Genomic DNA, 141,862 nt, shown 5'->3' on the forward strand with positions numbered 1-141,862 from the left:
GTCTCCATCCGTTCATGTTTGCGGTGCGCTGCAGCGTCCAAGTTTCAGGGGGCTGTTGTTTTGAGTCTGCGCCGATTCATGAATAAAGCTCTGTGCTGGCTCCATTTCTTTGCACCCTCTGGTCTTCCCCCCCCCTCCCCTTCCCATTCATTTTTCCTCCAACATTTGCCTTTTCTATAATAACGAACAAGGAGAATGGCAGCCTGCCACCAGAGTTTGTCAACTACCAGATTTTTACAGCTCGGGCATTCCAGAAGCAGACAGGAAAGGTAAAAGTAGGCCAGAAAGCGGACAGCATTACACTGGATTTGCCCTTATGGTACAAAATGTAAGCAGAGTTAGCTCAGCCATGACAAGGATGAAAAGGCCTCCAAGTACTCCAGCAGCCAAAACGCCTCATGCAAGCATCCAAGTCTTGTCTCTGTATATTTAAGAGGTGGGACTATTCCCCTAAATTAAACAGATGGAGCAAAAGAATAATGGAAAGCATATCAGTCAGTTATTTTGCAGTTTGGCTTAGAGAGCTCCAAGGATACTGAATTTAGTATCATCATCATCATCATTACTGTGCATAATCCTACTCTGATGTCATACCAAGATGTTAAAAATGTACATTACAGCAGGGAGCAATGGATAGTTTACCCAACTTGTCTGCGGCGAGCGGAAAAAACACTCTCTACTTGAAATGAAAAAACAGGATTGTTTTGTGCGCATGCACGTGCACACCTGTTCGTGTACGCCTGGTGTTTCTGGCAGGGAAAGGACGGTGCCACAGGGCAGCCGTAGGTGTGCGGAGATGAAATGCCGGGCCACCCACTGCTCTCCTTTTATCACCCCTCTCGTAATTAGGTTGGTTAACATACTGCCGCGTATGCAGTCATATCGACTGGAAGCTTAATCATATTAGTATTGAGTTCCCGTCCCTGCTGGCCCCAGGTGACACTTGTAAGTCCAGAGTTATGGCCCTAACCTACGGGAGGAAATTAGCTGTAGACACAAGTTTGTTCTTCTTCTCCACCCTCAATGTGAAAATATTTAGCGGGCAGGGTGGGCGACAACACTGTGAGAAGTGGAAGAAGGGGGAAGCACGGCGTTCGACGCGGAGCACCAGTCGAAGGCATGAAAAATGCAGGGAGAGCGGCGAGAGGTACGGCGTGTGTTAGTTTGGTTGGCAGGCCATTAGGCCTGATAGACATTTCACTTACCAAAGTCAAATATAACAGTCTAGCATTCATTAATATGAGGAAGGGTCTGGGGAATCAAACCCACCATCTGGTTAAGACGACAGGATAATCTACAACTCATGATTAGGTCTAAGGAGAGGAATTTCACTTTAATCTTTTTCAGGGCTTGAAATTTCCATCTGCACCGTGCAGCACATCATTTTTCTTCAAGACAAATGTGCTGTTTTTCATGTTCCAAAATTAGATCAGAAGAAAACGATTAATCATGTCGTGGCCTGGGAAAGGAAACAAAGATCTGATTTTCCTCTCTCCCCTCTTTCTTGCTGCAGCCATGCCCCTCCCCTTTCCTCACCTCTTCCTTTTCTTCCCCTCTAGCCTCCGCCTGTCTCCGCCTGTCTCCTCCGTAACACCTCCCTCCTCCTTCCTGTACGTCTCTTACCCACTGCTCCACATTTGCTCTGTTTCAAACCAGCTTTCTGGACAGCGTCCCACATCTTCCTCCCGGTTGCTTCATCACTCTGCGCCGACTGAAAGAAAAGACACACAGAACCGGATGATTAGCACAAAACGGCGAAGTATCTCGAATTAGCGCTGGCCTCTTCTCCTCCACCCTACCTATGGCGGTGAACAACAGATGGCGGCTTGTTTCGTATGTGACACCACAACCGATTCTAAACCGAGGAGAGAGTGCAAGTCACCGGTACTGCAAATTAGTGAGGCCACACCACTGTCAGGTGCTGGCCTCCACTGACAGTTGTAGCCCATTACGGGAACATTGATGTTTTCACAGTGTGACAAAAAGGAATCCTTCCCCCCCTCCCCACCCTCCTTACAGAGGACCTGTCTGTCAGCCAGCTCTCAAGTCATAACAAATCACTGGCACTCAGCTGAGGCTGAGCATTGGGAGCGTCAGGGGAAGATAAATGACCTGCAGGCCTTTGAAGTGCTTTGGCAGTTCAGATGGCTCGGCGGCGCTGACAGAGAAATATACACAACAGCGTAACCAATAATGAGAACATTAAACATTCCTGGCTCATGACAGGCTGACAGAAAAGCCCAGCCTGGCATCAATCATCTTCCGAGGCATAACCTTGACAATTAGTCTCCTCCCAGCCCCGAGCTCTCACCCTGCGCTCTCCAGACTCCAATACCCAGACTGCACTCGCTGCCGGGCTCAGGGAGGACGGGGTGAAGATGACAGCATGAAGGCAGAAAGGAATGAGGGCCACAAATAGTGGGGCCAAGACAGATTCTCCATCTGTATGTGCAAGGTGACAGCGGATTTGGGCCCAGACATCCAAACATATCGGGTGTCACGTTGTGTACATGCTGCCTCCTTAGTGGCATCACAGCCAGGACGGTGGTGGCCACGGCCTTCTGCCACTCTCCCTCCGCCTCATGCTCACAGGCCTCTGCCGGTCTCGCTTTAACAATAACACAAAATTCTGAGACTAACACACATACGTTAAGCATTACAAAGTAATAATAATAATAATAATAATGATACATATTCTTTTTATTAATTTATTTGAATTTCCTAAGTACAGTAACAGTCAAAAAACACATTTTCCCCTTCGATTCAATGAGAAAGTGTGTCCAAAACCTTTGACTGGTACTTTTAATGTGACAAGGAAACTGCAACACCATAAAAAATACATGTCTTTTAATAATATGTGCACTCAAACAGCCGGCACAGCCTCATCCCGCAGCCATGCCACTATTCAGCACAGAATTGCACTTGTGTTTCCTCTATTAGCCATCCGCATGTAAATCAACACAGACAAGCTGACCCCCAAAATGTTTATGTTCTCCAGTTTCAAGCACTTGCACGCTGCCTGGGCCAAAAATGTTGAAGCCAAACCGAAAAGAGATGATTTATGTGGAATGAAGACATTTCCCCTTTGACTAGCACATTTGTGGAAAAGGTATGTCAAGGATGTGAGCCTGGTGCAGGCAACCTTTCAAGAGAGTATTTCTTTACCCGCTCATTGAAAGAGCAATAAATATCTGGGCGACAGGGCCTTCTCGTGGTTACAAAGCTTACCTGCAACTGAGCTGGATAATTAGCAGGCCCCTGAAGATGATGTATGACTTTCATTACCCTTTGGGACGGGGCAAACTAAATGAGGACACAGCTAATTGCCGTGCAAAGCAGTCTGGCATGATGGGGAAAAATGTAGTCCCTCGCTCTCCCTTTCTCGCTTTCTCTCTGCTCTGTTGAAAAAACGAGGCCCTGTTGCAGTTTTGGGGGCGGTGATCTGCCTCCCCTCCCCTCCCCACCTCGCTGCCCGCAGGAGTTCACCGACTGTCCATAAATCAGGAGCTGCTTACAGCCAGAACTACCCTGAGTCATCATCGTGCAATAAGCTGAGTGGCAGATATCACCCAGACTTCATAACACTCAGAGTTCAAACGGTCTTGTTCGCTACTCTGCTTTCTCTTCTCTCTCACCTCCAACTGTCTATCTCCCCGTCTGTCTGCCACATCTTGAACTTCTTAGAAATCCGAACCCATCCAGCCACGGTGAGGATGAAAACGAAAGCTGGCATAATCACAAGATCTTCCTCTCCGCCAAACGTTCTGGGGGGATACGGAGCGGGGTATGAAAAGTGTTTCCAGAAGTAGCCCTCTCCGGAGATCCAGTGGTGAAAGCTAATGTCTAAAATGGCGGGGTTAAGTATGTTGGCATCCGTTTGCGGAGGCAGAGCACTGCTCTCCCGCTGACATGCCAATTCAATTCCAGTAAGCCTCTCATTCATTATGGGGTAGCGAGAGGGCTGGGTGGCGGTGTCTGTGCATCGGCGTTGGCACGTTCCGTCAAAGTTAAACTCTTGACTTGATGCCTCGTATACTTTAGTGGGACTTCTGCATCAGCTCAAGTTTTAAAATAACGAATGACATCTTTGTGGTCATTGTCGAGTGACCTATGGAGTTATAGACCAATGGGAAGGCGTGCTGTTGACAAAGCTGCAGCCAAACCAGCTGTAAAAGCAAAAGCTACACGTCACCTTTTTAGGCTTTTCGAGGAAACGTTCTCAAAGATACGGAGCAACGATCAAGTGTTGGATTCACTTGAGTCCAACGTAAGTCCATCACCACCACTGGCGGTTGGTGATGGAAATGAAAAGAGCGTTTCAATATAGTTGGTCCCATAGGTCCGTTCAAAATGACGATTGCGTTGACCACTGGAGGCCTCAAACACGCCTTGAGCAGCTGCTCCGTCAGACGGGAGAAGAGCAACTCCTGTATCTGGTTACAGTGCACCAAAACAAACTGCGTGGTGCAGTGGCGAGGGTTCATCCCGTCACGGTGTTTAAACAAAGAGGACAAAAGAACACAGTGTGATCCAACTGTTTAGTAGTGGGGTCAATGATTTGTGGCTTGTATTCTTCATGACATCAAATGTGTGCATGCACCAACTTTGGTCAACATTGAGAAACAGCTTAAATAAAGAGACAATGAAAGAATACACACAAATATTCAACTATCTGTATAATATACATACAACATATGAGTAGCTCAATAATGTTGAAAAAATTAATAAATAGGGATTTAAAATTTTGAAAATCTGAAACATGTATAATATTAATTTTATTAATTAAAAAAATGTTTTCTCATTACATCTATATCTTGTTCCAGATTAGTTACATTATTCCAATAGTTCAGCAGGTCGGTTCAGTTGTATGAGGTCCCATTTATACGTATTGATCTGACTACTAATTAAACTCATTTTCATAATTTTCCATTCTAATGGGGGTCAATCCACACATAACAGTCGCTGCCCTCTTCATCAGCAAAGCCAAAGCCCTATAAAATACAGAGAAGCAGCTCTATCACCAAATGATTTTGTCAGCCATGCACTTAATTTACTTCACTTGAAGCAACAATCTGAAGCCTATTAATTCCCACTCACAGCAGCGAAGAAACATCTTTTTGAAAACTATTTCACCCCTTGCTAATGAAGCGACTGTTTCCTGTACTGCGTGTCAACCCGTGGAGCGCTGCTGACCTCACACAGACAGGCAAAGGCTTTTGAGCTGTCAGGAGGGGTTTTGTTTATTCCCCCTCAGTTGTGCAGAACAGAGACTTGAAAAGGTGCTGCTGAGTTTGGATGCAGATGAAACGGGGATGGTCCAGTGATGAAGTGATTTTCCCAAATTAATTTGCTTTTGATTTGGTTCGTTAAGTGGAGTGCATAACTATTTTAGGCTGCGTGACATCCAGGGCTTCACCAAAGACAATAATTGTGTTGTGTTGCAGGAGAACAAAGCGTTTATTCAACTATGCAAACAAGCTTATGATTTCTTTCTTTCTTGGATTTTTTTACGTCAAGTATCCGTTTCATTTGTTCTATTGATTCCAGCTTCCATCTGCACCCAGAGACATCAAATCCCATTACACACGGATTTGTCAGAAATCATTAGATCTAGTTTTTTATTGCAACTCCAAGTGCTGGTTGAATTTCTCGTTGTCCTGGATGAAACTGTTGGCTGAGCACAGCAGGAAGGGAGCAGGTCTCTTGTTTATCTCAAGGTGAGAATTGTTTTTGTTCTCACAATTCTCACAACATATCTCCCTTCTCGGCCTACAGCTCTGAGGGGCACATATGAAGAGAAGGCGTATTATTCAGAATGAGACATCTCTCGCCATCTCTTATTTATTTTATGAGTGCGCTTTTTATTCTTCTTCTTTTTTTTTATCTGTGAAGAAAGTCTTATGGAGTCTCATACCTCCCAATAGTACATCTCATTCTGACAAAGGTGAAAAGTAACATCTCCGAATTGTAGGTTTTATTTTCAGCTTGGAGTATACTATTATTTTTTATAAATGTATCAACATTTTCTATATCTAACCTTTTTTTTACAAGGGTAGTCCCATTGGTGTTCAACACTCCCGGCCAAGTACAAGTTTGAAAAAAACTTTTTAACGTCTAAAACGTCTCTATCACACCAAGACCAGGCTCCAAATACTTTGGAAGCCCTTTCATGAGAGAGTATTTAAGTAATGAGAACTATAATTTCTAGGTGCCATCTATGTAGCTACTGAGGTTTAGGAGACTGTAGATAACATGAATAAAGAGGCAGTTCATGTTATATTACCTTATAAAGAAAAATGTACCAGCATGTCATTCTAATGTTGTATAGGCCAGAAAATGCAGTAAGTAAGCAGACACAATGAGCCAGCTAAGCAAACATTGTTATGGTTCAGTTTAAAATGAGAAATCCAGGAAAGAGTTACCGTTTTAAACTGCTTTGGGGCGGATTTAAAATACAAGTTTACTGGCTCCAACTTAAAGTATTGCTAAATTCATAACAGAATGTATGCTATTGAAACAGATTGAGTCGACCGTTTTATATTGTGAGACTTTTAATCTTGAGATATTTCATCAAAATTTAAAACATATGTTGGGTTAATATCAGTGCAAGGCCGTTTGTTCCCAGACGTTCTGAGCCAGTAGACTTAATGATGCTTTGCCGAAGAAAAAAAACAGCTACCTAACAAATCCTCTTGGGCTCATAATGCATAACTGCTGTTCCTGGTCAAATGGGAATATTATGTTTGTACCTGACGCCACTGAACCGCAAATTTGGATATTTCTCTTATCAACATTTACATTACAAGGTGTTTGACTTGACTGATATTGTATTCTAGAACATTTCCTCCTTCGTTTTTTAGCAATAAAGAAACAACAGGATTTAATTTCAGCGGGACCGCCTCTGAATCCAGCCAAGACTGTTGTACAAAAGGTAAAAGTGGAAATTTGTTTTCATGTTGCCCAAAAACTCTGGGCCTGCTGCTGCACTAAAATGGGTAGAGTTTTAAATGAAATCTGACAAGCACCAATAAATCACGCTAAATCATGAATCAATAACAAATGCATTCTAAATTATGAATAATGGCGAGGCAGTCATAAACTAACGCAAGCACAACTCAGCAGGTCATTCATTTCATGGCAGCACAAAATAAACAGACACATTTCTTTCAAAGCTCTAATACATTTCCCAAAACTCAAAGAACAGTCCATCTGCTTTGAATCATTTTTAATTTCCCTTTCTGTCCTGTCCCCATTCGGCACTCCATAGAGACGGTCTGAAAAATATTTAATCTGACTCTTTGCACATGCATTCAATTACCCATCAGACCTGTGCCTGATCTCTCTTGAGTGTGATGCCAAATACTCCCAACTGCACCTTCCACAAACTTTTTACTTGTTTTATTATCTGTGAGCCGCTGCGAGTGATTCAACTTGTGCTCTTGTGGATTTGGCCTTGGCTTTTGGTTTTGAAGTCTTCTAGCTGTGGCCAGGAACACCTGCAACTACTCTGCACTCTCTCTCTCTCTCTCTCTCTCTCTCTCTCTCTCTCTCTCCTGTTCTCTTTCCAGGCCGTTCTATTAACTGGCTAAATGGCCCGGCAGATGTTCGCGGGCCGGCGAGGGAATCCGTTCCTGTCCTCATGACCGCTTGAGCGGTGATGCCGAGAGGATTTACACATGGCGCGGAGGAGGAGGACGACACATTTGAGTTCATTCGTCACTAAATCATATTTAGGTAAACAATTCCACTGGGTGTCATCAGCGCTAACTGCATTTAAAACAAACGATTTCCCATGAAGCAGAACATGCTTGGCTTTGTTAAAGCAGTCTGAAGGAACAGAAGCTCCTCTGGGATCCAGGTATTAACCTTCTTGATTGCATTGTAGTTGACAGTGTACATATTTTAGGAGTGCATGTAACCTGCAACAAGATCATAATGGGGGTATCAAAGGCTGTTTTAAAATGACAATTTTTTTTTCATGCCTAATTCAACACAGTTCCTGTTTTAGACAACGCTACCAATGCAACCTATGGTTAATAGCCTCTCCCTTGAGAGTAAACATTACAATGGATTAATGTCTTTTATAGAGTTCACACCGTCTGTTTTTTCTTTCTCAATGTGACAAATTCCATTCTATATAACTGTGTGCTTTTACATTTAATACCTAACCCTACTGCAGCATTAATTATTTGCATAGGCCAAATCTATTCAGGTTCAAGGCCAATTGTCCTGAACATGAATTACAGTTCTTGAGCTGTACTGAACATTCGGTAGGAAAAGGCATCAGTGATCGTGTTGCAAGTGTCGCTGCACTGAAAAGATTTAAGTAGATGTTCCCTTTTCTCATTTTATTTATATTTTACAGTGAAAATAAAAAAATGCTTGAATCAGTTGCGGGCCAAAAAATGCCCTCCAACGTTGAGCTTTGGCTCTTTGTAATCTCTGACACGTGCCCGTGTGCACTGCAGCTGAGACCATGTCAGTTGCACGCTGAGCTCGTGTTCAATGACAGTCCCATCTTTCGCACTTTGCCATCCTCCTCAACTGACCCCTAAGGTCCTCACGGCCCAAAATAGGATACGGTTTCTCTTTTTAGAACCTGCGTTGTGACACGCTGGACAACAGGAGTAGGCAGCTAGTGAATGCCTTAGAGATGCAAATTGTCAAAGTTATAAAAAAGTGGATGAAAGTTCCACACTGGAGGACACAGTGTGTCTGATTGAGGTTTGATTGATATGTTGATTTGGGCATCGCGTAGACTGTAGAGCTTCAATACTTCCTGGTGTAGAACACATGATTTACATATATTTATCAACCAAAGTACACCGAATGTAATTGTCGCATCATCTCTGACTGTTTAATTAATAAATCTCCGAAGGATTTGCAAGAGCAGCTGTAACGTGCATGTAAGTGGAGAGAAAGAGGAGAGCTGTGTAAGCTGTCAGTGTAAAGCTAAAAGATTGCGGTAAAGAGGTCTCTGCTCTTTAGAGAATTTACTGGCACAGCAAGGGATGAAGAGACATTAAAGGCTCGACGCCTGTTCCTGGACCTGACAGTTTGATGGCCGTGTGAAACCCAAGAAAGGCCAAGTTGGTTTGTTTTCAAGCCGTTTATAAACTCTACCAACATGCTCCCAGCACACCGGCTAATTCATTACTGGCTACAATAACTCATCTTGTGATCGCTCACAACACAACAGGTTTTCTGATGTTTTATGGACGCCCACTTAAGGCGGTCACACACGGGACGTGACTGATAACTAACAACTCAAGATACTTGCTTGAAAAGGATGAACTTCTGGCACCATATTCACCTGGAACTCTGTCTGGCACGCGTTGGGAGGAAAATGGTTGCACGGTTTAGTCTCCTTTCAGTGGAATGTAGGGAGTCTGTTTTCCTCTAGTAAACAGTTGGGTGATCAATTTGTTTACAGCTTTTATTGTAATAATAATGTAACGTGTTGATCTGGCCTGTGCTGACTTTATCAAGGTTGAAGAGAGTAATAAAGTTTGCTGTTGTGATTCAGACCTCATTGCCCTCTGCAATGCTGCAGGTACCTCTTTGAATATTCCCGTTTGGTACAATGTGATTGAAGACTGGTTCCAGCTAGTCCACCTCATTTTGGACGTACTATAAACAGACAGAATTAGCCACTGAACCCAGTTTTAAATGCTCCATGCAGCCAGGGGAACACCCTCATTTGGGGCCACGTTGCTAATCCGGGGGCCCAGCATTCCTGTTTGGTTCACAGGAGACTTGTCAGCTCTGGGAGGCACAGATGCTTGCCTGTCAGAGCCACTTCAGCGCGATGGATGGAAGAAAAGGCTGCACAGCGCTCTCCCTCTCGCCAGTGTTAACTTACAGTGGAGAATGCTAAACACCTCTGACCCGCTGTCCATCAATGAGCTGGTTAGATGTCAGGGAGGTTGGGAAACAAGACCTTTAGATAAGGAATCTCGCTGGGTTTATGGATTAAAGTCAGCGGCAAACTGCACAAGAGTTGGATGGTACACCAACTGGATGGAGCAGCAGTTTGGTGCATTCACAAACCGTTGGTCAAAATCTATTATGACTTTAGAAAATGTTATCATGACCAATAGGCATAGACAAAAACGCAGGAACATTATCCAAGTTGTTAAATACTGGAAAGACACTCTGCAAAGACAAGGCTCAAAGTATAAGTGAAAGATGTCTAAATCCACGAGCTCAAGTTCCACTGCTACAAAACCAGACTAAAAATATAAACACCACGTCTTCCTGTTCATTTTTATGTTGTCAGTTTATTGGGATTTAATTACCGCTCTTGGTTCAACGGACCGGACCGTATCTAAAGTATCAGTCGAAATAGCACTTGGTAAGCACCCGTTGACGTGGGACTTGAAAGACGCGGTCGTCCCCGGGGCCTCCGGTTTCAGTGCTGCATGATTGAGGCTGCCAAGCCGACAGGCCCACCTGCCCAGTGGCTGCAGCCAGCTGGCCCTGACAGTGATGAACGGCCAGCGTAAACTTACTCAGCAGGGTCTCGGACACATTTGTGCATTCACTCACACGTAGGAGTGTTACATGACGCTAAAAGCTATTACAGAGCAGGGGCCCGGACCGAGGCAGGAATGACATCCATAAATGTTTGGTCGGACCGCCGCGCGCAGTTATCACTTTTCAAAAAAAAGAGGAGAGACTCCTGTCAATGAAGCATTATTCCAGAGATCAGTGCAGCAGATTTATGCACTGTGGTGTGAGCGAGATTACCCCGCAAACCTGGATCCGATATCTGCCTTGAGCTTTCATCCCCGGCTTCCTCCGTAAAAATAAAATTACATCATAAAAGAGCAAACTGGGATTGATACCAGAAACCCCGGCTCTAATCCCAAGGAGCTTTTTGATACCCCTGAATTTCATTTTTTTTTTTTCGAGGACGGCGTACTATTAATCTTCTCGTGGGAACGCTATTCAAGAAACTCCACCATTTTCTTCATAGGAGGTTGACTAGAAATTATTAATGTTACAAAATGCATACCACTCCTCACATTTCAGTGCCCTTGGAGGGGCTTGTTTAGTGTAATCCAGTCAGTGAGTAAACCAATGATTTCAGGGGCGGCAATGGAGCTTTATGCACGTGATGAAATCAGGTCGGAGTATGACAATCCTGTACAAAGTAATAATCTGCAACACTTTCTTCAGTGCCAACACTGTTAATTGTTGACAGCAAACAAATTGTGTCGTGTAATAGTAATGTGATTTTTGCACGGACTCACTTTGGTTGGAATGTCACCAACACGCATCATAATCTGAAACAGCAGTTCATTTGAAGCCCTGTGAAAGCCTCATTTGGTCATCTGGTTAAATGTGCATTGAGTGGGCTTGAGTATTGAAAATATCCAACACAAAAAGCCATCCCGGTGTTCCACACTTTTCCCGACGAAAGAAGCTGTGTTGCTAAAGCTAGCGAGGAATCTAGCGAGCCTGTGTCTTCAGTCCTACAGTTAAAGCCGCCTGAATGATCATTATGGAATAAAGATAAAATATCACAGTGGAAGTAAACAACACGGATTGCTATTGTCAGTACTTACAACTGTCGAGCTACCAAATAGTAAAGGAATTCTACGTTACTCATCAGAATTTTATTTAGGACATTTGTTTTGCAGATAAAAATAAAAAAAAACACGATTGGAAGTAGGTATTGACAGAAATGTTATGGATTCAAAGAAATAAAGACAGAGGGCCATTGACGGTTTTAAAAAGCTTTTAATTTAGTCTTTGACGTTAATCACTGCTTTACATGTTTTATGCACCACCATTACAAGCAGTTGAAATTGTGCAATTCAATGAATAGCCATCACAGTCCTGCTGATACATAGCGGATGAAGCCGATCAATCCTAAGGTCTGCATGTGCAGCGGAGACTACATTCCCCGTTTTTCTGCAGCTAATGATGTACTATAACTCTGATAGATAATGCACAGAACAATGTGTCCAAAATGCAATGAAAGGAAACGTTATCACCATCTTTTAATTTCAGAGTGCAGACCTACATTTGGAAAAGAGAAGCAGCCGGAGCCAATTTTTTAGGCTATCCATTTGTTAGCTGAGTAGATATCGATAAGGGAGCTCAGCGTGCAGAGGATAGTTAGTATTCTTGATAGGGCTCATGGAAAAATAGGCTTTTTTTTATCTCCCCCGTGAACCACAGCAGGCCACACCATTGCTCCAACTCCAATTAATTTCTACAACTCATTCATATTACTCTTCTGTGTAAGTGCAACGTTTTCTAATTGCATTCATCACCAGAACCCTCACTTAAGTTCTCTCAGTGTATTTATTAGCACGCTAACTGGGTCTAAATTATTAAACCGTAATGATGTGGGCTCTGAAAATATGTTGTCCTTTATTTTCCCCACAGATAATCAATGTTATACATTAGCAGCATGAATGAAGTAATACTTTACCGAGGCATGTTGCCGCCTTCAATATTCCCTCTCAGTGAAATGTATTCTCACAGTCCGGTGGCTTGCAGGGGCCTCTGGGGAGGCGATGATACAGTTCATTCCAATGAAATGCTTTAAATGATGCATTTCTGCAAAAACAGCAGAGAAAATACATCGGCAAAAACGTTCTGGCAAAAAACAAGTTAATTCACACTCTGCTCGGCTGATGATGTCATCACATGCACAGTGGATGCTGGGGGCTCCTGTGAGGCCTTGAATGTCCTGAACGGCAGCATATTCTGGTGTGATATATTTGGGTCAGTAATAGAAATGGGCAATATACGGTAAAGTCCATCACACTTAAAGGTTAATTACAGTAGCTACAGTAGTCTTACCTCTTTATGACGAAATTGGGTGTGATTAATCAACCGTAGAGTGCCTTGTACCATTATAAGGCGAGGAAAGGCGGGCTCACACTATGTGATCACCGTCTTTTTAGGATATTTAGATCAGCCCTTTATTTGAAAATTATTGAAAAGAAAGTGCCAATAAACAACCAAATTCAAATTGGCTGCAATGAAAGAGATTTTTTTCTGCTTTTGAATAATCAATGCAAATAAAAGTGGTTGTAGATTGCCCCGTTATCATGATATTAAGTAACTGATATTTTTTAATTTAAAACCGTTGTTGTTATCTAACAAATATAAATGGATTTCTGTGTTACCTCTGTTTTTCAAGATGGTAGTAGCCTCTAGACAAACAAAGATTAGAGAGCATTGTCTCATTGCAGGAGCTTCATCTGCTACATTTTCCCTTGGAGCGATTACAATTACATTAACAAGCTGAATGTTGGCGTGAGGGGGCATTTAAAGGTAAAAACACGGAGGTCTGCTATGAAGGTAGAGACCGTGACTGATGACACACAGGACAAAAACAGAGGAACGAGCACATCTGAGAGAGGTAGACCTGATATTCGCCCGACTGAGAACAGGATTAAGCCTTCTTTCTCCTACTACCAAGATAAATCTCCACTGATCACTAATTGTGCGATTCCTCTTTTCTACATCAACCCCAACCCGACAGGTTATTTCAGCTTGTTATCGGGAAAACATTTATCCACTTGGAATTATTACTGTGCTAGGGCCCCTGGTGAAACACACACAGCAGTGAATCTTGTAGAGTTATGGTGAGGCCTCTCCTCATTAGACGGCCAATCGACTGGCAGAGTGGAGGGCCCAATCTTAACCCTTTATTGAGTGTTAAGGGGACACAGTCTGACATTTACATCTCTTGCTTCTTCATGACTGGCTAGAGAGCAAACGGCTCCCATAGATCCCGGCAGCTGAAGTCAGAGAGTGAGACGCATCTTTTCCTCTGAGCAATACTTCTTATAGATGGCACATTAGCAACATAGAAGACAATGGGATGAAGGCAAGAAAATAGAATAAAGTGGGTGCTTAGTAGGTAGTATGTCATTTTGATGAGTGTGCAGCTTGGTTGCATAGAACAAACGCTGTTCTCCCAAGGCAAAAAACAAACAACCTAAGAAGATGTGAACGAGACAAGTCGCCCAATCTCATCTTGTCTGTATTGACGTATTGAGCAAAAACAGGAAAACACTGTTGTGGATGAAACACCCCAATGAAACCCCAACGGTCGTCCACTTCTGAGGTGCTCCTTAGATTCAGTGGCAATTACAATCCACACCTGGCAACAAGAGGACTCAACGCCTAACAATGTCGCAGAGGAACTCTCTCCCGAACTACCCTCCCAAATTGGCTCTGTAGCTTCGACCCAATTAGGGCTGAAATATGGTAACGGCATCAGCCATTACAAAGCCGTGGAGATGGTGCGGGGAGAACTGTTGAAGGTTAGGAGGGGGTATGCTTTAGGAGTGATGTGCTGTGCAGAATTATGCTTACACAGCAGGGAAAAAAAGCACCATGACGCAGGGACAGCACAAAAGTGGAAGAAGAAGCTAAGGAGGGATGAGAAATAAGCACGTGTGGATTGATATTGTGTTGACGTATGTTAGAGTTGGGACACAATCAAGGTTAGTAGCTGGGCCAGCATGTATCTTATTGTAATAGGGAGTATATACTTAAACGCTAATACGGTCTGGTTCAGGTCCAATATAACGAGCCTTGATATTATAACTTATTATAACAAATGCACCTTTTTCGGATTTTTTTATTTGCAAGCCAGTTCTGGTCAAGTGTAAAATAAATACAAATAAGACCAAATCTTGTTTTCTTCTTAATATAAAAAGACACTGCAAAAGCCAATGCATGAAATATTAACATGCAAAGAGGAGAATAATGTTTTATAGTAGCTAATCAATATATCAAGACATTTTAGAAGACCTGGATAAAATATCAAATCCCCCCCCCCCCCCCCTCCTCCCGTCTCTCTTACCGGATGGCCGGCTGTGGCCTACATGTGCTCCTGACACCAGCGTAACTAATGCTACTTCTGCCAGCAAAGGATTCTGATTTGATGTAAGCATTCAAACCTGTCCACCTTGAGATATGGCGTCTGTCACCCTCCGCTACGATTGATTCCCTCATGCCCTTAAATGCAGTGCTGGCATGCCAGCCAAGGACACTCGCCTGCCTGGTCAAGTAAAGACAATCGTCTTTTAAGGAATAATGGGCTGAACGCTGCTTTTGAAAAGTTACCAGGCCGCATCCAATAATGAATTCCCGGTCGATGACACATTGATAGATTTCTATTCTTCAGACGGGACACTGTAGATGCAGTTTAATTGACAAGAAATGAATTCGGGATGTTGGCGAGGAAAAGCAGCGATGAGACGGCGGGAGGGAGCGGGAGGGGGACTAAATTCTGTGCGATCAGCAAGGTTTCAAACAATCATTGGCGAGGTGAACGCCCCGCCATATCTATAAGTCATCATGTTTTATAGGCCATTAGGATCTCCAGAGAAGGGCCGCGTTGAGACCGTGGCTTTTTGTCGAAATTAAAATGTCAGAGAGGAAGAAATAGAACAAAACAGGGAATCTGCAATTAATTACCTGGCCATAAAAATTCAATAATCGGGGAGCAATGCTGTTTTCCGAACAGCACTACTTCTCATCACAGCAAACTGGAATAGAATGCATTCATCTTATCGCAAATTACATTTCTAATCTAAGAGGGGAAATACTAGAGAGGGGAAAAACCTTCGGTTACGTACACAGCTTGTAGCCTACTGTCCTGGGGGAAATATTTAGTGCAGACAAAAACAAAAATCCCAATATCTAAAGAATTCGGTATTAAAAAAAAAATCCTAACAACCAATGAAATCAGAGAAATCATGAACATTGTGATTACATATGTTGAAATTTTGGGGAATGTATGCAAAGTATCCTGATACATTTGGACTGTTTGCCCATCAGTGAATAATGCATAAGACCAAAGGTGATTTTCAGAACGATTCATGCCATGAGCACATGTCAATTGAAATCCAATAGGATAAGTGTTGTTAATGTGACCGAAGATGCAGTGTAATGTCTCATTGACCTATTTGTCAACTGAAGTCGATAGAAAACTACTGCGAACATGGTGCCTCCACAGTCTACTTCCATTGAAACTACATTTCCCCTTTGTCATATACATCAGACTAACTGACAGTTAACTCACAGTGGCCATATTTATTGTGTACTTACTGACTCTACGGAACAAACTAGCTACAGGTTGCTCTTCAGAAGGTCCCAATCAGCTGTACATTGAGGAAGTATGTTAATGAAAACAGGCAGCAAATGGAATGGACTCTATCAATGATCAACGGTGTCTTCATGATGTCTTCAAATAACTTCTGCTCCTTCGTTTGTAAATCATTCTGTTGGTTGTTGCATGGCATGGAGCAAGAAACAACAAGTTGACTGCTGTGCTTTGAGGAGAGTGTATTAAAGCATCCACCATTTCTTTTCGTACCCTTTAAATCCTCATTGCATGAACAACAAAGTACATCATTTGTATATTGTGACCCTGTAATGAACCATGCACGACAATATATGCTTCTGTTTCAGGTTGTGAGTAACGTATCAAGGTGAGCGAAGGGTAAAGACACGAGAGCACAGTCTCCCATTGCAGAGGGTGGTCCGAAGGGGAGCAGGAGGGGTTTTAATTTAAGGAATGCCCTGGCGCTATATTTCACCCTGTGCTGTTGTCTCATATTATCTTGGTAAACATCCCAGGTACTAATATGATATATTTCCGAGCAGGCGGTGTTTCATCCTGCTCCCTGCGTGATTGATGAATGACGGAGGGATGAAACAGGGACAGAGATTTATGGTGCCCGGGCGCATAGAATCTGTATGATTATCAGCTGTTCGGTGAAAGCAGCTCGGTTTGAGTGATGGGCGCATGGAGAGAAATATACTAAATGACTCCATTCCCCCTGAGAAGGCACAGGAGGAAGCTTTTTATCTGTGTCTCTCTCATTCGGGCCTCTCAGACATTTGCAGCTATGTTCTATGTTCTATGTTGTCCGAGCATCACAGAGCCAAAATCTTTGTAGAGTTATTATGGCTCATCATTACACACTTGACATTCATGTTTAAGACGGTACCAAAGAGAAGCAGATTTTTTGTTTCAGCTTTTATTGGTTAATGAGATTGTAATTTCTTCTATTAAATATAATATTATGAAAACAAAGCAACTTTCCCCGTCAGCAGACAGTGCTGCTTCACACTCACTTTGTCTTTGTCCACACTAATCAGCCTCCCAAAAGGTGCTCCCGTATACGTCAAAGGGAAATGCTGTAGTTTATCTTCTGTTACACAGTAATTCTGTCTAAGCTCTGATATAGTTATAATACCCATTGGCACCTCTGAGTGCTTTAAACCGTCAGCTCCTAATTGATCGATACGACGTCATCATAAATCCCAAATCCTATGCACTTTATTGATCCTTCTGGAGCGCTTTCTGCTTTTCTGCATACGCCATTGCCTCAGCCCGCATGCCGAGTGCGAGGCATATTTTATCCGCCCGATGCATTATCGTATGCAGACTGGATTGTTTTCAGCATCTGAGAATTACTGCCTGCCAGCATGACTAGAATGATACCCAAGAGAGGGCTTCATTTCCTATTCACCTCAATTTATATTTACACTAGGCTCATAAATAACACTAATGCACCGAGGTGATTTGGTCAGAGTAATTGTTTATTTGCTTCCTAATGGACTTGCTTGACAATATTGCTGATGAACACTTCAAAGTCTAGCTGGGAAGAGTGATCTGTTACATGTGTCAGCAACCTGGTTTCTGCCTTCTCAAATATGCTTCATTTGTCTGCAGTTTTGTTGTACAGTAACAACATTTTTAAGAGACAAGAGGATTTTTTCTAAATCTGTTTCAATTTGTGTAAAAAAACACAAGCAATATGTCACGAGTATTAAAACACTGAGCTAGCGATTACAATTATAGCTTCTTTAGCCTATAGAGTAAAACATATAGACACTAGTGTGGCAAATTTTAAAAACATGGCCTATTTTTTAAATTTAAAATCCCAGTGAAACCCCAGAGTGCTGAGGTGGAAATGTGTTACGAGGATGTTCCATCCTCCTTGCAGCTGTGTTGCATCGGTGGCCGAGTGACCCTTTGCAACGACTTCCTCTCCAGCCGGCAGTCCGTGAAGTCACTGATGGCACGCATTAAATAAATATCAAATTTTTGAAAAACACCAAAGCAATTTTAGAGAGAAGCAGACTTTCAAGAATGTATCCAGAGATAGAAGCTGAAGCCTACAAAGCAAAGTTTAAAAGTAGACGCTGCTCCCTTAAAGCTGCGAAGGTCCTCATTATTCATTATTCATTGTTACATCATTAAGAGCAAAAGCATAATGTGTCTCTCTTTAGTATCCCTTCATTAGCACAGAAGTGCTAATGATAGTTAATTATCTGCAAATGTATTTTCATAGAAGCATAACATTTGGGAAACTCATTTCTCAGTGGAAACTCTCAGCGTAACTGATGCACTTATACACGACCTGTAACGATGATAAGCTCAAAATCCACTAAATGAGCCAGAAAATGACTCAAATCTTAAACTATTGGATGAGTCTGTGGAGAAGAGCAGGTGATTGTCCAAAATCTGATTCACGGGTCGGGCTTAGGCAAATGGTCAAACCCCCTCCGGTGTCAGTGACACTGTTTCCACACACACATACACACCACTTTAACCAAACAAACAGCAATACAACACTTTTTTGCAGAAGTAAAATGCTGCATTATTAATGTATACATTTCGTTTCGGAATGTGTAGTTACATATTTTGGTTTTAAAGGCCAAATGATGATAAGTAGCGAGCGGTCTTTAGATACCAGATACCACCAATTTCCTCTCACGTTCAATAATTTAATCAGCGGGAGATTGTGAGAGCTGGATTTTGTGCACATTTAATTGGTCCTCATCCTCCCTTTGTCTGCTGGATGTGCACAATTTTAATCTGTAGAACGACCAGGCACAGAAGCATGCTGGTCGCCCGGTGAAATAAACGTTTTTCACAGCAGACATTTGGACTTGTCAGCAGGAAAAGTACGGGTGTTACTAATAACATTAATGCCACCTTGGTTCCATCAAGTGTCCCAGTGAGCCAGCTCGCACAATACCAAGACTCTGGAATAACCTCACCTAAATGGAATGCAGCCATCATTAATGTTTCTAATTAAGCCAGCTGTTTTTCCGGCTATAAAAAGGGTCAAAAAGTCCTGCAGCCTTCTCATTTACCTAACTAACCAGTGAAGGCAGCCGATTGAAACTATCCGTGAAAAGGAAGAACTTACGAGGCCTTGCGCTAGATCAAATAGCCTTTGTCGAGGCGCGTTCTCCATCTCTCCCTCTAGGATTGATTACATGGAGGACAGGACGCCAGCAGGGTAAAGACCCGTTCCTGAGAAATGACTCACCTCGTGCTCATGTGATGGTGGCAAGTGTCCAAGTGCAGGCCAGGAGGTGGAACGGGGAGAGCATTGGCCGTCTTGTAATAGTGACTTAATAAAGATCTCATGTGGTGTCAGCGGAGGCCGACAGGCAGGGCCTTCCGCCGCTTGTTAATACAACATCATGATGAAAGTTGGGTGACAGCAGAGCTGTTTTGAATGAAGGCCGGGAGGCGGCTGTGCATGTTGTGTTGTCTGTTGGGCTTCAGACCATTTGTTTTTGGGGAAAGAAGATTATCTGAATATTTTGAAACTGAACAAGAGGGAGAGGGAAGTTAAAAGATAAGAGGTATCCAAACCTCATCTAGAGCTGGTCTCTAAAAAAAATGAGGTGCCGACAGTTTGAAGGAAAGCATTTTCCAAAATGCAGGCTTTTGAGGATTAAACAATGCACCGCCACCCTTTGCGGCTCTTGTTTCACCTCCCTCTTTGGTATATACTGATGAATGGGCGATGTGTGACAGAGGGAGCGCCAGTAAAGCCCTGCATACATGCCAAAATACATTTTACAAGCACCGCTCTAATCAGCCTGCAGCCAGAGGCTCATAAATTGCCTCAGTGTGTCTGGAGCTGTTGAACAAACGCAGCTTATGGTCACTGCTGGCGGTTGGATATACAGCAGGCCACGCTCTCTGCGCCCAACCGACTCTTGAGTGCTGCTGGTAATGTTTGCAAGTCACTTCGGGAGAGGGAGGAACAATCCAGCACCTTTAGAATAATACATTTTAAAAAACTGAAAATAGCCGACACGGTGCAATAATTTATGCGCCTGTTTAATCAGCTGAGTGCATTTAGGCAAATGTTTGCATATCGCTGCGTGTTTTATGTCAGATGTAAGCATGTCGCCATGCTAGGAGGCTCTCACTCATGTGGAAAGCCTGAAATATGTTAAAAGCTGTCATTACAACCACACGTGGGGACGCGTGGAGGATTCACGCAGGGTTCAGCATGCTCTTGTAAATGATCAGAATGACTCAACGCGCTGCAGTACGTAGAATGCGTCTCCGGTCCAGTTGTGCGGCTGTTTGGTTCTTTTTAATCTCAGCTGTAACCTTTCAGCGTCCTCCGTTGACAGGAAATGCAGTTTATCAACTGTGGAGGAAGTGACATGGACGGTGCTTTTCCCAGATAACTCATTCTATACTTTCATAAATGAAGGTATAAAGCACAGATACAAAGTGGAGAAGCATGAATGGAAGTTGTTGAATAAAGCAGCAGCTATGTTGCGTTTTGTGTAAACATGTGTATGTACGGGCCGATGCAGGTCCCACTGTTCATGTACACTACTAGAGCGATTACTCCTGTCAGTGTTCAACCAAAGCTCAGAAGCTTCTTTATTTATTATGTTATTTCAATCTTAATGTGGGGTGAGTTCAGAGGAAAGCCCATTCGATAATTTCATGATTTTAAATTGAATCCAACTGGGATCCCTCGGGTCTCTGACTAAGGAGGAGATTTGATTCGAAATAAAATGCAAACCTGTGCCTTTATATTGAAGCATGCCAGATTTTGTGTGGAAAAATGTGCAGAACCCACTTGCAATGACATATCTATAAGGGTCTCCACCTCCATCATTTACCCATTTTTACATAGCTGTCGAATAAAACCCCTGCAGAGGAAAGAGGAAAAACTCATAACCTGCATCTATGAAATCCAAGATTTGTTGCTTTTTATTCCGAGGGAGAATGAGGGATTGGGTTTATACACTGACCAACACACACACACACTGACACCACATTCTGCTCTGGTAGTCAATAAGCAGACTGCGGCTTTGGCAGAGCTCTATCTTATTTACAGGACGTTTGTTGCACTTGACATTTATCGTGGCTCCGGGGCCGTGAACTTCATGCAAACGTCATCGAAGCGTTCAATGCCAAGGGCCCCGGGCCCTCGTGTCTCGGCGTCATCACAAGTCTTCTCGCGCTGAGATAAATCACTTCAACTGGACCCCGAGCACAGGGAAGGGGACGGGTGAAGGTGGGGGTGGTGGGGGGTGGACGCGAGGAGGGAGAGGGTTGGATGAACGGATCGGGGGAGAAGGGCAGTGGGGAGAGGGGGGTGTTGACATCCATGGGAGACCCGCAGGACAGCGCCAGCCCCGTTTCTCCCTCGTTAATTGTTGGGTGCGTTCACACAAATATCACTAACCATTACCGAGGCGGCATACGGTTTGGGTAAATGCTCTTTAGATGTCAGAGGGATGTAAATACTCACCACATGACTTTAGTTGGTCTGTTCGTGGCCACAGGACATAAAGCACTGGTTCTTAACATCTAATAAAGGCAATTTCTTCCACTGGCGGAGGAGCCTGTCATTTTCCATCACTATTAGAAATCAAACATAGTAAATAATATTTAGTGTAGAGATCTACAAGTTCAGTTTTCTGGAGGTTATCAAAGGATCAAATTGCTGTTTGTGGAGATTGTGGATATAAAGACAAAGAAACCTCTGAGAAAAGCTTGTGAGGGGCCCGGATGAGGCATTGATGTACTGAATGTAGAAATGCACTACATAAGACATGTTTAGCCAACCATGTATCTGTCCCTTTAAAAGAACCACGTTCTATGGAATCTAAACATGAAGAAAATGACCCGGCAATATACGGTGATATTAGACGTAGAACAGTCCAAGTAGTAATAGTGGTACACATAAAAAATGGTTTCAGTAAAGAATGAGGAATGCAACTATAGAGCCAACCAAAATCCCCCCGGCAGCTCTGGGGGCGATATATCCTCTCGCCGGCAGCCCCAAATTATAAATCAAACTTCTCACAGGTCTGTTTGAGTTATTACAATTTATCGTCAATAATTTACAGAAATGGTTTTCAGATGCTTTCAACTTTGCAGTGACAGTAGTTTACTAACCAAAGGGAGGAGGGGGGGCCAACATTGCTGTATTTTTTGGTACTTGACTGGCAAAGCTTCATCGCTGAGCGATACGGAATGGTAAAAAAAAAAGATTGTTGATGAAGAATCACTGATTCAAATGGTTGATGCTCTTAGAAAAGCAAAAAAAAAATGACATTGAAGGATTTGCTTTAGGCTGCCTGCGGAGAACCTCGTCATAAAAGGCTCTCCGACTCAGATCCAGTTCAAAAATGTGATAATCATTTCAGCAGAAAAACACCCAGGGCAAACAACTAACATGGGGCACAAAGTACGCTGATAAAACCGAAATATTCCTCTGTACGTTATCAAAACACAATGGTGTTCCATTGTACCAAACAATTTAATGATATATTAAATAGGATTTAATGGCAGTGATATATTTGACTGATTACAGAGCCATTGTCACTAGCGTCAAGGAGTGACGGACTTGCAAAATACAACACGATATTTGGATCCAACATCGTGACCTGCATCCGTGTAGGTGTTCATCAAGCCCCGTTCCTCCAAAAAAGGTGGCTGATCTACACAAAGGCTATTTTTGGTGCTGTGCGACGCTGATGATGTTGACAGCAATCGCCTTCCCACATCACAGCCACAAAGGTCAGACCGAACGAGAGGGATGTGTAAGTAAAGCCTGTCCTCTTGGCTCAGACTGATCTGCCCTGGGGCACTCGGGCTGATGAGGCCCTCAAAATTACAGCACGGGGTCATTATTTCAAACGAGGGAAGCACTTAACTTCTTCACTTCCCCGTCTCAGCTCCGGCGAGGTGGACGCGGGACAAAGGAAAGGGGCGGCCATGGCCTTGGGTTTATGCACAAAGGATTAAAAAAATAATAACGTTTTTTTTTTCTTCCTCTGTCACCTCTTGGTGAATGTAATTCCTGTACACCCTGTGCGAATGAATTAATTAAAAAGCTGGCTGGGTATCAAAGGTAAATCCTTTAATTATATTCCCTGCGTCTTTGTTAAGAAGCCAACTGCCGTGGTGACTGTTGGGGCTGTTTGGCCTCTGTGGCGCCCGAGGGGCTCGCGTGAGTGTGTGCGTAGGTGAGTGTGTGCGTAGGTGAAAAGAAAGGGAGAGTGAACGTTACAGGAGATACTTGCCAGTGTGTTTGCTAGCTTCTGTCCTCACTAGAGAACTCTTGTAGTCAGAATCGGTGCAGCACTTTGGGGGTCACAGTGACGTCACCGGCTGGTTTGTGCACATTAGTTCGTAGCCTCGAGTTCAGTCATTTTTAGCCATCTTGTTTTTTTTTATGCCGCTGCCATCTCATGTTTTTGGAGCTGGAAATGACACGAAAGGGCGGAACTGAGTACAACCTAAAGCTGGGTAAGACGTCTTTAGGCTTAGCTTTAATTTTGCAATAAGACCACACAGACACATCAGGCCAGTGGTAACGGCCTGTCAATCACTAGGGAGCCACAACTTGAGCACAGCCTGCGTAGCCCTCACTCGTCAAACCAGGAAGTTGCACCTGGTCTGACTAAACTTCACCAGAACGTGAACCTGCATTACGGGATTTCTTCCATCCGTCTTTTAGAGAAAGCTGTGAACAACATTTACATAATAGAATTTTACAAAAGCCTTCGGTTGCCTACTTGCACACCTCGCAGACGCAGAGCAACATTAACATTCATTTACAAGTCCAATATTTAGTCCCCTTTTTTCCCTGTTTTGGTTACCAACTGCCATCACTAACATCAAATTACTTTGATATAGGAGTGTATTGCTTTAGAAGTACTTCACTGAACCTTGATATAGACCAGAAATACTGTGAAACTCTGAGATATAAATACAACAATTACAGAACAGAATGAAGGTGTTTGACTTTATTTGCAACGGCTTATTCTGTTTAATTTAACTTTTTCTGAAAAGCAAATGTGTCATACAAATGTAATATTTTTTTAGTTCTTACCAAACTCATAACATGGTCTCAGCTTTAGGAGCCATTTGCTGCCTTTCATCGTTGCTCAGGCTAAATCACATCGTCCATCACACTCAAACTAAAAACCCGTCTCTCTGCTTTGTTTCACTGGAAGCTCAGGAACACGTGTTACTCTGTTCAGCAGGTAATATTAGGTTTGCTTTAGCATTCAATTTTACTAAATTAAGTTAAATGTTGAAAATTAAAATTTCACTTTGTGGAAGTTAAATCCAGGGTCTGAAAGGAAACGAGTCAAAGTCAAATATACATCAGCACATACACTACATGCTCACATACTGCACACACGAAACCCCAAACAGATTCTGAAATAGAGACATATCACACAAGCTCGTGTTTTGTTTATTGATTACTGCAAACGACGTATCTGCTGAGCGCACACACACACAGGCAGGACAATTCCTTCTATGTTCCCTCTTCAGGCCAACAGATTCAAAGAGGACCAAGCTTTCAAAACGCGGGGGGGTGAAAAGCAGCACATGTCGGTAGCTCTAGATTTCTATCAAACAAGCGGTTTGACGTCACAGATCACTGTGTCGACAAAATGACTAACAACGGGAGACGTGCTAACGAAATAAATGTGCTACAAAAAGTCTTTCTATTCACACCGCCGGCGGGTCGCTGAAGAAGAAGGACCATGCCTTGAAGATAAATGCTGCCGTTACGGAGGTTTTGTCACGGCACAAAGAAGCTGTTTATAGCACAGAGGCCTTAGATAAAACATTTTCTGGCCAAACAAGGTAAATGAAGCATAATTGGAAGCCCATTACCAAATTGAAAAACGGGGGCCTTTTGTTTTAACTGTGTTAGAATTGAACTGAGGGCGCCTCTCCCACTCTGTAGACCTGCATCAAACTGCAGGGCTCAATAATTATAATGTCCAGGATCCTTCTGAGGGGCGAAGAAAATCAATAGACTAAGGACAAAGAACCTATAGCCATCACTTAATTCTCTTATCACTGTGATTTAGGGGAAGAGGAGGATGTTAAATAACTGTAAATCATCAGCCATGACTTTGAGGGTGCTTTATGGCACTTCTTACAGCGTCTCCCAGACAGAATGTCCATACCTTCTGCAGACCACACAATTTATAGCTTTATTACCCTTTGTCTTAAAGAGCAGGGAGACATAGCAGGCAGGAAGGAGATAACAGCCCAGCACAGGGGCGGTTGAAGTAAAAAAAAAGGGAAAAAAGAATTTGGATGCCATCATTGACAGAGACACATCTCTGTGACAGGTTTACGGCTTGGAAGCAGGGCTTCTATTTGGGGGTGGAAGACAAGAACGAGTGCATGTCCTCATCCGCCATACAAACCCCTGTCTTCACTCCCAACCGCGCGTCCCACACAGATCCCCAAACTGCAGCAGGGGGGGACAACCCTGCTGCCTGTGGAGGGGGGCAAATTCAATTTCTGACTTATCCCCTGATAATCAGATTTACTCTGTTTTCTAGTGGCCTCCACATCAATGCTGCCACCTCGCCACCACGCCTTCCTGGAGGTCACGGGCAGGGCCGACACGGGGGGGGAGGGGTGAGGACAGGAAAAGGGGCTGACAGAAGACGAGGTGCGGAGAGCTTTTCGACCAGGCGACACGCGAGTTCCTCTGGACCGGGCAGATGCGTTCCTCGTATTTTCTTGCCGCGCTGACAAGTGGCTCATTGTTTCCACTAATAAGGGTACAGTGTTCCCGGCAATGGGTATTAGAGGGAGGCGTAAGTCACTGAGACACAGGGTTGGACTGAGGCGCTGGATGCAAAAGGCAGTTATTATCAGTGCTGTTTTAAAGAGCAAGGCCTCTTATTTGTCATGGAGCTACACTCACGGGTAGTGAGAGGTCTGGAAATTAAAGCCACGCTTTGCCCGAACCCTGTGAAAGCGTTTCCACAGTGGTGCCAGACAAATGCCCCGGCACCATGTTCGAAACTCTTTCAACTCGTGACGACTGATCGTTCAGCTGCTAAATGAACAAAACCTCATTTTTACTGCGTGATTCAAAGAGCTCTTGTGCAGTTGGGCTGATGTATGGTTTCTTTTGTACCAATATTATTGTCACCTTCACAAAAGAAGTTTCCCTTTTCAGTTAGCAGGATGCATCAAAACTTTTCCAAAGAATTTCAGCACAAACTTGGGCCGACACTGCTTCAATATGAAAATGAAGATTTAGCAAAAGCTGTAGCAACGTTGAATTTTTCGTTTTTCCACGATAGCTCCGGAACAAAACGCATATTTGGCGGCCATCCAAACATGGTAAAGCTACGAAAACATGAAAACGGCGAAGTAGACCCGTTTGAAAGCACAGTTTGACCCAGCTAGTGACCCTCTCGCCGCACCAACGCCAACATCAACGCTTGTGTTCTCCTGCAAAATGAGTTACTGCCAACAGCTGCGCAGACAACAAATGACTGTTTACCAGAAAGTCACACTGAACAGCGGACAGGAAGTCAACCAAACAATGGGCCTCTTAATTGACACCACAAATACTTTGATGGCGCAGACTTCAAAACCAACGGCAAATCTGTAATAGCTTCCTTTTAATGAAAGAACCAAGCGACTCAAACTCCTCTAACAATTAGACCCGAGTTCGTCAAAGAAAATCTACACCTCAGCAATGATTTAGAGGTGAAGAAATTAAAAATCAGTTAAGAAATTTAGAACAATTACATCCCGTCGGAGAGGGATTTGTGTTTGTGCGTTGAGGAGCTTGGATCCTGCACCATCCCACATGGCCAGTGAGGGTGTCCCCTCCCTGACAGCTCCCCCTAGGGCCCTGGAATACATTAACCACGGAGGTCCACGGGGGTGTTGGGGACAATTACTCACTCCTGCCATGTGACACCCTCGATTCATTACATTTCCCCCTCCCCTTTAAGTTTTAAAGGCAATTGCATATTGTGGCCATCACTTAGCGGATGGGCTATGGCCGTGCTTGCGCATAATTCGATGTAACAATGTGTTGCCACAACTTGGTAACTCGACCCAGCAGCTGATTACAGATGAGTGAGCAATGTGGCAATGAGGTCGGAGGGCAAAGAGGAAGTGTGGAGAAAAATTGCATTAAAAAGCTCTGTGTATGTGTCTTCGTAATTAATAACTTCTAGTCCATCAAGCTGTAATCTAATTATGAAGTATGCCCTCATCTGCCATGAATCATTTCTGCACTTTGTTAGCTAAATTAGTGGAAAGAGTCCAGACACATCATTGAGCTTTGAATGATTTCTTTGTGAAAAGCACAGAAAAAGTCACTGGCCCAATACAGAATGATTGCTAAACCCCAATCCTGCTAATAGCTTTAAAGAAAATGTAATTATGATTTAATAATTGACAAATTAAGCCTGTGGAGCTTACAGTTTTTGGCAATGGCCATGATCCATAAAATCTGGTTTTTCTAACAGCTGCATGTCTAAAAGAGGTAATTACATTCTCTGTAAACACATAAAACCTAAGCAAATACACCCAGCAGACGGCTGCGGATTAGGGGTGAGATGGAGATGTCATCCCGTCCTCATGATGGCACATCTGGAAGATAACTCTGGAAAAATATAGCTGGTGATAGGTTCTTTCAATAAAAAGTCCCTAAATAAATTTCCACCGTGCCGATTTTACAACGGCTGTGACATGCCAAAGACTGGCGGAGCCGTGCTGAGGAACGTCAACACCTCCACCCAACAAAAAAAACGCCGACCTCAAAAACTAATTAGGTGTCATACTGAGTTTATATTGAGATTACGTGCTTCAGTATAATATCATTTTATTTATGGAACACTCCAGAAACAAGGAAAGTCACTTTGTTTGTTTTTTTACCCTGTGTGGATTGTTTTTGTTTTTGCAGCTGACAAGTGCAATACAGAAAGGTTTGTGAACATCCACGCCGGTTTTCCAGCGTAGAAAGATATTTTGCTCAATCCCCTCCCACCCACCTCCTCGGTCCTTTCAGGAACCTGGCAATTCCCATCTTATTAGACTCCTTGGAGCCAAGGTCCTGTCGTTACACAAAAAGACCACCGGCTTCAAGTTGAGTGAAACTTTATACTTCCTCTGTGCTGTTTTCCGCATTAACTAATGACCTCGATGAGCAACACGTCGGCGAGTGAGGCAGTGAGAGGGTGAAAAAGGGGAGACGTGCCGCAGATATAGAAACCAAATGTAATTTGTGGGTGTGTAACGTGATTAGTTGAGTCCCCAGCCGAGGCCTTCAGTCAACGGCAGCGGCGGTAAAGATCATAAGACACATTAAGAGACACTCCGTCATGATGTGAAAGAACATCTGAGTTCTCAGCTGCCTCCATTCATTTTCCAAATGACAGCGAATGCGGTTGGAAGCGGTGGGATGTCTGAATGGCATTATGCTTTCAACTTTGATTAGGTGACTTGCAGAAGATGAAGGGAAGTCATTTAGAGGAGGATAAGTGTGTCAGGAGATTATGGCTCCACAGGTTGAATGTGACCAAGAGACACCGGCTCCCACTGAAGCTGATGAAACACGGCAACAACCTAAGAAATCGAGGTGCGTGCGTGTTTATCTGCGTTTGCATGAACCCGGCATGCAAATTTGTGCGAATCGGAATCTGCATTCATACGCACGCACGTGCATGGATGTGCATGTCTGCAAAAAGATGTTGCTTTCTTTGTGTTTCATGTGAGGCATCTTGTTGACAGCCTTTCACATTGAAGTGGCATGCATTGGAAAACAAAACTAAGAGGGCTGTACATCTCTTCGTCATAGCATATATAGCTAAATTAATGTAAAAAAATAAAAAATTGTTAGCTTTTGAGCTCAAAAGAATTTTCATAGACGCACATATCTGTTGTTAAGCTCATGCCCAAAAATACAATGTGAGGGCCTGCGTGCATCACCTGGAGATTCGAATTTTAGCGGTGAAAGTACTAAATCCTTCAAAATGTCTTTTAAAACTTTAAGAATGTTCTCTGTGCCCTGACCAAAACAAAACATGATGACAGGTGCCAGTTTACGGCATCCCGCTCTTTATCTCTGCGTCTCCTCAATTTCCCCCGACAGAGAGAGAAAAAAGACAGGGAGGGAGAGAGAGAGAGAGAGGGAGGCAGCGCAGGGGACCTGAAGTGTGTTTAGGAGGAAGATGGCTGTCAGTAGCTGTCAATCGTCGGCTTTTTGATGCCATCGTCTCGGCACAGGCCTGTCTGTCTCACGGTGTAACAGCTATCAAAGACTCACTCACGGCAGAGACAGGCGCCAGGGTGGAAACACGAGGATATCCACGCGTTCTCTCATTTACACCTGGCACATAAACTTTGGGAAATCTGGGTCTGTGAATCGCGACGGAGCCGATCGTTCCCACCTGGCCTTGAAGCAGCAGACGTCTTGAAGTTTTTGTTAGTCAAGTCGGTGCACGGGGTATAATTGTTGGTAAATGTATGGAGAGATTTTCACTTACATTCTGCGAGTTGTTATTTTGGGGCTTTTGGTTACATGGTGCAGCATTCTAATAATGCGTGCTTTATGAAATGTAAAAACCATGACAGATGGTGAAAAAAAAGTTGAACACACATTAAAATCCATGAGAAACAAATTTCCTTTGATTGGTGCATTTCCTTTTTCTAGCACAGCAAGTTTGTATTTTTAGCTCTTCCCCCTGTTTCTGTTATTAGTAACATTATTTTAGTGACATTTAATCACTAAACCATAATAACAAATAAAACCATTAGGAATTAGGCACATTACATTACGTATTATTTTACTACTATTATTTACAACAATATGGACAGAATTTACTAAGACTTTTCCCAGTATAAAAAATGCTCCTTTGTTTGCTAGCTTCCCTTTGTTCAATCTTCTTCTACTTCTACGGTGCACATTTGATCGGTTAGCCATGCAGCGAGCACAACAGCAGGTGGAGCATTTCAACAAGAAGCAGCGCGGTTGCTCATTTCTAATAGTCGATTGATCAGAATCGTTGACCGCCGCGGAACGTCTTGAAACGAAAATGTCCCTATACGCTGGTCCGGTGAAAACGTCGATGTATCCTAATGTCCTAGGATGACTGTCTGCGATTCGTTTTTACTACACCTCTTCATTGGTCCAGGAAGACATCAGGAGGACTGTGTCCAGATGGCCGGATGATAACACAGAAGGCGGAGGAGTCTTTGGTGGGTTGCTTCACTCTGTCCGTTTGGCAGGTGTGCATGCAGACAGGTCAACAATGGTGGGATCCCTGCTCAAGAACACCACTCAATCTCCGTCTTGTGGCTGTAGTGTTTACCCGCCGTCGGGACATCCTGTCAGCGCTTACCATTTGGCCTTGAACCTGCGCTAAACTATTGGGTTTACCATGCATAAAACATTAAAGAAGATGTGCATCTGAAAAGCTGTGGCTGCCTGTTTATTGGCACTCACAGCTCCATAAACCATTTCCATCCCTTGCCGGATGAGACGCACGCGCTCTGCAGCCCTATTGATGGCGTTTAACATAGAATATAAACCATAAAACACAATAATAAACATAAGCGGAGCAAATAAATCTGATTCATAATAACCCCGAGGCGGGATTTATGTAAGCAAAGATAGAGTCTTTGAGCAAATTGATGGTACGAGCTCTATCAAAGCACCAGTGAGACACTAATACAGTCTTATAAACACACCAGCAACACTGTAAAGCAGCTTCATTGCTCCTCTTTGGCTGGCCTAAGTGCTTAAGTAATGTATTGCTTTCATAAGTGTGCAACTTGGTGGCACTTTCTTCGGTGGAAGTATGTCTCCATCCTCTGGGTAGTGTGATTAAGAATGAAATACAAAGAGCCTGACTCTGGAATAAATTCAAGCCATGACATAAAGCGGGAAAGTGTTAGCCAGCCTGAGCCCGAGCTGCAGCGGTTCTCTCTCCTCCGAGAGGCCCCCGTGACAACAGCAGGGAGCTCTAGAGGCATCCATCACCAGCACGCCGTGTCCCCCTGGCATCCCAGCTAATGCATCACCTCCGGATTACAGTAATATCTGTCTGATGGATGTTTTCCGAGCGGAGCGGGCCACGTGTACCCCAGACAGAAGCCTCAGTCGCTGGTGTAGCTCTGAGGAGACGGGGGCCTTTGCTCCTGGAGGTCCGATCTACTCCCCTTCCACCCCCCGCGCACCCTCCATCTCCTGAAGACAACACCTCCTCCCGGTCCTTTCGTGCCACCGTCTTTTCCCATTCTTCAGCTGTTTGTGTGTACGTACGTGCGCGCACGCCTGCTCACACGTGTTAGTCGCAGGTCTCCACCGAGAGGCCGACTGGCGTCCCGGGGCGACGCCCGGCTTCCTCCAGTCGACTTTACTGCCTTCATTTGGCCTGATGAATGGTCCGCTGCCTTATCAGTCCCTCTGCCAGCAACCTCAAGTGGATCCCTGGACGCACAACACTGCCTGCAGCATCGGTCGCCCTCCACAGCACGCACTCGTTCTGCTTCTTTCACGCACACACACAAGCACAGACAATTACATACAGATAATACTATTGTAGATGTACAGTTTAGAAAACGACACACACATGAACAACAATGCTCCAATTGTAGCAGCCAGAAACTCTGCGGAGCTGTAACACACACAAAAATGCAAGACACACACACACATGGCCCACAAGCATACGCTCATGTCAGCTAGCGAATCCATCATCTTTATTTCTTTCCCCAATGTGCTCACATTTTTCTTCTGGCTGTACCATTCTCACAAAAATATTTATTTTTGCTGATTTTTTCTTTTTTTTTCTTTCATGAGGAAACACAAAAGAAATCACACCTCTCTTTCTCCCTGGCTCATGCCAAAATAATCAATGCTTTCCAGAGAGGGACTTGTGGCGCGACATGCGTGGAGGGAAGGCAGAAGGATGCAGACATAGCTCCAGGGCTCTGGTTGTAGATAATAAGTGAGGAGCAGTCCTTGGGTATGTTTTACAGCTATCAAACCTCATCATATTTGACATGCATTCTGGTGTTTACACAGTATCCTCCGTAAAATCCTCTCCAGCTATAGAAGGGAACAGGGGGGATGGAGCACACACAACGCAGCACGCACACACACACACACACACACACACACAGACACACACACACGCTGAGAAAAGAGGAGCCAGTTGTTGCCTTCGCTTTCTCTTTCTTTCCCTCCGTCTCCCCCTGTTCTCCGTGTCCCATCTCTTATCCACGGCACAATTGGCGGCGTTAGCACCTGTCAGCTGACTGACTTCTTGTTCCCGGTGGCTTATGAAAAAATCATGGCTGCTGGGCTTCAGAGGCTGCTTTCCCATCAATATGAATTCACCACGGTCTTCATGCAACATTAGGCCAGGCCCTGTTTTCGTACAGAAAGCCACACGCTCCTCCGTCTGTAATACACAAGAGGAAATGAAAAGAGTAAATAGTCCTTTTAGAATGTTGCATTGGATCACGAGTGGAACCAAGTCGTCTATGAAAGGGAGCAGTATACTTTGCTCTTAAAAGCACATTTGCTTTCCATCCCCAGATATTACGGTACTGTGCTTTGTGCACCTTATTAGGGTGACCTGGTTTAGTGCAAATAAAACAGTACAATTCTCAGTGAAACCCAGCCATGGTCGTCCCCCGTTGTTATAGCTATTCCCACATTTAGATGGATACATCTGTTTGTTTACTTTTGGTTTTAGCACTACAGCATTATGTCATGTATTAGGATTATTCAGAACTCCGAATTCAGTAAAATGACATTGGAGAGATGGATAATCGCAGCTCTCGGTGCTGAATTATTATGTTAATTTTCAATAATATGAAGAAAATACGTTAGGGAAGGGGAACTAAGCATGCAAAAGTGTTTCCTGCCTGCCTGTACTTTCATTTTTCTAAATCAGCGGTTTCCAACTTCCACAGGCACACACATCACAGGGGGACTTTCTGGGATTTACAAGAAAAACATCTCTTTTACATAATTCTCTTCTTTTCTAATATTTGACTAAATGGGGATGCCTATGTTTTGGTTTTCGGTATAATACCAAAATGATGCTATAGTATGAGGTATACAAAGGTATCTTTAATTTAACAAAAAGAGCTACACTTCTCAAAGGTCAAAGGTTTGAACACAAGCAGCTGTACCAGAAAACTTAACTTCTATTTCATTCTAAAGTTCTATTTAGACCTAGAACTACATTACCAAAGAATAAGTACACAGCAAATCTGACCCAACGTTTGACACTTAAAAAAAAAAAAGATAGACAAAACTGTAGCAATTAGAGTATTAGGGTTTGATGCACAGTATTATTCATGAGGCCTGGATGTAAACGGGATTGGTTTGCATTAAAGGGTCACAAGCAAAAGAGTAACCGACTGCTCTGAGCCGGAGATTAATGGTCAAAATCACTCTGAAATGTGGATTTCAAGCAGCTAATAACGCACCCACTCATTGAGCCTTCAATTTACATCTTTCGTTCATGGACCTGCTGCAAACCTTCCGCTTTCCTCCGTCTCTCCGTCTCTCTCGGCCCCTTAAACATGGTGAAAGTCAATTAACTGCACCACTTCTCCCTGACATCATCGCGCTAATACAAGCTGCTCTTGACCTTATGTTTGTGTGTCTTGAGCGTTTGGGAGCGCCGTGCTTCTCCCTGATTGGATTAACTTCAGATGTGGTCTGCGTCCGGGTCTATTACGGAGGCAGTGTTGTGATTTCAAAGCCCCCCTTCCCCCGTCAGCGCCACTGTCCCACTGCTCCCTTACACCCCCCTGAAGGCCTGTTCTCCCAACACGCCATCTCCCAACAACCCACACATGGAGAATTGTCTCACACACACACACACACACACACACACACACACACATGTGTCTGCTTATGCCTCCAAACAGTCATATCCCATGTGTCTCCTGCACACTGACGGGATGCCTGAAGAAAGCGGCCATCCCTGCAACCGCACCCTGCGTCTCCCTCTGTTCCCTTTTCCCAAGTCCGGAGGGGGTCATCTCAGACTGAGGGCTCCTAATCAACTCAATTAAGCGAGTCTGATTGCCACGGCAAATTGGTCGGGGTTATAAAATTACCATTAGCGCCTCGAGTGCGATCACAATGGGACACGGCAGTCAGATGAGAGTGAGACTAATAGGAAGGGAGGATGAAGTGACTCTGGACACAAACTGAGGCAAAGATTGAGTTTGTCTCTGTGGGGGGGGGGCGCAATATAAATGTGACTTTCAGCGCACATAACATCAGAGGAAAGTAGGTTGTTGAAGGGAAATAGGGCAGTTATATGTAAGTAAATATGATATTAAATCTAAGTATTCAGCACTGCTACAAAGGCGAAGCGTTTTTTTCCTGTGAAACTGACTGACAGCCACTGTGAGGTGATGTGGGAGCAGCTCTGCTGTGTACACAACGCTGTGGCTGGCAGACCTGCTGGCTTAAGAACCGGTGGCTCACCCGGTAATTGTTTCTGGGGATACGACGTTTGTCTCTTCTTGTGGCTTTGCTCGCGGTGTCAACACCTTTCATATAGCCACGATTTCTTCAGTGTGGCTCACGTGCCCTGAAGCAGCCTGTTTGATCTTTTGGAGGACTGTCAACGTATTGTGTGACTCCATGGCAATTGAATTATGTATTTATTTACACGCCAGGTTAATAGAAAAGATGCCTGGGTGATTTGAAAGTCAAACAACCACACCTGCCATTTATTTCCGTTTTTTTTTTCTCCCTGAAGCAGATCCTCTGTTTTGTTCGGTGCGGCTCGGATACACAAAGAGAGGATGATAATGAATTGAATGACTTATCCTCAACGTTCATGCTTCAAAGTACTTTCTAGTTTAATACCGCAGCGATAAATCCAGATTTCCGTGATTGAAAAGCAGTTCGCCGGGAATATTGTGCTACATCCTCATCTATATTCTGCAACCCTCCAAGTGGCCTACATAAACTGATGCTCTTTGTGTGCATGTTTGTGCATGTGAAACACTCGTTTAGGGTCTTGCACAGCAGCACAGTGGCCCAGTTTGAGCAAAATCAGTGTCAATGCATCTCAAATGGGGCGCGCCGGTGCCTGTGCACGTTGCGCGAGCCTCCTCCGGAAAGCTTTTAAACAGGCCTGTCATGTCGGGAGACGCTGCTGTCAAATAGAGGACACGTCTGAGGATGTCAATTGAATGCCGAGAAACGTCTGTCAGTCGTTTTGACGTCGGTCTCTCTGTTGTGATTAGCGTCACTTAATATTCACGCGCGCTTATCTGCCCGCTGAGACGGTGCCAAACTGACTGCTGTTATTGGAGTGCATCACAAGCAGCCTCCCCGTCGCAAACAAACAGAGGATGTAACAGCCATGTGACGTTACAAGCGCGTCAACGTGTGTCGCTCTCTGTAGTCTGTGATGGTGTCACGGGTCAATTCAACACGAGGAAAGTGATATGACTCCTCAGACAGCGGTGGGAAGGCCCGCCTCTCTTTTGTGCCACCAGCCTCGGAACGTGGAAAGTGCCGTGGGTTAAACAACACTGCCACTTGCTGGTCACCTTTAGGTACTGAACCACAAAGGACACTGGAAAGCAGTTTGAACAGTTTTCATATTTATTTTTGTGGGGGGGGTAGGAGTTAGGAGCAGGAGTTTTGTTCCCTCTAGGTAATGCTTGAAAACAAAATACACGCCAGACAGACCTGGTTTTAAATCAACCACATATATATTTCTTCTCTGCAGTTTTTTTTTTTTAAAGAAGTACAGTGTATTTCCTCTCCGGCGCTAAATGCATCAAAACAGGAACCTCTTGAATTATTTCTTTTCATATTAGCAGTTGTATGTGTCAGTTTTGTTTTCTTGTTTCTCTACCACATACTTTTTTTTTCTTCCTTCCACCTCCGAGAGAGTGTGTGTGTGTGTGTGTGTGTGTGTGTGTGTGTGTGTGTGTGTGTGTGTGTGTGTGTGTGTGTGAATGTGTATCATTGTGGCACTCTGACAGTCACGGCCAGGGGGGGAGTGAGGGGGGGAGTGAGGGGGGGAGTGAGGGGGGGCAGGGGTGCGCTCGTTGCAGATGGCAGCACACATTTTTTCATTCCTTAAACAGACACAAAAAGCAGCTGAGGGACCAGGGCCTGTCTGTAGAATGTGCTGGGGAAGAGTAGGTACTTGGCACAAGTAGCAGAAACAATTAGCGTCACATGAGCAGAGGCCTGAAGCAGCTGGGGAGAGAGAGAGAGAGAGAGAGAGAGAGGGGGGGTCGGAAAACAGAAGTGTGTGGCGACGCTGAGAACCCCCCCCCCTTTTTATTTTCTTCGTCACGACTTAAACACTATCTTTTAAAGACAGTTCGTGTCTCCGCTCATTTAATTGACGGGTGCTTTGTTGCCGGCGTTGTTTTTGTTTGTATTGGTGCATTCTTAATTGGGGGAAAGACAGAGGAAGCTCTGGGTCCTTGGAGAGCCCTCACGTCCCACTCACGTCCCCAAAATCCCTTTTTGAAGAACCCTGGCTACCGTCTTCCCCTGTTCCCGTTTTGAAGTTGTGAGGAGACGTGATCTGAAGTGTGGCTCGTGGAAACACTCCACCACTGCTCTACGAAACACTGTGCTCATTAAACCTACTTTACAGATGAGCACAAAGAAAGTGTTTGTCTCTCTTTTGGAAAATCAAAGTTGATACATACTTCCTTGTAAAGCATTAAAAAAAAAATCCAATTCTTAAGAAGAAGGGTTTTTAAAATTGTGTAACACTGATAGTTGCGTTTCTAAGCTGTTGAAATGATTGTATGATGTTGCATGAAAGTATAGCTGCTGCACTCACTTCGCTGGCACTGACAGGCTAAAGTGTCCATGTTGACCTCTCGCTCTGCAGCTGTGTGTCCAGTTTCTATATATATCAAACGTAAGCAGTGTCTATGAGAGCATAGCTAGCACCATAAATGGACGGTGCTGCAGAGAATACACTAATAAGTGCACTAATTAATGGATGTCAGTCACAGAGCAGCATCTGTCTGCTAGCCAACACCAGCCACGTAATGCTACCAGTCAGTCTCACTTTAAAGCCTCTTCTTGCCTCTGGGACCTAATGTACTTTTACAGGTGACACCGGAAATAATGAAAGCACTAACAAATGGGAAGTTAGTACAAAAAAGTAAACTAAAATTTAATTTCACCACTTTTTACACTATTACTAAGCTTTTTTTAAAATAAATAACAACTTCATCTTTGCTTCTTGAACACTCACAAACAACTGTGATGTTTGGGGCCACAGGGATCATATGACTTTTGAAACAGATTGTAATCTTTTTTTCTTGCTATGCTTTGCTGTTGAATGCCACAACCTTTCAGAATAAAGCAAGAACATTTGATTACAAAGAAATCAAGTGGGCAAAGATACTGTAAAAGAACTATTGATTGAACTAGAAAATAAAGGAATAAACCCTTTTCCACCACTAAGAGGCAGTATTGTATACAACTTTTAACTGAGATAGCCTCAGCAATTGGACTGTAAAGAGTCAAATATACATTTGGGATAGTTCTGTTTACTAAAGGTTCATTCAAGAGTGGCTGGACTCTCTTGGATACTCTAATACTTTTACTCACATCAGAATTTGCACAGAGGATGTCATCTTGTGAAATACAAAGTTTTCCAATTTTACAAATGACTTGCAGTGATTCACAGTGTTGAGTAAGAGTGTTCATTCAGGCAGAACTTGAACAACTAGTGCTTGTTTGAACTAAACGTTATCTGACGGATCTATTTCGAGTGTCCAAGCTTCAGGATGTCAAAAAGAGCAAACTCATTAAAATAAAAATAGGCCTTTTTCTTGGTACTTAGTTTGCAGTGATTTAATATTGTATTTTCTTTAAAAGTAATATGTTAAGACTAACATCTTGATACAAACATATGCTGCTTTTTACCGAAACCTTCTTAATTGCGCAATATACCTAAACAAAATCGATAAGTTGAGACTCCCACTAAAAAGGTTAAGCAAAACAAACAGATAGGACAGTACAAATAGGACTGGCTGAGAGATTCAGTGGATTTACCCTGAAGCTGCTCAACCTTTCTTTAACAAAACCCAGACAAAAAAAAGATTGAAAATGGCTAAAGGGATCAACATGATTTGTTTTGCTGTAGTACTAACAGGTAGGATATGAGGTTTTTTGTGTGTCATGTTGACAGAGATCCATTGCATTGGTAACCCAGTGGCTGATGGCGTTCTCTTTCTGGTCGTTCAGGCGTGGGAGCGTCTGCCTTTTCAGGGAAGAGCCACAGCGGAGGGAAGAACAACACTGTGCTGCAGTACGTTGTTAACAACTCACTGAGGGAGCATCCTGTTCTCACCAAACTCAGACTGGTAAGAGAACCAACATGAACCAGTGTCTCATCCTTTTTTTATTGTAATTCTTGTTTTTTGTGTGAATATTCGTCATCAGGATAGTCAATATCTTTAAATGTTAACCTTTCAGAGAGGCGCCTGCTAACAATTATCAACATGCTGACGAGGCACCAGCTGGTTGATTGTGGCTTTGAAGCTGTTGCTAAACTTTGGATTCAACTTTAGAACTGGGGGATTTTTTTGACACTTATTTTTTCCCATTTTCAGTTCTATTTTATGTCCCATCTGAATTCTATTATTTTCTACCAAACAATACATTTAAAATTATCTCGCAGCTGATTGCAGTGATCTATTCCATTCATTATATAAGAGAATATAATGTGGGAATTTTTTATCTTTATCTTTTCAGAGAACTCTTGAAGACCGATGGAACATAATGATGGTTGCCAGTGAACAAGCCCAGTTCATGGCAAATCTCATCAGACTGATAAATGCCACCAAAGCTATTGAAATTGGTAAGATTATGTGAGATCAAAAAGAAGACTAAGCAAAAAGTGTCATGATACTGTGAACTTACACCGCAGCAGAATACTGCATTGAATTTTCAAAATAAAATGACGTTTGCATCATAAAAACATGTTTTCCCACTGAAAACCATCAAACCAATTATAACTGCCAGGACGGATGTGGTTGATTCAAGTCTGGCTCATTTTATTTTTAAGTTTGATTTTTTCATATTAAATTTCAGAATCTTAACCAATAACATGTTATGTCAAAAAATGACCGATTGAATTTAAGCAAGGTTAATCAATAATTGACATTCCCATCAATAATAATTAGTCTCACCTGTCTAAAGCAGACACCTTCAAAAGATTTTGAAAGTACACAAAATGAATGGGAATTTTACATTTTTAAACCATATTAACATTGTTTTTCCCTGATTTTAATTTAGCGCTGTGCATATTTCAGCAGTACGGTTTTAAGAAATTCGAAGTTCGGTTGCATGTCTTTCCTTTGCTTCCATATAAGAAAAGTGATTATTTAGTGTATATCAAACATGTTTTTTTTCCTGCAGGGATGTACACAGGGTACAACGCACTGAGCATGGCTTTGGCCATGTCACAGAACGGAAGAGTTGTAGCTTGTGAAATAGAAGACACTTATGTGGACATTGCCAAGCCGTTTTTTAAAGAGGTGAGCAAGTGTCTTATTGAACAGCATGACACAGTTGCGAGAGAATACTGTAACAAGTTGCATTTGTACATGAAAATCTTTTCTCAGTACATGTAGCATTACCCAACCCAGCCCTTGTGTAACATTTACATTTGGCAGTAAGATTGATTTTAGCTTCCGTCAGAGCAGAATTGTGCGGTGGACAGCACTCTGTACATCTACCCTATTTTACTCTCCCCTGTCGGCTGGAGAGTCAAAAAAAAGTGTCTGCTCAGGCAACTGTTTCAAATTGAGATGCAAAATCAATTCCTGTTTTAGTTTTCCCTTACAGGGTCTTTAAAAGACAAATTAAGATCCCCGCCCATCTCTCATGCAGTTGAACCTTTTCTCTAGGCTGGAGTTGAAGATAGGATAGATGTACGCCACGAAATAGCCATGAAGACACTGAGTAAGTGCTTTGAGAAATCGCACAAGTTCTCACAAAGACGGAGAGTCCTTTTTGTATCTTGACTTTCATCTCGGTTTCATCAGATGAACTGATAGCAGCCGGGGAAGCCGGAACATATGACTTTGTGTTCATCGATGCTGATAAGTTCAACTATGACAGATACTACGAGAAGTCCCTCGAGCTCATACGAACGGGGGGCATCATTGCAATTGACAATGTAAGTATCCACGTCTCACAAGCAGGATCTGAAACGTTGTGGTAGCGACAGGTGTACAGCTTGAATTGACAGAAGATAATAAAACGACACTGTCGTTATTCTATTGGAAAGGTGCTGTGGAGTGGGAAGGTCGTGAACCCTGCTCCCAATGACCTCACCTCCCAGGCTCTCGATGCCCTCAATAAGAAGCTACATAACGACCAGAGGATTGATCTGAGCATGCTCATGGTGGGCGACGGGCTGACCATTTGCATTAAACGCTAAAATCCTGTGGTGTTGAAAATGTTAAATATGTCATGTTGTTGCTTTGGCTTTGGTATTAAACATACATAAATACATCGTCTTCTGTATTCTTTAACTGCAACCATACTCTGCTGAATTTCTTTTTCACAGCATTATAAAACTTTACAACTTAGTCTCTGTGTTTAATGTTTTTACCAGGACAGCATTCATTAAAGAGCTATGAATGAGAAAAAAATTGTAGCTGTCAAAATGACATCATTCCAAAATCAATACCTGCCAAAGTGCTTTGGCTCGAGGATACAAATTAACATAAAACAGAGGATGTCTTTGAAACCAAACATGAAACATGAGATTTGTCTTATGCGGTTATATAAAAAGGTTCTATTTGCAGCCATTACACTGGAACAGCTCTAACATCAAAATACTATTATGCAAAGCCAAAATACCTATTTTAAATAAGCTTCACTTACTCAGATAAACATAGCTCATCCATAAATAAAGCTTGCCAAGTTACTTAAATGTATTTCTACATAATATATTTTTTTTCTATTAATGTGTTTAAAATGGTCAAACTTGCTGAAACGTGAAACATTGTTCTAGAACTAACTGATGGCAGGCAAGACTCCATGTCTTATATAATAAAGTAGATATGAGCACAAACAAGGACATCATTCAAGTCTATTAGTCTATAAAAGATTGTGGGGTTAATGGTAAGATTGTGTTTTTACCAGAAAAATAAGGAAAGAAAAAAATCTTTAATAGAACGGGTGTAAAGAAATAAGCCACATATAATATAATATATAATAATATTTCTGTTCAAAAGTCTTTCAACGTTATTCCTATAGGCTACATGCTACCACTAAAAATAAATATTCAAACCCAATTACTCTCAGGCTTCTCTTTTGGATTCATACCATTAAGATGCATCTTCTAGCAGGTTAGTTCGGAGATAACGGGGATTTATATTATATGGAGTCAAGTTAAACGCTCTGATCTACCAGGGATTGAAATTATGAATTGTTACACTAATAATGCACAGAGAATTGGGTTTTATTTTTTGGGACCGACATCAACAGTCCACCTGACTGCGACAGAACGCAGAGTTAGCGCTCATTAAACCGCCAGCTGATGAGACACCTTTTCAGCACCGCGGACAGCTCCGTCCTGCACACGGAGCACATGGCGACGGCTTTAAAAAAGAGAGACCGCATCACTGCACCGCAGATTCACTCGCACAGCCCGCGTCACAGCATGGCGAGCAGACAGTTCTCCCGTCACGGAACCACTCGAGGTCTACAATGCGGGCCGAAACGTCCGGGATCCGGTGTCGTGCCCTCGGGCAGGAACTCGACCGCGACCGGCCCGACGCCCGGGAAGCGAGACGACAAAGAATTGATGCGCGGCTTGAACGACCGCCTGGCGGGATTCATCGAGAAGGTGCACCGCCTGGAGCACCAGAATCACCTGCTGGAGAGAGAAATTGGGGAGATCAGAGGGAAAGCCAAGCCCGCCTCCATGTTCGAGGAGGAGTACGGAGCGGAGGTCGGGAGATTGAGACAGCTGGTTCGCGATATCACCCATCAGAAGCACCGGATCGAACTCGAGCACCGGCATTTGGAGGAAGACGTGTTCACCTTGCGAGGACAACGTGAACGGGAGGCGCGCGGCCGATCGGAGGCAGAGAGCGACATTGTGGTCCTCAAGAGGGACATCGACGACGCGTATCGCGCGAAACTCCAGCTGGACAAGAAAGCGCAGGCTCTGGTGGAGGAAATCCACTTCCTGAAGGAGAACCACGAGGCCGAGGTGTGCGAGATGTTTGACCAAATCCAGAATGCGCAAGTGACCGTGAAGGAGCTGGAGTTGGGAGACCCTGGTGTCACTGCGGCACTGCGGGACCTCCGGGCACAGCTGGAAAGTCAAACCGTGTCCGGCGTCCAGCAGATGGGAGAAAGTTTCAAATCGCAGTTTGCGAGATTAACGGAAGCGGCTGAGAGCAAGAGAGCGGCGTTAAAAGCGACCCAGCGGGAGATTCAGGAGAACAGGAGGAACCTGCAGGCCAAGGACGTGGAACTGGACTGCGCTAAAGGCACCCAGGAAGCGCTGGAGAAACAACTGCATGAGCTCGAGGACCGCCACGAGGAAGAAATGATTCATTACCAGGTTGAGCTGTTTTCTTTTTCTCTCTCCATCTAATAACTTCAGTTTAGTGTTCCAATGATAACTCATGTTGTCCCCTCCCTCGTTGCAGAACGCAATCAAAGACCTTGAAAATGAGCTCATCAATTGCAAATTTGACATGTCTGGTTACCTGCGGGAATACCACGACCTGTTGAATGTGAAGATCGCTTTGGATGTGGAAATAATGTCCTACAGGTACGTTGTGCTGATACCTCAAAGACTGTATATTTAAAGATACCATCTCAAATATGTCATTAAAGACGATTAAAATAAATTCAGTATCACCTCTGCATGTGCACAATATTAAATCAAGATTAATCTCCATGTCTGCTACCTTGCAGGAAACTTCTCTGCGGTGAGGAGGCTCGGCTGTCGATGATGCCGGACACCCACGTGTCCCTTCCGTACATCTATCACCAGTCCCCCGTCTACACCCTGCCCTGCCTCAGCCGGCCGGGAGGCCCGCCCAGGCGGGCTGAGCCCCGGTACAAGTTCGTGGAGGAGATCATAACTGAGACCACCAGGGAAATTGAGATGTCAGAATTTGAGGAGACCGGATCAGAGGATACAGAGGCGGAAAAAGATCAGCAGGTGTGTAGCAAGAGAGAGAAAGGGGGCAGTGAGGAAGAGAACGATAATAAAGACAATGGAGAGGAAGAAGGTGAGCAGGTGCCTGATAGTGAGCAGAATCAAGTAGCATCAGGAGTGAATTTAGTTTTATTAAGTGAGAGCCTTGATCACGAAGAAAATGAGCCGCATCAAAGAGTAGCCGAGAACGCAGAAGCGAACGAAGCTGCAGTGACAATGGTCACACCTGCGGAGGATAAACCTTTGAAAGAAACCGATTTAAAAAAAGCAGACTCAGAGAAAGAGGGTTTCATCTCAGCTCAAATGAACAAACCTGATGACGAGACCTTTTCCAAAGTGTCTCAAGGACCAGACACAACTGCAGAGCGCGGCACTATTCAAGTGCAAGATGAGGTTCGTGCTTCAGAGACAGCGGAGAAAACGGCAGATTTCACAGAAGAGACAGAGAGCACTCTGTCTGTAAAGACAGACCAGATCTCAGAAAAAGCTCAAGTATCCTCAAGTGCAACATCCAAGAGGAAGGAAAAGGAAAGAAGTCATGCAGACACAAAGGGAATCAGTAAATCTGACGCTGTGCAAACTGAGGATACGGTAGCAAAAGGCGTTCAAGAGGGCAGCAATAAGAATCAAGACGAAGCGTCTTTTAAATCCGATGTGAAAAGTCTTCCTGAAGCGGCGGATCAGAAGCCCGACGGCGGGAACGAGACAAGGGACCAGACAACAGACAATTCAGAAATCATTGCGCTGCATCTGGGTATAGCAAAGAGCAGCCAGGCTCAGGTATCAGAGTTGTCTGAAGGTTCAGAGAGAATAACAGATTTGCAAGAGAAGAATGAGAAGGTGGACAGTAGCCAGGCAGAGAAAAAGTGAGAGAAAAAGTTTTTAAAAAAAGGGAGGATATACATTTCCACCGTGAGTCAGTTGGCAGGCAATTATCAGGGATAGCAACGCTAAAAATAGAGAATGGCTTAACGACTGCTGATTGCTAATTCCAAGAATGAACTGAGCCAAGCAAAGAAGCAGGCGGTCGTTTCTCTTGTGTGACCGTTATAAAGAGGAGAGCATGATTCTTCTGATGACAAACTGCTTTGCCTTTGGACATTAAATGCGATGCAATGGTTTTGACTCACCACTTTGATTATTGAATCATGAATGTAAAAATTGTTACTAGCATTTGCTTTGGTATGCGAGGAACAATAAACTATCAATCCACAGAATATCGCTGACTTCAAATTCTATTGCGTGTGCTGCTGACAAGTCTGTGTGCTCACACGCTGCTTCTGATTGATCCACTGTACTCAGTCACCCGCAGCAGTTTCCCTTCTGTGGCAAAACACACCTTCACTTACTACAGCGTTGCTGCTAGGCCATTGAAATCAAATGCTAAGGGGTGTCGTCGAAAATTAGCCCCATTGTTAATGACCTAAAGCGTCATCTAAAAAACATTTAACAAAAACAAAAAGTAGAAAAATGTGAAGATTAGTTTTGAGGCTACTTTTACTTTAAACATGTCATAAACTGTTTAAACAAATTCATTAAGCTCAAACGATACATTTGTGGAGTTCAAAGACTTTATTGATAATGTATACAAACACATAAGGACCTGCCAGACTTCCTGAGGGCTTTGTCACTGCCCAGTACAGGAGAGCACGTCCCAGGAGTGCAATTTTTAGTTACAACTCTTCCACACAACGATGATTTGGCATTACTGTGAACATTGCTCATGTACTCTTTAGCTGTCTGTTGCTACAGAGAGGAAGAAAAAAAATAAGTAATTCTGCATAGTCGGCCAAGTGTACAGTTTCCTTCAAACTTTCAGACCAGGTTTAAGGGAAGGTCACATGTGCAGCTTCAACAGATCACAAACCCCGACGGCCGGCATTAAACGTTACAGAGCTTTACTTTGTCCATGTGAACATGAACAGGAAGGGTGCCGCACTATTTAGGTATAAAGACACTAGTGTACTTAACACGGTTTGGAAATTAAAACTGAAGACGACAAAGGAATATCAGATGACAAGGATGGTAAAATCAGAAAGGTATGATAATGCTCACCACACTTAACAGTCAAATGATGTAGACCGCTTGGGAATAATCACAAGAAAGCCGCGCAGAGTTGATGACAGGCAAAGAATTCTATTGGATTTAATTATGGCATTGCTTGACGGAAAAAAAGACATGTTTTATAAATAATATGCCGCGAACTGTCTCCCGAATAGATGCAACTACAAAGTAAAAAGCCACAAAAGGTAAAATATACCAATGACAGAAGCACCAACTTGAAGAGGTACTTAACAAGTTGAGTTTGTCGTGGTAGCCTTTAAACCAACCTCTCCAAGACATCTCCTTGCTAGTTAGAGTTGGACATTTAAGGCCAGATTTTTCTGATATTCCAGAGTCCCTTGCAGCATGTTGACAGCTTAGGCTTCCAGCTCCAAGCCCAGACCCAGCTTGTGGCCTCCTGAGTTGATGTTCTTACCATCGACCAGGCCAGACAGGGTGAGTTTCACACCTGCACGGGGAAGAGGACCAACATTAGCAAATACAAAAATTACTCTTCTCAAACATGGGGGAGGGAATTGTTTGAAGCGCATTTGCTCAAAAATGCACTTCAAATTAAAATGCATTAGTCATCGATGGCAACATTTTTGGTAAACATCTTTCAGCCGGCCATGAACCTGCAGAAAGACCACCGTACCTGGTCTAAGAGTCTGGGTGTATCCAACACCAACCAGGCTATTGTTATTCACTTTAGCCTATGGAGAGAAGTAAAAAAGAAATTCAGTCGTGACAATCAATAACCACATTTTCAATGAGCCCATTCTAGAAGCCTCTGCTACACTACTCACGTTGACTGAGGCGTCCTTGTCCAGCTGGTATTTGGCGGCGATACCAAAGCGTGTGCTGTTGCTGCCAGCGGTCCAGGCCAGGTTGACTGACGTCTCCAGTTGGTCGCTCACCTTCTGGTAGATGGAGCCTCCAAACTCAGCGCCGTCATTGCTTCAAAAATTGAAAGCATACGTGAAATCTCATGCAACAGAAGATAACGTCTGGATTTTAAAGGGAGTTGGAGGTTTTACCATCAGTATGTATTTCTCCCCACACACACACACGTACTTATGAATATTGTAGCAGGTATGGTGATGATTGGCCGTCACTGGTTGGGAGGACGCAGGTACAGAAAACAACCCGGCCTTCCACCATGGATCACTACTTGATGGTGGTCTGGTTTATAGCCAAATCTTTTGATTGAAATATAACTACAGACAGCCCATTCTGTTTAAGGAATTAAAACATAGGCAGGTTGTCTTTTAGTCGGTTTTCAATCAGTTTAACAGTAGCTGGAATTTTCAAAAATTTGCAAATACTTGAGGTAATTAAAGCTGTGCATTTCCTATGTTGGAATGTCCCCATGTACCTTACACAAGTAACCCGTACATCTTTAGATAACGTCACTTCCATCTTCATAAGACAGTCTTATCAATTATATAAAAAAGCCCATAAAAATCTTATTCAAGAAATCACTACCTTATGTAAATACTCACACATTGGTGTGCAACTGGAAGTCTCCCGTCTTGTAGCCAATTGCAAAGTTGTTCTGGGTCATCTTGGACTTGGCAGTGTCGAAGCTCATCTGGTAACCGGCGAGCCATCCCTCGTAGCCGACGACGGCAGCGCCGTGGATGGTGGGGCCGGCGAAGTCAAAGTCGACGTCGCAGCCCACGTTAACGTACTCGCGCTTGTAGGCCGTCTTAACTTTGCCACTCTTCTTGCTGTTGAGGAGAAACAACTTTAACTGATGTCAAGTCAAATTAGGCATCAAGCAATACATAAGTGTGTTGGGTTTCCTTTGCCACAGCATGTTTTTAGGCAATTTGTTGCGATATAGAAATCTTGTTAAAATCAGATAGTGGCAATGCGCTCACTGTAAGAGCCGACAAATGTACGACATGGCAGAAATCCCGGCTTAGACACTGGGTATTGTAACTGCATTGCAGATAGAAATATAGTCTGCCCAGAAAACTTCCCAAACTTCCTTCAGAAAACCCAGGTTATACTGTAATATTTGAGGAAGAAACCATCTTTTTAGGTTGTCAAACAACTACTTATAAAAATCTCATGCACCCGTGTCTGTCCTCAAAAGCGTTATGAAAACCACCTTAAGAACCAGGAACGTGCTGGTGTTTACTTCCCAGCATGAGACTGCAACCGTGATACCTGCTATCCCGATGTGGCCACATAACCACAATCATCATCCAGTTAGTATGAAAGCAGTTACGCTTCCTCTGCTCAAACAAAGCAAACAGGTGGGCACACTGGTAAACATTGCATACGTGCAAAACACCAATCACAGTAACGTGATACAATGGACGTGTTCCATATTGGGACTGAGGTCACGTGGACGACCACCACACTCATCAGAAGCATGTATATCAGGTTGCTAAAATGACTCCGGTTGGAGTCAGAGGAAAAATCATACGGAGTTAACTTTTCATGAATTATTCATTTACATATTAGAACAATCCTCTTACCCAGTGTTTGGTGAGAAGGTGGTGTCAAAAGTCAACTTCAGTCCCTTGGCAATCTGTGAGAAATGGCAGAAAACAATTTGACATTCAGATGAATTGATGTTGGCATTCTTATTGGGCAGTCTTGTTAGATAACAACTGAACAATGAGTGACTATTTTCCTGACCTGATCTTCAACAGTGATTTCTGTTCCCAAGGTGTTGTCAGTGTTCCACTTCTCAGTGAAGGTCAGGCCATATTCAGCCCTCTTGTACTTGGTTTCCAAGTTACCCGCAACTTTGCTGGTATCAGTGTTGGAGGAACCAGTTGTTTTGAATTCCTGCAAGTGACAAATTTAAAGACATTCAAAAGAAAAACCGTGGCTGAAAAAACTTTAGATGAGAAGGAAGTCATAAAACGATCATTCAATTCGGCAGACAATCGCTTTGGCTGGCTATTGCAATTTCTCTCTTCCCCAAAAATATTGGAAGTTATCTTAAATCAGAAATAAAACTTGGGTGTGTAATTTTGACACCTGAAAACGGTCATTTTGATTTCATGTTTGAGTAGCTCAACAAGAAAACCAGTCGAGCCGTCGCAGATTTTGGCTTTTTAAATTCAAGTGTTTTCCCTTCCACCTTGATTACTATTGGGAATGAGGCTCAGACAAAACAAGCAATATCAAGGTGCTACCTTGTGGTTCACGACTTTCAGTTACTGTGGTTGAACTTAATTTCACTCACATTTCAGGTAAAGTGTTCTTCAACCAGCACAATGAGCTGGTGTAATAAAAATCACATTAACTTTTAAACTGCAAGAATCTACATTAGCCCACGCAACCGTAATCTGCTATTACATCACTTTAGTCTCTATGAAGTTTATTATAGTTTCTATTCTTAATGCAAAAGGAAATGAGCTTACCACTCCACTGGCTGATTTTGTCTTCACATCAAGCTTCACCAAACCAAATCCTGAAGAAAAACAATTGGTTTGTTTAACTTATTTCAAAGCTTAGAATATCAATTAGATTTGGCATTTTTACATCAGTGCCTCTTGTTTGAACTGTATGAAACCTTACCATAGCCTTTGTTGAAGATGTCCTTGGCAGACTTGCCCAGGTCAGCATAGCAAGGAGGCACAGCCATCGTATCTGTAGACAAAAAATACATTTTGTTCTCTTTGCGAGTATAGTTTATCCCCCCCACCTTGTCAAAATGCAATCTTTAATTTCACGACGGATATTGCATATGGTGAAGCTTTTATTCTTGAAGAAAAGAGGCCTGATTGACACGAAAATGTATATTACCAGTGTGGATGATATACCCGAGGGGAAAGCTAGCTTTACATTAGTGTGCATTCATAAGCAAACCATTGCCATGTTGTTACTAAGAAGCATGAGTGTTTGACGCAGACTGTTTCCCTGCATTGTATCGGACTGCCTATTAATATAGCATTATTCTTTTTAATGAGTTAAAAATGGTTGCGCTGGTTTGTTTACTTTCGCTTCCATAAAGTTGGTCGCACTTCAGATTCAACGAAGCGAAAGGATACCAGTTCTACAGGTACTCTCAGCAAGACAAGAACAAGTGCTTAACGGAAAGGTTACGGAGCCAGGACGGAGCCATTTTACCGTACCGAGGTGCCTATTTCAGGCGTGGCTCTTATAACACGAACGTGACTCGTGGACGGGAATATGGGCAGGGAGAGCTGGGCGTGGGAAGGCACGCATGTCGCGGCCAATTAACGTTAGTGGGACCAGTAATTGACGAGTTATCTTCCAGCTAACTCACTACTGCTAACTAGGCCCAATGTGGGGAGAGGTTAACAATACGATTTCTTAAGTTTTTAAAAGTCGTCAAAAGTTGATATAATAAAGTAGCTGTGCAAAATACCGACAGCGTTCTCCGCAGCGTGACAATTTGCGGGTAACTGACCCGCTGCTTTGACCTGTCATGTGTCAGCCGCAGCATGCCGAGTGCGGCTAGCTTAACGTTAGCTAATTTTGCTAGCTTGCAGAATGCCGGTTTGCGTGAAGAAAGCCAAAACACTAACGTTGCCCCACGCCCGTTGTGGCGTTGAATAACAGCGTCGAGCCGAATATATGGCTCTCTTACCAGTAGAGGATGAGGCGAGTCGTTAACTGAAGCGACTTTATCAGAGATGTTTCTGCACGGCCGAAGCAGGCGTCACCGGTAGAAGGGCGAGCTGAAGGAGACTCTGCTGCAACGTGATCCGGACCTATCACAGACCGGCCCAGGACCCACGGCGGCCGCACGAGTGCCTGTCTAAAAATGGTTTCACGTAATTTACCTCACGGTGGCGTTAGGCCTTCTTATTTAGTATAAACGATTGTCTGAGTATAAGAAGATTTGTGACAAATCAAGTCTATTTTCTGGGAAGTAATGCGGTTAAAAAAAAAAGAGGAAGAAGAGTGCCACCAGTTGGCCACAAGACTACCACCAGTTGGCCGCAGGATTTAGTTGGCAACTAAATAATTTCAATGTGGGATACTGGTACACTTATGTCTCTGTTATAACTAACTATAAATGGGGATGTGACAAGTAATGGAACTGGTACCTTGTGGCACTTTCTTACAACTAAGTCTAAACTGCGGTCAATTCAGCGGACATAAAACTACTTGGATCTCGTATATAAATATGAAAATGTATAAACATGAATACAGGGCTCTCGACTTTTCAAGAAACCTTGGAGTGACATTTTTGTCGCTGGGGCCAAGTCCTTTTTTCAGCGTGAGAAATTGGATGTGTGGCGGGAGTGCGTGACTAGAGAGCGACATGTGTGACTTGAGAGCCCTGAGAATATGACCAGGTGGCTTTGATGAAGAAAAAAAACGGAATAAGGAACTTCCGTTGATCAAGATCTTGATTCCGTTGATCAAGATCTTGATCAACACAGGTTCCTTATTCTGCAAACAATTGTTGTTTTTTAAAAAAGCTTCTTCCTCTGACCCAACATGTGTAGCAAGTTCATTTCCACACTTTTACTATTTTGTAATCTCATTTGTTCTCGGCCTGCAGCATGGATATTAGCAGCAGTGTCGGCTGAGGACACTTCATGTCATACGCATGGATTCATTTGTAACATAATTCACAGCAAACATTTTAAAGTAAACAGAGGGTTTACAAGTTCAAACATTTAAAAAATATAAGCTGAGAAGCGATCGTAGTCATAAACCGACTGAAGGAGGCAGTTGAACACATTAGATGGGTTTTTACAATGCTTTGACTAGTGGTTGCACTCCTAGCAGTAATCCCTGCAAGACAGATGAAAGGCAGCAAATAGGAAATTATTGGTATTTAAATAATACCAGAAAAAAGTATAGTGGGGCATAATTATCATTGTTGTTGGCTAATTCTTTACAGTTTTAACTGTTTTCCCCTATATTTTCTAACTTGTTTATCTATGTGACTCGTGCTGAGGACCCACACACCCTCACAGACCAGGAACTCTTACTGACACACATCCATAGAACACACTGGACAGATTCGGATTCTTCAATTCACAGATATTTATTGGAGCAACACACACACTAATAAACTGAGCTTTCTCTCAGACACTAATGAGGCGATGATACAACACTTTAGTTTATACATTTCTTTCATCATCCGATTGAGTGAAACCTCCCCCCTCTGTCCAAACAGAAAAACTGTCCTGATGTTTTCACACTACCCCCCCTTCACCAGCACCCCCGCCCTCTGTGCTACGTCGATGTCAGCCTGGCTTCCTCATTGCTGTCCGTTGACCCCGTCTCACACCCCCCGTTCTGTCTCCTCGCACCTACACACACACACACACACACACACACACACTCATGAGACCGTGTCCCACTGCTAGTGTCCCTGCACTACCTCTTCGTGGGCCTTTCAATCCTCAGACTCGTCCGTCTCCGTATCTCTACAACCTTCATGCTTGGAGTCTTATTATATCTGTCTGTGATCAGACATGCCATTTTAACGTAACATAATATTATTGTAAATTAGCATAAAATATGGAGGATTGGCTCTTTAAAATAAGCAAAATTAAAATGTTTTCTCATATCCTGGCAAACCCCCCTTTTTGTTTTAGTTAAACAATCAAAGAGAACTTGTAGAACATTATAAGTAGGGACAAGGTGGAACAAACAGGCGTCACGTGTGCTCAGCAGAACTAGTCCAAAGCCAATGTGCTGTATGTGACATTCTCCTCATCTGCTTCAACCTGTTGGGAAAACAACAACAAATGGGAAAATGGAAGAAGGAAAAGAATGTCTCATTCTGCAAAGAAAGTTCTAAAATCTAGTGTGACCAATAACAAAATTAAGTACTGAACAAAAGCGCGCCACAGTCAGTGCGTTTCGGTTTTCTTAATATTTACCCTTTGAACCCTTTGTTGCCTCATGGAAACCACAGTACTATACGTCACATCCACGTCCTGCTCAACATATGACCGCTGAGTAAAAGGAGTGAATTATATGAGGGAGAAGAACAAACTGGTTCTGTTTTTGAATAATTACACATTGTTTTATTTAGTTGCAATTGTGAATGGTATATGATTTATGATCATCTCTGCAGTCATGGATTACCTGGCTTGAAGGTTTCCTCCTGGGCTTCACGACACTGTATGTTACTTCCTCTTCAGCCTGCGCAGAAGGAACAAACCACAATTCAGAGGGTCCTTTAAACGTTCATAAATGTCCCGTAAATGTACTTTCCCACAGTTTCAATGAAACATCACTTTCAACAAAAAATGCAGCCTTGCTCAAATATTAAAAATAATATAAAGCAGAAATGACCATGGTTGGGACACAGCTCAGTTAATCTATCTGATCGTTAACTGTGATATCACATAAACATATTAGGTGTTAAGATGCAGTGTTGTTCAGTTAAACTTCTGCAAAGTCAAAGTTTTGCTCTTAAATGATCACCCTATCAATGTGATGTAAAGACATTTCCACTCTCAAAGAAGTGCCTTTATTCTGTGGTTCCTTCTTTTTGGTGAAAATACATTCATTCATCTTACCTCCTTCATTGCTGAAGATGCTGATTTATTCTGCTCTAAATGTGAAACAGTAAATAATCTGATTACTGTCCATGCAAATATAAAAACATAAAGAAAAAAATAAAATAACACAATTGTATTGATCAAAGTTCAGCTGCTTACTGTGTCTTTTCAACATGAGGCAGAAGCACAAGGCGACCATTAAAGTGAAGATCAACACACTCGTAAGGATGAGGGTTTCCGTTAGGCCAAATGAAGCATTTCTATATGAATAAAAACACAAAATGCAAAGAAATTAAATAGAATTCATCAATCGTATTACACACTACAACATGTTTTATTACCACTCAGTCTTCAAATTTAAATATTCCATATACTCCATTTAAATCCATATCCCTTTATAATTGTTATATTCACTATTAAATGGACACAGTTCTCTAAACACTGCATGTTAATTCAAAGCCTTCTAACCTGTTCTGTCCCTTCTGAACTGTCGTAGGTGTCGTTCCGGGTAAAAAGGTGGAGAGATTCTCTTTATGCGTTGTTTCTTGTAACGGTGCTTCATGTATTTAAAAAAAAAAGACATAAATATTTATTTCTTCTGTCTTCCATGTTTAATCAAAGGATCACAAATTCATTGACATTCACAAACATTCATCAGCCGATATGTTTCTCTTTTATAATTGTAGTACTTACTTGTGGTAGGTTGCTCAGTAACAGTCAGGCGCACAGGGAACTGGAGGTTTCCACTGACACATAAATACCAGCCGCTGCTCTCCGTCTTCAGTCCTCTCATAGTCACGCTGAAAACATTGGGGACATTTCTATCGATGGTGAACTCTGTTCCATCTATTGATCCAGACCGTTGAGTCACACAGGAGCTGCCCATCCTGCACCACCTCATTTCTCCAGGGTTACGCTGATGGTGGCATTTGATGGTTATGTCACCTCCTAGAAATGCTGTTTTCTCTTGATTATCCACGTAGAGACTGCGTGTACCTTCAGGGAAATCAAATAGAAAAATGGTGGAGTCCCAAAAACAAACATTGTCTAAAGACAATAATGAGACAGCCTAATTTTTTTTTGAGTGTAAAGGGCTTGAAGTGCTTGAATGTGCTTTAAGACTCTTACCTGTGGTGACTGACAGGTGAAAATAACCTCTGTCATCTCCTCCTCCATTAATCTCCACAGCACACCAGTAATGCGAGTCGCCATTTGTCAGTTCATTTACAGTCACAGTGAAGATTTTTTGGATTTTATCATCAGATATTGAAAACTTTGCTGAGTTCTTTTGGTCTGTTCTAACTGCAAAAGTGCAGTAGTTCCAATAATATCCTTTACACAAGTACTTCACATGGTTTGTATATTGTGAGGAATAGAGACACGGGATTGAGATTGAACCACCAGCCTTCACTGACACTTCACTGGCTCTTATGCTGTGAATTCCTGCAACAAGAAAATATACAACCGTTTACAACATTTCTCTTTCACATAAAAGAATAACATTTAATAACGAGACATATTCTGTGTTCCTCTCCTGTGTGACATTTAAACAAGTGTAGTATTTAATCACTCATTCCAACACACCTTTCCAGTAAGCCTGACTTAACAAACAAATAGAATTACCCTGTGACTGACCTGTGAGTCCAGCGAGGATGAGAAGAACTCTGAGAGGAACGTCCATGTCGGTTAGTGAGCCCAGTCGGACAGACAGCATCACGGGCTGCTGCGCGGACTAATTTGGTACTTCCTGACTTCCCTAAACATGCAATTGCAACTGTAACATCTCTCTTCCTCTTCCTTTTTAGATAGTTACGCTTATCTGGAGTAAAGTGGTTTACATTGACAGAAAAAAACAAGTAAAACACACAATAATAAAACACTTGAATTAAAAATAATAGTACTGATTTCTTTTTTTTTTAGTTTTCAGGTTTTATTTGCACAAAAATAAAGAGTAAGACCTGTTACGTTGTTTATTTTAATTTCTTTGACCCTGCCATTTCTTCATCATGCCCAACATTGCACCACACCCCAAAATTATCCAACTCAAATTAATCCAGATGTACTGGAGATTACTGATGAAGTGAAAATGTGAATGAAAGATATTGTGGCGGTATGTAGAGGATCACATTGAAGCCATTGTGTGGAGCATTGGGGATGAAAACATTTTTTATATCATTGATTCTGGGGTGAACTGTGTCTTTAAGGTTTGCTTTGGATCATGACAGTAAAGTAAGTCGAAACATTTAAACTGATAATCTCACTTCTTGAATTGTTGAAATTTATTTTGGTCCATATTCAAACTAGTGCTTTTGTGTGTCCAACAGTTTGTGCCAAATCATTATTTCAACACGCCTCTTACACACAATACTGAGTAGTTCTGAATGGTGAACGATACTCAGAATTCAGTGTACAGCAGGATTACTTCATCAGCTTCCAGGATTAATGTCCTCACATTCTCTGAATCTGTCGTGTGCTGTAGATCACACTTCATCCTACTGGTTCAGTCTAAGAAGACAACAAGCACAGAGAGGAGAACAGTAAATCATTACTGACTTACCATAAACTTATATACTGTAAAAGAGTTAAAAAAATGAATTTAGATGAATCCCATACACTTTTGTTGCACGCCATCCTTCATTACAATAGTACTATAAATCACTCTCTCTTCCGGTATATTTCTCTGCTTAATAAAATGTGCAGTCAGTAATACGATTTAAGCCGATTTGTTTTCAGCTGCTACTCACTTTTATACTGTGTTGAAGAAAATAAGAAGTAGTCATCTGGTTTACCTGCTGCTGGGCTGCTGCATGTTGAGTATCAGCAATGGTAGAGTAATGTGCGTCAGGATAAATCCCAATTTGTGAGCCCTATGAGGGATGAATTAGAAATTTGACGATAATCCCACATGTTAGTTCTTGTCACAGTAAACTCGTCTGGCTAATTTGAATTGGACCAGTCGTTTTGCATATCAAAGGTTTGCTCTGTTGGGAGTGTCGCCTGTGTTGTGTTGAAAACTGAATAAACGACAGGAGCCCATTCTAAATTAAACGAGATATATATATATATTTTTTAATGTGAACGAAAAATTCTGCTTAGGTATCAAGTATTCATATAGCGCAGGGCTGCTCAATAGCTCGATCGTGCCATCGATAAAAAAAATGCCGTGACGTCACATCCGCGGGAGATTACCGAAACTAATGCTAACGCTAACTAGCAATCCTTGCTTACTAACGGACGCATTTAATTTCATTCCAAAGCAACCCAGGCGGAGTCCAGTAAGGTAATGACCAAGAATGTACGGAATGCTTGTGACTTATGACCCTTCTTCTCAGGCACGTGCACAGACATTTTGGGGAGCAGGTGCTCAAATGAAAAGGGCACCCGTCGGCAAAAATGGCTGCTAAAGCTTGCATTGCCTGAAACCCGTTACAGCATTTCTGGCCTTTTTTCTCAGCGAATTGCGTCAGAGCTAAAAGCTGACATGACAACTAACGGTCGCGCTGCTGCAGTTCCCTGACCTTCTTCTTTTGGAGTCTCTCGGTTTCTTGGCATTATGCTGCCAATTTTGTAAATGAGATAAACAATGTTGTGCATAATAATTAAGAGTGACTTACCTAATCTCTACAAAGCTGACAACACACACACACATTTTTGAAGGATAAGCAGCATGACACTAATAGTATACCACAATATACCTCACTGCTGTTGTTTAGCTCAACTTAAGACCTACCTTTGCTTTTAATAATTCAATTCAATTCAACAAAACTAGTGAACTTTTCTAATTTGTAGAACAGTAAAACTGCCTTCAAATGACACGTCTACAGACAGACAGACATAGAATCTCTATCTCCCTCAAACATCAAACATCAAGGCTTTGTCAAGCGAGGCTTTGAAATCACGGATTTTGTTTTCTGTTATTTCATTTTTTTTGGAAACATTCTCAAAAGAACTGAAATAAATGCCGGTCAGACAATGGCGTAACCATGGTTTAGACATTGGGGTCCAAATGAATACCATTCCCCATATTATTATTTTTTGTTAAGTGCATGGCCTACAATTCTATATTTCTATATGTAAATTCGCACATTTAAAACATAGTTTTGAGGACGACATTGACCATTTAAATTCACATCTAAAGGAATAGTGTAATTTCTCTGTGACAGTAACTGCCCCTCCACTTTGTTTTGGTGAGTTGCTTACTATTTACTGACCTTAAACACACCTACCAATTACAATTATGCTTTTCCAGTAGTACTGTAGCAAATAGGATCGCTTCCAATGGAAAAAGGAGGACCACTTACTTAGCTACATACTTAAAATCACTGTCTATGTGCAATACTAAATTGCATTAAATTTCACATTAATTTCTCACCTGATCATCTGCATGTCAAGAGATCGTCCCTGTCTGGCCACTGATTTCATCTTGCCTGTCTCTCTGTGACGCCTGCATTGTGATCACGCGCCATTTCCTCAGAAAAACAGCGACTCTTGTTTTTATAATACTACTCGTTTTATTTGCTTACACATTTAGCTCGGAATCAAGTTACTTACTGTCTGAAAAAAAAACGTGAAATCCTAAATCCTAAAATCCTCCATTACTCTACCCTAAGGTGTCAAACTCATTTCAGGTTCGCGCCAGTTACTGCCCACTTCGACCAAACGCGGGCCGGCTGTACGGTCCATATGTCCTACATAGATATATTTTACATATTCTCTGCTGTATATTTGGGGGGCAGATTGGTACCTTTTCAATATTTGTGGGGGACACGACCCCCCCCAAAGAATACGTGGTTACGCCGATGCGGTCAGATATCAAAACACACTTGCGGGGAATTGATGGCAGAGAGAGTAATTTTTATTTTAAATATTGATGAATGAAGAAAAAAAAGGGCTTGAGCAGAAGGGGCACTTTTCTCATCCAGGGCAAAAGGGCAGGTGCTTGAGCACCACTAGGGGTCCATCTGTTCACGTGGCTGACTTCTTCTGACTGATCAGAGTTGTTTTATTCACATCGACTCGTTTGGCGCTGTTGCCGCTCCACACACGTCCAGCACCTCGTCACAGGAGGTCTCTGGAACTGCCAGTCAGCGACTCGCAAGGCTGACTTCATCTCCGGCTTCGCTATCCAGCAGTCACTGGACTTCCTCGCTCTGACCGAGACCTGGATCACACCTGAGAACACATCCACCCCAGCCGCTCTCTCCTCCGCCTTCTCCTTCAGCCACACTCCCAGGCCCACTGGTAGGGGTGGTGGCACAGCTCTACTCATTTCACCCAAATGGAGCTTTTCTCTCTACCCTCTACCACCATCCACCCCATTGTCCTTTGAATTCCATGCTGTAACAATCACTCACCCGGTACAATTAACCATCATTGTCCTCTACCGTCCGCCAGGCTCCTTAGGTCATTTCTTGGAAGAACTGGACATTCTCCTGTCTAATTTCCCCGAAAATGGACCTCCGCTCATCCTCCTGGGTGACTTCAACATCCAGACAGAGAAGTCACCTGATCTCTTACACCTACTTTCTTCCTTCGCTCTGTCACTCAGTCCCTCTCCTCCTACTCACAAAGCCGGCAATCACCTTGACTACATCTTTACTAGAAACTGCTCTACCACTAACCTCTCTGTAACTCCACTTCATGTGTCTGATCACTTCTTCATCTCTTACTCCCTTCCACTCTCTATAACTAACAAACCTCCCTCATTGACTAACTCTATACCGGCTCGTCGCAATATTCGCTCCCTCTCTCCCTCCTCGCTGGCATCCTCTGTTCTATCAGCTCTCCCTTCAACTGACTCCTTCTCACTCTTGCACCCAAACGCTGCTGCAGAGTCTCTCCTCTCAACTCTTTCCTCCTCTCTAGACTCTCTCTGCCCTCTTACGACACGACGGACTGGCAAATCCCCTCCGGCTCCGTGGCTGTCTCAACCGGTCCGTGCCATGAGAGCCACCATGCGAGCGTCGGAAAGGAAATGGCGTAAATATAAACGACCTGACGACCTGCTCGAATTTCAATCTCTCCTCTCCTCGTTTTCTGCTTCTATCTCTGCTGCCAAAAGCTCTTTCTACCAATCCAAAATTGAATCCTCATTCTCTAACCCCAAAAAACTCTTCTCGATCTTCTCCAATCTCCTCGAACCCCCTACCCCTCCTCCCCCCTCCACCCTTCTTCCGGGAGACTTTGTCAACTACTTCACCAAGAAAATAGCTGACATACGCTCCTCCTTCTCTAACCCACCTCCTACTTCTCGCGTCCCACCGACCTCACCTCTTTCGCCCTCACTTTCCTCTTTCACCGCCCTCTCTCCTAACCAAATTCTTACCCTAGTAACCTCTGCCCGTCCGACCACCTGCCCTCTTGACCCCATTCCATCACATCTTCTACAATCTATTGCACCTGACCTTCTTCCGTTCCTCACCTGTCTCATCAACAACGCTCTGATATCTGGCTGTTTTCCCAATTCTCTGAAGGAGGCAAGAGTCAACCCTCTCCTGAAGAAACCCACCCTCAACCCTTCTGAAGAAAACAACTACAGACCGGTCTCTCTTCTTCCCTTTTTGTCCAAAACCCTTGAACGTGCTATCTTTAATCAACTCTCCTCTTATCTCCACTGTAACAACCTCCTTGACCCCCACCAGTCAGGTTTCAAGGCAGGCCACTCCACAGAGACTGCTCTCCTTGCTGTCTCTGAGCAACTCCACACTGCTAGAGCCGCCTCTCTCTCCTCTGTCCTCATCCTTCTGGACCTCTCTGCTGCATTTGACACAGTCAACCACCAGATCCTTATTTCCTCCCTTCAGGAACTTGGTGTCACAGGCTCTGCTCTCTCCCTTCTCTCGTCCTACCTCGATGGTCGCACCTACCGGGTAACCTGGCGAGGATCTGTGTCGGAACCTTGTCCTCTTACTACTGGAGTTCCTCAGGGTTCCGTGCTGGGTCCCCTCCTGTTTTCGCTTTACACAAACTCTCTTGGCACTGTCATTCGCTCGCATGGCTTCTCTTACCACAGCTATGCCGATGACACCCAACTAATTCTCTCCTTCCCTCACTCGGACACCCAGGTGGCGGCTCGGATCTCTGCCTGTCTAACTGACATCTCTCAGTGGATGTCCGCCCACCATCTGAAAATCAACCCCGACAAGACTGAACTACTTCTCTTTCCCGGAAAAGATTCGCTTACCCAGGACCTGACAGTCAAATTTGGGAACTCCGTACTAACGCCCACCTCGACCGCTAAGAACCTCGGCGTCACACTCGACAGCCAACTCTCCCTGACTCCCAACATTGCCGCGACAACGCGATCCTGTAGATACACGCTCTACAATATCAGGAGAATACGTCCCCTTCTCACTCAGAAGGCAGCGCAGGTACTGATTCAGGCTCTTGTCATCTCCCGCCTGGACTACTGCAACTCCCTCCTGGCAGGTCTCCCTGCCACCGCCATTCGACCTCTGCAGCTCATTCAGAATGCAGCAGCTCGACTGGTCTTCAACCTTCCGAAATTCTCCCACACTACTCCACTCCTCCGCTCTCTTCACTGGCTACCGGTGGCCGCCCGCATCCAGTTCAAAACATTGGTGCTCACGTACCATGCTGTGAATGGATCGGGTCCAGCTTACATCCAGGACATGGTCAAACCCTACATCCCAACCCGCACTCTCCGCTCTGCATCTGCAAAACTACTCGTCCCTCCCTCACTGAGAGCAAAACACTCAACTAGGTCTCGACTCTTCGCTGTCCTTGCGCCGAAATGGTGGAACGAGCTCTCTGAAGACACCAGGACCGCAGAGAGCCTTCACATCTTCCGCCGCAAACTAAAGACACACCTCTTCAGACTCTACCTCGACTAAAGACTAACAAATTGTAGCACTTAAATTGTACTTGTAACGTCACTCATCTATAGCAAATTGTAAATTGGCTTATTTGAGGAAATTGCACTTTCTTGTTTCTTGTTCTCCTGAGTTTGTACCCTATGGTTGAATGCACTTTTTGTACGTCGCTTTGGATAAAAGCGTCAGCTAAATGACATGTAATGTAATGTTGGAGCGCGTCGCCGCTACTATTCACCGCTACAGCAGAACACTGCATTCCGAGGTCAGCCTTGGTTTTACGCTATGGTGGAGGCCAACAAGGGATACGAGTTAATGTACAGGAGCAGAACTATAACATTACTTAAATCTCGTATATAAATATGAAAATGTATAAACATGAATATAACCAGGTGGCTTTGATGAGCGCTGTCAGACCAGGACTTTAAAAAGGACTCAGGGGCAGAAGGGTGGACATATTAGGTCGTCTTTATTAGGCTCTCCCACACTGGATGAAATAAACAGCTATGAAAAAAGCTATTAACAAAATCTGAAAGAAATGATCTATAAACAGAAAATCACTCTTCACAGAGGAATACATAAAGAAAACTCAAAATCGCTCCATTAGGAGGAAAACCAAAAATGCTATGAAAAAACTCAAGGTCATTTTTAAGTAAACTTGTAAACAAAAAATCACTCGTGAGGAGGCGAGGCGAGGCTCACTGCGTCTGTGGTGGCAGGCTTGGGCAGACGGAAGGGAGGCGCAAACTATAAGACACATGAGGGCAATGGGAAGCAGGTGGACACAATCAGGAATCAGGGAAGACAATTCGACTGGTGACACATGAGGGGCAAGTGACCTGAAACGAGAGGAAGGTTAATCTTTCAAAACGGGAAATGACAAGACAAAACCCCAACTTGACGTCCCCGCGGTGTGACAAGTGCAGGGGGACAGTGGTTAAAACGGAATAAGGAACCTCCGTTTATCAAGATCGTTGTTGGTTTTAAAAAAAAAAAAGCTTCTTCCTCTGACATGTGTAGCAAGTACATTTCCCCACTTTATCTGTTTTGTAAGATCATCTGTTCTCGGCCTGCAACATGTTGATTAGCAGCAGTGTCATGGATTCATTAGTAACATTGTTCACATTTTAAAGTAAACAGAGGGTTTACAAGTTCAAACATTTAGGAAATATATAAGCTGAGAAGCGATCGTAGTCATAAACCGACTGAAGGAGGCAGTACAGTACTGTTTGAACACATTATATAGGTTTTTATCAACAGGTTTTACAATGCTTTGACTAGTGGTTTCACTCCTGGCAGTAATCCCTGTGCGCCAAATGAAAAGCTAGCAAATAAGAAATTATTGGTATTTAAATAATACCAGAAGAAAGTATGTATGGGCATAATTATCATTGTTGTTGTTGGCTATGTTCTCCTACTGTATATTGTCTAACTGGTTTATCTGACTCGTGCTGAGGACCCACACTTCCACAGAACACATTTATTGGAGCAACACACACTCGAATAAACTGAGCTTTTCTCTCAGACACTAACGAGGCGATGATTCAACACGTTAGATTATACATTTCTTTCGGTTGAGTGAAACCCTCCCCCTCTGTCCTAACCTAAGAAAATGTAATGTTATTGGAAATGAGCATGAAATATGGATGATTGGCTCTTTAAAAAAAGAAAAACCGAAATGTTTTCTCATCTAAGACAACTTCTCATCTTTGCCCTTTTTCACAAGTCGGGTTTCTCTCTGCTCTCTCTGTGAGAATAATGTGAGCTTTAATGATAATGAATTTGCTTCTTTCTAAATAGATAACAAAGTTAAGTACTGAACAAAAGAACGTCACAGTGAGTGAGTTTCGGATTTCTTTATATATACCTTTTGAACCCTTTGTTGCCTCATGGAAACCACAGAACTATAATTCCTCATCCTGCTCAACATATGACTGCTGGGTAAAAAAAGTAAATTATATGAGGGATAAGAACAAACAGGTTCTGTTTTTGATTAATTACACATTGTTTTATTTAGTTGCAATTGTGAATGGTATATGATTTATGATCATCTCTGCAGTCATGGATTACCTGGCTTGAAGGTTTCCTCCTGGGCTTCACCACACTATGTGTTACTTCCTCTTCAGCCTGCGCAGAAGAAACAAACCACAATTCAGAGGGTCCTTTAAACGTTCATAAATGTCCCGTAAATGCACTTTCCCACAGTTTCAATGAGACATCACTTTCAACAAAAAATCAGCCTTGCTCAAATATAAAAAATAATACAAAGCAGAAATGACCATGGTTGGGACACAGCTCAGTTAATCTATCTGATCGTTAACTGTGATATCACATCAACATATTAGGTGTTAAGATGCAGTGTTGTTCTTTATCATTTGCACTTAAATGATCACCCTATCAATGTGATGTAAAGACATTTCCACTCTCAAAGAAGTGCCTTTATTCTGTGGCTCCTTCTTTTTGGTGAAAATACATTTATTCATCTTACCTCCTTCATTGCTGAAGATGCTGATTTATTCTGCTCTAAATGTGAAACAGTAAAGTTTCTGATTACTGTCCATGCAAATATAAAAACAAACAAAAAAATGAAATCACACAATTGTATTGATCAAAGTTCAGCTGCTTACTGTGTATTTTCAACATGAACCAGAAGAACAAGGCGGACAATAAAGTGAAGATCAAAACCCTCGTAAGGATGAGGGTTTCCGTTAGGCCAAATGAAGCAATTCTATGTGAATAAAAACACAAAACGCAAAGATATTAAATAGAATTCATCAATCGTATTACACACTACAACATGTTTCATCACCACTAAGTCTTCAAATTTATATCTACTATATATTCCATTTGAATACATTTCCCCTGATAATTATAGAGTTATATTCACCATTAAATGGACACAGTTCTTTAAATACTGCATGTCAATTCAAAGCCTTCTAACCTGTTCTGTCGCTCCTGATCTGTCGTAAGTGTCGTTGTGGGTAAAAAGGTGGAGACATTCTCTTGTAACGGTGTTTCTTGTATATTTTTAAAAAAAAGACAAGAATAAGTAAAACAAAAATATTTTTTCTTTCTGTCTTCAATGTTTAATCAAAGGATCACAAATTCATTGACATTCACAAACATTCATCAGCCGATATGTTTCTTTTTTATAATTGCAGTACTTACTTGTGTTAGGTTGCTCAGTAACAGTCAGGCGCACAGGGAACTGGAGGTTTCCACTGACACATAAATACCAGCCGCTGCTCTCCGTCTTCAGTCCTCTCATAGTCACGCTGAAAACATTGGGGACATTTGTATCGATGGTGACCTTAGTTCCATCTATTGATCCAGACGGTTGATTCACACAGGAGCTGCCCATCCTGCACCACCTCATTTCTCCAGGGTTACGCTGATGGTGGCATTTGATGGTTATGGCACCTCCTAGAAATGCTGTTTTCTCTTGATTATCCACGTAGAGACTGCGTGTACCTTCAGGGAAATCAAATAGAAAAATGGTGGAGTCCCAAAAACAAACATTGTCTAAAGACAATAATGAGACAGCTTAATTCTTTGTGAGTGTAAAGGGCTTGAAGTGCTTTAAGACTCTTACCTGTTGTGACTGACAGGTGAAAATAATCTCCGTCATCTACTCCTCCATCAATGTCCACAGCACACCAGTAATACAAGTCGTCATTTGTCAGTTTATTTACAGTCACAGTGAAGATTTTTTGGATTTTATCATCAGATATTGAAAACTTTGCTGAGTTGCTTTGGTCTGTTCTAACTTCATAAGTGCAGGAGATCCAATAATATCCTTTACACAAGTACTTCACATGGTTTGTATATTGTGAGGAATAGAGACACGGGATTGAGATTGAACCACCAGCCTTCACTGACACTTCACTGACTCTTATGCTGTGAATTCCTGCAACAAGAAAATATACAACCGTTTACAACATTTCTCATTCACATAAAAGAAGAACATTTAATAATGAGACATATTCTGTGTTCCTCTCCTGTGTGATATTTAAACAAGTGTAGTATTTAATCACTCATTCCAACACACCTTTCCAGTAAGCCTGACTTAACAAACAAATAGAATTACCCTGTGACTGACCTGTGAGTCCAGCGAGGATGAGAAGAACTCTGAGAGGAACATCCATGTCGGTTAGTGAGCCCAGACGGACAAACAGCATCACGGCTGCTGCGCGGACTAATTTGGTACTTCCCGACTTCCCTAAACATGCAATTGCAACTGTAACATCTCTCTTCCTCTTCCTTTTTAGATAGTTACGCTAATCTGGAGTTAAGTGTTTTACATTGATAGAAAAAAACAAGTAAAACACACAATAATAAAACACTTGAATTAAAAATAATAGTATTGACTTCTTTTTTTAATTTTCAGGGGGGTTTTGCACAAAAATAAAGAGTTAGACCTATTACATTGTCAACTTTAATTTCTTTGATTCTGCCATTTCTCATTTATGCACAACATTGCACCACACCCCAAAGTTATCCAACTCAAATGAATCCAGATGTGCAGGAGATTACTGATGAAGTGAAAATATGAATGAGAGATATTGTGGCGGTATGTAGAGGATCACATTGAAGCCATTGTTTGGAGCATTGGGGATGAAAACATTGTTTATATCATTGATTCTGGGGTGAACTGTATCTTTAAGGTTTGCTTTGGATCATGACAGTAAAGTAAGTCGAAACATTTAAACTGATAATCTCACTTCTTGAATTGTTCAATTTATTCTGGTCCATATTCAAACTAGTGCTTTTGTGTGTCCAACAGTTTGTGCTAAATCATTATTTCAACACGTCTCTTACACACATTACTGAGTATTACTGAATGTTGAACGATACTCTGAATTCAGTGCACAGCAGGAAAAAATTTGGAGTCAGTGATACGATTTAAGCCAATTTGTTTTCACTTGCTACTCACAGACACTGTCCCCACTGTCACAATTTCACTGTGAATTCATGAATAACCACACCGACTGTTATTTTACAGTGGTTGGATCAAATGAATTTTGAATGACCATCAGTTCGTTTTTTAAATAAAAACACAATGTTAATGATACATATTAGTGTCTTGTGCTCAATTAAAGTACAGGACTCAAACAGCAATAGAGAAACAATATCTTAATAAATATAAATCAGGCCCAGATAGATGTATTGCATTCCAACTATAGTTTAGCACTTACCCATCAGTCTAGCAAGTATTAGGTGAAAAACATACTGAGAAGTCATGCTTGCATCCAGCTCCAGAACGAAATGTCACTTTCACTTTCTGTATTGTGGTTGTTGACTGTAACTCTGTTGCTTCCTCATTTTATGCGTTTATTCATCGTCTTATAATCAATTGGTCATATTTGTTTGGTTAAATATTTGATTATGGGTGGGGACTACACACATCTACATTGTTTAGCTTACATCACAAAACAAAAGGTATTAAAGAGGGAAAATAAATGATAACCTTACATTGACCAGAGTCAGTTTGTCTTTAACCTCATACTGACCTGAGGTCAGTGCGAAAAGAAAGTTTGCAGAGAGGCTGTCTTTAACCTTGCGGTGGCGAACACCAGTTCGGAAAGAAAATGTGAGGGGGGGGACTCACAGTCGACACCTGTGGGGACCCCTGTGGTGTCTGTGGCTTGGCCAATCAGATCTCAGAGCTGTTTCACCCACAGAGAGAGAGATCACGCCTGGGTGTGAAGGAACACTCCTTTCGGGGGTCTTATGTCCTGCAGCAGAACACTGCATTCGGAAGTCAGCCTTGGTTTTACGCTATGGTGGAGGCCAACAAGGGATCAGAGTTATTGTACAGGAGCAATACTGCTTTATATTTTCAATTATTATTGGGTGCCTGAATTATTTCCATTACATTAAAAATAAGTTAAAAAATCACTTAAATCTCCTGTATAAATATGAAAATGTATAAACATGAATTTAACCAGGGGTCTCTGATGAGTGGAGGGGGACAGTGGTTAAAAATGGAGTAAGGAACCTCCGTTGATAAAGAGAGTTGTTTGTTTTTCAAAAGAAGCTTCTTCCTCTGACTCAACTGTCATGAATCAGACCTCTAGCTCCCTCTGATGGCCACTGGAGGGCCCCATCACCTGAGCATTGACTTCCCGGACTCCATTTCCCATGAAGCCCGTACAGAGACTAATCACCGGCACATTTCCCATTATCTGCTCTACTTAAGCAGCATTCACACTCATACTCATTGTCAAGTATTGATTTGCCCCCGGCTGACACTTTTAAGCAGCAGTGTCATGGATTCATTTGTAACATTGTTCACATTTTAAAGTAAACAGAGGGTTTACAAGTTCAAACATTTAAGAAATATCTATTTCTACTCCTCATCATTTCCCTTTTTCACGAGTCGGGTTTCTCTCTGCTCTCTGTGTCAGAATAATGTGAACTTTAATGCTATTTGTTGAGTTGCGTTACTCGCATTCTTGCAGCTAACGTTGCATTCGGAGGAAAAGAGCGGACGATTCAGATGAGCCATCTTTAGCCGTCTTCGGCATATTTATTTCACGAGCTGCCGCTGACACATCAGTCTCACGGTCAGACAGCCTTCATTACTTCTTCATATAAAACGGCAAAAACATTTTGGGACAAACAAAACAGCAAAGCAAACGAGTTCCCCCTTGTGGCTCATGCACAACACAGATCAGCACTGTACTACACCATCACCACAACTGAGGACATAATGAACATATCCCAACACTATTGAATAATGACACAACATTTAAAGCCAAGAGTTGTGTATTCAAACATATGCTGAAACACGTTGCAAACAAACAGGGAAATGCTTCTTTCTAAATACATGCAGGACATTATAAGTAGGGACAAGGTGGAACAAACAGGCGTCACGTGTGCTCAGCAGAACTAGTCCAAAGCCAACGTGCTGTATGTGACATTCTCCTCATCTGCTTCAACCTGTTGGGAAAACAACAAATGGGAAAATGGAAGAAGGAAAAGAATGTCTCATTCTGCAAAGAAAGTTCTAAAATCTAGTGTGACCAATAACAAAATTAAGTACTGAACAAAAGCACGTCACAGTCAGTGAGTTTCGGTTTTCTTTATATTTACATTTTGAGCCCTTTGTTGCCTCACGGAAACCACAGTACTATACGTCACATCCGCATCCTGCTCAACATATGACCGCTGGGTAAAAGGAGTGAATTATATGAGGGAGAAGAACAAACAGGTTCTGTTTTTGAATAATTACACATTGTTTTATTGTGTTTTATTGTTATTGTGTATTTAGTTGCAATTGTGAATGGTATATGATTTATGATCATCTCTGCAGTCATGGATTACCTGGCTTGAAGGTTTCCTCCTGGGCTTCACGACACTGTATGTTACTTCCTCTTCAGCCTGCGCAGAAGAAACAAACCACAATTCAGAGGGTCCTTTAAACGTTCATAAATGTCCCGTAAATGTACTTTCCCACAGTTTCAATGAAACATCACTTTCAACAAAAAATCAGCCTTGCTCAAACATGAAAAATAACACAAAGCAGAAATGACCTTGGTTGGACACAGCTCAGTTAATCTATCTGATCGTTTGCTGAGATATCACATCAACATATTAGGTGTTAAGATGCAGTGTTGTGCAAGTCAAAGTATAATTGTTTGCAATTAAATGATCACCCTATCAATGTGACGTAAAGACATTTCCACTCTCAAAGAAGTGCCTTTATTCTGTGGTTCCTTCTTTTTGGTGTAAATACATTTATTCATCTTACCTCCTTCATTGCTGAAGATGCTGATTTATTCTGCTCTAAATGTGAAACAGTAAAGAATCTGATTACTGTCAATATAAATATAAAAACATAAAGAAAAAAATGAAATGATATAATTATATTCATCTAAGTTTAGCTGCTTACTGTGTCTTTTCAACATGATCCAGAAGAACAAGGCGACCATTAAAGTGAAGATCAACACGCTCGTAAGGATGAGAGTTTCCGTTCGGCCAAATGAAGCACTTCTATGTGAATAAAAACACAAAATGCAAAGGAATTAAATAGAATTCATCAACCATATTACACACTTCAACATTTTGTATTACCACTCAGTCTTCATATGTATATATACAATATATTCCATTTAAATACATTTCAGTTTATAATTGTTATATTCACCATAAAATGGACACAGTTCTCTAAACACTGCAAGTCAATTCAAAGCCTTCTAACCTGTTTTGTCCCATCTGAACTGTTGTACGTGTCGTTGTGGGTAAAAAGGTGGAGAGATTCTCTGTATGCGTTGTTTCTTGTAACGGTGCTTCTTGTATTTAAAAAAAAAAAACAGAAGACAAGAATAAGTAAAACAAAAATATTTTTTCCTTCTGTCTTCCATGTTTAATCAAAGGATCACAAATTCATTGACATTCACAAACATTTATGAGCCGATATGTTTCTCTTTTATAATTGTAGTACTTACTTGTGTTAGGTTGCTCAGTAACAGTCAGGCGCACAGGGAACTGGAGGTTTCCACTGACACATAAATACCAGCCGCTGCTCTCCGTCTTCAGTCCTCTCATAGTCACGCTGAAAACATTGGGGACATTTCTATCGATGGTGAACTCTGTTCCATCTATTGATCCAGACCGTTGAGTCACACAGGAGCTGCCCATCCTGCACCACCTCATTTCTCCAGGGTTACGCTGATGGTGGCATTTGATGGTTACGTCACCTCCTAGAAATGCTGTTTTCTCTTGATTATCCACGTAGAGACTGCGTGTACCTTCAGGGAAAGCAAATAGAAAAATGGTGGAGCCCCAAAAACAAACATTGTCTAAAGACAATAATGAGACAGCTTAATTTTTTGTGAGTGTAAAGGGCTTGAAGTGCTTGAATGTGCTTGAAGACTCTTACCTGTGGTGACTGACAGGTGAAAATATTCTCTTTCATCTGCTCCATCATTAATCTCCACAGCACACCAGTAATGCGAGTCGTCATTTGTCAGTTCATTTACAGTCACAGTGAAGATTTTTTGGATTTTATCATCAGATATTGAAAACTTTGTTGAGTTTTTCTGGTTTGTTTTAACTTGATAAGTGCAGGTGTTCCAATCGTATCCTTTACACAAGTATTTCACATGGTTTGTATATTGTGAGGAATAGAGACACGGGATTGAGATTGAACCACCAGCCTTCACTGACACTTCACTGACTCTTATGCTGTGAATTCCTGCAACAAGAAAATATACAACCGTTTACAACATTTCTCTTTCACATAAAAGAATAACATTTAATAATGAGACATATTCTGTGTTCCTCTCCTGTGTGACATTTTAACAAGTGTAGTATTTAATCACTCATTCCAACACACCTTTCCAGTAAGCCTGACTTAACAAACAAATAGAATTACCCTGTGACTGACCTGTGAGTCCAGCGAGGATGAGAAGAACTCTGAGAGGAACATCCATGTCGGTTAGTGAGCCCAGACGGACAAACAGCATCACGGCTGCTGCGCGGACTAATTTGCTACTTCCTGACTTCCCTAAAAATGCAATTGCAACTGTAACATCTCTCTTCCTCTTCCTTTTTAGATAGTTACGCTAATCTGGAGTAAAGTGTTTTACATTGACAGAAAAAAAACAGTAAAACACACAATAATAAAACACTTGAATTAAAAATAATAGTTCTTTTTTTAATTTTCAGGGGGTTTTTGCACAAAAATAAAGAGTTAGAAATATTACATTGTTAACTTTGATTTCTTTGAGTCTGCCATTTCTCATTTATGCACAACATTGCACCACTGTCTGGCCACTGCTTTCATCTTGCCTGTCTCTCTGTGACGCCTGCATTGTGACCACGCGTCATTTCATCAGAAAAACAGCGACTCATGCTTTTATGAGGCTACTCGTTTTATTTGCTTACACATTTAGCTCGATATCAAGTTACTTACGGTCTGAAAAAAAATGCGAATGCTCGGCTGCTGTCACAGTTTTCCCTTCTTTTTAGGTAACCTAAAATCCTCCATTACTCTACCTTAAGGTGACAAACTCATTTCAGGTTCACGCCAGATTCTGCCCACTTCGACCGAACGCGGGCCGGCAGTACGGTCCATATAAGTACATAGATATATTTTACATATTCTCTGCTGTATATTGGGGGGACAGATTGGTACCTTTTCAATATTGGGGGGGACACGACTCCCCCACAGAATACGTGGTTACGCCGATGCGGTCAGATATCAAAACACACTTCCGGGGAATTGATGGCAGAGAGAGTAATTTTTATTTTAAATATTGATGAATGAAGAAAAAAAAGGGCTCGAGCAGAAGGGGCACTTTTCTCATCCCGAGCAAAAGTGCAGGTGCTTGAGCACCACTAGGGGTCCATCTGTGCACGTGGCTGACTTCTTCTGACTGATCAGAGTTGTTTTATTCACATCGACTCGTTTGGCGCTGTTGGAGCGCGTCGCCGCTACTATTCACCGCTACAGCAGAACACTGCATTCCGAGGTCAGCCTTGGTTTTACGCTATGGTGGAGGCCAACAAGGGATACGAGTTAATGTACAGGAGCAGAACTATAACATTACTTAAATCTCGTCTATAAATATGAAAATGTATAAACATGAATATAACCAGGTGGCTTTGATGAGCGCTGTCAGACCAGGACTTTAAAAAGGACTCCGGGGCAGAAGGGTGAACATATTAGGTCGTCTTTATTAGGCTCTCCCACACTGGATGAAATAAACAGCTATGAAAAAAGCTATTGACAAAATCTGAAAGAAATGATCTATGAACAGAAAATCACTCTTCACAGAGGAATACATAAAGAAAACTCAAAATCGCTCCATTAGGAGGAAAACCAAAAATGCTATGAAAAAACTCAAGGTCATTTTTAAGAAAACTTGTAAACTAAAAATCACTCGTGAGGAGGCGAGGCTCACTGCGTCTGTGGTGGCAGGCTTGGGCAGACGAAAGGGAGGCGCAGACTATAAGACACATGAGGGCAATGGGAAGCAGGTGGACACAATCAGGAATCAGGGAAGACAATTCGACTGGTGACACATGAGGGGCAAGTGACCTGAAACGAGAGGAAGGTTAATCTTTCAAAACGGGAAATGACAAGACAAAACCCCAACTTGACGTCCCCGCGGTGTGACAAGTGCAGGGGGACAGTGGTTAAAACGGAATAAGGAACCTCCGTTTATCAAGATCGTTGTTGGTTTTAAAAAAAAAAAGCTTCTTCCTCTGACATGTGTAGCAAGTACATTTCCCCACTTTATCTGTTTTGTAAGATCATCTGTTCTCGGCCTGCAACATGTTGATTATCAGCAGTGTCATGGATTCATTTGTAACATTGTTCACATTTTAAAGTAAAAAGAGGGTTTACAAGTTCAAACATTTAGGAAATATGTAAGCTGAGAAGCGATCGTAGTCATAAACCGACTGAAGGAGGCAGTACAGTACTGTTTGAACACATTATATAGGTTTTCATCAACAGGTTTTACAATGCTTTGACTAGTGGTTTCACTCCTGGCAGTAATCCCTGTGCGCCAAATGAAAAGCCAGCAAATAAGAAATTATTGGTATTTAAATAATACCAGAAGAAAGTATTTTTGGGCATAACTATCATTGTTGTTGTTGGCTATTTTCTCTTACTGTATATTGTCTAACTGGTTTATCTATCTGACTCGTGCTGAGGACCCACACATCCACAGAACACATTTATTGGAGCAACACACACTCGAATAAACTGAGCTTTTCTCTCAGACACTAACGAGGCGATGATACAACACGTTAGATTATACATTTCTTTCGGTTGAGTGAAACCCTCCCCCTCTGTCCTAACCTAAGATAATAAAATGTTATTGGAAATGATCATGAAATATGGATGATTGGCTCTTTAAAAAAAGAAAAACCTAAATGTTTTCTCATATCCTGACGAAAACCCTTTTTGTTTTAGTTAAATATTCTAAGACAACTTCCCATCATTGCCCTTTTTTTCACGAGTCGGGTTTCTCTCTGCTCTCTCTGTCAGAATAATGTGAGCTTTAATGATAATGAACTTGCTTCTTTCTAAATAGATAACAAAGTTAAGTACTGATCAAAAGCATGTCAGTCAGTGTGTTTCGGTTTTCTTTATATTTACCTTTTGAACCCTTTGTTGCCTCACGGAAACAACAGAACTATAATTCCTCATCCTGCTCAACATATGACTGCTGGGTAAAAAAAGTAAATTATATGAGGGAGAAGAACAAACAGGTTCTGTTTTTGATTAATTACACATTGTTTTATTTACTTGCAATTGTGAATGGTATATGATTTATGATCATCTCTGCAGTCATGGATTACCTGGCTTGAAGGTTCCCTCCTGGGCTTCACGACACTGTGTGTTACTTCCTCTTCAGCCTGCGCAGAAGGAACAAACCACAATTCAGAGGGTCCTTTAAACGTTCATAAATGTCCCGTAAATGTACTTTCCCACAGTTTCAATGAAACATTACTTTCAAAAAAAAATTCAGCCTTGCTCAAATAAAGCAGAAATGACCATGGTTGGACACAGCTCAGTTAATCTATCTGATCGTTAACTGTGATATCACATAAACATATTAGGTGTTAAGATGCAGTGTTGTTCAGTTAAACTTCTGCAAAGTCAAAGTATAATTTTTGCACTTAAATGATCACCCTATCAATGTGACGTAAAGACATTTCCACTCTCAAAGAAGTGCCTTTGTTCTGTGGTTCCTTCTTTTTGGTGAAAATACATTTATTCATCTTACCTCCTTCATTGCTGAAGATGCTGATTTATTCTGCTCTAAAAGTGAAACAGTAAAGATTCTGATTACTGTCAATGGAAATATAAAAACATGAAGAAAAAAAGTAAAATAACACAATTGTATTGATCAAAGTTCAGCTGCTTACTGTGTATTTTCAACATGAACCAGAAGCACAAGGCGGACAATAAAGTGAAGATCAGAACCCTCGTAAGAATGAGGGTTTCCGTTCGGCCAAATGAAGCAATTCTATGTGAATAAAAACACAAAATGCAAAGGAATTAAATATAATTCATCAATCGTATTACACACTACAACATGTTTTATTACCACTCAGTCTTCAAATTTAAATATTCCATATACTCCATTTAAATCCATTTCCCTTTATAATTGTTATATTCACTATTAAATGGACACAGTTCTCTAAACACTGCATGTCAATTCAAAGCCTTCTAACCTGTTCTGTCCCTTCTGAACTGTCGTAGGTGTCGTTCCGGGTAAAAAGGTGGAGAGATTCTCTGTATGCGTTGTTTCTTGTAACGGTGTTTCTACTTAAAAAAAAAAAAGAGTAAGTAAAACAAAACTATTTATTCCTTCTGTCTTCCATGTTTAATCAAAGGATCACAAATTCATTGACATTCACAAACATTCATCAGCCGATATGTTTCTCTTTTATAATTGTAGTACTTACTTGTGGTAGGTTGCTCAGTAACAGTCAGGCGCACAGGGAACTGGAGGTTTCCACTGACACATAAATACCAGCCGCTGCTCTCCGTCTTCAGTCCTCTCATAGTCACGCTGAAAACATTGGGGACATTTGTATCGATGGTGAACTCTGTTCCATTTATTGATCCAGACCGTTGAGTCACACAGGAGCTGCCCATCCTGCACCACCTCATTTCTCCAGGGTTATGCTGATGGTGGCATTTGATGGTTATGGCACCACCTAGAAATGCTGTTTTCTCTTGATTATCCACGTAGAGACTGCGTGTACCTTCAGGGAAATCAAATAGAAAAATGGTGGAGTCCCAAAAACAAACATTGTCTAAAGACAATAATGAGACAGCTTAATTTTGTGTGAGTCTAAAGGGCTTGAAGTGCTTGAATGAGCTTTAAGACTCTTACCCGTGGTGACTGACAGGTGAAAACGATACCCGTCATCTGCTCCATCATTATCCTCCACACCACACCAGTAATACAAGTCGTCATTTGTCAGTTCATTTACAGTCACAGTGAAGATTTTTTGGATTTTATCATCAGATATTGAAAACTTTGCTGAGTTGCTTTGGTCTGTTCGACCTTGATAAGTGCAGTAGTTCAAATAATATCCTTTACACAAGTACTTCACATGGTTTGTATATTTTGAGGAATAGAGACACGGGATTGAGATTGAACCACCAGCCTTCACTGACACTTCACTGACTCTTATGCTGTGAATTCCTGCAACAAGAAAATATACAACCGTTTACAACATTTCTCATTCACATAAAAGAAGAACATTTAATAATGAGACATATTCTGTGTTCCTCTCCTGTGTGATATTTAAACAAGTGTAGTGTTTAATCACTCATTCCAACACACCTTTCCAGTAAGCCTGACTTAACAAACAAATAGAATTACCCTGTGACTGACCTGGGAGTCCAGCGAGGATGAGAAGAACTCTGAGAGGAACATCCATGTCGGTTAGTGAGCCCAGACGGACAAACAGCATCACGGGCTGCTGCGCGGACTAATTTGCTACTTCCTGACTTCCCTAAACATGCAATTGCAACTGTAACATCTCTCTTCCTCTTCCTTTTTAGACAGTGACGCTTTTCCGGAGTAAAGTGTTTTACATTGACAGAAAAAAACAGTAAAACACACAATAATAAAACACTTGAATTCAAAATAATAGTACTGACTTCTTTTTTTAATTTTCAGGTGTTTTTTGCACAAAAATAAAGAGTAAGACCTATTACATTGTTAACTTTAATTTCTTTGAGTCTGCCATTTCTCATTTATGCACAACATTGCACCACACCCCAAAGTTATCCAACTCAAATGAATCCAGATGTTCTGGAGATTACTGATAAGGTGAGAATATGAATAAAAGATATTGTGGCGGTATGTAGAGGATCACATTGAAGCCATTGTTTGGAGCATTGGGGATGAAAACATTGTTTATATCATTGATTCTGGGGTGAACTGTGTCTTTAGGTTTGCTTTGGATCATGACAGTAAAGTAAGTCGAAACCTTTAAACTGATAATCTCACTTCCTGATTTGTTCAATTTATTTTGGTCCATATTCAAACTAGTGCTTTTGTGTGTCCAACAGTTTGTGCCAAATCATTATTTTAACACGTCTCTTACACACAATACTGAGTATTACTGAATGTTGAACAATACTCTGAATTCAGTGCACAGCAGGATAAAATTTGGAGTCAGTGATACGATTTAAGCCAATTTGTTTTCACTTGCTACTCACAAAAACTTTCCCCACTGTCACAATTTCACTGTGAATTCATGAATAACCACAACGACTGTTATTTTACAGTGATTGGATCAAATGAATTTTGAATGACCATCAGTTTTTTAAAATAAAAACACAATGTTAATGATACATATTAGTGTCTTGTGCTCAATTAAAGTACAGGACTTAAACAGCAATAGAGAAACAATATCTTAATAATTATAAATCAGGCCCAGATATATGTATTGCATTCCAACTATAGTTTAGCACTTACCCATCAGTCCAGCAAGTATTAGGTGAAAAACATACTGAGAAGTCATGCTTGCATCCATCTCCAGAACGAAATGTCACTTTCACTTTCTGTATTGTGGTCGTTGACTCTAACTCTGTTGCTTCCTCATTTTATGCGTTTATTCATCGTCTTATAATCAATTGGTCATATTTGTTTGGTTAAATATTTGAATATGGGTGGGGACTACACACATCTACATTGTTTAGCTTACATCACAAAACAAACGGTATTAAAGAGGGAAAATAAATGATAACCTTACATTGACCAGAGTCAGTTTGTCTTTAACCTCATACTGACCTGAGGTCAGTGCGAAAAGAAAGTTTGCAGGGAGGCTTTCTTTAACCCTGCGCTGGTGAACACCAGTTCGGAAAGAAAATTTAAGGGGGGGAACACACAGTAGAAACCTGTGGGGACCCCTGTGGTGTCTGTGGCTTGGCCAACAGAGCCGTTTCACCCAGAGAGAGAGATCTGTAATGGTAAAAAATATGTTATAACATTGTTTTGTGCTAAAGCCATGTCTTAAGTGTCCTGTATTTGACCCTGACGTGCAAAGAGCAGTATGATACAAAATGTTAGTTTGCAGCTGTGCTCTGAGAAGGGAGGACGGTTGACTCGATCTCATGGAAGCTTCAAAGCAAAGGACTCCTCTTCATGGCCTTGGTTGATATCTTATTCTGCACGAAAGTTCTGGATCCAAGTTTTACTTTTATGTCAAGTAACAATGATTTGCAGCGGCCATTGAGGAGGATCTTGTGTGTGTGTGCTACCCTCAGCTTCACCTGGGTTCTTATCTCAACCTGCTTTGAAGCTTCTCGTAACGGGCACGGAGAATGTCCTTCATATGTGTATAAAAACTCAGTGTCTTTTGTGCTCGGAGACGCCATTTCCACAGAGCACTGTGATACGTGCCTGGGTATTTGACCTCCTGCTTGCAAGCAATAAATGGACTTTTTGCAACTTTGATCATTCATCAAGACTCTGTTTTATCAGACAAATCATTCTCTTCTACCGAGCTTTTATTGAAATATTCCACAACAGATCACACCTGGGTGTGAAGGAACACTCCTTATTACTTGTGCCCTGTTGTCTTGTCTGTCTACTGTCGCGCACTAACCGCCAAGACAAATTCCTTATATGTTTAGCATATTTTGGCAAATAAATGTTTCCTGATTCCTGATTTCCTGATTCCTTTCGGGGGTCTTATGTCCTGCAGCAGAACACTGCATTCGGAAGTCAGCCTTGGTTTTACGCTATGGTGGAGGCCAACAAGGGATAAGAGTTAATGTACAGGAGCGTCACTATTTGAGAGCAATACTGCTTTATATTTTCAATTATTATTGGGTGCCTGAGTTATTTCCATTACATAAAAAATAAGTTAAAAAATCACTTAAATCTCCTATATAGATATGAAAATGTATAAACATGAATATAACCAGGGGTCTCTGATGAGTGGAGGGGGGCAGTGGTTAAAAATGGAGTAAGGAACCTCCGTTGATAAAGAGAGTTGTTTGTTTTTCAAAAGAAGCTTCTTCCTCTGACTCAACTGTCATGAATCAGACCTCTAGCTCCCTCTGATGGCCACTGGAGGGCCCCATCACCTGAGCATTGACTTCCCGGACTCCATTTCCCATGAAGCCCGTACAGAGACTAATCACCGGCACATTTCCCATTATCTGCTCTACTTAAGCAGCATTCACACTCATACTCATTGTCAAGTATTGATTTGCCCCCGGCTGACACTTTTAAGCAGCAGTGTCATGGATTCGTTTGTAACATTGTTCACATTTTAAAGTAAACAGAGGGTTTACAAGTTCAAACATTTAAGAAATATCTAAGCTGAGAAGCGATCATAGTCATAAACCGACTGTACAGTACTATTTGAAAACCTTAAATGGGTTTTTACCAACAGTTTTTACAATGCTTTGACTAGTGGTTGCACTCCTGGCAGTAATCCCTGTGAGACAAATGAAAGGCAATAAATAGGAAATTATTGGTATTTAAATAATACCAGAAAAAAAGTATAGTGGGGCCTAATTATCATTGTTGTTGGCTAATTCTTTACAGTTTTAACTGCTTTTTCCTATATTCTCTAACTCGTTTATCTATGTGACTCGTGCTGAGGACCCACACACCCTCACAGACCAGGAACTCTTACCGACACACATCCATAGAACACACTGGACATTCGGATTCTTCAATTCACAGAGATTTATTGGAGCAACACACACACACTAATAAACTGAGCTTTCTCTCAGACACTAATGAGGCGATGATACAACACGTTAGTTTATACATTTCTTTCATCATCCGATTGAGTGAAACCTCCCCCCTCTGTCCAAACAGAAAAACTGTCCTTCTGATGTTTTCACACTACCCCCCCTTCACCAGCACCCCCGCCCTCTGTGCTACGTCGATGTCGGCCTGGCTTCCTCATTGCTGTCCGTTGACCCCGTCTCACCCCCCCCCCCGTTCTGTCTCCTCGCGCCTACACACACACACACACTGATGAGGCCGTGTCCCACTGCTAGTGTCCCGTTTTAACGTAATATAATATCATTGGAAATGAACATGAAATATGGATGATTGGCTCTTTAAAAGAAGCAAACCCAAAATGTTTTCTCATATCCTGGTGAATAACCTTTTTCTTTTAGGTAAATAATCAAAGAGAACTTCTCATCATTTCCTTTTTTTCACGAGTCGGGTTGCTCTCTGCTCTCTGTGTCAGAATAATGTGAACTTTATTGCTATTGAATAATGACACAACATTTAAAGCCAAGAGTTTAACAAACATATGCTAAAACACGTTGCAAACAAACAGGGAAATGCTTCTTTCTAAATACATGCAGAACATTATAAGTAGGGTCAAGGTGGAACAAACAGGCGTCACGTGTGCAGCAGAACTAGTCCAATGCCAATGTGCTGTATGTGACATTCTCCTCATCTGCTTCAACCTGTTGGGAAAACAACAAATGGGAAAATGGAAGAAGGAAAAGAATGTCTCATTCTGCAAAGAAAGTTCTAAAATCTAGTGTGACCAATAACAAAATTAAGTACTGAACAAAAGAAATGAATTATATGAGGGAGAAGAACAAACAGGTTGTGTTATTGATTAATTACACATTGTTTTATTTAGTTGCAATTGTGAATGGTATATGATTTATGATCATCTCTGCAGTCATGGATTACCTGGCTTGAAGGTTCCCTCCTGGGCTTCACGACACTGTATGTTACTTCCTCTTCAGCCTGCGCAGAAGGAACAAACCACAATTCAGAGGGTCCTTTAAACGTTCATAAATGTCCCATAAATGTACTTTCCCACAGTTTCAATGAAACATCACTTTCAACAAAAAATGTAGCCTTGCTCAAATATAAAAAATAATATAAAGCAGAAGTGACCATGGTTGGGACACAGCTCAGTTAGTCTATCTGATCGTTAACTGTGATATCACATCAACATATTAGGTGTTAAGATGCAGTGTTATTCAGTTAAACTTCTGCAAAGTCAAAGTATAATTTTTGCACTTAAATGATCACCCTATGAATGTGATGTAAAGACATTTCCACTCTCAAAGAAGTGCCTTTATTCTGTGGTTCCTTCTTTTTGGTGTAAATACATTTATTCATCTTACCTCCTTCATTGCTGAAGATGCTGATTTATTCTGCTCTAAATGGGAAACAGTAAAAAATCTGATTACTGTCAATATAAATATAAAAACATAAAGAAAAAAATAATATAACACAATTGTATTGATCAAAGTTCAGCTGCTTACTGTGTCTTTTCAACATGAGGCAGAAGCACAAGGCGACCTGATAATCAAAAGTTATTTTCATGGGCTTAGTTGGGGGTTTTGCTGTCTTGTCTTGATTTAAGAGTTAAGTAAGGGGGTGGGCAGGATCTGCCAAGCAGGCAGACACGAGTCCGACAGGATGGGGAGTCAGTTTCTGTCCTGGCTGAGGAATGTAAGGTCTGCGGGTCAACTAGAAGATTTACCAGCCAAAGGGGGGTTAGAGACACACCAACACTATTCAACATACACACTCTGTTTACGATGTTTACGTTAAGTCAGGAGTCTGGACATTGGATGTGACCGGATCTTAGATGCGGGAGGTGGAAGGTCCTCCTCTACGCCAGTTTAGGGCCAATAGAAATCTTTCCTTCTCTGTCTTTCAAGGGTTATAAAACATGATGTTCTTGCTGATGTTAGTTAGTTGTTCTTCCGGCCTGTGTGCTGCCTGAACTGCTCCTGCCTTTGCAAACGCAGCGCTGATACTTGACCTGTGATCTGACAAATAAATTTTCCAGAACGAGAGAAGTCATTCGGCTGAATTTTTGATAACCCCGACCGGGCTCCAAATCTTGAACACGTATTCTTACAATTTGGTGACCCCGACGTGATTTGCTGACCTGGACAAAGAAAGACGGGGACGTCCGTTTTCCGGACCGAGCCGAAAGGACCGGCGGCGTGGTTCAGCATTGACAACAGGCGCGCAAACAGAATCAGGTGAGCAGACAACCTTTTGTTCTAAATGAATAAAATGTCTGTGATTGGATACTTCTAAAAAGATTTGTTGTCAACTGCAGAATTCGTCTCTGTCCATTGACTGAATAAGGTCGTTATAAGACCATTAAATTTAAAACTAAATTTGAAAATTTCCTGTTGATCACATGTAAAGTATAAGCACATACTCACACTGAATTCAACGTTAGGGAAAGTGAATAAGTGTCCATAGGTTTAGGGATTTAGGTAAAAATATATATAATCTTAGTCGGTAGAAATCCAAGTTGCAATCCGTGTGGTACGTAGATACCTCTGGTAACTGCAGTCCCACGTTTGCATGCAGTGGACTGGCAGTTTAGAATAGTGTAGGGATTTAGGTTTAGGGACTTAGGTAAATACATGAAGAGTTTAAAAAGGAATGACGGGGCTCACTTGAGTTCCCTGAGGTCGACTCTTAGTCTGTAGAAATCCAAGTTACAATCCGTGTGGTACGTAGATACCTCTGGTAACTGCAGTCCCACGTTTGCATGCAGTGGACTGGCAGTTTAGACAGTGTAGGGGTTTAGGTTTAGGTTTAGGTTTAGGTTTAGGGACTTAGGTAAATATATGAGGAGTTTAAAAAGGAATGACGGGGCTCACTTGAGTTCCCTGAGGTCGACTCTTAGTCTGTAGAAATCCAAGTTACAATCCGTGTGGTACGTAGATACCTCTGGTGACTGGGGTCCCACGTTTGCATGCAGTGGGCTGGCAGTTTAGAATAGAGCAGGGATTTATGTTAATCTTAGTCTGTAGAAATCCAAGTTGCAATCCGTGTGGTACGTAGATACCTCTGGTCCTGCAGTCCTACTCGTGTGATTCTTGGACTGGCAGGTTAGAATATTAGATGAAGAAATAAGGACACAGGGAAAGATTTGTTGTTTTTCATACTGGGAAATGTGTGGGTGGTTGGTGTAACTCCTGGTGTTTTACCGAACCTGGAAGCTGGGCGTATCAGGACTTGAAAAAGGACTGAGAATCCGACAGTGAAAAGTGTTTGACCGGATTACACATCTGTGGGGATATGTATTAAAGGGTAAAAGGGAAAATCATAGTTAAATGATGGTGGTATAAATACGAGAGAAATAAAACAATACGAGTGAACTGGTGTTATAAGCCTCAACAATCGAGCGCTGTATTCCTCTAATACAGTAGAAGGTTCTTGATTGGGTTCACAGTATTGGGCATTGAGTCCTTTCTCTTGTGTTCAAAAACCACGTGTGAATAAATAAATAACCTGTGATGAAAATGGAGGAAACCATAACGATATGGGAGAGGTGTAAAGAAGGCACTCTGGGTTTCGCCCTATTTAAGACTTATAAGAGACATATGGATAAAACCCTAGAAAAAGATAGGAAATGTGTAACAAAAATATGTGAAGTGGGTTGCACAGATGCAGGAAAGAGGAATGTTTGGAAGGGAGACAGATTCTCAACCAACAGGCGAGCAGCTGCAGGACCATTTTAGGATGGCGAGAAGAGGAAAAGACCAAGCGCATGCGCTCCTTGCCGTTAAGGGGAGATTTTGTGGAAAAGAGAAGGAAAGTGCAGAAAAGGCAGATGAGTTCTTAGCGGACTGTAGAACATTTCTGGGAGAAATAAATGCGGTATTCGTGAGTAAGACGGCAATGCAGTTGCCGCAAACCAAAGCAGGAGAAGAGAAAGTGCATGAGACCGGTTGTAAATCTAGTGCGCCTCCTCCCTACTCGACAGGCCCATATGCGGAGGCTAATCGGTTGTTAAATGAACCACATCAGATGCCACTGAGGCAAGGGAAAGCTACTAATCCAGGAGAATCTCAGGTTTTGGTAGTTCAAAAAGGGTTGTTACAGGTAACTCCATATCCACATGAAGAGAATGATGGGGTGGAGAAGGTTTCTGCTTTTCTCTCAGAGACGCTACAATATTTGGAGGACAGGCCCCAGTTGGAGCCTGTCGATTGGAGTAATCCAAACACACAGGGTCACTCGACAGTCGTAAAGAAGCGGCAACCCGAGCACAGACCTATGACCTCATTTAATGTAGGGGGAGGAAGAGTTGCAGGAGAAGAAACTTTGTTAGTCATAGCCCAGGAAGAGCGGCAATCAATCACCCGGCGTGGATAGGATGAGCGGGGGAGGCAGGTTGAGTCAGAGGAAGATGAGCCTGGCCCTGCAGATGATTGGGACGAGGAATTTCAGGAGCATGGAGCAGCGCTCGAGTCACAAAAACCACAGTCATCTACTCCGATGGAGCGCCATGAGACAGGGGTTAAGAGGTAATAGGAACAGATATTATCAGGGGAATGCAGCCAGAGCATATGTGCATCAATGTAATGATTTGAAGTCAAAAATCAGACGGGATGCTCAGGCCTCTCATCAACTACCACTGTTAACGGCTATTTGTAGAGACGGAAGTGAAAAAACAACATATGCGCCACTCGCATTGTCAGACCTAAGCATGATGAAGCTCGCATTACCTAAAATAGAGAAGGGTGGTGCAGTGTGGATTCGTGGGTTCCTTGCTCAGTGTGCGGGTAGTGTTCCCGGTTTGGGGGATCTTAGAAGAATTTTTGTGGTTTGTGCCTCACTAGCTGACCTCCAGAAGTTAGAGGGGGAAGCCAGGACCTCTGACCTCCCTGACGGGGAGCCTCTGGCAAATTGGGTGTCAGTGCTCTGGCCAAAGCTCAGACTCCAATATCCTGTGAAGGTGGCTACCACAGAACTCACTTATGTTCCCCCACACGACAGTGAGGGTGGAAATAGTTATTTAAGGAGAGTCGGAGAATTATGGGACAACAAGTTAGGGGAAGATGTCATGGATGATCACAGAACCAAGCTTCTTTTTCGCGGCGCCATAGAGTCAGCTGTCTCGGAGACAATGAAGAACCAACTAAGAGGAATAGTGGGGTTGTCTGTCATGAATTTTGATGCTTTGTCCTCACAGATTAAACACTATGTGGACCGGAGCAAAGAAAAATATGATAAGGAAAAGGGTGAATTAAACAATATTCAGTTACAATTGGCGAAAGCACAGCTGGAGGAAAGCAGAGAGAAGGTGAACCAGGGCAAGAGTGAAGCCAAACAGATGACCCAAACAGCGCCATCTCAGGGGGGAAGGGCCACCTCAATATGACACTTATCCAGACCCCCCTCCCTTCCCATGTGCGCCAGCCTGCCAGCAGCCACAACAGGCCGCGTACACTCCTCCACAGGCTTACTATCCCCAACCTTATGCCCCGCAACCACAACACATGATGGGGGCCCCACTGTACGGTGGCTTCAGGCAACCGAAAAGACAGTGGGGAGGGGGAAATTGTGGCCGAGTTCCAAACAATGGAGGGCAGTTTAGACAACGACAGAATACTTGTTTCAGCTGTGGGCAGCTTGGACATTGGTCCGACGCATGCCCCCATCCACCTCAGGGTCAGAGGCCTCAGTCCAACCCAGCTCAATACCCTTATGATATCTATCCACCACAAGCACCACATACACTACAACAGGGTAATAGCCTGCGGCATCAGGCCCCAGGTCATCAGCATATGCCATAGGGGTTCCCAGATCCGACGGCTGACGGTAACCTGTTCCCAGAACCCATGGTGACTCTGACAATCAACGGAAGAGACATTTTGTGTTCCCAAAATATCATTATGCAAATGACGAAGGGATGTATCCCTGTAACATTCCCGGATGGGACACAGCAACGATGTGCCACACCCCACTCTTATGGCCACCAGTTGCTGCAAGCTGAAGTTCAACAGACGCTGAATGCAGAGGTCTGGTGGGGGAGAGTGGAGGACTATGATCGAACTGTTCTGCATGAGACTGTCCGCCGTTGGGGCCCATGGTTCAAGGTATTACACCCGACTGAACCACCTGCGGATCCTCCTCATTGCACGATGAACTTTTCGCTGTCTCCTGATGAGAACTATGACACCCTGTGGAGTGGACTTGAGTTTGAAAGCGAGGTCCATGGACATCCTGCTGTTAAGGTCCGAGAGATCTATGTGGGGAAACAAGGTGTGGCAGCTGCGGTGGAACTAACCTCTGAGTTACAAGTTCTATATGCGCTACAAGAGACCTCTGCTCCTCACATCACCTTGCTCATCCAAAGCGGAGGAGAAGCCGAGAACATGGGGCCGATGGTTAAAGCGGGGGTTGATGCCACGGACTGGGTGCCCACTCAAAATGTTAACTTACATTACTCTCAGGCTAATGACATGTACCGTATTGCACATACCTCAGAAGTAAAACTTATACCAGAGAAACACCTGCTAAGCCGCACACATGGTAGGGAAAATACTGACCATGAGAACACACAGCTCATGCTAGATAATTTTCCTGATACATTTTGGACAAAAGGGGGAGCTGATGTGGGATTGATTCCAATGGCCCCAGTGGTAATTGAATTAAAAACCGGAACGGTCCCAATTTACCGTCCTCAGTACCCCTTAAGGGAGGAACAAATCGCAGGGATAGAAAAAACAATTGAAGTGTTGCTGCAGGCAGGTGTATTGGAGAGGACGGGGTCCCCCTGGAATACCCCGATTAACCCGGTCCCTAAACCCGGAAAGCCTGACTATAGAATGGTGCATGATTTGAGGCTCGTCAACAAAGTTGTAGTACCAACTCACTATGGCACCCCAAATCCTTATACAATGTTAAATGCAATAGGCCCTGATAAAAGATGGTTCACCTGCATTGACCTGGCGAATGCTTTTTTCTGTGTCCCTCTAGCTGTGAGCTCGAGACAAATGTTTGCGTTTCCGTATAAGGGGCGGCAATATACATATACGCGGTTACCAGACCGGTTCTGCAGTGGTTACAGGAAAACGGCTTCAAAGTGTCTAAATCGAAATTGCAGATTGGGAGACAGAAGGTGACTTTTCTGGGGAGAATTGTGTCACCATCAGGGCAAGCTATGACTGACACACAGAAGTCGGCCCACGACGGTTAGAGAAATGATGAAATTCTTAGGACTTGTGACATGGAGCAAGAATTTTATACCTGATTTCTCGGTGCAGGTGGCCCCCTTGAGGGCGCTAATATTGGGTGCAGGCTATAAAAACTACTCAAAGCCTTTGGTGTGGATCCGGGAGGCGGAGGCTGCATTTATTGCCACCGAGCAGGCTATGGCCAGCGCAGCCACGTTTCACCCCCCTGACTACTCGAGACCCATCCATCTGGATGTTGTGAAAAGAACGGATTTGTGAATTCCGTTCTGTTTCAAAAGGGGGAGGGTAACATAGATCGTAAGGTTTTGATGTGCTATAGTGGTAAGCTGGATAACGTGGAAATAGGGTATCCCTCGTGTGTCAGAAACGTAGCTGCTATTGGAAGAGCGTTGATTGAAACGGCCCATATAACAATGGAACACCAGACTGTTGTGCACACATCGCATGGAATAGTTGCGTTCTTACAGTCAAACGCGTTCACACTTTCCACGGCAAGACAATCAGTCATTGAAAATTAAGAGATAAGGTTGTGTAAGATTTAAATGAGGAATGAAGGTGATAAGGAATTAGGAGAGTTGTTGTATATATTGTCCATTTTTTGGATTAATGTTTGTAGTTTTTCGAGTTTTCTCCTAAATTCAGAGATGGGCAGTAAATTGTTGAGTGCTGCTATTGAGTGTATAGTGCACGATACACTTGATACAGTATCTTGATGATTGAAGCAAATGTCTGATCAAAGGAACATTTATAGCACCAGTACACGAAATATGGAAACTTGTTACAGACGGTCATCCTGTAATGTTCAACAAGTAGTACACCCTTACATTTGGACACGCTAACCATGAGAGGTTGGTGATCTATCAGTAATGAATGAATAGATTGGATCAAACTGAGCATGAGCTGAGTTTTATCTGCAAGTGTCTGTGACATGTCTCCCACCCTCTGCTTTGCTTTTGGGCTGAAGAGCAATAAAAGTGGAGATTAACACTGAAGGCTGGACTTGGAAGTTTCCAAGTTGAGGGCAAGAGGTATTTGTTGGTATGCGTCGATCCTTTTTCTAGGTGGGTGGAGGTGATCCCCACATAACCAGAAAGAGCAGCAGATGTAGTAAAATGGCTGACCAGAGAACTAATACCCAGATTTGGTATTCCAGAAGTCATACGATCGGATAATGGTTCACACTTCTCGAACGCTGAACTACAAGAAATAGAGAAAACGTTTGGGATCAAGCATAAATTTGGGGCAGTTTATCACCCTCAGTCTCAAGGGCTAGTTGAGAGAGCTAACAGAACCATAAAGGAAGGTTTGGCTAAAGTCTGTGCTAAAACGAAGCGGACGTGGGTGGCAGCCCTGCCAATAGTACTGTATGGGATAAGATCATGTCCTAACTCTAAGTTAGGGATAAGCCCCCATGAGGTATTAACGGGAAGAAAGATGCCTTGTCCGTTAACAACCACTTTGCCTACCACTGTTAGCCCATTGCAGTACCAACATGTGGAAACATCTGACTATATGAGAATGTGTAATAATACTGCGATGAGTATCTCTCAACAGGTGACAGAGATCCTTTCTGAAGATGAAGGAGAGTGTGCACCAGTGGAGGTGGATGACTGGGTACTACGTAAAGTAGCCAGACTCAGTTGGACTGATCCCCGCTGGGAAGGTCCATACAAAGTTGCAGAAGTAACCACGCACTGTGTGATAGTGTGCCGAGAGGGGTACCTGATCAATACAAGTTAACGGATCAGATAGCGGCCGGATGGGAATCATTGCTCCCTTTTTATAACTGTAAACAAAAATGTGGATCGACAAAATTATGTACATTTCAATATCCAGCGGCTCACCGATATGACAAGAGATGCTCTGGAAGGGGTGCACAGCCAACTATCGGCCACCTCATTGATGACTTACCAGAACCGAATGGCTTTGGATATGTTATTAGCTGAAAAAGGAGGAGTGTGTGCGATGTTTGGCCAAGCGTGCTGCACTCTTATCCCCAATAACACCGCCCCAGATGGATCCTTTACTAGAGCATTACACGGACTAAGAGCCATGTCTGTTGAATTAGCTGAACACTCTGGTATAGACGGCACCGTCGGTAATTGGTTTGGTAAATACTTTGGACAATGGAAGGGCTTCTTCCTGTCAGTTTTTCTGACCTTAGTAACCGCAATAGTGGTTTTTGCCCTTTGTGGATGCTGCTGCATCCCCTTTATCAGACAACTATGTCTCCGACGCATCACCTCTGCAATAGATGCTAAAATACCCCTGCCATACCAGATGGCTTTGTTACATGAAAGGATCCAATTGTTAGGGCCGGAGGAGATTGGAGAGGAGATAGGTATGGTAAGAACCGACTTCGAGGGACCTGAAGAAGAAATCCTTTTAGGTTCAACATTCCTGTCCGCGTGATCTGCTAACTGTTGCACACATCATATATAGTGGATGCATACACGTAGATGGTGTGATATTTCTAGGCTAGGATGTATTCTGTGTCTATTATACTCGGTTTAGGTTTTTTGTACTGTTTAGGGATTTCCATGACTGCTGCATTCACCCGTATTCACTGATATAGATATTTAGCGTTTAGATTGGTGGTTTCTTTTGATTTTTTTTGGTTTACATAATGAATTATGTAAAAAGGGGGAATTGATAATCAAAAGTTATTTTCATGGGCTTAGTTGGGGGTTTTGCTGTCTTGTCTTGATTTAAGAGTTAAGTAAGGGGGTAAGCAGGATCTGCCAAGCAGGCAGACACGAGTCCGACAGGATGGGGAGTCAGTTTCTGTCCTGGCTGAGGAATGTAAGGTCTGCGGGTCAACTAGAAGATTTACCAGCCAAAGGGGGGTTAGAGACACACCAACACTATTCAACATACACACTCTGTTTACGATGTTTACGTTAAGTCAGGAGTCTGGACATTGGATGTGACCGGATCTTAGATGCGGGAGGTGGAAGGTCCTCCTCTACGCCAGTTTAGGGCCAATAGAAATCTTTCCTTCTCTGTCTTTCAAGGGTTATAAAACATGATGTTCTTGCTGATGTTAGTTAGTTGTTCTTCCGGCCTGTGTGCTGCCTGAACTGCTCCTGCCTTTGCAAACGCAGCGCTGATACTTGACCTGTGATCTGACAAATAAATTTTCCAGAACGAGAGAAGTCATTCGGCTGAATTTTTGATAACCCCGACCGGGCTCCAAATCTTGAACACGTATTCTTACAGACCATTAAAGTGAAGATCAACACACTCGTAAGGATGAGAGTTTCCGTTCGGCCAAATGAAGCATTTCTATATGAATAAAAACACAAAATGCAAAGAAATTAAATAGAATTCATCATACTCCATTTAAATCCATTTCCCTTTATAATTGTTATATTCACTATTAAATGGACACGGTTCTCTAAACACTGCATGTCAATTCAAAGCCTTCTAACCTGTTCTGTCCCTTCTGAACTGTCGTAGGTGTCGTTCCGGGTAAAAAGGTGGAGAGATTCTCTGTATGCGTTGTTTCTTGTAACGGTGCTTCATGTATTTAAAAAAAAAGACAAAAATATTTATTCTTTCTGTCTTCCATGTTTAATCAAAGGATCACAAATTCATTGACATTCACAAACATTCATCAGCCGATATGTTTCTCTTTTATAATTGTAGTACTTACTTGTGGTAGGTTGCTCAGTAACAGTCAGGCGCACAGGGAACTGGAGGTTTCCACTGACACATAAATACCAGCCGCTGCTCTCCGTCTTCAGTCCTCTCATAGTCACGCTGAAAACATTGGGGACATTTGTATCGATGGTGAACTCTGTTCCATCTATTGATCCAGACGGTTGAGTCACACAGGAGCTGCCCATCCTGCACCACCTCATTTCTCCAGGGTTACGCTGATGGTGGCATTTGATGGTTACGTCACCTCCTAGAAATGCTGTTTTCTCTTGATTATCCACGTAGAGACTGCGTGTACCTTCAGGGAAAGCAAATAGAAAAATGGTGGAGTCCCAAAGACAAACATTGTCTAAAGACAATAATGAGACAGCTTATTTTTTTGTGAGTGTAAAGGACTTGAAGTGCTTGAATGAGCTTTAAGACTCTTACCCGTGGTGACTGACAGGTGAAAACGATACCCGTCATCTGGTCCATCATTATCCTCCACACCACACCAGTAATACGAGTCGTCATTTGTCAGTTCATTTACAGTCACAGTGAAGATTTTTTGGATTTCATCATCAGATTTTGAAAACTTTGCTGAGTTCTTTTGGTTTGTTTTAACTTGATAAGTGCAGTAGCTCCAATAAAATCCTTTACACAAGTACTTCACATGGTTTGTATATTGTGAGGAATAGAGACACGGGATTGAGATTGAACCACCAGCCTTCACTGACACTTCACTGACTCTTATGCTGTGAATTCCTGCAACAAGAAAATATACAACCGTTTACAACATTTCTCTTTCACATGAAAGAATAACATTTAATAATGAGACATATTCTGTGTTCCTCTCCTGTGTGACATTTAAACAAGTGTAGTATTTAATTACTCATTCCAACACACCTTTCCAGTAAGCCTGACTTAACAAACAAATAGAATTACCCTGTGACTGACCTGTGAGTCCAGCGAGGATGAGAAGAACTCTGAGAGGAACATCCATGTCGGTTAGTGAGCCCAGACGGACAAACAGCATCACGGGCTGCTGCGCGGACTAATTTGCTACTTCCTGACTTCCCTAAACATGCAATTGCAACTGTAACATCTCTCTTCCTCTTCCTTTTTAGATAGTTACGCTTTTCCGGAGTAAAGTGTTTTACATTGATAGAAAAAAAACAAGTAAAACACACAATAATAAAACACTTGAATTAAAAATAATAGTACTGATTTCTTTTTTTTAATATTCAGTTTTATTTGCACAAAATAAAGACTAAGACCTGTTAGGTTGTTTATTTTAATTTCTTTGAGTCTGCAATTTCTTCATTATGCCCAACATTGCACCCCAAAGTTATCCAACTCAAATGAATCCAGATGTGCTGGAGATTACTGATGAAGTGAAAATATGAATGAAAGATATTGTGGCGGTATGTAGATGATCACATTGAAGCCATTGTGTGGATCATTGGGGATGAAAACTCATAAAAGGGACTGTTCACAACACCTTCTTATCTCTGGAAATAGACAATGCTGCTGAGTCTTTGGGATGTTTTTTTGGGGCTATTTTAGCACCAAAAGTCGAACAACATCAGGTTCCATTACGCTGGAGAGAAGGCAAACGTCTCTTCAGCGCATGTAACCAACACTAGCAACACATGGCAAAACAATCTAGATTCATAACTAGAAAAATGTTTAGTGTTTTTACATAATTGATTCTGGGGTGAACTGTGTCTTTAAGGTTTGCTTTGGATCATGACAGTATTCAATATCAAGATAATCGGTTTGGAAAAGCTGCACCAAGTCAAAGTGACTTGTGAGTCAAAACATTTAAACTGATAATCTCACTTCCTGATTTGTTCAATTTATTTTGGTCCATATTAAAACTAGTGCTCTTGTGTGTCCAACTGTTTTTGCCAAATCATTATTTCAACACATCTCTTACACACAATACTGAGTAGTACTGAATGTTAAAAGATACTCAGAATTCAGTGTACAGCAGGATTTAGCACTTACCCATCAGTCTAGCAAGTATTAGGTGAAAAACATACTGAGAAGTCATGCTTGCATCCATCTCCAGAACGAAATGTCACTTTCACTTTCTGTATTGTGGTTGTTGACTCCAACTCTGTTGCTTCCTCATTTTATGTGTTTATTCTTCGTCTTATAATCAATTGGTCATATTTGTTTGGTTAAATATTTGATTGTGGACACACATCTACATTTTTTACGTTACATCACCAAAGAAAAGGCATAAAAGAGAGAAAATAAATGATAACCTCACATTAACCAGAGTCAGTTCTGAAAGATTCAGGAGAGACTGTCTTTAACCTCACACTGACCTGAGGTCAGTCCGAAAAGAAAGTTTGCAGGGAGGCTTTCTTTAACCTTGCGCTGGCGAAGGCCAGTTCGGAAAGAAAATGTGAGGGGGGGAACTCACAGTAGACACCTGGGGGACCACTGTGGTGTCTGTGGCTTGGCCAATCAGATCTCAGAGCTGTTTCACCCACAGAGAGAGAGATCACACCTGGGTGTGAAGGAACACTCTTTTCGGGGGTCTTATGTCCTGCAGCAGAACACTGCATTCGGAAGTCAGCCTTGGTTTTACGCTATGGTGGAGGCCAACAAGGGATCAGAGTTAATGTACAGGAGCAATACTGCTTTATATTTTCAATTATTATTGGGTGCCTGAATTTTTTCCATTACATAAAAAAAAAGTTAAAAAATCACTTAAATCGTCTATATAAATATGAAAATGTATAAACATGAATATAACCAGGGGTCTCTGATGAGTGGAGGGGGGCAGTGGTTAGAAATGGAATAAGGAACCTCCGTTGATAAAGAGAATTGTTTGTTTTTCAAAAGAAGCTTCTTCCTGACTCAACTGTCATGAATCAGACCTCTAGCTCCCTCTGATGGCCACTGGAGGGCCCCATCACCTGAGCATTGACTTCCCGGACTCCATTTCCCATGAAGCCCGTACAGAGACTAATCACCGGCACATTTCCCATTATCTGCTCTACTTAAGCAGCATTCACACTCATACTCATTGTCAAGTATTGATTTGCCCCCGGCTGACACTTTTAAGCAGCAGTGTCATGGATTCATTTGTAACATTGTTCACATTTTAAAGTAAACAGAGGGTTTACAAGTTCAAACATTTAAGAAATATCTATATCTACTTCTCATCATTTCCCTTTTTCACGAGTCGGGTTTCTCTCTGCTCTCTGCGTCAGAATAATGTGAACTTTAATGCTATTTGTTGAGTTGCGTTACTCGCATTCTTGCAGCTAACGTTGCATTCGGAGGAAAAGAGCGGACGATTCAGATGAGCCATCTTTAGCCGTCTTCGGCATATTTATTTCACGAGCTGCCGCTGACACATCAGTCTCACGGTCAGACAGCCTTCATTACTTCTTCATATAAAACGGCAAAAACATTTTGGGACAAACAAAACAGCAAAGCAAACGAGTGCCCCCTTGTGGCTCATGCACAACACAGATCAGCACTGTACTACACCATCACCACAACTGAGGACATAATGAACATATCCCAACACTACTGAATAATGACACAACATTTAAAGCCAAGAGTTGTGTATTCAAACATATGCTGAAACACGTTGCAAACAAACAGGGAAATGCTTCTTTCTAAATACATGCAGAACATTATAAGTAGGGTCAAGGTGGAACAAACAGGCGTCACGTGTGCTCAGCAGAACTAGTCCAAAGCCAATGTGCTGTATGTGACATTCTCCTCATCTGCTTCAACCTGTTGGGAAAACAACAACAAATGGGAAAATGGAAGAAGGAACAGAATGTCTCATTCTGCAAAGAAAGTTCTAAAATGTAGTGGGACCAATAACAAAATTAAGTACAGAACAAAAGCGCGTCACAGCCAGTGAGTTTCGGTTTTCGGCGGCCATCCAGCGCGACCAGTCGGAGGCTAACCGGCAGTTCCTGGGGCATATAGGGGGAAAAGCATAGTGTGAAGGTTGCGGTTTGCTCCCGCTTAACGCACCCTGTAATTTTGGGAACAGATTGGCCGGGATTTAACAAGCTAATGGGGCTGGCCGCGGGGATGCGTTCACGACCGACAGGGTCATGTGGTATGTGTGCTGTGCTTACATACCACATACATACTTAATCAGTGGTGACGCAAGGTCGTCCGACGCTGCAGACGGGGAGGGGGAACCGGCGGAGCCTCCCGTGGAGACTCCACCTGTTCCCGAGTTTCACTCCATGAAAGATGTTCCACTCGAGCAGTCTCGGGACGATACTCTAAGCTTAGCCAATGACCAAGTGATAAGAATGGATGGTCAACTGGTGCGCCCTGACGCAGCGCAGTCATATCCACACTATTCATTGATTAGGGACAGACTGTATAGAGTGAGTCGTGACACTCGGACGGGGCACGAAAACACCCAGTTGCTGGTGCCGAAAACCCGCCGGGAAATGATTTTCCAGGCGGCTCACTAAAAACCGATGGCTGGGCATGTGGGGTACGGGAAAACACTAGACTGGATAATGACCCGATTTTATTGGCCAGGCATCTGGGGGGATGCGCGCCGCAGATGTGCGTCCTGCCCGTGTCAATTAGTTAACCATTTGGCCATTCCGAGGGACAGAACAAAAGCACGTCACAGTCAGTGAGTTTCGGTTTTCTTTATATTTACCTTTTGAACCTTTTGTTTCCTCTTGGAAACCACAGAACTATAAGTCCTCATCCTGCTCGACATATGACTGCTGGGTAAAATAAGTGAAATTGTATGAGGGAGAAGAACAAACAGGTTCTGTTTTTTAATTAATATACATTGTTTTATTTACTTGCAATTGCAAGTAAAGCAGAAATGACCATGGTTGGGACACAGCTCAGTTAATCTATCTGATCGTTTATTGTGATATCACATCAACATATTAGGTGTTAAGATGCAGTGTTGTTCTGTATCATTTTTTGCACTTAATTTTTATTATTTTTATTTATTTATTTTATTCTGTGGCTCCTTCTTTTTGGTGAAAATACATTTATTCATCTTACCTCCTTCATTGCTGAAGATGCTGATTTATTCTGCTCTAAATGGGAAACAGTAAAGAATCTGATTACTGTCAATATAAATATGAAAACATAAAGAAAAAAATGAAATGATATAATTATATTCATCAAAGTTTAGCTGCTTACTGTGTCTTTTCAACATGAACCAGAAGAACAAGGCGACCGTTAAAGTGAAGATCAACACGCTCCTAAGGATGAGGGTTTCCGTTCGGCCAAATGAAGCAATTCTATGTGAATAGATGTGAACACAAAATGCAAAGGAATTAAATAGAATTCATCAACCGTATTACACACTACAACATGTTTTATTACCACTCAGTCTTCAAATTTATATCTACTATATATTCCATTTAAATACATTTCCCTTTATAATTGTTATATTCACCATTAAATGGACACAGTTCTCTAAATACTGCATGTCAATTCAAAGCCTTCTAACCTGTTTTGTTCCTCCTGAACTGTTGTAGGTGTCGTTGTGGGTAAAAAGGTGGAGACATTCTCTGTATGCGTTGTTTCTTGTAACGGTGCTTCTTGTATATAAAAAAAAAAATGAGTAAAACAAAAATATTTATTCCTTCTGTCTTCCATGTTTAATCAAAGGATCACAAATTCATTGACATTCACAAACATTCATCAGCCGATATGTTTCTCTTTTATAATTGTAGTACTTACTTGTGGTAGGTTGCTCAGTAACAGTCAGGCGCACAGGGAACTGGAGGTTTCCACTGACACATAAATACCAGCCGCTGCTCTCCGTCTTCAGTCCTCTCATAGTCACGCTGAAAACACTGGGGACATTTGTATCGATGGTGACCTCTGTTCCATCTATTGATCCAGACGGTTGAGTCACACAGGAGCTGCCCATCCTGCACCACCTCATTTCTCCAGGGTTACCCTGATGGTGGCATTTGATGGTTACGTTACCTCCTAGAAATGCTGTTATCTCTTGATTATCCACGTAGAGACTGCGTGTACCTTCAGGGAAATCAAATAGAAAAATGGTGGAGTCCAAAAAATAAACATTGTCTAAAGACAATAATGAGACAGCTTAATTTTTTGTGAGTGTAAAGAGCTTGAAGTGCTTGAATGTGCTTTAAGACTCTTACCCGTGGTGACTGACAGGTGAAAATAATCTCCGTCATCTACTCCTCCATCAATGTCCACAGCACACCAGTAATACAAGTCGTCATTTGTCAGTTTATTTACAGTCACAGTGAAGATTTTTTGGATTTTATCATCAGATATTGAAAACTTTGCTGAGTTGCTTTGGTCTGTTCTAACTTCATACGTGCAGTAGTTCCAATAATATCCTTTACACAAGTACTTCACATGGTTTGTATATTTTGAGGAATAGAGACACGGGATTGAGATTGAACCACCAGCCTTCACTGACACTTCACTGACTCTTATGCTGTGAATTCCTGCAACAAGAAAATATACAACCGTTTACAACATTTCTCTTTCACATAAAAGAATAACATTTAATAATGAGACATATTCTGTGTTCCTCTCCTGAGTGACATTTAAACAAGTGTAGTATTTAATTACTCATTCCAACACACCTTTCCAGTAAGCCTGACTTAACAAACAAATAGAATTACCCTGTGACTGACCTGTGAGTCCAGCGAGGATGAGAAGAACTCTGAGAGGAACATCCATGTCGGTTAGTGAGCCCAGACGGACAAACAGCATCACGGGCTGCTGCGCGGACTAATTTGCTACTTCCTGACTTCCCTAAACATGCAATTGCAACTGTAACATCTCTCTTCCTCTTCCTTTTTAGATAGTTACGCTAATCCGGAGTAAAGTGGTTTACATTGATAGAAAAAAAACAACTAAAACACACAATAATGAAACACTTGAATTAAAAATAATAGTACTGATTTCTTTTTTTAATTTTCAGGTTTTATTTGCACAAAAATAAAGAGTAAGACCTGTTACATTGTTTAGTTTAATTTCTTTGAGTCTGCCATTTCTTCATTATGCCCAACATTGCACCCCAAAGTTATCCAACTCAAATGAATCCAGATGTGCTGGAGATTACTGATGAAGTGAAAATATGAATGAAAGATATTGTGGCGGTATGTAGAGGATCACATTGAAGCCATTGTGTGGAGCATTGGGGATGAAAACTCATAAACACTATGGCGTTCGGCTTGTGGGCTATTTAAGCACCACAAGTCGAACGACATCAGGTTCCATTACGCTGGAGAGAAGGCAGATATCTCTTCAGCGCATGTAACCAACACTAGCAACACATAGCAAAACAATCTAGATTCATAACCAATGCCAAAAGCATAATCATAATGCCAAATAATTATCTCAACACATCTCTTGCACACAGAATAATGAGTAGTACTGAATGTTGAAAGATATTCCTAATTCAGTGCACAGCAGAATTACTTCATCAGATTGCAAGATTAATGTCCTCACATTCTCTGAATCTGTAGTGTGCTGTAGATCACACTTCCTTCTACTGGTTCAGTCTGAGGGAAAACAACAAGCATAGAGGGGAACAGTGAATCATTACTGACTAATCCTAAAGACAACAATAATATACAGGTGTTATCAAAATTCATTGAAATGAATCCCGTACCATTATTCGCACTCCATCCTTTATTACAACGGTACTATATGTCACACTTCCTTCTACTGGTTCAGTCTAAGAGATGACATTAAGCACAGAGAGGAGAATATTGAGTAATTATTGACTTACTATAAACTTGAAGAATTATAAAAATGAATTTAGATGAATCCCATACCATTTGTTGCACGCCATCCTTCATTACAATAGTACTGTATGTCAAACTCTCTTCCGGTATATTTCTCTGCTTAATAAAATGTGCAGTCAGTAATACGATTTAAGCCGATTTGTTTTCAGCTGCTACTCACTTTTATACCGTGTTGAAGAAAATAAGAAGTAGTCATCTGGTTTACCTGCTGCTGGGCTGCTGCATGTTGAGTATCAGCGATGGTAGAGTAATGTGCGTCAGGATTACTCCCAATTTGTGAGCCCTATGAGGGATGAATTAGAAATTTGACGATAATCCCACATATTATGTCTTGTTAAAGTCACTTGCTTTTTCTTGTCACAGCACACTCGTCTGGCTAATTTGAATTGGAGCAGTCGTTTTGCATATCAAAGGTTTGCGCTGTTGGAGTGTCGCCTGTGTTGTGTTGAAAACTGACTGAACGACAGGATCGTATTCTAAATTAAAGGAAACTTATTTATATATTTATTATTTATATGAATAGAAAATTCAGCTTAAGTATTGAGTATTCATATAGCGTGTATGTTATTTCTGCTATGAGTTCAGAACAGTTGTTTTTCATACAAGGTTTGTGGTTATTCACCTTTACTTATTTCATGTTATATGTTCCTTAAATGCTCTTAATGCATGTGTTGTGTCCATCCATCCAAATTCCAACATACAATAGTTCAATTTAATATTAGGAAAAGCATGGCTACATCTTGGGCGGCACGGTGGCGTGGTGGTTAGCACCGTTGCCTCACAGCAAGAAGGTCCTGGGTTTCGATTCCACCCAGTGGCCTTTCTGTGTGGAGTCTGCATGTTCTCCCCGTGTCTGCGTGGGTTCTCTCCGGGTTCTCCGGCTTCCTCCCACAGTCCAAAGACATGCTCTGGGGATCAGGTTAATTGGTTAATCTAAATTGTCCGTAGTTGTGTGAATGTGAGTGTGAATGGTTGTGCGTCTCTGTGTAGCCCTGCGATTGGCTGGCGACCAATCCAGGGTGTACCCTGTCTATCGCCCGAAGTTGGCTGGGATGGACTCCAGCCCCCCCGCGACCCTGTGTGCAGGATAAGCGGTTAGACAATGGATGGATGGATGGATGGATGGCTACATCTTACCACAGTTCCATCAGAGTGCTCAGGCTTGGTCTTATCTGAAATTCATAAATAATAGTTAAAAATGATAATAATAATATTAACCACAATAATACGCTTTTAAAATAACTGTTTTTTCAGCCGTTTACAACAGACTTACTGCATTTCTTCATCACTGTCCTCCATCCAAAACAGGCCATGAGAAAAACCAACAGCAGTAAAAAGAGGGTGGTGGTGATAATCATAACCTTGGTAGAACTAAGAGAGAAATGCAAATCATGTATACATTTAACTAAATAAATTCTAAACGTTGTCTGAAATAGAGTTTAATTTAATAAAACAAAAAATAATTAGTTACAAATCAATTACATCCATGTGTACCATAGTTAGTAAACACGAATGATAAAAAAAAGAACTTTCACAACCAGGTGTTATCGTGTGTTTTCAAAAACATGTTCAGTAAATATCATATACTGTCATCTGTTGAACTATTCAAATAAAGACATACAGACCTCGTGTGTTCTTGCAGGCTGTCTCCCAATGTCCCATTCAGGGTGGAGTTGGTGGGATGGGCTGTATGCGGTTTTGCACTGGTACACGGAGAGGAATGCTGCGTAGTAGTTGGAGACGTTTCTGTAAAGACTGAATAAATAAATGTGAAAATTGGTGCACTTAATGGCTTAATTGTCTGTAACAGGGCGCTAATTCGTGAGAATAATTGGTTAGTGTCTCACTTGGTGTATGGGGGATGATTGTGGTTGCAGTAGTAGCAGGTAACTCATGAACAGTCACTCGCACTGGCATCTCAAATTCTCCGTTGAGACAAAAATACCAGCCGCTGCTCTCCGTCCTCAGTCCACTCATAGTCACACTGAAGACATTGGAGACACTTGCATTGATGGTCACTGTTGTTCCATCAATTGATCCACGCCCATCGGTCACACACATCCCGTTCAGCTTGCACCACTTTTTTTTGGAGGGATTTTTATAGTAGCATCTGATAGTCACACTTCCTCTATCAAAGGCGCTGATTTCCTGTTGGTCCACATACAGACTTGGCACACCTTGAAAAACATGCCAGAGATTCAACTTGGTTTTCATAAACCCAAAATGATTTAAGAGAAAAGATTTCAACTGTGTTTTAAATAGTCAATGGATTTTACCTGTGCTGGTGACTGAAAGCTGGAGTTCTTTTTTTACATCCAAACTCCTTCTAATCTTCACAGCACACCAGTAATGACTCTGAGTGTCCTCATCCGTCAATTTGTTGATAGTCACGGTAAAGATTCCTTGGTTTGTGTCATCAGAGATTGAGAACCTTCCTGAACTCATGTTCTTCTTTGTTGTTGTTGTTGTTGTTGTCTCAACTATTATGGAGCAGGACCAGAAAGGCCAACCTTCACACAAGTATTTCACATGGTTTTTGTAGATCTGATCATAGAAACATGGGATGGAGATGGATCCTCCGGCCTTGACAGACACTTTCCCCACTGTCACAATTTCACTGTGAATTCCTGAAAAAACCACACCGACTGTTATTTTACAGTGGTGGTATAGCGGCTTATACACAAAAAAAACTATCCAAAAGCCGCAGCAGGCTAAGACATGAGGAGATTATACTCAAGACGCGTAGCACTGAAGTATTTTTATCATCATGTTTATTACTCCGTTTCACCAGCAGAAAGAATACACGCCAATCACTTACTTGATAGATGCCTTTCATCGGTCAAGAGAGGATCAACAGTGCATAAAACGTTGTAGTGACAATAATGACTCCAGTGACGGTGACAATGACGGCGACGGTCAAAAGAAAGTTTGTTCCCCATGCTCACCCTGCAGGCATGCTCCAAACAATCCGCCGAGCCCCACAGGTGAACAGACACGCTAATATACACACCACACCCCCTTATGGTGTCGTAGATACAAATGACGTCACACCACACGCGCACATACCAACAATGTAGAAGGAAAGAAGAAATAATACAAAAGAATAATCAAACCCAATGTATTGCTCCTACAGGTGGGATCAAAGGCATTTTTAATGACCATCAGTTCGTTTTTTAAATAAAATCACAAAATTAATGATACATATTAGTGTCTTATGGTCAATTAAAATACAGGACTCAAACAGCAATATAATAACAATATCTTAATAATTATAAATCAGGCCCAGATATATGTATTGCATTCCAGCTACAGTTTAGAACTTACCCATCAGTCCAGCAAGTATTAGGTGAAAAACATACTGAGAAGTCATGCTTGCATCCATCTCCACAACGGAATGTCACTATCACTTTCCGGATTGTGGTTGTTGACTCTAACTCGGTTGCTTCCTCATTTTATGTTTTTATTCTTCGTCTATTGGTCATATGTGTTTGTTTAAATATTTGAATATGGGTGGGGACTATACACATCTACAATAATGAAGTTAGGTCACCAAACAAAACGTATAAAAGAGGGAAAATAAATGCTAACCTTGATTTGAGTTCCATCATCAGGGATAAGAGTTAATGTACAGGAGCATCACTATTTGAGAGCAATACTGCTTTATATTTTCAATTGTTATTCAATGCCTGAATTATTGTATTTCCGTTACAAAAAAAAAAAAGAAATCCCCAGAGTGCAAAAACAGGTGCTTCCTGAGATCTCATACTACACTGATGTCTACGTGACTAGTCTAACGATCAACTGCTTTTCTTGTATGAACACCTGAGAAAAATAAACTAAAGCCAAGTGAAGCTGAAGGACCAACATTAACATTACTCACAGACTTGAGCTGCTACTTTATTGTAGCGCTCGGGACTGTATCTATCTAACGTATGAGTTATGGTGGGTTTGGTTACTAAGTTACTATTAGGACGTGCTTACGTTTTACACTTACGTACCTAATGTATTAACTTTTGCTTTAGCGAATGTGTGTTTCTGAGGACAACAACGAGCTCGAGCCGTGCTCGTGCTCGTCCCCGGGTGTGTCGTTGAGTCGCGAGCTCTCATTGGTTCGGGGCGGTCGGGGTATCGTCGTCGACTTTTGATGACGTAGTTATGTAACTTCTGGCGACAGCGCGAAATACTAACGTTATCTCACGGAAGGATATCGCTCTGTACCCGGGCTGACTTTAGTAGGCCGGTTAGCTCCAGTGATGGAGTACGGAAAGGAGCGAGTGGTGGCGTTAGTAGACATGGACTGTTTCTACGTCCAGGTGGAGCAGAGACTCGACCCAGCTCTGAGGAACACCCCCTGTGTGGTGGCGCAGTACAAGACGTGGAAAGGAGGCGGGTGAGACATTTATCTTCACGGTCAACGCAACTGAAACTGCTTTGTGGGAGTTAATGTCCATTAAAGCGCGATTGTTATGCCTTCCGGATAACATCAGAACGTGAAACAGTCTTGTCTTGCTATCACACTGATGCAAACAACAGCGCTTTCCCTCTCAACTGGTCTTACCGTTATGAACATGGTCATTATGACCCCACATCACCAAAGCGACCTCATGAATTGAAAAGTGGGAGGGGCATAAATATCAAATAGATGAGTTGGCTACAATTAGACAAATTAATGTAAAATATATCATACTGTAATATTGCAATACCCACCATGTTGACCAGACGTTTGTAAGAAATAAAAATAAATTATACTAAAAAAACTAATCGCTACCTTTTCTTAGAACTTTAACTTGAAATGTCTTCCCCAGAGGATGGAGATTGCTCAATCGTTGTCATAGGACATATGGGGAACTGAGAGGAAAATCATTACCCTCACTTGCCATTTTCAAAGACGGGTGCTTCTGTACTATTGCCATAATCTCCCAGCGTGTTAGCCTGCATATCTCAACTTAACCCCCTCCTTTGTCAGCATCATAGCTGTGAGCTACGAGGCCAGGGCCCATGGTGTCACCAGGAACATGTGGGTGGACGATGCCAAGAAACTTTGCCCCGATCTCCAAGTGGCACGAGTGCGTGAGTCTCACGGCAAGGCAGACCTGACACAGTAAGTGCCGACGGTCTACTGTAAGATCCACATCACCGATCCTGTGACCTGTAAGGTGCAAAACCTTCTTGCCCCTGTGTAGCTACAGGGATGCGAGCGTGGAGGTGATCGAGGTGATGTCTCGCTTCGCCGTGATTGAGCGAGCCAGCATCGACGAGGCCTACATGGATCTGACTGCTGCGGTCCAGCAGCGGCTGAAAAACCTGATGGACAAACCTATTGAGCCTCACCTGCTGAGGGCGACGTACATCCAGGGGTTCCCGCAAACTGTACCTGAACACGAAGCATCTGCGGAGGACGCTGCCTCGGGTAAAGGTGGGTCATAAAGTGATGATTTCTCATCCCTCTGCACTGGACACGGGAAGCTTTTTTTGGGTGGATCCGATTAACAGCAAGGTGCTTGTCCCCAGAGGAGCTGAGGTCCAGAGGTCTTCAGCAGTGGCTGGCATCCCTGCCTTACCCTCTGCCCGGGGAGCAGAGCACCGCGGAACTGAATCTAACTGTGGGGGCACTCATCATCGAGGAGATGAGGGCAGCCGTGGAAAAAGACACAGGTTACCGCTGTTCAGCAGGGATATCACACAATAAGGTACGGTGTTTGGTTCCCTACGTGGTGCTTTTAACAGTAGTAATTATCTTTGCCACGGTCACAGTTCACCGCCCACCTCTTTCAGGTTTTGTCCAAATTAGCTTGCGGTCTGAACAAACCGGATCGACAAACCGTTCTGCCTTTGGACTCGGTGACGGAACTTTTCAACTCTCTACCTGTCAGCAAGATGTGAGTTCAAAGTACTACTCCGCCATATAGAATCTACAAATCACAGAACAAATTCGTATTCGAACATAGAAGTGTAAAAACAAAAGGTCACTAAGAGTGCTGATCACCTGTATTTCACCCGTGCAGCCGGAACCTGGGGGGTAAGCTGGGTGCCTCCATCACAGAAACTCTGGCCATAGAGAATATGGGAGATCTGACCCGCTTCTCTCAGGCTCAACTGGTCCAGCACTTTGGAGAAAAGACGGGGTAAGACAAGCCCATGTATTCCTTCTTTATAAAAGTCGAATGTCAGAAGGTGACTGGTGGACATCTGGCTGGCTTAGCGTTAGCTAAGTACCATAAAGTTAAACCATAAAGTTGAAAGGGCTTATCGACGTATTTATTAGCCGTCTTAATTTATTGTTTTACATGTTTCTTATAGAATCAGATTTCTCCTGCGAAGACAAACCTGTTGTGATAAAAGTGCCGCGCCGATTCTCTTGAACGATGAGCGTTTCGTGTCCTCCTGATAACAACCACATGCCCCATTGAACCTCTCTGCTTTCAGCCAGTGGCTGTACGACTTGTGTCGGGGGATTGATTTTGAAGCGGTGAAACCCAGACAGCTTCCCAAGTCCATCGGCTGCAGTAAAAACTTCCCCGGGAAGACATCGCTGGCTACAAAAGAGCAGGTACTGACTCCCAGCCCCGGGGTTTCCCCCGTGTTAAAACAAGAAGCAAATGTGAACGTATTGACACGGAGTGATGAACCTTTGGGAGAACGATCTTTTTAGAACATTCCCATTTTTTGCTAAATGATTTGTATGATTGCCTCTCTAACCTCTGCGTAGGTACAGTATTGGCTCCATCAGCTGGCCCTGGAGCTGGACGAGAGGCTTACCAAGGACAGAGAAGTGGTGAGCGATGGGTGATTAAGTAGTTTAATACCTTCCCTTATTATGACAGCACTACCTCTTTCTGGATCTCACATTGATGTCGCCCGCAATAAATGGAACCCACTTTTCATGTCACTTCCCCTCGTCTCACACAGAACGGCCGTGTGGCTAAGTTGTTGACGGTCGGCGTCCGTCAGCTCGGGGACAAGAGGTCAAGCAGCTTCTCTCGCTGCTGCGCTCTAGTGCGCTACGAGGCGACCAAGCTGTCCGACGACAGCTTCGCCATCATCAAGAGTCTCAACACGGCAGGAAACCACCAGGCAGCCTGGTAATCAGAAATATAACGGCTCCGAGATATTATTCTTATTATAAGTCAGGTGGGGAGGGCCGTGTGACTGACTGATGTCGCCTTCATGTCCCCCAGGACGCCGCCCCTCACTCTGCTGCACCTTTCGGCGAGCAAATTCAGCGACGCTCCGTCAGCAGGCGGCATTGCCGGCTTTCTTTCCGGTGACGTCACGTCGAGCCAGAGTCTTTTCTCCCCCACTCAGCCCTTCGCCCGGCCACTCTCTGAACCGAAAAATGAGTCGGCCTGCAAACAGCCTGGCACCATCCGGTCCTTCTTTCAGAAGGCCGCCGAGAAACAAAGACACATGGTGACAGAAGACGTAGACGAGCAGGACGACGATAACAATATCGGATCCACTGGGATTCCCCCGGCTTCCTCCTCTCAGAAGACCTCTCTTCCTGATGGTCGGTTGGCGGCAAATACCAATTCCCCCGTGTCTTCCCTTTCGCTTATTTCCCACTCTAAAAGTGGTCCAGCTGGCACCCAATCTGGCATTTCCTCTTTCTTCCACAAGAAGGGTGTTGAAAGAAGCTCGCAGGCCTCGACGTTCAAAGAGCTCGGACCTGAAGAAGAAGATATCGAAGACGCTGCTGCGTCAGGCCTCCGGGGAAAACGTAGCTCGTCTCAGCGGTCACTGTGCGAGGAGGTAAAGGACGAAGCTGGCATCGATGCAGAGACAAATCGCCGTCTTGCTGCTGCTGCAGCCAGAGAAGACGTGTTGAGCTGTGAACACTGCGGCAAGGAAGTGTCGGCCTGGGAAATGCCTGAACACAACGACTATCACTTTGCCCTGGATCTCCAGAATTCCCTCTCTTCATCCACTGCGTCAGCGCCCGTCTCCTCTCCCTCCACCGGTTCACTTACTCCTGTCAGAGCGCAGTCCTCACGCGGGAAGACAAAAACCGGAAGCCAGTCAGGACCTCAACCGAAAAGGCACCGATCCCAAGGGGGAAGCTCGGGCCCCTTGGATTCTTTTTTTAAGAGGAACTGACGATGTGATGTCGAGCTGCATTTAAAAGTAGAATAAGATACAAGCTACTGTACATGCACATTCAGCATATCACAAAGTTATTTTAAAAAAAAAAGAGAATGGCAGTACTTTGAATAAATGGTTTTTCTAACCAGCGTACTAAAGAAACGTTTTCCACCAAGTAGTGGTATAAATGATGTTGTACCACGATGTGGCAGCAGATGCCACCGATAAGTTGAGTTTGTAGCCGGAATCCAAACTCGAGTGTCAATGTCAAGTTTCATTATTTGGATCAGGGATCAAGGATCATTATTTGAAATGTTTTACGGAACATGTGATCGCTCACATGGTGAGAATAATTGCACCATTAAGAGGTGGTTTGGTTTAGACTTCCCTACCATGGTGCTGTGGAGGTGCCTTGAATAGAGGAACTGTATATACGTTTTTGAAGAACAATAAAACAGCCAACTCACTTTGAATATTGAGTAATGGCTTTGTGGCATCCAAGCCAGTAGAGGAAAGGCTGTGTCTCGTCTTTTACGTTAAAGAAAAATGCAATACGTGCTAACGAGACAATAAAACTTTAATTCATGTACAACATGATACACAAATTAGATCTGTACATAAGGATTGCAGTTCACCCATAAAAGATACAAAAAATACACATTTTAACAGAAACCGTATTAAATGGGATTTCAAAAATGTGAAAGCGTGTTTGTCATTAAGAAGAACATGAAAGCGTTTATTACATCATAAAATCTGGAACTACAAAAAAATCTATAAAATACTTCTCAGCTGCAAAGGAACAAACCTGATACTTTTTAGAAACGCTATATACATTTTGGTTGAAATATGTTCTTTTTTTCCTCTTAGATGCACAGAAAATGTGCATAACAGCAACAACACCGGCGCAACAAAACGTGGCTCACACTCATTGCTGTTAGTGGAACAACCGGCTATAAGAAGACATGAACACAGAAGTAATTAACATTCGTTGTCCTGTAAATATCAAAAGCTGTTCTTGAGGAGTAGCACCAGCACCGTTTCTGTACTGAGTCGTACATCTCGGGGGCGTGATGGTACTCAAACAGTAGCTTAGGCACTGAGTAAAACCCCCTCAGACTTAGTGACATCAGTAACTGGAACAAAGAGACGACAAACATAATTTCCTTTAGAAAAAAAGCGGCGTCAGTAAGCAGCTTTGCATACTATATAATCTGGGTTCTAACATTTCTTAGGGAGGTACCCCGTTGCCTCCCCGCCGACCCCCCCCCCCCATACGTAAGCAACAGAAAGCGCCGTGTGAGAGGGGAATGCCGTCTGTCACGCTATCTAGACTGACCTGAGGAACTAAAGCACTTGAAGACACTGGTGGCGAGATCAGTACCATCCCACTGCACTCGGGAGGCATTATTTGTGAGTAAAAATTTTTTTAAAAACATTATTCTGACGGGCATTTGTGACACAAAGGAACCACTTCGCCGGTTATCGCCAATCTTGAGTTACCCTGGCAGGCCGACGTACAAACTGGGTCTAGTTCGACTACTCTCCTCGTTCGGCGAGTGCGCCGGTGAGCTTTAAAATGACTCGAGACGAGGAGGTTCAGCTTGTGCTCGGCCGACGAGCTGAGGAACTGAGATTTACCATCACCTCACTTCATTACTTAGACGAGGGCGGCGCGTTAAAACACGGCGAGGCTTACGCTTCCCAGTTTGGGCACAAGGCTGGTCGGTGGCGGTACGCCTTGATGTCCGAGGACCGCGCGCTCGCACCTGATTGTAAACGATTGTCTGCCGAAGGTATATCGACGCTGGCATGTGGTTGTTGTGCTTCAGTGCGACTGTGTGCGTGCGTTTAGGTGTGAACAGGGATCAGCACTTCAACGTAGCCGCGTAGTCAGTAGCCAGCGTGTGTTCTTGACACTCGATATCACTTGGGCAGATGTTGCTGGGAGAAGGTGTTACAGAGGTGGCTGGAGGGGAGACTGAGGAGGATGGTGACAACAAGGCTGGAGAAAAGGTCGCTTCAACAACGTTCTTCTGTGACAGGACTTTACTGTGCAGGGAGCAGGACAGAGGCGCCTTCCGAGGAAGCGGGAGGTTCATAAAGCACCTGGTTTTTGGGGACGGGACGGCGTTTTCTGGCTTTCTCCAAGAAACTTTAGGCCTCGTCATCCTCGCTTTGGGATAGCTGGTAGTGGGCCTTGGGCTGCAACTTGGTGACGTGGCCGATACCTTTGGTCACGCCCTCTCTGAAGAGCACCTTGGCTCCCACCTTCAGGTATTCTGGGTGCTTGATGAACTTGAAGAGAACCACTGCTTTCTCCCCCGTCCTCAGCTCCTCCTGTGGTTCGGCGATGTATCGTAAGAAAAGAAAAACGACAGCATTCAGAATGAACCAAATGTTGAACTTAAATGGCTGTCTGTAACATACTGAGAGATATGCGAACAGTTGCAGCTGTCAGGTGGACTAACCTTGCCGTATACGGCTTCCACTGTGGCTGTCTGTCTCACGTTGCCAATGTGCACAGTAACCTGGAAGCCCTTGTGGAAGGTCTTCGCATGGAAGAGCAGCACAATCTCAGCCTCAAACATCCAGCAGATGGTGGGATCCATCTCTGGACTCACCATCACCATGCCCTATGAGCGGGAAATACAATGAACACCCAGTGCTACTCAATACGGAGACATTTTTGAAAAGAAAGAAAGAGCCGGTCCCATTTGGCACAAAGGAACAACGTGTCTGACCTTGCGTAGTAGAGAGCGATCAAAGCTTCCCAGGGCGAGGGTGGCGGCCTGGCCGGCCCGGAGCACCCGGCACCCCGAGCGGTTCCTTTGGATGCTCCCGATGGTCAAAATGTTGAAATGGCCGGAGTCGGTTGGCCCTACAACAAGATGATCCCCTTCACGGCAAATGCCGCTGCACATTCAAAGAAGACGCAGGGTCAGACGGCGTCCATGCCAAACAACAGAACCATACGAGTCAGATGATTCACACACGGACCTGTACAGAGTGCCTCCCACCACGGTCCCCACCTCTGGCACCGTGTAGATCTCGTCCACCTGTATTGTCGCACACACACATATCAATCAATCCTATCAAAGTTGTGTGTGTGTAATGCGTGTGTATCGGCAGTGTCTCTGAAACAACGTGTGCCCGGCAGCTGACGCACCTGAAACTCAGTTAGCTGTTGCATAAGCTCCTCTTGCTCTTTGCTGTTGCTGAGCGGAGGGATGATGTTGAAGAAGACCTTGAGCAAGTCAAGACTCTCGCCGGAGACGCTGGACAAGGTGAAGATGGGCGTGATGCTGCAAGAACGCAAGCATGTCAGGACAATCGCACACACATACAACATCGGCTAGTGTCTATCTTGTACTTCTAAGGGCTTTTAATATTACAGGACACACACACACGTCTGTAAGAAATGGAAACCAGTTCATGTACACATGGGATTATGTGTGCGGCCGTTTTGTACCTTGGTGACTGGGCAAACTGCTGCGCTGCTGTGACGGCGTCGTCCGTGCTGCCGACCACCATGGGCACCTTGTTGCAGCCCGGCTGCTTCAGGACGCGCTCCAGCTGCCGCACGGTGCGCTCCACTGTGGCGCGCGTGCAGAGGTCCACCTTGCTGATGACGATGAAGATGGGCACCTTCAGGGCCATGGCGAGTCCGAGATGCTCCCGCGTCGTTCCAGCTGGGCAACAGGAAGGAAGTAGTATCAGTAATAAGACAACTTTAAAAACCAGAGTAAACCCTCACTGGCTTGTTTTGCCAGCTGTGGGTTGTTTTCAGTGCATCGAAGGTTAAGGTGCAGAGCAAAAACGAAAGCCCCTCATCCCTCACGGGAGGTGCCGGGATATTTAGAGATGCATCACAGAATGATACAAGAGCCTTTGGCTTTTTTGGCGTGCCGTGGATACATAAGACGAGCCCCGTGCTTTACACTTTATCCCGTTTCGCGGTTAAAGCGGTTGCTCTCGGGTTGCAGACAGTGTGTCCCTGTTCTGTCTCATTGGTGTTCATCATTAGTGATCCAATTTCTCCCAGCATGCCCTTTTTTTTTAAATATTATACACCCGCACAAACACATGACATCCTTCATCCCATTCTTTATTTAAATCCCCAAAAATGTCATAGAACCACTTTGTTTTGAATGAAAAATACATTTGACACCAGACTTTTTGAGTCACCAGTACTTCTGTTGCTGATAACCTTTAGCAAATTCAATTAAAAATCATGTTCAAAAAGTCATAAAAATAAGCTTGTAAACTGCCAGCCATACAATCACGACAGCTGAATATAGTTCACCTTATAACTCCTGCGCGCTAAGAGCTAAAGTTATACGTAATAAGTGCTGCATCCGAGGCTCGGGTGTCATCTACATGTCTCCTTGCCATTTGCAAGCTGTTAACAACACGCTCGTCCCTCAAGCCAACTTGCTGTGCCAGTCGAAGCCCGAACCCGCCCCAGTCAGATGAGAGAGGGGACTCCGTCAGGGGACTCCAAGCGGTTGAGGACGCTACGTTCATTTTATAAGTTATAAATTATCTTACAAACTTAAATCAGTTTTCTCCAATTACAGCCAGAATAGTAAGAGAATGTCGCAAAAAGCCAATCAAAGGACTGCCCAGCCTGTCCCACTATTTTCAGACACTTGTGTTTCAACGTTTGTCCTTCTGTGACCTCGATATTGTACATGCTTCTTGCACTCAATCTCATTTGCTGTCGGGATAAAAGGCCCAGGTTAGTGAAAGCATCAGACTCTCAAATGCAATGCTGAAGAGGCATTAAGGACCCACTAATTGCGGCCTGACTGACTGAATGTCCCCCATTCATTTTCAATTGCACGCAAATGAATATATTATATTAGTACTGTGGGATTCCAGCTGTCTTGAGACTAACCAGATATTTTTTTAAAAATCAACGCACTGAAGAACGAGCCCAGAGGTGCATTAGACTGGATGTTTTTGAGATATTTAAGTAGTGCGAGGCGGGGAGAAGAAGTGGTGGTAAAGCGGCGGTGGCAGGAATGAAGGTCTGTTATATAAGCTCAGATACCGCATGACTGCAAAGTCGCAGCTGGCCAAGTCTGCAAGTGTACACAAACATAGGCTCTCGGTGAGACCGGCCCCGCAGGTGTCCATTACCGACCCGCGACCCCGTGACAGATCCACTTACAGCTCGTCTCATCAGAGTAGTATAGCAACTGGGGGATGGAGTGCACACCGGCAGACGCCGGCATGTTTCAATTGATCAACACTCACCAATGCCAGTATTTGCGCTGACGACCAGCATAGCGAAATCCGGGCAGTAGCTGGTGAGGCCGAAGATGGTGGTCTTAAGGTACTTGTGGTGACCGGCCAGATCAATGAATGTGATCATTTTAGAGGCACTTTCACAAATCTCCTCTGCTGTCCGAGACTCGCTGTAATTCACAACCTGGGACAAAAAAAAAAAAAAAGCATAACATTTGGTCATCATCGAAATCTCATGACAATATATTCCTGCTACTCTTTGAGAGTATAATTCCGGTTGGATATCAGTTAACATTGCATGCTAATACACAACATTAGTCTTCCATTGTAAGAAAAAAAATGTTTTCCTCCGAACCATTTTACCAAAAACATCTTGACCATCTGTTTGTATTTATTTAGTATATCAAAGGGGTACTGTTTTTTATTCTATGGCTCCTTTTCTCACCTCTCCTTTACTATTAAAGCCAAGGATCTCAAAGCTAATGCTTGATGTGCGTCCAGTCTGGATCTCATGTAGATGTCTGAAGAGGTTTAGCCTCGTTCTCCCTCGTCCATTGTCCAGCTCGCCCTGCGTCAAAACCCCCAACAGAGTGGACTTGCCCGAGTCCACATTACCCAGTACAGCCACTCGCAAGTCCAAGAACTGCAGGGAAGACACAGAGGAGAATGAAGAAGGGATGATCGTAAAATATGAACAGATGAACAGTGAACGAACAACAATCCCCCAAATTAGCTGCACTAACCTGCTGATCATCTGGTACTTTGCGAATGAGAACTTCAGCAATCTTTCGAGGCACATCAGAGTCATAGTCCACCTCTTGCTCTCGGAGAATAGTGATGTCGGCGCCAACCCTTGTACACAAAAGAAACACAAACATATGAGTAATTACAAAATTACTACTTTTTGTTTATAGTAGACATATGTGAATTGGACCATGGCTTTGTTTTTGTTTTTAAAGCCAGATTTATTCCACTAAAAAAAAAAAAAGTATTCTTGATATCCTGACGTACTTCTCTGCCAGCTTATGCAGCGTCGTCAGTGATGTCCTCAAATCCTCCTCTGAAAGCCCCGCCAGCATTCCGTTATCCTCAACGCCGATTTGGTAGACGGCTTCCCCTCGACCCTCCTGCAGCCGCCATTTCATTTGTGTGGCCAGGTGCTCCAAGCGGTACTGCGTGGGGTTCACCAGCTTCAGCTGCACACAGGAAAGAACACGCTATATCAGCGCTGAATGGTGGAAAGTCAATCAGTCGTTAATACTTTTCGTGTAAATAACAAGAACAACAAAGGATCACAGACGAGTTGCTGTTGTATGTTTCCTCTGATGTGAGAACGCAGTTGTGCCCCCCCCACTTAACATATGACCCACGCTGGGTAATAAACTTACCTGATAGCTCATTAGAATGATGATTGACCTTTACTCATAAAAGGTTAACCACAATCTGCTTATTGTTATGGTGTTGTATTAAAAACAAAAGAGCAAAACTAAAATATATTTTGAGGCCGTCGGGTCCCCGCTTATTTGCTTACCTTGTACTCTATGTTTCCCTCTTCGGCCTAAGAGAGACACAAAGAGAGGGAGACAGAGACAGAACGGGAACAACAGCGGTCAGACTGCAGAGAAGTGAGACAACAGGCTATTGACTTGCTAAAAGACACAAAGAAAAGCAATCCGACTGAATGAGCCAGACTCTGAATAGAATATAGTCACTGGGAGCTATACAAAGTACTCAGCGAGCCTAATACTTGTTTTTACACAATACGCAAACACGTGTCAATGTCAATATACATTTACGGTGAACTGGTCAATATTCCTTTGAGCTGTAACTCAAATGTTTACTATTGAGATCAGTGAGGGATGAGCCATGGAATATGTTGAGACTTGTCCCTTTGTTTATGACCACAGTTGCTGTGAGGACACTGCGCATCTCTTGAAAACGGACACTAACATTATTAATAGTGTTAGCATCATTAATAATGTTAGCATTAATAATAATGCGAAGTGAGGTTGAGAGTTTCTTAGAAAATGAACGTCCCATTAACTTTCGAGTGAGTCAAAGCTGGAGTGATTAAACTGATTATGAGGTGACCGAAGTACTCCGGGTAGTAGTTGTTAGCTCAGTCCTTGGCCGGGTGGGTGTCGGGGAAGATAATAATAACATTAGCTAGATATAGTTCGATCGAGTAACACGCCCGCCCCCCTCGGTTATTTACAAACACAGCTGTTCCTCTTCCGCTAGCTAGCCGGATGCTAACCTGCGGAGTCAAGCTAACGTAACGTCACTTTTAACCACACACGCATTGTGACGCATGTAAAGCCATTGCGGACGATGGACATTGTGGGTTTAATTGCCATGTCCGCGTTTACTTTCGCTTTGACGTCAAGTTACTCCCCAGCTATGCTAACGCTACGTGTCAATAGTGTCGACGCGTCGGGAGGGAGGGAGGGGGGAGAGAGGGGGGGGGGGCGCCATGGGAAATACACGGTTATTATTGTTTACATACAACAAAACACACATTGTTGTGGCTCTTGAATGGCATTGACATTAGCTAAACTGCGCCAACGTTAGCGGCGTAGTTGCGCGCGTGACTCCCGCCTTACCTCCGGAGGTAGATACGGGGCGTTATTGTTTGGTTTGAAGTTGCGTGAGAGTCGAGCCTTGGATATCTTTTTGTTCTTGACACAAGCTTTTTTGTGTGCCACCGCGTAGTCGTTTCCTTGCTTGACGTTGGACGCACCGCCGTGAGATCCATTTCCTGAGTCAAATAACTCCGACACCCGCGCATCCATCGGCTTATATGGGACCTTAACTTGTGCCACTACATGAAAAGCACTGCTCCGTTGAAATGAACGTCGGTCCAGGCATGCGGGAGGTGGTGTTTGAGGTGGAATTAGCCAGCTAATGGTTGCTTACTAGCCCCCCCAAAATAAAAAAACAAACGCACCGACCGCCGGGGCAAACTATTCAAACCGAACAATAACAGCACCGTCCGAAACTAGCGATCAGTGTGCGGTGTTCTACGTCACAGTCCTACATGTCAGGGGGCGTGCTTGATTTGCTCAGCTGGAGAGTGCAAGTGAGCGGTCCTGTTTTCTGATATGCACAATAGTAAACTCCGCCCGCCTGGCCAGGTCTGTATAAACAGGGAGCACACACTTACAGTTGCACCGCTTTGCAGAGCTTTGCATCAGACGAAAACAAGGAAAACATTACAAAGTTACTTGCTTGTAAAGGTCAAGGATGCTGCAACGTGTCTATTATCACAGTGGAGTATTGAGCCTATGAATACTTTTTTGCTATCGTTTTTTCTTATTTTAAAACAAAAGGGGAGAAGACCAATGGTTGCAATCCAACGTTTAAAATAAGTTATTTTGACTATCTTGATTTTTCACACCAAATGGCTATGTGTGCAGTATGTCTCGATTACTCAATTACTTATGAGGAAGACTATTTGAAAATATTTCTTTGCTTAGCAAATTTCTAGAATTGAAGTATGTCGCCAACCAACTTTCGATTCCTTCCGCTCCTGTAGTTGTTATTACTTATCTTATGCTATTGAGGCTCAAGTCGTATTTCTATATCGTTGTAAATGGTAAAATGGACTGTAATTGTATAGCACTATTCTGTTCTTCCTCAAAGTGCTTTAACACTACACGTCAGCATTCATTCGCACTGATTTCATGCACCGATGGCATCATGCAAGAGGCCACCGGGCCATCAGGGCCATAACTAACCATCCATACACTGCAGGAAAAGCCTGCAGGAGCAATCTGTTGTTAAGTGTCTTTCCCATGGACACATGGGCGAGCAAAGCCAGGGAGTGAACAGTCAATCCTCTGAAGAACAACCCCGCTCTACCACTGAGAGAGTCCTTAATTGTATAAAATCAGTGGTTCCGGTGCGGTTACTTGCTATTTTCTTGTTGTTTTGTATTTTGCATTCATAATATCTGTATCTCAGTTATTTTGTGTCATCTATATTCCCTTTCAATCACATGAAAACGGAATGTAATTTCGAGAGATGATTAAGTAATAAGCACCTCAACATTTATGCTTATTGCATAGGACATTTAATTTACTCTAAAAATGTGGAGCTTATTCAAAGACCCATTAAAAGAACATTCTTTTTTACAGAATTTAAGACTCAACGTTTTATGGACCGTGATTGCTAAGAGACTGATATTTGAGAAAAGTCAGCCAACTCCCTTATGGGGAATGAATACTTCTACAGTGTGGAATTTCTGAAACTCAAGTCTGATTGGTCAGGCAACCTCTGACGTAAGAGCTCAGCCCATTTTCTCCTGACCGAGAGAACTGTTTTGGAATTTTCACAGCTTGAAGTTCCATTAAACGCCCCAAATCTGCACCCGCATGCACACACCACACTTTCTTAGTTCTGCTCTTTTGGTCGGCATGAATTATTCACTGGGATTTCTGCTCTGTATGGGACTCCTGCAAACAACTGCGAGGGCCGTCCGTATGGATAAACTAGCAGATAACAAGATCTGTGGAGATGCAGAATGCTCACGTAAGTCAAAGGAGAATAATGATGCAATGTGAAAGCTGAAACATGTTAAAACAATGCAATAAAATGCATTTACTTGATACTTTTTTCACTCATGTTTCCGTTTCCTTTTTGTTTTTCTGTCCTTTATAAGATGTCCTCTCCATGGCCACAGCCTTAGATGACTTCACAGCTCCTGACTGCAGGTTCATCAACATTAAGATGGGTCAGACGGTCTATGTGTATTCTAAACTCATTCCAGAGGAGGGCGCCGGAGTCTTCTGGTCTGGGAGTGTACGTGAATGTTTTTTCTTTCATCAGGAGTGTCGCTTACAATCTGTAAAAAAAAAAAAAATAGAAGAAAGCCATTTAGTTGAATATTCAATGTCAAGATGGTTAGTTAAGAAGGTTAAAATGTGTGAAGCGTATTAAATAATGTGGTGCATGTTAAAATGTTATTTGTACTGGCAGGTCTACAGCGAGCAGTATATGCACCAGATGGGCGTCATTGGATACTTTCCTGCAACTATGGTAAAGGAGACACATACGTTTACAGAAGATGAAGTTAAGATTCCCACGACTGTGAGTATGATATCAGAAGTGAATACTCTCATTTTCTGGAAGAAAATTTCTCTCATGTTAAAAGACTTTGTTTTGCTGTTTTTTCAGAACATGGACTTCTACTGTGAATAAGACATGGCAGACTGAAGCCTCTTTCTTCTCAAGTGTGGCTTTTTGTTCCTCCGGGCTTTATGAAGAAGGGTTTTCTCTCGCCAGGTAGTCACACCATCTATCAGTACGTCCTGTGGTGTTGTCTCCAAATGGAACAAAAACCCTGAGCACTCTCAGCCCTCCGTAAACCCATAGCCTAACATTACACTTAATAAGACACTATAAGTACTTGTATGTATGTCACTACAACATGTGTATTATTATTGAGAAGATAAAAGGGTAATGGCAGTTGTGTTTTACATTTCTGCTGTCCCATCTAGTTACTTACTTTGATATGCTGTGAATATTTTCTCTTGTTATTATCACATTCAAGTCTTGAATTGGCAGCAGGGAGAGATGTTAGCTGCTTCTCTTCTCTTTTTAAAAAGACACGTGGTGCTTTGAAGGAATAATTCCACGAAAACGCTTCATCACACATAGGCGAGTATTCATGCTAGCTTGCGTTAAACAGGTGATTATTTTTAGTATTTAGTTTTTACTGCCAATTAATATGCAACTCCTCCATCTGAAAACAACGGGAGTATCTTAATGCGCAGTACAAAACCATTTTGAACAGTGTGTTTTTTCACCCAGACTCAATCATCGCTCTGTCTCTATTTTCCCCTTCAACGGCATTAAGCAAAGGTAAATAAAATAAATCTATAAGTCACAAGGCTTACATAGTGTTCCGTTTTTTTTAAGTTATGCTTCTTCTTTTGCTTGTATAGTAACTCATTATCTGACACAGTGAGGTTTTGTTGGGTGGCTCACAAAAATACTAGGTTATGTTAATTAAAGTTTCAAAATTACCATTGCTCTGCAAATATTGTTACAAAGGATCCCATTAGGTTGCACGACTAAGCAACATAGCTTTTAACAGACAGAAGCTATATATGGTATGTCCATCCCCCTTTGATGTGTTTACAATTATGACAAGGTTAATCATTATTAGAGGCCATCTCACCCGTCATTTTGCCCAAAGTTCTGTTAGATGATGATGATGTTTCTTTGAAATATCAGCACCGCATGCAGACCTTCTTAAAAGCTCGCACAGGCTTGAAACTGCTAAAATGACCGCGACGCTTAACTTCTAGCTACGATGAAGTTACTTCATGGTAAAGTTAAATTACATTACCGTGAATTAGATTTTCAAGTTTGAGTATTAAATCCCCGTGAACCCTGTAAATCTATATTTGTCTTTCTGTATCCTACACAGACACAGCTTGGAGAGAGTGATTGACATATCGCCAGTTAATAGTCTTTCCAAAGAAGGATTTGAATCTCCTTTTGATTGGTTATGATTCATCAGTATCGCCTCTTTATGTGTCATAGCAATCTCCCAGAAACAGGGGTGAAAGAAACATTTCAAAAGTTCTCCATCTATCAGATCCAAAGATGTTTCATTTCAATCAATACAGACTTCTACATTTCGGAGAAATTCTTCTGAGTTGCCATTTAATTTGCCCTAAATCACATAACAGCATGCATTGATTAGCGGGGTCCTTTCCATTAGTTTGTTTCTGACTGACCTGAGACCTTTTTAGAGAGGCCTCCTTATGAGTTTAAGAAATAGGTCTGTCACACATTACGATCAATCGCCCGTCCCCTTCTGAGCCCAAATCAATATGAACCTGTCTCGAATGGGGACATCTACCACAAAATTTCACTCAACGAAAACCAACCCGGGGCACGTCTGTGGTGAAGGTGTAAGAGAGGAAGATAGAAGACAGGACTGAAATATTTAAAGCATTTTGTTTAAGAAAAAAAGAAGCATCCGTCTCAATAACCGGCAGTATTGGAATTAAATTGGCATCATCACACGATACGGAAATGGTTTGTTTATTATTGTTTATTACCGACCAACCGTCCCAAAGCTCTGCATCTTTTCTGGCGCCTCCTCAGAACATCCTCAATATACACAAATCAGAGTAAGTTACTCCTGTCAATCATCAATCCGATGTCAGACAGCTGTACTTTTCGGGTGTTACCATGGTGACTAGCAGGGATATTGTGACAAAAGAAATGTATGTGTGTACATACGCGTGCGTGTGTGTGTGTGTGTGTGTGTGTGTGTGTGTGCATTTGAGCTCAAAGGAGCAGCTGCCTGCCAAACTCAGGCCACAGTGGAAGCGTTTTGTTTTTTTACATCCGGTGTCAAACCCACAGCTCGGAGCCCAGCAGCACAGAGCCATGTGAGGCTGAGAAGGCTTCAGGTCACATCCCAAAAACTCACTGCGAAAGAAAAAGAAAAACGTTGTCCTACAGTCATCTTTCTCCTTGATTCCAACAAGTGTCATGGATACATTATATTTCTAATAATGTAATGCAAAGGAGACAATTGAAAATATAAGCAGCGAAATAAATATCCCAAATACTAGTTCCGTCCTTGCAAAATCAAAACACTCCAGAGCAGTGTGCTGGAGTAATTGAAGGCTTTGTCCCAAAGTGAAAGGTATTTATTTAACATACTCTTTGGGATGACAGACTTTGTGTCATGCATGACTAGAGGAAAAAAGCATGCACGCACGTGTTTGTTGTGACTGACGTAAACAGCAGTGCTTGCGGTGCTTGAAGGGCTTGGGTTTGTCGGGGCAGATTGTCTTCAAGTATGTCAGAAAATGCCAGCTCGCTGCTTGTTTGAGCTAAATCAATCAGTCCGCACGAATCAATCCCTGCTGCAGCCGCAGGATCAGCGGCGTCCTTCTCACTCAGATCAATATCCTCTAAATTTGAAAATGTATTTGTCAGTCCAGGTTTGTGTCAACAATGTGTGCTGCGTCATGTTTAGCCTGAACGTGACGTGAGATATGACAATTTTAACAAGATGACAACAAGTGTTCAATTCTCTTTGCTTGACCAACTTACCCCATTTTTGCCTTTTCTCCGTGTTCCTGATATATAGCCGACTCACGCACAAGCTCATTTTCTCTTTCAGAGAATCAGACAAAGGAACCATGAATTTCCTTTCTTGTGTCTTCAACCCTCAAAATTCAGAACACAACGTCATCTAGTACTTGAGGGTTACTTCTGTTCCAGAAGAAAAGTGGCTTTCGAGAAGACACTTGAACCTGTATTTTTGAAATCAAAGGAACAACATGGTCCTCGCAAAAAAGAAGAAGAAGAGGGTCGAGAGAGGATTGGCTCACTGGGGATGGGGAAGAGGAAATATGTCAGAAAAAGTTAAAGAACGGCATTCTTCACTGTAATAATAATATAATATTCAATGCAAGAAGTAGCCTACAATTTTCCCAAAAAATCTGACATTCAGGCTCAGTCATGTTATAAGGTGTATTGCAGATATAGATGTTAAACAAAGTACTATGAAAAGAATTCTGCACGGCAACCGTCACAAAGTGTCCTGCGACCTGTCTCCATGTGAACAACTGTTGTTAATATCGCACTTAAGCAAGATGTTTTACAGTATATAGTTATTTTATAGCTGTAGTTTAGTTGTAGCTATAGTTTATAGCTTTGAAAACATATCCACTAAACGTGTTAAATGAACAATGAATCAATGAAAACTGTTGGCGGGCGGTCGGCAAAAGACATTCTCTATTGCTTCCGTCATGCATGATTGTGACTCAGAAGAAACAGATTTCCATTTTTCCATTTTTTTTTATTATGAAACAGAAGTGGCCTTACGTTGCCTGTTCACTTCCTTGAAGCATTGCCTTTCAGCATTCAAATAGCAACAGAGACATAATTCTCTGTCAATGAGACATCATGTTATTCAGGCCTTTACACAAAACAAAAGGTACTCAGAGCCGGGGTCCATTTTGCCCGAGGCGTCTCTCTTTGAATCACGCTGACCGATTATCTGCAGCTTTTGGAGTCGCAGAAAGCTTTGATAAATAACCTTTTTGTCTTCAAATAATTTTTCTTTTTGCATAGAACCCCATAGCTGTGAATAGACAGAGTGTTTGTCATGACAACCAATTACCCATTACAAAAGCAGTGAGGCTAAGTAAGGCAATTAAGTGGTGAAACTAAATTGTGTGTTGCAGGGTTCCTCTGTGTGCTTCCGCTCACAAAGGTACGAGAGTGAGCACACAGCGAGCTGGTCCAATGTGATGTGTTATATAGTTACATGTGCTTTGCTTCATTTCTACCCTTTCCTGGTAGTTCATCCGGAAACTGCATTTTGCTCACATCCTTTTGATACGTTTCAGGTTTCAAGTAGCAATCAAACAGCAATGTTCTTAAATCAAATGGTACGCATTGTTATATTAATCAGGCAGTGGGAAGAATGGCCTTACGCTTCATTACATTGAGGTGATGAATTGTCCACCATTGTCAGAGAGTTACTCAAAATTAGAAATATACTTAAATAAGTAGTGATTGAGTAACAATATGCTGCTCTCGTTCTTGGTCTACGGTGTCGGGACATGCTGCACGTGCAGCTGCAGTTTGTTCTTCAGGCTTTGTCCTCATTCTTTCGACTCACCGTTGCAGCCACCCAGTTCATGTTGCCGGAGAGTCACATGGCTGACAACGTTAAAAAGCACAACAACAACGGCTGTAATATAACGTATCATTATGGGGGGGGTGGTCATGTATCTCCCCGATTACTAAATGTCAAATTATAGAAAACAGTGAGGGGATAAACACAGCGCAGGCACAAACAAACATTATGGGTATTATTGCATTAAGTTGGTGGGTTACCTGCGTCACCATGTGCACATTAAAGTGAGAATGATAAATGAGTGTCAGAATAAAACAACATCCGTCTTTGAACAGAGCATTTCTTACGCACCTCTAAGCCCTGACAGGTGGGCATGCTGTCCTCGTGCGCGTGTTGTTGCTTTACAGAGCCCGTGGGCTGTTTATAGACGACCAAGTTTTGTTAAGCCTAATGGTCCTTGTATTGATTGGTTGGGGTATCCTCGCAAATTGCAGGGGTAGAATGAAGAATGAGATTCTCATTGAGGATCTCCAAATGCATTTCGGCTTGTCGTTTTATTGACCTCACTGGAGCAACCAGCAGAGGGTTTATTTACACACTTTGCGCCCGGCCTTTTATTTTTTTACAACGGCACAATCGATCTGTGAAAAAGGTGTTTAGGGGAGTATTGCTTGTCATCTTCTGCACATTTGATTGGTTATAGTGAAGTTAACAGCTTTTTTATTGTTTTTAAGATGGCAAGTGGCAATGGTGTGTAAAAAAAGAAAAATGTTAATGCAAATAAATGAGGTTTTTTTTTAGTGATTAAATAAATGAGGCTGTGCTGAGCAAATCAATCAGGCTGTGCAGGACAGAAGTGCTAATTAGCCGCGCTGACTTCACAGTCAGTAGGCAGATTTGACAGGTTTATCCCTTCGCTGCTTGTCAACTCGGTGCAGTTACCGATCCATTAGGAGACAGTGGCCATCACTAATCCCGGGCTGGATCAAACCATGCAGCTTCTCACATCTGTGTGAAGAGTCTGATGAAAGGTATCAAACTTCATGTTTCCGTGAGAGTCACAGCCGCAGATTAAGTATGCGCCGCTCACGCACAAAGGAGGTAATCGGTGAGAGCTTTCTCGGCTCAGTCGCACGGAAAAACCACGCTCATCCGCATGCATTATGCACACATCCAATAGGTTTTTTTTTTTACACGGCATTTCTCTTTCGTCCAACGTAACCTTTGTTCCCAGTAAGTGATGCTTGAATGTCAAGCTGTTGTGTTAATGATTTCCTGAATCCCTGGAAATGTTTACTCCTCATCATCCACCTTTTTCAGAAAATCTCCTCTTTCATTCAAAGAATTACGTCAGAACTTCAAACATGGTTATTTCGCTAATTGTTTGGAGCATTTTAACTGTGTGCCCTGCGTGGCCTATGAAATATATCTGATGTTTGCTTTCTTGATGGACTGTGCTCTTTGGCTGCTGGTATATAGGGCAGTACTGGAAAGAGGCTTGGAAAGCTCCAAGATACCATTACCATTAGCCCTAATGTTCTTTTAAAATGGAAAGAGCATCAGAGCCCACACAAAGAGACTGCTGTGCACGCTGCTGGTGCTGTTTGCGTAATGCAGTCTCATAGTCATCATGTCCTGATAGCCAAGGTCACTTGACATGTCCCTTTCCTGAAGTCACTCACATTAGGATTTTAGCAAAACAGGCAGTTTTGTGATGCTGTCCGGAGTTCATTTAGCATTTTCTAGCCGTGCAGTAGCAGCCACGGCAGTCATTCAATATCCTATAGCTAAATATTTCTTAGTAGTAGTTCTAACACACAGTCTTGTTTCTAATGACCCGCAGCTCCCAGACGTCAACAGAAAGCCAAACCTATTTTAAGAACACTACAGTTTTAGAATGAGGCAGGTCTTTCAGGTGTGCGCGTGTCATTTTTGAACGAGGACACAGGGCTTTGAATGGGTTTGTGAAGGTGGCTTCAGTTTACGCAGTGATTATTTCCTGTTGCGCCTCAAAGGTCAGGCTGTCTCACCCTTAGGCTAAAAAGCCATGCAGTGTTAAACACTTCACCGTCAAACGTAATTGCACATTCATCAGATTAAGGCCGGGTGATGACTTAGTCAGCTTTTGAAAGGAAATGGGGAAATTGGCAGTGTTGTGAAGGTCTGAGGACCAGGTCCAGCTATGGAGGCTTGATTAGGAAAATTTACTTTGAGGTAATCTTTTCAACAGTGTCCAATTAAAATCATCAGTTTGAGGTGTTTGATTCTGGCAGGTCGGGGGCACTTGGCATGATACACCAGTAATGGCAATCCGACAGCTGTAGTCGTGACATTGCCATCATTTCTGAATAGAAGCTGCCTCCTAGATGAGAATTGCTTATTCACAAACTTTCCCACGGAAATCACTTAGCAGGTAATAAGACAAAGAGCAGTGACTCCTGGTGAAAGGGAGAAACTAAACAAATGATAAAATGACCAGAGTGCCAATTTGACAATATTACAGTGACAACAATCATATTATTACAGCTTGGTGCACTGATGTGTTTCATTTGAAAAAAGGGAGAAACACAAAAACATTTGAAAGAAATGGTAAATGTCGTGTGGAAAGCCAATGATACAAAAGGTTCGGATGCTTCACAGAAATATTTGGACAAAGTATTTGGGTATTTTGTACACAAATTGGAAAAGTAAGTCACTGGAGATCTCTACAGTATATTGATTTCTTGAATTCTTGCAAGATGGTTAAATATGTTTCTTTCTTCAGTTTCAGTGAGTTTGCTAATTTCAGAATGTTTTTTCACCCACTTCCTGTTGATGATCATGATTCATCGCTGGCGTTAATTTGCATGTCCTTTCATTCCCTCCTAGGTGGTGCATTCATTAGGCAGCACAGAACACTCACCTCGAAATAAGTAATACACAGAGGGAAATAATTATCGTGATTATGCATAATCTTTGAACCGCACAGTTGTTTTTTCTTTTCCAATTAAACTAAATGCATATTCAGAATATGCTTTGAATAACAAATCAGGTGCTGCCATTGCTCAATTTCTCAAACTTCACTGCCGTCTGCCAGGAAAGCTTTGTGAGCACTGCAATGCTACAGACTGCGATTGTGGATTGTTTGCCAACAGACCATCAATAATACAGAACATTTTCCCCCAAACTGATCCTGTGTCTTGACACAAACCCAGCCAGTTTATGTTCCCCTGGTACGGGGATTTATAGACAGCGCTACGCATAGAGAATAAATAATGTTTTTTTTTTCTGGAGAGGAAAACACTTTATCTCTCAAGTTGGTGAATAAAACATTACCGGTGAGACAACATTATGATGAGTTGTACATGTGTTCACCTTTTTCAAAGTTCTATGCATTTGAACAGATATCGATTGTTTGTCTAAAAAAGTGTTTTGGTAGCCGAGACGGATTTGCAGTGGAGCTCGCCTCCGATCTTCTGCACGGTGAGCTGTTGCTTTGTGCCTTTTAGCAGCTTAGATACAGCTATAATAATAGCGGGTTGTTATGTAAAATAGAGGAAGAGTTTAGCAAAATGACATGATTGCTGTGGCGTGTTTTTCTGACGAGTAACAAACACTTTGTTTTGTTTGTTTATGTCTCAGACAATGCTATCAAGCAAACTGAAACATATCCTGCATGCATGTACAGTATGTTGGAGTTTATTATCTTTTTACGTTGTTGTCATTGTGTAAACTGCTGTCATTCTCTGGTTCAATCAGCAGGTGTGGTTTGTTACCACGACCCAACAATGTTTATTTTAAATGAAATCAGCTCCTATATTTCCATCCAACAATTTAAGTGATTGTCATGGTCACAAGATGGCGGCAAGTCACAGAACTTGAACCATCATAAACTCGCCATGCGGAGTAGCCACCTCAGCCTGCAAAGCTATTTGCGTCTTTTCACTTGTTATGTTTATTTCTCTGGTGGCAAATGTAATGTTTTGGTTCACTCTTACGGGGTTAAGCAAAGAGTTGGTGACTTTGGTTGTGATCAAGGTTAAGTTGTAGACAAAGCAGAAGCAAACACAGGCTTATTGGTAATGCGCCACCTAGCTAGCAAAGCTCAACAGCTCTGTATCACCGTACCTCCCAAATCAAAGCCGTGGGATGAGTTAACCTCAATTACCTATTACATTATTTCCTTAGACTCACACAGTCCTGCAGGAGGGATGTTACCAGCTCATGCATGGCAACATGACAATTTTAGGGTATGGAGGGGAAGAGGAAGACTGATTTTTCAGAATGAGAGAGACAGAGCAGAGTGACATAAGTGTTGGGGTGAGTCGTGAGTAAAATTTGATCTTCCTCTAGTCCATGACAAATCAAGCCGGGGTTTCCACCTGAGCTGGCCTTGCTGTCCGTCACGCCTCACAGCACATCAGGCCCAACATGACCTCCTGCTGTCCCTCTGCTCCCTGCTTACTGCTCCTCCAGCGGGCCCGATGGAAATAATAGATAGGTAACAAACGCCAAAGCTGCCTGTGGAGGAGCTCCAATTAAATTCTATTACTTCACCTTGTTGAGAGATTACGGTTGAATATCAGGATCAGGATGTAAACATGTAGGCTACTTCACATGAGTCAATTGATACGAACAGTAAAATCCTTGTGGCCACTTCCAGCATGTGGCTGAATCAAGACTCCTTCAACAGTCTGCGACCACAGTTGAAGCCAAATTGAATGATTGAGTGACACCAGGGTAATGATATGTCATCACTGGCCAACTCTCTGCAATTATGCAGAGACGTGAAGTCTGGGGGTTTTAATATCTGTCTACCTGCGAAGGCCCGCATCTTATCTCACAGAAGCAGAGGCGTCCTACGACATAAACAGAGTGGGGCAGAGAGACACTGAGAAAAAGATAGACCATTAGCGGAGCAGCTACCGGCACTATCCGCACTGCAATCAATGCGGCTATAGTAGCCACAATCCACCCACTCACTCGGAGACATCCCGTCCCCACATCGCTGGCTGCCGTCTGAAATGACGTCCTGGCTACAGGGAGGGGAAAGAAAGGCCCTTAGGGTTTAATCATCTCTGCTTTTCGCTGTGTATTTCTTAATTTATGCAACACTAAAATACAGATGGACACAGTCAAAAAATGAGTCCATTTGAATGTCTCGACTTGAGGAATCACGTGGAAGTTCACCCACACTTCACTCCCCATCAGTAAGTGTTTGCAATTTAGCGAGTGTTGGTTAAATCAGCATCTAAATGAGAGCCGATGAATAGGATCCATCTTTCATTTGAATCTATTCATCATCTTTGCATTCACAATGCATAGAAAAATGAACATTTGCATACTTCAAGATGTCATTTAGCATGAAAAACACAGTGAGAGAAATAACACTAATTCCACTCAGGTTGACAACTTGGTGGCAGAGGCTTCGTCTTGGTGTTGTGATCCTTGTCTTTTGCTGTGTGCACATCCTTATGAGAACGTCACACAAAGCTGGTAGCTATAATATCTCTTGTACAGAATCACTCAGGAGAAACACTGACCGGCTTCCTGCACTCACTCCAGCCTCGGGCGACTTTGAGAAATTAAATATCCATGGTTTTCTGCTCCTCCTCCAACACTGCCGCAGATACTCAGCATGGATTCTAACAACTCCTTTTATGTTATGTCAACTCGGCATAGCCGGGAATGTAGGGTTGCCTGACCATGAAGTATAAAATATCCAACTTCTAAAAGTCTCCAGAGTTTTAAATAAATGTTTATTTTGAACAGTCATGCCACAAGAGCAAAGGGCTGCTTTGAACATACTATTGCTATTACTACTGTTCCGTTTCCTGCAGAGACTGCAAATTGCAAAACAAAAGATTATGAGCCTTCTTTAGTGTGTAATAAAGAATCTTCATGAAAAACAAGACACCAAAGCTATTAGGAAAGATGAGGAGGACTGAGACGTTTCTAAAGCAGTAAACATGTTTTTGGGATTAAGCGACATTTGGATATTTAATAAAAACAAATGGATAATAGTTTATCTGGTATTTCCCATGATGGATTGTACTTAGAACATCAACAAACCACCAAATCTAAAGCTTCAGAAACAATACACAAGTTGGTCTGTTTTGAAGGTCAAGAATTAATCTGTAGGATCAAGCTGTTACGTAAGATATTAAAATAAAATATTTTTTTTCTGCTATGAATGAAAGATGCCAAGATCATAAATATTAGTAGTCATGTCCATTTCACAATTCGTCTGTCAGCGGCACCAGAATAGCCCGGTTTGCAGCTGGTGCATCAGGACAAAACGCATTTGAACCCAGGTGAGAACTCAAAAAGAAGTAATGACTTATTTTCTGAAGCCACTTTCCAAAACCTCACGTCAATAAATCTAAGCAGTACTCATCACCAGTAAGGTTACAAATCACTTTAATAAACAATTACTTTATTTATTAGTTCATTGACAGATTTGCGGGAAACATTATCTTGACTATAACCAACTTTCTTACACACTCCACTAACGAGCGACATGATGTCCACCATGTAGACTTGACTGTATTTCTTTCTGTTAAAGTGCACAGTAGGTATATTGTGAGTGTGACTCCGCACAGAGGGAGATGGATCCGAACGGCCGCCACTCTCACAACATCAATTCTCAGTGATTTGCCTGAGAAGAACAACAAACTGTCTAACAGCAGAGGGTGTCGTAGCAACGAACACGTGAATCAGGAGTCAAACCATACGTGTGGATCAGTCACGAGGATTCAACAGTATAGATTGGCGTGCTGATGGGGAAGGTTGCTCGCTTGCCTGAGGTAAATAGATGTGAAGTCTCAGGAGTGAGCAGAGGAGGTCTGCGGAGAGCATGGCTACAATAATTAGTAAAAGCGGATCCACTTGAGAAAAAATAACACACCCTAATTGTTGACTTCTATCTCAACCGATCCAGATGCAATAGTGCTCCCTTTGTGTCACACTTTTATGTGTTGGTGAAGATAAGTCATTACTGTGATGGATTCTCAAAGTTTAATGAGGTGTTACTGACGTAACAGAAATGCAAACAAAAAAAAATACGCTTCATAAAACACACATTTTCTAATTCTCTCCATGTGCATTTTTTTCTCAGTGAAATGACGGACAACTAATACTTTCTCCTCAGCGAATTCAACCCCCCCCCCAAAAAGCCATGTCTTGAGATGCTAAACACCTAATGAGAATCATTGTAAATCATTGTACTTTAGCTCCATTCAGTTAAGAGATAGCTGGATACTTAATAAACTAGACAACGACAACATTTTCGGGGCGGACGGAAGGAAGCATAAAAACAAAAACATCCCACGTGCTTTAGGATAAAAACACATGGACGGATCTGTTAATCGGAGAACGTGCTGAAAAGGGCAACGATTGAAAGGGGCTCAGGGGTCGGGGGTATCTATATTAGAGCCATGGCATGATCCTTCACTTGAGGTCACCGCTGTTGAGTCCTTCTGGTTGAGCTAAACATATCATCAATCATTGTTCGTCTTGTTAGGGATTTAAGCAGAAGAGCACAACTAGCGTTCCTCTTGGAAGGCTAAGAACCCCCAACAGTCTCTATAAGGAAAACCCAACACGGGAAGAACATTTCTCCGCCTTGGTCCCTGCTCTCTCACACATGCACGTCGCTGTTACATCATTCCACAGACACCCTTTAACCGGGCCGGTAGCACAGAACAGCGGGGACGCAGGTCAAAAGCAGGGTTGCAGGGGGGGCCTTTAATGAGCAGCATTTGTAAAAGACGTCTATATTTCGCAAGGTTCCTTCTTACAACCTGCTGTCCTCCTCCAAGTGTTCTTATAACCAATAACCAATTATTCTTCTTACATTCCATTTGAAAAAGAAGGTCAGGCTGGTCATATTGGAGGTATGGCATTTGAAACACAAAGAGAGGACCGCAAGCTCAGTAGAAGGCCGTGTATAGTATCATGTCCGGAGGAACTACATTTCATTAAAGAGGTATTCCCTAGACGTCACCTCGAGCCATGCATGGCACACTCCATCCTGTTGGGATGTTAGGAGAGCCTGCATCCATTCCAACGAAGCCAGCCTCAGACACCAATCAATGCTTATTCCCATCAAATCCGAGGGCGGTGTGAGGAATTCTCAAAAAAGTGCCAGAAAAGCTCATCCGGGGAAGGAAACGACGGGACACACCCGCCGGAGCCCATTGGTCCAACGTCACGGGCAGAAACTACCCGAGCGAGTAAGGTAAATGAATTACAGATGAGAAAGAGGAGGAGGACGAGGAGGAGAGATAGAAGGCTGAGGATGCAGGTTTGGTCCAAAACGCACGACCTCCTCCCCGCACTCAGCACACAGCAGGAGCGGCATCAACAACTTCCAGCGGTCTCATCAGCCGACGGCGAGGAGATGCGTCCGCAAAGGCTTTGATTCGACCACCCCCACCCCCCCACCCACCCATTCGCATCCTCACCCACCTCTTCACCTCCCCTCCGCTCCCCCCCCCCCCCCCCCCCCCCCCACTCCCCCACTCCTCCTCCCACATCTTAAGCGAGGAGGCAGCCCGCACGCGGAATCCACTCCGACGGTCCGGCAGACGGGACGGATCGACACATCGCCCGACACGATGCGTGGATCTTCCCGGTACGGGGCGGGCGCGGGGTCGATGGTGGCGCTGAACGCGCTGCTGCTGCTGCTGCTCGCGGCGCAGGCTGCGCGAGGAGCTTCCACGGACCATCTTCTGGTCCAGCTGCGCGAGGACGCTCAGGATGAGGCGCACCAACTTGCAACACAACATGGGTTCCACAGCGCCCGAAAGGTAAATGGGATGCTCGGCTCGCATTGTCGCGCATTGCTGCCACTGTAGTTTGTTTTTGTTTTTGTTTTGTTTGGGGTTTTTTTCTCCTCCCGAGGACAAACAGTTTGAAGCGGGACTTGGAAGCCCAGGAGGCTTTTCTCTTGGTTTCGTTTGGGTTTCACTTCGTTACAGTTTTGCCTAATTCGATGACGTCATTCATACTCAAACGTAGGCCCTGGTGAGGTTTCCCAATGGCTTGTGGCCCCCCGGGGGACTCAAAGCTGCCCCGGCTTCATCATTTATATTTTCCAAACACGAAATAAATGAAGAAAGACAAAAAAAAGGACAAAGACAAATATTTGAAGATTTGTTTGTGAAATATGTGTCTTTGATACATCCTAATCTTTAAGTTAATTCATTAAATACCATTAATTGATCCGGGGAATCTGTCTACCTTATTTGAGTTTATCTTAGAATCTGGTTTGTTGAAAGGAATAAACATTTCAACAATAGATTTTATGACATTTCCCCCCCCCCCAAAATGTCCTATTACTCACACACGGAAAAGGCAACATGGTGTTTTCAGATTGCATAACGTGATACCTTCTCTTCAGAAGCCTGGGACAAAATGTCTTATTAATAAGTATAGCTCGTCAAATGCAGCACGCATCACAACAAATCAAAAGCTGCATAACAAGGCATTTGTGGCAGACCAGTGGAAATAATTCCCTGACAGTATGTGTGCCTTGTCAAATTTGTAGGTGAAATTGGCCGGCGCCTTAGCCAGTGAGGCGTGAACAGAAGGCTGTCTGCACTGCTGTGAATGAGATTCTTTCCCTATTTTTTTTACCTCCTCCATACAAAAAAAAAACGTGTTTCAATCTGAAAGTAATCTCTGTGAGGTGGCGAGCATCAGCGGTCCTGTTTGCTAGTTCCATTTCTTGTTTTTCTACATCACCCGCCACCCCTTACTGCCTCCCTGCCTCCCAGGTTATGTAATCTGTGGCTATATTTGTCTTAATGGGATGCATCATTAAACAATGTCTGTGTCATTTGAATTATCTTCTATTGTTGCTTTATTAACAAGACCAGGACCCAGAACTGAGGGACAGACATGTGAGCACAAAGAGAGACAAAAGAGAGAGGACGAGATATTACATCAGCACATCTTTTTTTGGGGCAACAACAGTAGAATTTAAGAGCAGCGGAAGAAGGATAATCCTCCTCCTTCCATGATAATTTCTTTTTCACATTAGATCCGACGGGCGCATCTGAAAGCGTTTATTCGGAGGATTGACCCTGGCTGTTACGAGCATAAGGGGGTCTTTAATCTGTGCACAGTGCTGGAGGGAAAGCTCTGGATGATGCATCTCATTTCCCCGCCGTTGTGATTTATTATGGTTGATTCCAGCTCTGCTCTCCAGTCCCTTAATATAGAGCCTTGTTAAAAAGAGAGGGAATTAGTGGAATTTCACCTGCTCTCCTTCTCCTCCCTTTATTTATAACGCAGAGAATATTGTGTTTGTGCTTGTGGCCTCTGTGTTTGTTGTCATCTCTGCTTTGGCTCGCGGGCTATCTGTGATCTCTTGTTTTATTTATTTTTTGTGGTTGTCTTACAGCTTCCCTTTGGAGAGGGGCTCTTTCACTTCTATCCTCTGGACACTTTCAAGAGGCAGAGCAAACGCAGCGCCCACAGCAGACAGCGGCTCCAAAAAGACCACAGGGTAAGCACACGCCAAGATGCACACTGAGAAAAGCACGCTGCGTGTCCACTGTTTGCACGTGCGTGGCTCCCCATTTACTTTAAATGATGACGCCTTATTTTTAATGGCCTTTTACAACGACAGGCATAATCAGGGCAAACAGAAACTATAGTATAAAGTGAAGCCAACATCATAAGGATAGACATATTATTCAATATAGTCAGAGATAAAATGATGATTTGTCCTGCTGATGTTGATGCACACACACAACGAAGCTCTTGTATGAAGTGTGAACTGTGTGAGTTTTATCTGTATTTCGAAAATGGTGCACAGATGATGATGATGATGATGATGATGTCAGAAGCACTGGTGTCTCATAATTGTAGCATCTGTCAAAACGCTGTGCGACTTCCTCAATACCCGGCTCTAACTCACTGATTCAAACTACCTTTTATAGACGTGTCCTTTAGATGCTTAAAGCTGATTAGCTGATTTGACACTTTTTGCTTGAATAAACTTAATGGACTTTTGATAAATTTATAGCTCGTTTCGGCTCTACTTCATAACACGGCGCGTCTCCAAGCTTATTTTTTCTAAATAAAGCAGATTTCTGTCTGTTTAGCCCGTTGCAGGCGGTAAAAGTGGAGGTCTTGCTGCAGACAATCAACTAACCTCTCTAATTGTGGTTGTGAGAGGTGCTAATGAAAATAAATGCGAGCCACTCCGCCGAGCTAATACAGTTAATGGAAATGAGACAGCCCGGACATGGGCAGGTCTACGTTCCAAATGCTGGGTTTTAATCAGATGTTTGACAGGCTCATATGCTTCTCTACAGTTATTGATTCCTGTGCATCTCTGGAATAGATGGGGTTAGTCCCTCTGATTTAATGTCGCTTGTTTATCAAGCTGGAAAGCGGATTGGCAGACAAATGTCAGTGTTGCAACTGGAGTTCTGTGAAAGATACATTTAATATTCTTTAAAAAAAAGAAAAGGTTGTAAACATTATTTTAACCAATGTATTTTAGTTGTTTATATATTTGAAATAGTCCATACACACAAATTGAATAGACTGTAAAATGTATTAAGCAGCAATTTAAATTCATTCAGATCTCAAAGTGTCTCAGACGCCCATTGGACTCTTACCAGTGGAGCGTGTTGACCCACTTCTGACTCTCCCACTAGCTTTTCCCTGTGTTCACTGCATCATCCTCTATGCTTCCTCGTCCTCCTTTGTCCTTTTACATCTCATGTCCCACATTAATTCAAATGAGACGTCTATTCATCTATTCAACCAAACCATCCATTCATCCATCCATCCATTGTTCCTCCCTCCCAATATTTCCTTTTTACATCACAAATACATTCAAATCTATATCTGCCTATTAGAACAGAGGTTCAAAATAAATGAAGGTGAAAAATGGAATACATCTTTGTGAATAAGCAGCATCCCCTGACTGAGACACACGCCCGGGAAGAGCCGGAGGAAAATGAGGACGAGGAGAGAGGACATGCCGGCACGGTCTCTTTGATTTGAAGTGAACTGGAGCATTTTGAGTTGTGAGCGGGCAGCGGGCAAAGACAAAGACCGATGGTGGCGCAAGGGCACTGTTTGATGTTGAGACTGAGCAGTGTGACATGGCGTCTCAGGGGAAATACTGGCTTTTCTGCCAAGTGATGGAATAAATTGATGATGGATGGAGAGATGGTTGGTTGTGGAAAATGTAGAAACTGCTGCAGTTTGCCTCTGAAATTATTTGTGGACAAGAGGCCAATTGAAAAAAGGAATTCCTACCAGACCGAAGAATAATATGCAAATATAGTGATATATCTTTGAAATGACTGTTGATTTACGGTGTGGGTGCCTCCGGACTGCGTATGCCATAAACGATAGATCTGGATGAACAGCCTTTGGCCATTTTAAAAGGCCATCTTAAGTGCTGCTCTGCTCTCTTCTCTGTGGTGGTGAACACAGCGGACAAAGCCCGTTTCTCTCACGTCACACTTGAGTGAATTCAAAAGTAAGCACAAGAGGAACATGTAGCCTAAGTGACGTGTTTTTCAAAATGTAACTTTGATGTGGGAAGACATTCAGTTTGGTTTTGATCATTAGCATTACTATGATTTTGTGTTCATTTTATATTCATATGTGTTTCATTTGAAGTGGAGCGCACAGTCTTCCCAGGACACCTACGCACATAAGGAGACGTAAAAGAAGCTAAACCTTTAAATTAAACCGCTTTTCGTCAACCTTTTTTGACAAGCAGTTCCAGAGTAGCACATTTCCAAATGAGCGCTTCCTTCAGGCTTATTCTAGGTATCACCAGACCCTAATAGATCAAATGACTCATGCTTCCTTTTTACCTCCTCTCAATCTCATCAGTTCTTCCCAATGTGTGAAGGTGCCTATTTGATAAAACCTCCCAGGAAACGGGATGTGATTTCCAATTACAACGGCTGAATCGATTGACTAGCGTTAATTGCTGTTGTTGTCATAACTACAGGCAGGAGATGGAGACAGGGAAATATTGGGAGTGTATTATTTCCTTGATTTCCAAATGTAGCAGAAATAAAGATGCAACATTGCCAGAGACACCCAATCATTTGGATGACAGCAGCCAGCCAATCGAGAACCGAAATTTCCTGACATTTATCCCCATCATTTCGGTCTCCGGGCCTGTGTTATCTGTCTACAGCTTGATAAATGGTGTTGTGGCAGCTTTCAGTGAGCATTTGTGATCCAAAACACAGCTGTTTCACCGCCTGTAAGTATCTTTGATGATTCAAAGAAACACAAATGTATGTTTGAGTGTAATTGCTGATGCTTTTTTTGTTGAAAATATAATGGAAAAAAAAAACTCCATGTCTTCTTGTGTAGCAAGGTGAGTTTGGAAACCTTGACTCCAGCTGCAGCCTCTCTGATTAGAAGGAGGAGAATAGCCCCTTCTGATTTACATCATGTTCTGTCTTCGCGGTGCAGCAGAGCACAGCTGGGTCTGCTGATTTCTAGCGCACAGAGCAGCACACGCTTACATCTCCCCCGTCATATTAAATTCTATTTCCAATTCCTCTTGTGTGTTCTTTAGAAAGACGTTCCGAGGGGTCACGTGTTGCCTTTAAATAGATCCTGACATAGTACTTCTTTCCCTCTTTGTCCCCAGGTGAAGAACGTCGTTGAACAGGAGGGTTTTAGTCGTCAAAAGCGAGGCTACAGAGATATCAATGATATTGAAGCCAACATGAGTGACCCTCTATTCACAAAACAGTGGTACCTGGTGAGTAATAAGCCAATCGGCCGCTTGCATGCTGTCTGACCTTCAGCACCAACCCGCCTTAATTACTCAGAGGCAGAGCACATTCCCCAGCACTTTCAGAGTCAACGTTGTTATTCATTCTTTAATTAGTCTTGCCGATGCCGTCCGAGGCATCTCATCGCTGCGTTCACGCCGCCTAGTTCCTTCCTCTCTTGTTCCCCCTAAATGGCAAGCGTGACTTTCACGCCACGCAAGCTTGCTGTCAGTCATCCGGCGTATCGTATCGCTGACATTTACTTTCCCTTCTTCTCGCCTTCACTCTCCCCTCGCCAAGCAGTCCTTATCCACAGCTGCCCCCCGCACGCACACACACACACACCAAACACACACCAGGTTGACTGATTTTCTAATGACGACTCACCAGGGTGCTGTGAGTCATGGATGTTCTCCATATTGTCTGAGTGATTAGATAAACACAGGCCAAGCAGACGGGACCCCTGGGCTGGATCTTAATGTGGCTGAAGCGTGGCAACTGGGATACACGGGCAAAGGAGTTACCATCGCAATCATGGACGACGGTGAGTGTCCACATCTGTTTAATACACAGTACAATAAATAGCAGGAAAAAGATTGCTTATTTCTTTCCAGATTGCGTATAGGGGACTACTGATAATTTATCAGGAATAATAATGTAATTGTTCCTATATATTTGTCATTTGATTATGTCTGTGTATCAGGAAATGAAAATCACCAAATATTTTGTTTTAATAATTAGAACCAAATCTCAATGCGTGTGTTTTAACACTGAAAGATTTGTGCTACTATCAGGAGTTTCTACTAGATTTGACACACTTCAATGCAAGGACTACACTTCCTGTCTTGAATGGTATATTTTAAAATGGTCTATTTATGACAGCAACTGGCAGAAAAGGTATTGCAAGCATAGGTGCAATGCTTAAGATATTAACACGCCATTTGTCTCATATTTTTAGAACACAAAAATATAAATTGCATGATATTAACATTAAAACAGTGTTAATGATTTATTTGAATTAATAAACAACATTTATTTGATTTTTTCTTTTTTTAAATCTTATTAAGACCAAACCTAAATAAATATGAATGTTTGGTGAATCAGCAATGAGACATCAGAGGTCACACAATCCCTCAAGCACACCCTCTTAATATCAATGTTTAATGTGAAAATTACCTTTCAGGCATCGACTATCTACATCCAGACCTGGCATCAAATTATGTGAGTACGCCAGTGTTATTGAGCTTCATACCTTCCATAAGTGCTGTTAATGACAAAGCAGAGGTCAGGTGGAGGATCGCGTGGCCATTGCGTGGTTTGCCATCCGCAGTGCTTTCCAAGTTACCTTCATGGCTGCAGAGTGTCCTTGTGTTCCCGGATGATGCAGAGACAGGGCCAGCCAAGCTGTTTAATGTTAATGCACGCTGCACCGTGGCAGGCACAAAGGCAGGCCGATCTGTCACGAGCAAGAGATAATGCCAGGCTAGTTGGCGCTGCATAATGTGACGCCAGAATACTGATAATTTTTTTTTTTTAAAAGGACAAGATGGATAGCTAAATGGAACGAGGGAATGCCGAAGGTTTAGTTTGATTTGACTATAATCTGTAGTTTCTTCTGTTGAACTGCCTTTTGCCGCCGTCTCGGCGGCTTCCAGAGAAACTACGGTGCTGTGAAACAGCGATCCTTTTCAGTCACAAAATGCCCGCTTCGGACATTTGCATCCATGCTTCATAATAATACTTGTAGAAGTAAGATTACATTGGCACAGTGTGACTTCCCTTTTGTTAAAAGTGGCTTGTGTAAGTGCTGTTCTGTGTGTGCCCGTCTCTGTCTACCTACTTCGCCTATGTTCCTCGCCTTTGAACAGGGATGAGCCTCGGCCCCAAAATAACACAGACTCAGCTGGTGATGCAGGAGCATGCTCTATCATGCTGTGCACAGATCCATAGTGCATATGAGCGAGTGCAACAGAGAGAGAGAGACGCTGTGTATGTAATCCTGCTTTTAATGCCGCCGCCATGGTGTTTCTCAGCCATCAGCTGACCTTAAACAAAACAATTTAATTTTGGTTAGATTTGAGATGATTGTGTTGTGGATCTTGTGTCTATATTTTTATCAACTTTAGATAATAAACTGTTGAGATCACCTATTTTGTGTGATGATCATATTGTAGCAATAGCTCACAATATGATTTGCGAGTTAATTGTACCATTTTGAAGATATTGTGTAACTTGGTAGATCGATTTCTCTGCACATTAACTTGCAAATTACAAAAGTAATACAACTTCAATTATTTTGTAAATAAACACATCCATACAGATAATTGTATTATGCGACCAAGCAACATATTAGCAGATACACTATATTTCTATTAACCCTTTTTAATATTAGGTAGGGCCATCAATATTAGCACTCTGTTAGTCTACCATGATGTGTTCGGAGGGAAGGCAGCATAGTTCAGCGGATGACTGATTTCTGTTGCAAATGCTACTACAGTCAAGGACGTTACCATGACAACTTGTTATGATTGGACATTACTATGAAGTTGACCTCATGTGTGGCTTTTGTAAGAGAGATGGAGTGAGAGAAAGATAGAGATAGTGTGTATCAAACCGGATTTAGAGATTTATAGTGCTCTGGGCTCATCAAATGTGATATAAACGGTTTCAATTGATGTTCGCAGGCATTTCTTTAGGAGTAGATAAAAGGACACATCCGTCTTCACTGTTTGGACCAGATAAAGTACTTTCTTTCATGGGACTAATGCATGTTGCAAAGTCACACGGTATAGCAAACCTGCATCCGCTCATCCTATAATTTAGGATATCAGCACCAAATGGAAGAATAGGATTAGCCACTAAAGCATAAGAAACATCCCTAAAAGAAAAACGTGATGAGGTTTCGCTTTGTCTCCATTGTTAATAACATATACAATAGGACAGGAATAAAACCCATGCAGAAGAACCGACTTGACTCTGAATTTAAACAATTTGCCTCTTCAGCAGTGGAAGAAGTACAACAAACACTGAAATACTCATAAAAGTCTTATATTAAAAATCCCACTTTTGTCAAAATACAGAAATAGAGCTAAATGTACTCATTCTGCCGCAGAATAGCTCCTATGAATCATGCCATTATTAATTAGCTAAACCTCAGGTTTGTGAGATGATAAAAGCAAAGACTACGTAAATTTGTTTCCCTTTTCTTTCATCTTTGTCAAATATTGGATATTCTTTGGTGGGTATTTCCATCTGAAAGGGAGCAGGTTAAGACGTAATAAAACGTCAGAAGTTGTACAATAATACAGAAATTAAACATAGCTATAGCATCCGGTTATTTCTATTCCAAAACATGTATTTAAATTTGCTACAGCAGCTTTGAGTGCTTGCTCTCTCAAATGTAGCTCCGAGTCCGGTGAACAGACGCGGGTTCCCGGGGAAAGGTGGCTGACTCTGGGCACGATCCGTCATTCTTAACCAGCAGTCGTTCACAGGGCACCAGAGGAAGACAGGAGCGGATTCATAGCGGAAGATATGAGCATCACAGCAAGTGATTCATGAACAGGCCCCTCGTGTCATATATTACCAGGACTAACCACCATTTAATGAATAAAGAAAATAAAAAACACACTACTGCTCCTGACATGAGCACAAAATACATTCGGAGGCAACACTAATATTTCTACGTGAATAAAGATAATCATAAGCCAATTTGTTTAATATATATTTATTCAACATTGTGTATGCAATGATAAATGAAAGAGATGGTTGACATTTACGCTTCTACTTATCAACCTTAAACAATCACAAAGGTGCGAACGTCTCCCCACATTGCTACTTTTCTTCAAGTCACATTGATGTGATGAGGTGATAATTACAGTGTTTCTCCGTTGGGTCAGTAGGCTGTTTTTTGTTCTGTTTTGCTTTCTCTTTGCCGCCGAATGAGTCATTTACTCTAAATGTCAGCCAGCAGAGCTGTCAGGATTGTGCGTGGAAACAGCCCCCAGATGGATCTGATGTGTTCAGTTCAATAGCTAATGAACACGGCCGTGGCCTCCCCATGCTCACGACCACGTGAGGCACCTGTTACTTTGTTACAGAGAAAAATAGATGACAAGGGACATGAGTGACAGGTGAAAGACAGATAAGTAGCCTGGATAAGCTTTGGAAGAGTGTTATAGAAAGAGCAAAACATGCAGGACTTTCCCTCGGATGTCTGTTGAACCTTGAATCCAACTGTGTGTGTGTGTGTGTGTGTGTGTGTGTGTGTGTGTGTGTGTGTGTGTGTGCGTGATCCGGCAGACATGGCTATTCTGGTAATTAAATTGGCTGCATAAACGTCTCTCTGGCAGACATGTGTCTCTTGCGTCTTGTTCCTCCTGCTTTTCCATTGCTGTTCATTCTGATGCTATTACTTTTGGCCATGTGGAATTAAATGCCGGCAGTGATTGGGCCATTATTTCCCCCCGCTTGAAATCCCCGCTGTGACCACACATTATTTCAGTATCACCGCAGATGACGTATTCTGTAGTTGGATTTACTAAGCACAACATAAGAATTGCAACCTTTATTTATTAGAAATAAAGTCTATTGTATGGAAGTCAAGAGGTGGAGATTTTACAAAATAAACAGGAGATTGATAACCATTCTCATGTCTGTAAACTCAGTATGAGGCTAACGCTTAGCAGGTGGTTATTTCGACAATAGATTTTTTTGTTCAGATTAAACAGACTGGTAGGAGGGTTTTCCTTTGCCTATTTAGACATAATGACCAGTATAACTACAGCAGCCTTACATGAGCTAGTATATTATTAGTTATATATATATTATATTACCAGTCTTTCTTTCAAACATTGTGCAAGACAGAAATGGTTGTGATTCTCCGGGGTCGGGGGCGGATGACGTGTAACTCGCACAGTTATGTAGTTCCCAAGCAAGTTAGTTATACTCAGGCTTGGTGTACCTAACCAAAAGAACATCTCCATAACAGAGCGAGGCATTGAGGCTTTTGTTTTTTCTGTCTTGATGCTATTTTTCTTGCGAATGAATCCAATGCAATCCTTTCAGAATGCCGCTGCCAGCTACGACTTCAGCAGCAACGACCCGTTCCCATTTCCACGCTACACAGACGACTGGTTCAACAGGTGAAGCTCACTCGGTTACCCCGTTGACACGTGCACGCACGCACACACATACACACACACACGCACATACTCGGTGTGCGTTCTGGCAGCTCGCTTTCATTGATTTCCTCTTCACAAAGTTCCATTAAGACACAATGGTGCAGATAAACAGAGCGGTTGTCCGGCACAACACAATAGAACGCATAAGACCTATTTTTACACGCTCACTCGCGGGAGATAACGTTGAAAGGATGCCGGACTTGTGCAAGTCCTCCTTTGTCTGGGCGGCAGTGTTCACAGCGCCGACCTCCTGCCTGATAAAACCTTATCTGCCTGCAATCTCCCAAACACAACGGCTGATCCACTGCCACCCACATCGGAGTAAAAGGAACAAACAGGAATATATATTCTCCTCTTCTCCTCCTCCTCCTCACTGCCTCCCTCTGCTCAGATGTACAGTATCAGCGTGTCTGTGTGTGGGAGTAAGAGGGGAGTATTTCGGCTCGCCAGCGTAGCAGTTGCTGACTGTCGGGCGCAACTCGCTGTCTAATCAGCTGGTTGTTATAAATAGCAGCCTGTCTGTTGCAAAGCATGCTGGGAGTGAGGGGTTGACTCTCTGCAGAGTCCCTGTGGAGAGCGGAGGGTTGGAGGGATAGAGACATTGCATGGTGCAAACAAAACACTGGTACGTGCAAACGTGTTTATTCAAATTCCAATGGATGATGGATAAATGAATGTGTTAATATCGTTGCATTCGCATCGTTCCATGAGCTAATATTCTAGAGGTCCCACAGTATTTGTTTATTTAATTGACACCTCTTCTATTAACAATTTCCTCATTCTCGTGTGAAACAAAGCCGACTGAATTGCATCTAATCTGGGAAATCTTATCTCAAACTTTAAGCACAGGATATCCTGCGTAAATTCATGCAAATTCATGCAAATCCTCTAAGGTGCATTCTCTACGTTTTGCTGTCACCAGTCATGGCACACGATGTGCTGGAGAGGTGTCTGCAGCAGCCAACAACAACATCTGCGGCGTGGGAGTCGCTTACAACTCCAAAGTGGCAGGTTGGTGTCATTTTCAAGCCATGCTTTGGACAGTGTGATAAATCAATGACAGTAAGAGATGTGAGCAAATAACCTTTCTGACGCTGGTGTGATTTTGGGCTGAAATATTGCTTAATGTGGAAGAACAATGCTGCGTTGTTTTTGGTATTGAAGCGTTCGTCTGTACCTCATCTCATACGATTGTTGCAAATTACTGCAGAGGTCAGTTGGAGTCCACGTAGCAACATAGAAAAAATACTCCATGTTTCCTCTTCATATAACTTAACTATAACCTGGGAGACACAATGGCCTGCCATGGCCACTGCTGGTTCAGTCGTTAATATGAGATTAGTCAGAGAATCTTGTTAAAAAAAAATGACAAACTCAACATGCTGTAAGCTTTTTTGCCGAAAGGTACAGCAGTGTGTGTACTGGTAGCTTTTAAAGGTTGTTAAAACACAACATACAAAATAAGACACAACAGAACATGACAGTGTAGATACTCTAAACCTGCCCAGCTGAAAATAGCTTTATAAATCAACCAGTTATATGGAGCTAAACTCCCGTAACACTATCGTCTACCTATAGTACACCACATTTTAATGTCAGATTCACATTGGGAGGTTTCCCTTTCAGGTATCCGGATGTTGGACCAGCCCTTTATGACTGACATCATCGAGGCGTCGTCCATCAGCCACATGCCCCAGGTCATTGACATCTACAGCGCCAGCTGGGGACCAACGGATGACGGAAAGACGGTGGACGGGCCGAGAGAGCTCACGCTGCAGGCTATGGCTGACGGTGTCAACAAGGTAAGGCAACATCCTACGAGCCGCGCTGAGGGGTTAGGAAACTCCACTTATGTCAATTCAGCCTGAACGAAATAGTTTATTCTTTTTGTTTGACTGATGTCTGTAAATAAGATATGTTTTCTAATTGATTAACTACCCCAACCCCACACAAAAAGAAAAACTAGTGGAGATTCAGGCTTTCGGCAGCTGAATAAACATTTCTGGCCTTGCTCAAGGACACTTGAGGACCCCTGAGGACCCTTGAGCAAGGGGAAATATCTCCCAAGGACAGAAAACTAGGGCTTGAATCTCAAATGGAGATTCACATCTGTCCGGTTGAAGGGCAGTCTCCTTTGACACACACATACAGTAGAAGTCTCACGGCCACAACGCCACTGCCAATTACCTGCTTGATTCATCATCATGCACTGTGTGCACAGCAGATGCGGGTGGCTTTGAAATGACCTTCGTCTCAGCCAGGTTAGCCGTCTAGCAGCAACACTAAGTGTAATCTCTGATCGGGTAAACACAAAGACATCAAGCAGCCACTTCATCGTAATGTCTGTTAGATTCTAATTATCACGTATATGGGCTATTGTGTAGGCTGAACATCGATGTGCATTTTTAAAAAATTGAATTATCCCGTTACATTAACAACTGAGTCAGACAGAGTGGATTCAAGGCTGCATCTTGGCCATAACTGTGTGGTTTTACAAACGGATAGTGATAATGGAAACGAATAACACTGCGCAGCGCGCAAAATGAAGGCACTATTTTTGGATTGTGCAGGCGACAAAAAAGCTCAACACGCTCAAACCTGTCCTTGGAAATCCAACAAAGAGCCACATGAATAAGCATTGGGACGGACACGCCACTCTTGCTCCACTTGATCTTTTGTTCTCTGGAAACTGACGGCCTTTTGTAGAAACAGGTGCAGCCTTTGGTGGAGAGGATGCTCTCTGCATGGAGCCGCAGTCAGTTGTTTCCTGCTTCAAGGCACTCTTACAGCCACAAAGATGACATCTTACTGTGTTTTTAAATGCTCACAAGGCAGCATGTTGCATTGCGAGGAGGAGGTGCAGGAAATGGATTTAAATGCTCTCCCATTCCTTGACTACAGTAATGCAAAGATACGAGTTGTGACTCAAAATACGTATCATAGCTCTGATCAGAAATAAGCAATTTACTTT

The 141,862-nt window shown here is 42.7% G+C and overlaps 9 protein-coding genes across 22 annotated transcripts in view; 5 read left to right on the forward strand and 4 right to left on the reverse strand.

The window, feature by feature from the left end:
• The first annotated feature begins 38,110 nt into the window (after positions 1-38,110).
• comtd1a (catechol-O-methyltransferase domain containing 1a) lies at positions 38,111-40,620 on the forward strand. Its single transcript, XM_040178686.2, has 7 exons — positions 38,111-38,253; positions 38,346-38,464; positions 38,856-38,961; positions 39,522-39,640; positions 40,013-40,067; positions 40,151-40,284; positions 40,396-40,620. The coding sequence occupies exons 1-7, from the start codon at positions 38,208-38,210 to the stop codon at positions 40,546-40,548; spliced, it is 732 nt and encodes a 243-aa protein (XP_040034620.2). The 5' UTR covers positions 38,111-38,207; the 3' UTR covers positions 40,549-40,620.
• Positions 40,621-41,584: 964 nt separating this feature from the next.
• On the forward strand, positions 41,585-44,510 carry LOC120820658 (neurofilament light polypeptide). The gene is made up of 3 exons (XM_040178683.2): positions 41,585-42,690; positions 42,779-42,903; positions 43,050-44,510. The coding sequence occupies exons 1-3, from the start codon at positions 41,656-41,658 to the stop codon at positions 44,164-44,166; spliced, it is 2,277 nt and encodes a 758-aa protein (XP_040034617.2). The 5' UTR covers positions 41,585-41,655; the 3' UTR covers positions 44,167-44,510.
• A 339-nt stretch (positions 44,511-44,849) lies between these two features.
• Positions 44,850-50,262, reverse strand: vdac2 (voltage-dependent anion channel 2). Its single transcript, XM_040178685.2, has 9 exons — positions 49,919-50,262; positions 48,883-48,954; positions 48,726-48,775; positions 47,992-48,144; positions 47,829-47,881; positions 46,842-47,069; positions 46,146-46,296; positions 45,995-46,052; positions 44,850-45,808 (listed from the first exon to the last, which is right to left on the reverse strand). The coding sequence occupies exons 2-9, from the start codon at positions 48,947-48,949 to the stop codon at positions 45,717-45,719; spliced, it is 852 nt and encodes a 283-aa protein (XP_040034619.2). The 5' UTR covers positions 48,950-48,954; positions 49,919-50,262; the 3' UTR covers positions 44,850-45,716.
• A 1,053-nt stretch (positions 50,263-51,315) lies between these two features.
• On the reverse strand, positions 51,316-96,086 carry LOC120820825 (obscurin). 11 transcript variants are annotated; one of them, XM_078104477.1, is made up of 19 exons: positions 95,873-96,084; positions 95,378-95,692; positions 94,944-95,246; positions 89,676-89,990; positions 89,242-89,544; positions 74,503-74,817; positions 74,069-74,371; positions 69,522-69,836; positions 69,088-69,390; positions 64,230-64,544; positions 63,806-64,108; positions 53,934-54,248; positions 53,499-53,801; positions 53,274-53,361; positions 52,965-53,065; positions 52,824-52,858; positions 52,387-52,443; positions 52,179-52,253; positions 51,316-52,022 (listed from the first exon to the last, which is right to left on the reverse strand). In XM_078104477.1, the coding sequence occupies exons 1-19, from the start codon at positions 95,961-95,963 to the stop codon at positions 51,972-51,974; spliced, it is 4,206 nt and encodes a 1,401-aa protein (XP_077960603.1). In that variant the 5' UTR covers positions 95,964-96,084; the 3' UTR covers positions 51,316-51,971. The 11 variants fall into 11 exon arrangements, with proteins under 11 accessions (XP_077960603.1, XP_077960604.1, XP_077960605.1 ...); XM_078104478.1 differs by having other exon boundaries at positions 95,885-96,083; XM_078104479.1 differs by lacking the exon at positions 52,179-52,253 and having other exon boundaries at positions 95,873-96,085.
• Positions 96,087-96,154: 68 nt separating this feature from the next.
• Positions 96,155-100,691, reverse strand: LOC120820830 (uncharacterized). 4 transcript variants are annotated; one of them, XM_040179002.2, is made up of 10 exons: positions 100,328-100,691; positions 99,280-99,630; positions 98,851-99,180; positions 98,629-98,758; positions 98,277-98,374; positions 98,141-98,175; positions 97,209-97,286; positions 97,034-97,099; positions 96,868-96,933; positions 96,155-96,757 (listed from the first exon to the last, which is right to left on the reverse strand). In XM_040179002.2, exons 1-10 carry the CDS (start codon positions 100,383-100,385, stop codon positions 96,701-96,703), a joined length of 1,269 nt encoding a protein of 422 aa, XP_040034936.2. In that variant the 5' UTR covers positions 100,386-100,691; the 3' UTR covers positions 96,155-96,700. The 4 variants fall into 4 exon arrangements, with proteins under 4 accessions (XP_040034936.2, XP_040034935.2, XP_077960615.1 ...); XM_040179001.2 differs by having other exon boundaries at positions 97,034-97,102; XM_078104489.1 differs by lacking the exon at positions 100,328-100,691 and adding an exon at positions 99,822-100,078.
• A 76-nt stretch (positions 100,692-100,767) lies between these two features.
• polh (polymerase (DNA directed), eta) lies at positions 100,768-105,597 on the forward strand. The gene is made up of 10 exons (XM_040178997.2): positions 100,768-101,393; positions 101,970-102,104; positions 102,187-102,419; positions 102,515-102,693; positions 102,779-102,882; positions 103,009-103,128; positions 103,430-103,553; positions 103,713-103,778; positions 103,913-104,085; positions 104,182-105,597. The coding sequence occupies exons 1-10, from the start codon at positions 101,257-101,259 to the stop codon at positions 105,095-105,097; spliced, it is 2,187 nt and encodes a 728-aa protein (XP_040034931.2). The 5' UTR covers positions 100,768-101,256; the 3' UTR covers positions 105,098-105,597.
• Positions 105,598-105,641: 44 nt separating this feature from the next.
• gtpbp2a (GTP binding protein 2a) lies at positions 105,642-113,422 on the reverse strand. Its single transcript, XM_040178998.2, has 12 exons — positions 112,936-113,422; positions 111,864-111,890; positions 111,344-111,528; positions 111,076-111,184; positions 110,778-110,975; positions 110,342-110,516; positions 108,552-108,771; positions 108,249-108,384; positions 108,080-108,138; positions 107,824-107,995; positions 107,551-107,715; positions 105,642-107,419 (listed from the first exon to the last, which is right to left on the reverse strand). The coding sequence occupies exons 1-12, from the start codon at positions 113,122-113,124 to the stop codon at positions 107,237-107,239; spliced, it is 1,818 nt and encodes a 605-aa protein (XP_040034932.1). The 5' UTR covers positions 113,125-113,422; the 3' UTR covers positions 105,642-107,236.
• A 46-nt stretch (positions 113,423-113,468) lies between these two features.
• On the forward strand, positions 113,469-116,228 carry LOC120820832 (otoraplin). The gene is made up of 4 exons (XM_040179005.2): positions 113,469-114,862; positions 114,993-115,132; positions 115,310-115,420; positions 115,508-116,228. The coding sequence occupies exons 1-4, from the start codon at positions 114,706-114,708 to the stop codon at positions 115,529-115,531; spliced, it is 432 nt and encodes a 143-aa protein (XP_040034939.2). The 5' UTR covers positions 113,469-114,705; the 3' UTR covers positions 115,532-116,228.
• An 11,941-nt stretch (positions 116,229-128,169) lies between these two features.
• pcsk2 (proprotein convertase subtilisin/kexin type 2) overlaps positions 128,170-141,862 on the forward strand; it is a 21,592-nt gene continuing 7,899 nt past the window's right edge. Inside the window, exons 1-8 of the mRNA XM_040178643.2 lie at positions 128,170-128,740; positions 130,339-130,443; positions 133,582-133,695; positions 134,144-134,252; positions 134,892-134,929; positions 138,776-138,852; positions 139,814-139,902; positions 140,518-140,693. Of these exons, the coding sequence (XP_040034577.1) occupies positions 128,549-128,740; positions 130,339-130,443; positions 133,582-133,695; positions 134,144-134,252; positions 134,892-134,929; positions 138,776-138,852; positions 139,814-139,902; positions 140,518-140,693 (900 nt within the window). The 5' untranslated portion in view covers positions 128,170-128,548. The remainder of the gene's footprint in view (positions 128,741-130,338; positions 130,444-133,581; positions 133,696-134,143; positions 134,253-134,891; positions 134,930-138,775; positions 138,853-139,813; positions 139,903-140,517; positions 140,694-141,862) is intronic.

Source organism: Gasterosteus aculeatus, chromosome 6, assembly GCF_964276395.1.
Source record: "Gasterosteus aculeatus chromosome 6, fGasAcu3.hap1.1, whole genome shotgun sequence".
Classification (NCBI taxonomy): domain Eukaryota; kingdom Metazoa; phylum Chordata; class Actinopteri; order Perciformes; family Gasterosteidae; genus Gasterosteus; species Gasterosteus aculeatus.

What these genes read in the sequence shown, in the direction of transcription:
- gtpbp2a (XM_040178998.2), bottom strand. Translation starts at nt 113,124, where the DNA reads ATGGATGCGCGGGTGTCGGAGTTATTTGACTCAGGAAATGGATCTCAC. An exon ending in GCTTTAATAGTAAAGGAGAG is followed by an intron (nt 110,517 to 110,777) that starts GTGAGAAAAGGA and finishes TTTTTGTCCCAG; the next exon opens with GTTGTGAATTACAGCGAGTC. An exon ending in GTGGGAGGCACTCTGTACAG is followed by an intron (nt 107,996 to 108,079) that starts GTCCGTGTGTGA and finishes TTGAATGTGCAG; the next exon opens with CGGCATTTGCCGTGAAGGGG.
- LOC120820658 (XM_040178683.2), top strand. Translation starts at nt 41,656, where the DNA reads ATGAGACACCTTTTCAGCACCGCGGACAGCTCCGTCCTGCACACGGAG. An exon ending in AAGAAATGATTCATTACCAG is followed by an intron (nt 42,691 to 42,778) that starts GTTGAGCTGTTT and finishes CCCTCGTTGCAG; the next exon opens with AACGCAATCAAAGACCTTGA. An exon ending in GTGGAAATAATGTCCTACAG is followed by an intron (nt 42,904 to 43,049) that starts GTACGTTGTGCT and finishes GCTACCTTGCAG; the next exon opens with GAAACTTCTCTGCGGTGAGG.
- vdac2 (XM_040178685.2), bottom strand. Translation starts at nt 48,949, where the DNA reads ATGGCTGTGCCTCCTTGCTATGCTGACCTGGGCAAGTCTGCCAAGGAC. An exon ending in AAATCACTGTTGAAGATCAG is followed by an intron (nt 47,882 to 47,991) that starts GTCAGGAAAATA and finishes CATTTCTCACAG; the next exon opens with ATTGCCAAGGGACTGAAGTT. An exon ending in TTCCAGTTGCACACCAATGT is followed by an intron (nt 46,297 to 46,841) that starts GTGAGTATTTAC and finishes CAATTTTTGAAG; the next exon opens with CAATGACGGCGCTGAGTTTG.
- polh (XM_040178997.2), top strand. Translation starts at nt 101,257, where the DNA reads ATGGAGTACGGAAAGGAGCGAGTGGTGGCGTTAGTAGACATGGACTGT. An exon ending in TCTCTACCTGTCAGCAAGAT is followed by an intron (nt 102,883 to 103,008) that starts GTGAGTTCAAAG and finishes TCACCCGTGCAG; the next exon opens with CCGGAACCTGGGGGGTAAGC. An exon ending in CGCTGGCTACAAAAGAGCAG is followed by an intron (nt 103,554 to 103,712) that starts GTACTGACTCCC and finishes ACCTCTGCGTAG; the next exon opens with GTACAGTATTGGCTCCATCA.
- LOC120820832 (XM_040179005.2), top strand. Translation starts at nt 114,706, where the DNA reads ATGCACACACCACACTTTCTTAGTTCTGCTCTTTTGGTCGGCATGAAT. An exon ending in TGGAGATGCAGAATGCTCAC is followed by an intron (nt 114,863 to 114,992) that starts GTAAGTCAAAGG and finishes GTCCTTTATAAG; the next exon opens with ATGTCCTCTCCATGGCCACA. An exon ending in AAGTTAAGATTCCCACGACT is followed by an intron (nt 115,421 to 115,507) that starts GTGAGTATGATA and finishes CTGTTTTTTCAG; the next exon opens with AACATGGACTTCTACTGTGA.
- LOC120820830 (XM_078104488.1), bottom strand. Translation starts at nt 99,942, where the DNA reads ATGGGGAACAAACTTTCTTTTGACCGTCGCCGTCATTGTCACCGTCAC. An exon ending in GCTTTCAGTCACCAGCACAG is followed by an intron (nt 99,181 to 99,279) that starts GTAAAATCCATT and finishes ATGTTTTTCAAG; the next exon opens with GTGTGCCAAGTCTGTATGTG. An exon ending in AGCCTGCAAGAACACACGAG is followed by an intron (nt 98,375 to 98,628) that starts GTCTGTATGTCT and finishes TTTCTCTCTTAG; the next exon opens with TTCTACCAAGGTTATGATTA.
- comtd1a (XM_040178686.2), top strand. Translation starts at nt 38,208, where the DNA reads ATGGCTAAAGGGATCAACATGATTTGTTTTGCTGTAGTACTAACAG. An exon ending in CACCAAAGCTATTGAAATTG is followed by an intron (nt 38,962 to 39,521) that starts GTAAGATTATGT and finishes TTTTTCCTGCAG; the next exon opens with GGATGTACACAGGGTACAAC. An exon ending in GCATCATTGCAATTGACAAT is followed by an intron (nt 40,285 to 40,395) that starts GTAAGTATCCAC and finishes TCTATTGGAAAG; the next exon opens with GTGCTGTGGAGTGGGAAGGT.
- LOC120820825 (XM_078104477.1), bottom strand. Translation starts at nt 95,963, where the DNA reads ATGCTGTTTGTCCGTCTGGGCTCACTAACCGACATGGATGTTCCTCTC. An exon ending in TACTGAGCAACCTACCACAA is followed by an intron (nt 74,818 to 89,241) that starts GTAAGTACTACA and finishes TTCTTGTTGCAG; the next exon opens with GAATTCACAGCATAAGAGTC. An exon ending in TACTGAGCAACCTAACACAA is followed by an intron (nt 54,249 to 63,805) that starts GTAAGTACTGCA and finishes TTCTTGTTGCAG; the next exon opens with GAATTCACAGCATAAGAGCC.